Genomic DNA, 144,179 nt, shown 5'->3' with positions numbered 1-144,179 from the left:
TGACTTACCAACAGACTGGAGACGAGGCTGACAGTGAGACGTCCTGCCAGTGTCGGGACAAAGTCCGGTCTGACAGATACAAGGATCAGTCGATGCAGCAGCTCAAACGCTGGCGAAACCATGAAGCTCCCAGAACAAAAACAGGCTTTAACACAAAGTCCAGCATGCATTCTGCATGAAAAGCAGAAACATCTGTCAGATTTCATAGTTTTTTGTACGTTTAGTGTTCTAGTTTTATATTTATATTCACACTTTTACAACTTCAGTCCCACACAACCAGCGTCGTCAATAACATGGACGAAGTCGGCGTCCATGATGAATCTCATCGTGTCCGACAGCTAAACAAAGTCTGACTGCATCAAGAATGTAAACAACAATAATGGTTTTACTGATGTTAGCAGGAAGAATACCAGTGATGGTTGTCGTCTCTGTGTAACAGCAGGGATGCTTTCCTCTGTGTGTGTGTGTGTGTGTGTGTGTGTGTGTGTATGTGTGGTATAAATAGTAAAACTGGAGGCAGCAGTTGTTCTGTTGTGTTTTATTGATCTTCTAATGGAAAATTCCTTCCTCTGCTAAATACCGTACGTGACGTCCGTCAGCAGATCGAGCCGTGTGCTGCTGCAGCCTTACGTTCACACTGACAGCGTGGTTACGCCTCAGGTAGACCGGCGTTCACACTGACAGCGTGGCTACGCCTCAGGTAGACCGGCGTTCACACTGACAGCGTGGCTACGCCTCAGGTAGACCGGCGTTCACACTGACAGCGTGGCTACGCCTCAGGTAGACCGGCGTTCACACTGACAGCGTGGCTACGCCTCAGGTAGACCGGCGTTCACACTGACAGCGTGGCTACGCCTCAGGTAGACCGGCGTTCACACTGACAGCGTGGTTACGCCTCAGGTAGACCGGCGTTCACACTGACAGCGTGGCTACGCCTCAGGTAGACCGGCGTTCACACTGACAGCGTGGCTACGCCTCAGGTAGACCGGCGTTCACACTGACAGCGTGGTTACGCCTCAGGTAGACCGGCGTTCACACTGACAGCGTGGCTACGCCTCAGGTAGACCGGCGTTCACACTGACAGCGTGGCTACGCCTCAGGTAGACCGGCGTTCACACTGACAGCGTGGCTACGCCTCAGGTAGACCGGCGTTCACACTGACAGCGTGGTTACGCCTCAGGTAGACCGGCGTTCACACTGACAGCGTGGCTACGCCTCAGGTAGACCGGCGTTCACACTGACAGCGTGGCTACGCCTCAGGTAGACCGGCGTTCACACTGACAGCGTGGCTACGCCTCAGGTAGACCGGCGTTCACACTGACAGCGTGGCTACGCCTCAGGTAGACCGGCGTTCACACTGACAGCGTGGTTACGCCTCAGGTAGACCGGCGTTCACACTGACAGCGTGGCTACGCCTCAGGTAGACCGGCGTTCACACTGACAGCGTGGCTACGCCTCAGGTAGACCGGCGTTCACACTGACAGCGTGGCTACGCCTCAGGTAGACCGGCGTTCACACTGACAGCGTGGTTACGCCTCAGGTAGACCGGCGTTCACACTGACAGCGTGGTTACGCCTCAGGTAGACCGGCGTTCACACTGACAGCGTGGTTACGCCTCAGGTAGACCGGCGTTCACACTGACAGCGTGGCTACGCCTCAGGTAGACCGGCGTTCACACTGACAGCGTGGCTACGCCTCAGGTAGACCGGCGTTCACACTGACAGCGTGGTTACGCCTCAGGTAGACCGGCGTTCACACTGACAGCGTGGCTACGCCTCAGGTAGACCGGCGTTCACACTGACAGCGTGGCTACGCCTCAGGTAGACCGGCGTTCACACTGACAGCGTGGTTACGCCTCAGGTAGACCGGCGTTCACACTGACAGCGTGGCTACGCCTCAGGTAGACCGGCGTTCACACTGACAGCGTGGCTACGCCTCAGGTAGACCGGCGTTCACACTGACAGCGTGGCTACGCCTCAGGTAGACCGGCGTTCACACTGACAGCGTGGTTACGCCTCAGGTAGACCGGCGTTCACACTGACAGCGTGGCTACGCCTCAGGTAGACCGGCGTTCACACTGACAGCGTGGCTACGCCTCAGGTAGACCGGCGTTCACACTGACAGCGTGGCTACGCCTCAGGTAGACCGGCGTTCACACTGACAGCGTGGCTACGCCTCAGGTAGACCGGCGTTCACACTGACAGCGTGGCTACGCCTCAGGTAGACCGGCGTTCACACTGACAGCGTGGCTACGCCTCAGGTAGACCGGCGTTCACACTGACAGCGTGGCTACGCCTCAGGTAGACCGGCGTTCACACTGACAGCGTGGCTACGCCTCAGGTAGACCGGCGTTCACACTGACAGCGTGGTTACGCCTCAGGTAGACCGGCGTTCACACTGACAGCGTGGCTACGCCTCAGGTAGACCGGCGTTCACACTGACAGCGTGGCTACGCCTCAGGTAGACCGGCGTTCACACTGACAGCGTGGTTACGCCTCAGGTAGACCGGCGTTCACACTGACAGCGTGGCTACGCCTCAGGTAGACCGGCGTTCACACTGACAGCGTGGCTACGCCTCAGGTAGACCGGCGTTCACACTGACAGCGTGGCTACGCCTCAGGTAGACCGGCGTTCACACTGACAGCGTGGCTACGCCTCAGGTAGACCGGCGTTCACACTGACAGCGTGGCTACGCCTCAGGTAGACCGGCGTTCACACTGACAGCGTGGCTACGCCTCAGGTAGACCGGCGTTCACACTGACAGCGTGGCTACGCCTCAGGTAGACCGGCGTTCACACTGACAGCGTGGCTACGCCTCAGGTAGACCGGCGTTCACACTGACAGCGTGGCTACGCCTCAGGTAGACCGGCGTTCACACTGACAGCGTGGCTACGCCTCAGGTAGACCGGCGTTCACACTGACAGCGTGGTTACGCCTCAGGTAGACCGGCGTTCACACTGACAGCGTGGTTACGCCTCAGGTAGACCGGCGTTCACACTGACAGCGTGGCTACGCCTCAGGTAGACCGGCGTTCACACTGACAGCGTGGCTACGCCTCAGGTAGACCGGCGTTCACACTGACAGCGTGGCTACGCCTCAGGTAGACCGGCGTTCACACTGACAGCGTGGCTACGCCTCAGGTAGACCGGCGTTCACACTGACAGCGTGGCTACGCCTCAGGTAGACCGGCGTTCACACTGACAGCGTGGCTACGCCTCAGGTAGACCGGCGTTCACACTGACAGCGTGGCTACGCCTCAGGTAGACCGGCGTTCACACTGACAGCGTGGCTACGCCTCAGGTAGACCGGCGTTCACACTGACAGCGTGGCTACGCCTCAGGTAGACCGGCGTTCACACTGACAGCGTGGCTACGCCTCAGGTAGACCGGCGTTCACACTGACAGCGTGGCTACGCCTCAGGTAGACCGGCGTTCACACTGACAGCGTGGCTACGCCTCAGGTAGACCGGCGTTCACACTGACAGCGTGGCTACGCCTCAGGTAGACCGGCGTTCACACTGACAGCGTGGCTACGCCTCAGGTAGACCGGCGTTCACACTGACAGCGTGGTTACGCCTCAGGTAGACCGGCGTTCACACTGACAGCGTGGCTACGCCTCAGGTAGACCGGCGTTCACACTGACAGCGTGGCTACGCCTCAGGTAGACCGGCGTTCACACTGACAGCGTGGCTACGCCTCAGGTAGACCGGCGTTCACACTGACAGCGTGGCTACGCCTCAGGTAGACCGGCGTTCACACTGACAGCGTGGCTACGCCTCAGGTAGACCGGCGTTCACACTGACAGCGTGGCTACGCCTCAGGTAGACCGGCGTCACACTGACAGCGTGGCTACGCCTCAGGTAGACCGGCGTTCACACTGACAGCGTGGCTACGCCTCAGGTAGACCGGCGTTCACACTGACAGCGTGGCTACGCCTCAGGTAGACCGGCGTTCACACTGACAGCGTGGCTACGCCTCAGGTAGACCGGCGTTCACACTGACAGCGTGGCTACGCCTCAGGTAGACCGGCGTTCACACTGACAGCGTGGCTACGCCTCAGGTAGACCGGCGTTCACACTGACAGCGTGGCTACGCCTCAGGTAGACCGGCGTTCACACTGACAGCGTGGCTACGCCTCAGGTAGACCGGCGTTCACACTGACAGCGTGGTTACGCCTCAGGTAGACCGGCGTTCACACTGACAGCGTGGTTACGCCTCAGGTAGACCGGCGTTCACACTGACAGCGTGGCTACGCCTCAGGTAGACCGGCGTTCACACTGACAGCGTGGCTACGCCTCAGGTAGACCGGCGTTCACACTGACAGCGTGGCTACGCCTCAGGTAGACCGGCGTTCACACTGACAGCGTGGCTACGCCTCAGGTAGACCGGCGCCCCGCTCAAACTGCTCCTGTAATCGTTTCATCCCCAGTTTAACCAGTTTAGATTCTCGTATCGACGGCTGAATGCTCCGGAAGAGACAGCTGGAATGCGAGGTTGATTTAAATTGATCTCTGTCCGGCAGACAAGTTTAGAGAGCACTGATAAGACGGCTAATACTGACCTAAAAGAGGTTGCCATGACAACCAGTGTCACCTTTAACCTGAGCACTTTAGCCCCACGTCCTCACTTTAGATGGGGGGAGATGAGAGGGGATGCGGGAGGTGGGGGGGGGGGGGGGGGGGGGGGGGGGGGGGATATGTGAGATTAGCATCAGGAATTTATTCGGCAAGTCGAAGCATCAAGAGATTAGTTTGTCTGAAGCTGATATTATTATATATGTCAGGATAATGATTAACAGAAGTGGCTCAGAAAATGTTCAGCCACCATGTTCACACAGCAGAATCACCGCTTTGTTTGAAGGTCTGCTCATACAGAAAGAGCATCTTCGCTGGATTCAACGTCAGTTTCTGCTAAAGCTTAAAAAGAGCATTTAAGGAAATAATCTTTAGTTTTTGTTCATCTGAAATGTGGAGAAGCAGAAGCTGCTGCATGTCATCTGAAACCTTCACCGGTCAAATCTTGTTTGTCCAAACTGCCGAATATTCCCCCTCTTAAAGAGCTTGACTCCCAGAGTCTGTTTTTCTTGTGCCTTAAGTGAACAAAGGCACGCTTTAAGCACAACAAGGCGGAGGAAATCCTTTGCATTCATGCTCAGGGTGTGAAGTTTAGGGATAAAAGCTTCAGGAGTCAGACTAATGAGGATATAAAGATATAGCTGTGGATGCACCACCTCCCTCCTCTCCTCCTGTTCCCTCCTCTTCCCACACACAGACCTGGTTCGACTGGAACTGGGTAATCAGTTACCCGCTCTATCTGACCTGTGCTACCCACGTAGCATGCTAGCACACAAGCATATCAACAACCCCCAGAGGCCGGGTAAAAACCAAGGCCACGTCCATTTTAAGGTCAGTTTACGCTGCTTTTAAGGTGATTCTGTTACAGTACAGGAGTTTCAGTATTACAGCTGCAGACACAAACACTTTCCCCCTTTTCTATTCAGGTTTTGACATTTGTGGCTCATTTGTTTCTGTCTTTCAAAAAGCTGAAAACTTCTGCAATAAATGATGTTAGTCAGAGTAAGAATGAGGATCTGAGCCTGCAAGGATCTCACCCAGCAGCCATGACATGGACGTATTTATGGTTTAAAAAGGCATGAATGCTTTTGCCACCTGAGCAGATGCAGTCCGCAGTGTTGGTGAAAATGCTGCAACCTCCCGGCAGCAGAACGGCTGTTTAATCTGCAAGAGTCTTACAGCTGCAGGAACTCTGAAAGGTGTGTGTGAGCAGCAGCCAGGAAGCATGAAGCTCCATCTGTTTTTCTCTCAGTAACTGATGGTTCAAGCTCCACACACACTCAAAAATAGAGGTACCAGCTTGTACCTAAAAAGGTACGATTGCTTGTCGCTGGGGGTGTACTCTTTTGAGAGACATTTCTGTACCCTTCAGTTCTGGTCTATTTTTGTACCTTATCAAGTTCAACCTTTCCTTATCAAGTTGCGTCTTTTTATGTTTTCCACAGCATTAGGCCTGGTCCATGCAACTTAGCAATGTTATCTTATCATTAATCTAGAAATAATCTTCAAAAACTCAAAATACTGACCAGCCACACTTAGTTTGCAGCATCTGACCTTCATTGTCTGGTGTAGTAAATGACTGTTAAGTATTACTACTGTCATCACTCAACTCTGCTCTAGTTTGTAACATTACAGCCATTAACATTACATTTTTCAATGCTGCAGGTACCCTTATGGTCGAAATGGTACAAATTTGTACTTTATGTCACTTTGAACCCTTTTTCGTACTCTGAAGGTGCTTCTGGTCTCTTAAAGACCAGTATTGTACTTTTGAGAGAACATTTCTTTAAAATGTACCTATAGGTACAGAAATGTCCTGATCTTGTACCTCTATTTTTGAGAGTGCAGTAGGAATGTTTCACACTCTTATTTCTCAAAGTACTTTAAAGACAGCAGCGGATCTTGCATCCTACCTGACCTGTTAGCTCTCTCCAGCAAAACACGATCTTACTTGTTTGGTCTCTTTCTCTCTTTTAATCTTCTTCTGCTGAATCAGCAACGTTGCGTGTTCAAAACAGCCAGCGTGTCTTCTACAGTGGAGAGAAACTCTGCTGCAACGTCACGCGGCATCCCGGATGTAAAGGTTGTTGGTGCCTCGGCCTCAGTCCAGCAGCAGACCAGAAATGCACATGATAGACGTCACAGTGTCACTGAAGACGTTCGGGACGCAGAGTTTTAAGGTCAGAAACATTCCTAATGTGTCTTTAAGCAATAATAATTTGTAATATTCATGTTTACCGTGTGTTGCATTGCTGTGCAGGCGTGTTCACAATGATTACACATTGTATCGTGTTAATATCTGTTTTTTTGTTTCGACCTTTTTCTCTGGTTGAAGCAAAAACAAAACGAACAACGGATGAGTCTGAAGTGATTGATGGTAAAAAGTTTCCTTTGGATTTTTTTAGTCAGAAAAAACAGATTTTTTAAAACGTTGCTGTGTGTGTTCTCGTTGCTTTACTCCTGACGATATTAACACCACCTCTGGGCGCGCTGTCAGGACGGACCAGCGCGTGGAAAGCAACATGTCGTTCTGCAGAGGAGAGCACAAAAGTCTCATCAGCTCATTTGCTCGGCTGAAACGAAACTGATGATTTTAGACTTCCTATGTGCTCACATGCAGCCCCTCACTCCAGCTTCGTCCAGACGCTGTGAGTAAAACTTGTTTATTTAAGGAGTTTTGCTTCACATGTTCTTGTACATAATGCCGTCGACGGTGAACGTTCGGCTTCTTTCTGCACTTAACTCGCTGACTCCAGCAGGGGAGCTTCAGTGTCTGCATGAGAGACTAAATGTTTCATGTTAATGAATATACGTGTGATAAATCACCCCCATCTCAACTCCCAGACCCCCTCCCCTTACCCCCACCCCACAGCTCCCTCTCCAGCCATTCAACTTCTCTTGTTTTCATCGTTTTCAGAGTGCACCTGCCCCCTACAGCTCACGGCTCCGCGTCTGCACCTTGGATCAGCCTTCACCTGTGGCTGAACGCCGTGTTCTTCTGCCCTCCTCATTCTCGCCCTCCACACACTCTCACCCCCACCCCCCCTACGCCTGGTCACTGGTCATAGAGTCCAGCTCAGCCAGACGTAGGTGGAGGGCGAACAGAACGAACTGGCTTCCTGTCAAAATCAATTTGTTGTCCTGCTGTTTGCTCTCTAATTCCCCCTCTTGTGCATGCTGCTATAAGGCCTGAGCCCTGAGCAAACCCTGCGCCAAAGGAAATGTCAGAATGAGGAATGAAACAAGAGTTTTATGCTCCATTTAGTTTAGACGTCTGGCTTTCCATCAGTGTGTGCTGGAAGATTCCTTCGGCTGTAGTTTTCAGCCATCAGGAGCAGCAGGATGATGAGTTTCTGCAAACGGCTCAGAGCTGCAGGAGGTGTGGTCTGGGCCGTGTGCACGCACTTCCAGCTCTATGTTTGTGAGTCGTTTTTACTGGACTTCCCGTGTTTTTAGAGTTGGATTGAAGGTGAGGTTCAGGTGAAACCTGGTGAAAGAAGTGAAGCGGTCACAACCTGGCTGCTGTTGCCTGAAGTTGCTCGTCAGATGGGCGGCGACTGGGTTATATGAGCGTGAGCAGTCGTTCCGCTTCCTTTTCAACATCCTTTAACTGCACAGGTGACTGACTTTCCTAAGATCCTGGAAGCTGTGTGTGTGTGTGGGTGTGCGTTTGTGTGTGTGCGTGGCAGAGAGAGAGGGACAGAGAACACACAAAGGAACAACAGATCAATAGTAAATGACTAATGGAGCTCGATGCAGAGCAGGACTACATGAGTCAGGATTGTACATCAGGTACGCTGTGGGTGTGAACCGCCGTTACTTAAGAGGCTTTTAACATGTGAAGTGTTGTTTGGTGAACAGCAGCGTTTCCAAACTTCTCAGCCTGTCCTCACTCTGGGTTTTTGTCGTTTGCAACATCGTTCTGAGTCTGAGTCTGCTTTCTGTTTTCTTTCCGTTGGCTGTTGAGAGCGGAATAAAGAGTAAAAATGGCAGTGAAACATGCAAAAAGTGCACAACTCTGAATACCTTGTGTAATAAATTCATGTTAATCTTTTGCTTTTGGCATCATCAGCATGATGGTTTCCAAAAAAACTGAAGAAATATTACAGATATAAAAACAGAAAAGATGCTAAATAAGTGCATTTGCATTTGTTGTTGCTCAGGTCAAAGACTCAGCTGGACCAGTTTGATTTGTTCTGGTTTTTCTTTGCAGCTGATGGTTCAGGTTGAATGTTCCAATAAAGGCAAAGTCCAGCTGGAACGCTGAACGTCACCATTTCCACCAAAACTTTCAGAATCACATGTTTGATCGTTTAGATGACTAATAAACTAAAAACATGGCTGGAACTGCTCTGTGGAGGGAAGATATCCATATAAGATTAAATAAAACCAGAGAAAAGTTGTGTGATTTTGGACTTTATGAAGTCCGAAGCTGAATATGGGACTGAAAACATCTGCTGGAATGAAACGCTTCACTCTGATTCAGTAAGAAGATTTAGTGAAATTAAAAAAACTGACTTATTATAAATCTGAATAGCTGAATTATCACAGTGAGCAGTGTGGTTTGTGTAAGATGGATCAACATGAGATATATAAGGGCATTTATTACAACAATGAAAATGTCATCATTTTAACTCTTTGATGCAGTGTGTCCACTATGCAGTGTTAGACACTAAAGGCTGTTTTGTAGTATATTCAGAAGTGAAGATGGTATATTTACAATTTTCCCTCTTCAGTGGACATTAGTAGAGTCACCAAACACTCTGCCACTCACTGAAGAATAAACTAATGTGATATAGAATTTAATTTATACACATACATGTTATTACCAAGTTTAACTCAGTGATAAACAGGACAAGAAAATGATACAAGTCATTTTTAGGGAATATTTATATGATATAAACATGACCATATATAATTTTTTTAATCTTTCTTTAGAAGATACAAAATAAAGAAAATAAAAACTCAACTGATGTTAAAGACAAAGGAAAGTGTCTCTGTACATGTCAGTGGAAATAAAATTCTGCATGTAAAAAATGTGGCATTGTTTTTTAATAATTCTTGCATCAGAGGAATAAAATAAAAACTGACCTATATTTATTTAAACTCTTTCACAATACATGTTTTTACACAAATCAAGTTACAACCTGTTTATTTCTAGTAAATACTTCTCATCACCTGTTTGGATTTGGTTTCTTTCTCTTTCTTTTTTTTTTAAATTTTATTTAATGACCAATTCAAAGTTAGAAAACTTTTAATAAACTTAGTTTTACCATTTATTTATCCTAATACTTTTAATCATCTTTATTGGTTGTCAGCTTAATTCAGTCTAATTAAATTAGAAATGAGGAAGCCAGCCGGTTTGATAGAAAGGTTCATTTCTACCATTATTTGTATTTATTGCTCTTTATGTTATGGAACCAACCCTCATAGTGACACAAAATAAAGAAAATATCATTAACTTTTCAGAGCCAAAGTTAAAATAATAGTTATATTGATACACTTTATAACCACAATAAATCCAGTGAATCCAGTGCATTTATTTAACATTTTTCTCTTATTCATAATCATAAACTTAAGTGATTTATCAATAATGAAAATAGTTAATTTTAAGCTCATCTTTAGTTAAATAAATGAACAGTTTTCGTTATATTGTTGTGAGTTTTAATACAAAGAAACAAAGTCAATAAAATGATAAAACAACAGAAACATGCTAAGGAATAAAGATATTACCTGATATGTAAAAAGACACAAATGAAGCTGTGTTGGGATTTTTCTGCCATAAAGAGATGACAGCATCACCGATTCTGCCACGGTGATGTCAGAGGGGTTTTATGACCTGAGCAGCCATAAATAGCTGCTTCAGTCCTCACTCAGTGTCCACGCCCAATGAAAGGGGGAAGAATAAATAAAATTAAAAACTGGAATGCTTGCTATTTGCCGACTCTGATACGTTTCCAGACTGGAGAAGTCTGGAAGTGAGTTTTTCACACATCTCACAAGTCAGTAGTTCAATAAGTCCTGGAATACAGAAGAATACTTGAGTTGGACACAATGAGATAAAATCGTGTCCATTTAGAGGCTGAACATACGGTAGACTGAACAAAGCGAACACAGGATCACACGTTCACCTTCCGTGTTGTCATGATGGGCAGCCTACCTGTTGGGAGGTAAACTTTAGGGATTAAAGCCTTCACAAAAGGAGGAAAAATGGTAATAAGTAGGAAGTGTTGTTAGTAATAAAAGTAGAACAGTTAACTCTGGTAGCTGCTCGATGGCTCCACAGAAAGGATCGAGTTGCAGGGATGCAAACAAACCTTTTCAAGGAAAAACTTATAAAAACCTTTAAGTGAATCAAGGAAGTTGATAAGAAAGGTAATAATAAAAGTGTTGACAGACTCAGGAGAAAAGTGGTATTAAACAAGTTGGTACATGTTTACAGTCAGTTTGCATGTAAAAAAAAAAAAAAAAACCATTCACATTTGCAGCAGATGTCTAATCTAAACAGGTAAATCAGAATTAAGTTGAAAAACCTAAATTATTTTTTAAAGTTTGTTCAGATGACTCTTAGACAAACACACACACACACACACCTACATAAATACACACATATCTATAATGAGAAAGTGATTATTTAAATTTGAACTAACTAGAATGAATTGGCAAAAAGGGACTCATTTTATTTGTTTGCCATCTCTAGTTAGCCATTTTTGCTGACAATCTCTTGATAACCGTTTCTCGTTGGCCATTTTTTGTAAGCCATTTCTTGTTAGGCATTTTTGTTAGCAATATCTTTTTAGCCAATTTTTGTTTGCCTTTTTTGTTTCTATCTCTTTGTACCCATTATTTGTTAGTCATTTCTTATTAGCCATTTTTTGTTAGCAATTTCTTGTTAGCCATTTCTTCTTTGCCATTTCTTTGTAGTCAATTTTTTTAGCCATTTTGTATTAGCCATATCTTGTAGGCCATCTCTTGTTAGCCAATTTTTGTTTGCCTATTTTTGTTTTCTATCTCTTTGTTAGTCTTTTTTGTTAGCCTTTTTTGTTTCCATCTCTTTGTACCCATTATTTGTTAGTCATTTCTTATTAGCCATTTTTTGTTAGCAATTTCTTGTTAGCCATTTTTTCTTTGCCATTTCTCTGTAGTCAATTTTTGTTAGCCATCTCTTGTTAGCCAATTTTTGTTTGCCTTTTTTTGTTTTCTATCTCTTTGTTAGTCTTTTTTGTTAGCCTTTTTTGTTTCCATCTCTTTGTACCCATTATTTGTTAGTCATTTCTTATTGGCCATTTTTTGTTAGCAATTTCTTGTTAGCCATTTTTTATTAACCATGTCTGTTTAGCCATCTCTTGTTAGCCAATTTTTGTTTTCTATCTCCTAGTAAGTCTTTTTTGTTTGCCATTACTTATTAGGCTTCTCCCGTTAGCCATCTTTTTCTGGCCTTCTCTACTGCGGAAGTGAAGGCCATCAGCATTTTACTGCCTCGCTGTAAGTCTGCTTTTGTTGTAAAATAATAAAACAGTCTAGGATTTTCTAAGATGAGTTTCCATGGTTACATCCAAGCACAGATAAAGCTGACACACCTCAAGGCAGCAAAACAAACACTTACATGCTAAACAACAGCAGTGGAGTGCAAAAATCAAGATACAACGTAAAGTTAAAAACACTTTAGGGAAGAGAAAATTGGTGTGTGTGTGTGTGTGTGTGTGTGTGTGTACATATGTGTGTGAGAGGTTGCTGGAGTTTCTTTCATCTCTTGTTTCTCTCTTATCAAACTAAAGGTTTCACATCAAAGGACTATCAATGCAATAATCTTTTTCCAGACACATAGGTCTTTATCAGCAATTAATAATAAAGCAATTAAATAAATGCTCATGAAACTGCATTCCTCTGCATTTTTAAAGATTCTTAATTGCTTTTTTGTCATTGTGTTAAGAGTCCTTGGGGGATATAAACTGTATATAATGTCTTCTTTTACTGTCTCCACTTCCAACTATCACTCTGTCTGCAGAATTGGTCTCTGCTTGCCCTCTAACGCCCCCTGCTGGATGACTTCACAGCTACAGTCTCACATGTGGGTCAAGTTCTGAGATGTTTTGATGCACAACTCATGTATTTGTACATATGATTGAATAGCATGCATGAAGCAATATATTTCATGCTTTCCTTTGTTTTTATGAGCAAAAGTGTATCCGTAACACACACACGCACACACACAAAACCAACCAAATTGCAGTGTTAATTTCTATTTGGATTCATAAACTGGTGATTTTACGTCAAACAGGAAAACATCGGTTTCACCTTCAGGAGAAAAAAATTACTCCTAACATGCAAAACTGATGCATCAGTCAGAGGATGTTGGATAGTTGCGTGAAGTATAAAAACAGAGTTTAAAAAAAAAAAAAAGTATATATAAATATATATATATATATATATATGTGTGTGTGTGTGTGTGTGTGTGTGTGTGTGTGTGTGTGTGTACTCTGACTTGTATTTCCTCATTTTTCTCAACTCATTTTCTCTTTAAAAGCACTTTATAGACTCATCAATTAAAGCCATTCATAATAAATAGCCTAACAACGGAAAACCATCAGATCTTGATCCAATCCTCCATCCTGAGCTGCCTGAGTTTACATTTGATTTTATTATCATAGTTATTTATAATGTTTTTCCAAATGGTGATGTCATGGTGACAAGCAGAAGATCACTAACTAAGACAAGCATTCAAATATTCATTAAAAAATAAACAAACAAATTACACAAAGCTTCAAACAAAGATCATTCAAGCAATGTGGATAAGGATAAGGGTTCTGTGATGGTCTGGGGTCAGATCAGGGCCCTATGATGGTCTGGGGTCGGATCAGGGCCCTGTGATGGTCTTGGGGGTTGGATCAGTACAGTTTTATGTGCTTTCTTCTCTCCAAATGTGTTTACTGCATTCAGAGTGGTATCGAATGTTGCTCAGAGTTTTGTTCTAATTGTCAATATTTACTGAGATGACTATGTGGAAACAAAAAAACGTAAATATTCCCATCAGTTTGCAAAACAAAAAGTCCAGAAGTGTCCAGTTTGTCAGATGTCTGTTCTACACTGGGACCAGTTTACTTTAAACCAGTTTAACTGGACAGAGTACAACTGTGTCATGTAAATCAGTGACCTCTAGCGGTAAATATAAGAATTGCACTACTGTAAATTCCCAGTGATGGTGACGTCACCGCTTTGCTCAACTCTGATTGGCTACCTTTGCTGATCACATGATCATCTCCCCAAAAGCCAGTTTGTTACTGCGGCACACTAACACTTTATTTTTCATTTCCCACCTGTTTTACAACAAAACTACTGTCTTAGACATTATTCTGTTGGAAGAACAGACTTTGACGCAGTCCTGGAGGGGGTTTGAACGAACCTGTGAGGATTTTAACAGGTAGGTTAACATTTTTTGTCAAATGAAAGTAGTTTGTTTTTCTTGCTGTTTCGCTCTGTCAGCGACTCTTCTCCCCAAAAAAACGACGAGGTAAGTAAACGGATTATGAACACACATTGTGGCACATTTATACACTAAATAACCATGTATTAGTCTACTACTTACTTGAGACTAATTAATGATATATATATTGGCCAACTTTAAACATATTTTCGACCGCTGTTATGATTTAACCTGCTGCTCTCCACTTGTACTTTCCTTTTATTTTTATCTTTTTTTTCTTGTAGTTTAACAGATAGAAAATTTTACTTACTTAAATACTTCTAATCCTTATTTATGAAAGAAATGTATCTTCCTTGGATGATATGTGATTAGAGACATTTTAGTCCAACATGACTAAACATAACACACTATGAGGTTTGACAAGAAAATGCTGCTTTTGGTTTTTAATGAATGAATATCACATTCTTATGGTGAAAAGATTATTCTGTTTTATATTAATTTTATAGTTAAGATAATCTGAACAGTTTGAACAGCTGTTTTCTGTAAAGGAGAGATGTTTCTCATACAGCTGTTGCTTTTCCTGACGTCCTGCTCAGTTTGCACACATCAGCTCCATGTTTTGGAAGGAAAACTGGAATCCAGTTAAGTGCACACATCAGTGGGAAAACGTGGAGACTTCTCCTCGCTTCTCCTTTTAATTAAAGCATAAAAACAGATTCTTCTTTCCTGCATTTCAACTCAGAGAAGAAAACAAATGACATGAGGTTGTCATGCATGTGCAGGTCTGGAGGGGAGGAAACATCTGAGTTTGCTGTGTTTGTCTGTGTCATCCTGAACCATCTTACTTTCATTTACCGGGGCGGTAAACCACATTAATGTCCCTGCAGCAAGAAGTCACATGATTCTTTCAGACATAAACTCTCGTGATTGCCAGTTTAGACGTAGCTTTAGTCTGCATTCAGGCCTCCATACTTCCTCTAGTTTAACTTCTCTAACTTACCAAACTTCTTTTTTTCATGACTTATTTTCACTAAAGAACTCCAACAGCATGCGAGCAGGAGTCCTGCCATCTGATTGGCTCTGGTCCTGACCCGCATGCAGTTGCAGCTGCATGTCTTTGTGCTGGAGACGAGCTCCGCAGCTCTTTGTCTTCCTGTCATATGAAAACACCTGGAAGCTTCTCTTTGTCAGGTCTATAGAGGTTAAGCAGGGATGTGTGTGTGTCGTTTCACAGCTACGCGGCTTCAGTTTCTCTAACAAGCAGAAACTCGGTGGATTCCTCAGATTCCAGGAAGTTTTAAACAGACTAAATGAAATGATCTCTGATTTGGTTTGTTTCGTGCTGCTGTTCTTCTCTACGATCATTTAGCGGATGAAGAAACTTACATCTGAGTTTGAGTTTAATCTACAAACACGAAGACTTGACGTAACGTTGTGTTTGTTTCTCAGAGACACATCTGACGGGTCGGAGGTCGATGAATGAGATAAACATGAAATCAGGCATCGCCTACAACCAGGTAGAGACATTTTTCTTTATTATCATTAGTAATATTATTTATAAGCTGATAAAGTAAAATCACTGCAGATTGTTTGGTTAGATGGATTTGTTTTGGGTTTTCATGTAAAAGTACAGAAAGTTTGATGAGTTTTCTCCGTATCTTTATAATAATCTGTGTTAAACGTTGGTAACCTTCCTCACAGTGTGTGTTTCTATGAGCCGGTCAGCACCTTGAACACGTCTTTATCTGAACATTTTGTGCACTAAATAATAAACCATTGAATGGAAGGGTGAGTGTGTTTGTTTAAAACCAATCCAGATGTGTAAATCATGCCGACATCTGGAGCAGACTGAGACCCAACAAACAAACGGGATCATTTCAAACCTACAGATCTTCCTCTAGATGTGTGTCTCTCTGCGGGTTGTCCAGGCATCACAATCACAAGCAAACTCTTAAAATAATCTGCATGAGAGGCAACAAGGAGGAACGTCGGCTTTGCTCCCAGCTGGAAGTCACCATGTCCTCGTTTCTCTGAAGAAACGACCGAACCAGAAAGAAGATGACATATTACTGCTTTATTACAACAACATTCAGTGTTGTAACGCAGTGTTTTTCAACCTGTCTGAGCCAAGACGCACTTTTTTTCACTGAAAACTCACACGGCACACCACAAACCAAAATGTTGTTTTTTTTTTAAAGCCCATATTCATTCATTCATTCATTTTCTGAACCGCTTAATCCAATTCAGGGAAGCTGGAGCCTATCCCAGCTGGCTTTGGGCGACAGGCAGGGTACACCCTGGACAGCTCGCCAGTCCATTGCAGGGACACACAGAGACAAACAACCACTCACGCTCACACTCACTCCTAGGGGCAATTTAGAGTAACCAATTAACCTAACATGCATGTCTTTGGATGGTGGGAGGAAGCCGGAGAACCCGGAGAGAACCCATGCATACACGGGGAGAACATGCAGACTCCACACAGAAAGGCCACTGACCAAACCCCTCTAAAGCCCATATTATTAAAATAAATTCATCTTGTCAAAGTGTCTTGAATAGAAATAAGATTAACACAAGAAAAAGGAATTTTATTGTCTTTCACCTGGGCCTCTGGTTGGACCTTCTCAGAGCACACCTGAAGATCTGTCGTGGCACACTAGTGTGTCACGGCACGGTGGTTGAAAAACACTGTTGTAACGAACATGGTTGGAAAGCCTGATCAGTCACCTGACTGAGCTGTCAGAAAGCTGCTGGGGTCCTGGCTGCTGGCTGTCTCCCAGCATCCTCTCCTCTCTGTGTGGAGAGAGGTCCTGGACTGCCAGTGCCGGTCAGACAGCTGTGGCTGACACACATCTGGCAGGAGATTTGTTATATTTTAGTCCTGCGGTGTTCGTCCTTCCCAGAAGCACCATCCGAACCAGTTCTTCCTGCTGGTAGAGGTGACGAATCAGGCTTTCCTGCCAGAACTGGCAGATGAGAAATAATCTACCAACGCAGCTTTCACATGGGTGTCTGATGAAAGAGGATCTTCCGAAACCCCGTTTGTTTTATTTAAATCTACTTCTTATTTTTTATTTCTCGTTGCCATGGTTTCCTGAGCTCATGGCATTTCTGTCATGGACTTTTTGGAAGTATTGATGCAAAAACAGGAAGTCATGGGATCTAACAAACAACCCGAGGAAGTAACGTGACGAGAAAGAATCCCAGTTTCACGCGTGTGTCATGCCATAATGGTGTGACCGGTCTCCACCTCAGCAGCTGTGTGATGCGGTTGTCCTCCAGGTTGTGTGTTTTAAGCTGGTTGTGTTGATGTGTTCAGCTGGTGGACGTGGAGCGGGCGAGGCACCAATCCAACCAGAAAGCACACATGGTGAGTTCCACATTTTACATCTGACTTTCTAATAAATGATTTTGTTTTTTAACGAGGAAACAGCAAAGCGGCGGATGGTCGAGCTGCGTTTGGGCAGCCGACGGGACCTGACCGGAGCAGGATTCTCCTCTGCTTGTTCTGGAAGCAGTGAAAAGCACTGGGAGTAAATTCCCACTGATTCTGCTTCCCACACAGATAAACTCTGAGATGAGCCTCGTTTTAAAGGAAGGTTTAAATCAGTAGAAAGTCATTAGTCAGATAAGTTTAGAAAACATTGAAGTAAAACTCAAAATTTATGTCACAAAAAAGTGTTTTTGTGACAAAGAAGTGAAATTTTCATCCAGAATATAAACATATGGTTTGGAAATAAACAGTTTATGAGCAGCTGCTGGAAGATAATATTCATATTCTGTTGTTTTAATGGGATCATCATTCAGATTTTTGTTGTGTAAACAAATAAACTGTTGGCTCACCATTTCCAGCTTTATAAAACAAACATAAAAGGAGGATTTTCCTGCTGAATGAAGATCCGTAGGTTGTGTCTCCATCTTGTTTCCAGCCGGTAATGCTCCCCTCTCTGTCAGTACGCCAGGTGTCTGATCGCTCTGGCCTCGGCGGCCTGCGTGCTGCTGGCTGCCATGGCCCTCTACAGCGTCCTGACCCCGGTGGGCTCCCCGTCTGGTCCTGCTCCGACCATCGCCCGCCTTCAGGAGGAGGCCAAGTCCTGCTCGGACCCCTGCAAGTAGGCCAACATCTGTCTGCCCCTGTTAGAACCAACCAGCTGATCAATATTCAGATTTGACATGTTTTCAAAGGGTTCTCTGGCCGGATGTCGCTCGCCGTATGGAATAACGCCATGATGCGGTTTTCCTCTTCTCTCCGGTCAGGATTGTTCTGGTGGAGAGCATCCCTGAAGGGCTGCAGTTCAACTCCAGCTCCGTTAACCCCTCCATCTTCCAGGCGTGGACCAACCTGATGGACGAGGCCCGCAGCAGCGTCGACATCGCCTCCTTCTATTGGACGCTCACTAACAAGGACACGAAGACCGAGGAGCCGTCAGCGCATCAGGTCAGCAGAGCCAGACACCCGGTCCTGCAGGTCCAACGTGTCCTGGGTAACCATAGCAACGGCTAAGCTAAACCTCCGTCTGAAGTAAAGCGGCACGGTGACGCTGCCGAACCTCCAGAAGTCCCGGATCCGAGTGTCTAAGACAGTCCAGTTCTGGTCCACCAAGTTCACAACCCTGCAGGTTTTCCATGCATTCCTGCTCCAACACACCTGACTCATATGAATCCGTCATTTTGTGGAACTTCATAGGCTGTTGGATCCATTTAAAGCGATCTAGGTGTGTTGGAGCAGGGATACATGGAAAACCTGGAGGACCCAGTTGGGACACGTCTGGTCTCTGATCGTTTCTGTCTTCTAAACACTGGAGTCTAAATGCTCCTGAAGCAACGGCGCAGCTGTTTAACGTCAGGATGGAACAGAAATAAAATCATGTCAGTCAGTGGGAAAATTAAACAAATGATAAAAGATGAGATCATTAAAAGTTAGGAGGCAAACAGGGTCATTTTTTAACACAATGTATGTTGAATTCTATAATTTATTGTGTGTATTATGACTGTTCACTGTTTAAGTTTCATTGTAATGGAATTTAGTGTGTATTAATACATTTTTCATGCTGTGAAAATGTTGCGGTGTCATTGATAAGGAGGGTTTGGACCAGATAAGGGCCAGACTTCTTCCAAAACCCTTTTTCCAACTTAAGAAGCTTATTTTTATTTGTTGTTTGTTGTAATTCAATTCAATTCAATTCAACTTTATTTATATAGTGTCAAATCACGGCAATGCCATCTCAAGACGCTTTACAGGCAGAGAGGAAAACATAATGAAAGCCTATATAAGGAAACCAACAGATTGAGTTGAGTCCAACTCAGTCTCCCATCCTGAGCAAGCACACTGGCAACAGTGGGAAGGAAAAAACTCCCTTCCCACTGTTTATTTCAAAATAAACTTTTGTTTATTTTGAAACTTTTAGTTTGAAATAAATAAAAACAAAAGGATGCGACATTCAGGATGGTTTGCATCTCTTACAGGGTGAAGCGGTTCTGGCGCGACTGGCCGAGCTCTCTGGGAAGCTGCATGTTCGCATCGCGGTGAACACACCTCAGCAGAGTCAGCCGCAGGACGACCTCCGACTGCTCAACGACTCAGGTGTGTTTTTCTGTTGGGGAAGTTTCGTAGCTTGATGCTGAGCAGGTGGAGCGAACCCAGAGGAGGAACTTCCAACCTGCTGCCAGAACAACATCCGTGCTTGTTGACATTTCCACCCTCATGAACAGCTCAGAGGGAATCTCTTCTCCACTTTGTGTCCAAATAAAAACACACAACCTCCATCTGACACACAGCTGTCATCAGATCATTCTGGTTCCTGAAAGCATCCCAGTTTCACCAGTTTGACATCCATTTGCTTTTGCTCAGCATTATAAAGCTGGAGTATTTCTGTCATTTCATTTCTCTGATCAGCAAACAGCTGCAGCCATCAGTCACACTATGAACCTTCAGAATAATCATTCATACATTCATACAAGTGGATTTCTTACAGCTGGTTTGTTTGAAGATTTCCTCCCAAATTTCAGAGTTAAAACAGAGCAAATGATTAACTTAGCCCAGTTCTTTGCAACAAACATTATGGGATTAATTCTTTGTATTATAATATAGGTGATATTATGGGGTGGGAAGGGAGTAAACAAACAAACAAAAAAAGCCTGTAGCGTTTCATTGAACGGCCTGCGTCCAACTGGACAGTCCATCAACACCTTCTGACGATGTCCTCAACTGTCTATAGAATAGAATAAAATAAAATAGAATAGAAACTGGAGGCAGTCTGCGGAGCTGCTGCCTTTTCTCTGACTGGATGACGGATCAGAGCTGCTGCAGAGACCATCAGGATTTTACAGATGACAGAAGAAGAGTTTAAGATAAACACATGAAAGCTGAGGTTGGTAATGTTGGGCAGCTAGATGTGAAAGTGGCGCCCTGTCTTGGCTCCTCCCCCTGTCTTGGCTCCTCCCCCTCTGGTTCTGCTCATTGCATGATCGAGGCTTTTTATTTTTCCACCAACAAGTTTCTCTTTCTCGGCTGTTTAGCAGGAGGAGGCAAAGAAACCGAGCCGGGTCGGGAAATCCTTCCTGCATTTTCTCCTTCCGAGTTTCTTCTTCACTACTTTGTATTTTCATCCTAACACGTTGTTTATATGCAGGGTGTGGCTATCAGGTATGCGCTGCTGGAGGGGGAGGAGGGGAGCCGGGAGAAGAAGCTACAAAATATAAGAAATGAACAACTTCAATTCGAACGTTTGGATTGGTCAGAGTTTTTACAGATTTACAGTAAACTGAGGGGTCTGACTATATTTCTTATTGTTCATGATTACAGAATGTATAGACTACTATCAGGACGAGAAACCGCTTCACCCAGAGTGAAGTGACTCTGAGCAACATTACCTACTAGAGCTTTAAACAGCAGCTTTCCTCAGACCTGCTGGTTGTGTTGAACTGGCGAATCAGAGCTGCGTGACGTTGCGTCGTGTGTTTCTGTTTCAGGAGCCGACATCAGGACGGTCAACATGAGGGCGCTCACATCCGGCGTCCTTCACACCAAGTTCTGGGTTGTAGACAAGAAGCACATTTACATCGGCAGTGCCAACATGGACTGGAGGTCCCTCACACAGGTACACACACACAGACACTGTTTACATGGAGCAGTCAGAGTAAAAAAGCCTCATGTAGAAACACGACGGATCCGATCCGACTCGATCGGAAAAAACTTTAAATCTGATTTCTTTTTTATTCATTTTTCCTAACGTTGTGTTGCTGTGACACTTGTGGGCCACCGTACAGACCTCTCATGTCAGCAGCAGCAGCAGGACGAGCCGCTTCTGCTGAAACCCAGCAGCTTTCTGTCTAAGAGAATCAGACGCTGAGGCGTGTTGCTCTGCAGGTGAAGGAGCTGGGCGCGGTCGTCTACAACTGCAGCTGTTTGGCCGCCGACCTCGGGAAGATCTTTGAAGCCTATTGGTTCCTGGGAGAGAGTCAGTCGATCCCGTCGCCGTGGCCGTCCAGCTTCTCCACCCTGTACAACAAGGACACGCCCCTGCAGCTGCCTCTCAACAACACGCCGTCCAGCGTTTACCTGTCGGTGAGATGTTGGTCTTTTCTCGAAGGAAACTTCTCCTCTTTAGATCTTTAGATCATCACTAAATAGCTCAGGTCATCTCCTCCGTCTTGTCCTCAGAGTTCCCCACCATCCTTCTGTGCAGCCGGCAGAACTTCGGACCTTCAGTCCATCCTCAGTGTGATGGAAGACGCCCAGAGCTTCATCTACATCGCTGTCATGAACTACCTGCCCACCATGGAGTTTTCCCATCCTAAAAGGTAACGACGCAGCAAAACGCTCCGTTTCCAGCCCAGCCGCAGCTTCAGCAGCCTCAGCGTGTGCAGCCTCGGCGTCTGCTGCCGCGGCGTGTGCAGCCTCGGCGTCTGCTGCCGCGGCGTGTGCAGCCTCGGCGTCTGCTGCCGCGGCGTGTGCAGCCTCAGCGTGTGCAGCCTCGGCGTCTGCTGCCGCGGCGTCTGCTGCCGCGGCATCTGCTGCCGCAGAGAGGAGGGACCTAAATGATCAAAGAGACGGATGGGCGTTCCGTTAAACCGAAAACATTGCGGTGGTTTGAACACTGGGAGCGAATGACAAGACCAAACCATGAAAACTGGAACAACTGGAGTAAACAGGAAGCGAAGCTGAAAGAAGACACAGAAAATGATGTGAAAACTGATTGGAAAGCAGAAGAAGAAGAAGAAGAAGCCGCAGATTGTGTCTCATCTCCAGCTCAGTTTTAGAAGGGAGTCTTCAGGAGCAACGGCTGTCTCGGGCAACGGCTGTCCATGGCAACAGCTGTCCATGGCAACAGCAGTCCATGGCAACAGCTGTCCATGGCAACAGCTGTCCGTAGCAACAGCTGTCCATAGCAACAGCTGTCTGTGGCAACAGCTGTCCATGTCAACAACTGGGATTTCTGCTCTTCCCTGAGGTGGATCATGAACTGAGGTGGATCATGAACTTCTTGATCGGCTGCTTTTGTCTTCTATAAAGTATTTATTTGCATAAACATTTGAAAGTTTGTGTCTCAGGAAAAACCAAGCAGCTGTTCCGGAAAGCAGATTTTTATTATTCTGGATGTTATAAATGAAAGTTTATTTCGCCTACAGTGATGTGCACAAAAACATGTTCCGACTGCAGATGGACCTGCCCGGCCCAAACCCAACAAGGCTGCCCTGCGCCAGCACAGTGGGGACAGCCGCTGTATTTTGTGTGTCGTTACATCAGTTAGTCGTCCCGTTAGCATATTGGCGGTGTGTGAAATAACCTGGATTTCCAGGCTGAAACGGGATCTTTGGAGTGGTTTCCAGATTAGTGGCCACTCCTGCGTCAGCTGGAGTTCCCAGCAAGATGAACTTCTGGGTTAAAGGCTGACGTGTCGTTAGTTTAGGTGGTAAAATGATGGTTTTGTCTTGTTAGGAGTTACCATAGACTGCTTATAAAAGATGGGCGAAGCCTCTGTGACGTCACCCGTAGGTTTCTGAAGGGCTGAGTTGAAGCTCGGTGGGCGGTTCCTACCATCACCATCTTGGCAGGGGCATGCGCGTCGTATTGCTCAGAAAATACAAATATGGCCAAAGAGGTGGAGCTGAGAGGGGGGCTGTGAGCGTCATGGTGGATGATTGACATCGAGCTTTCTGTAGCTAAGAGCTAACTGAGCTAACCCGCAGATAACAGGAGCTAACCAGCTAATGGAGGTAAGCGGACTAAGGCTAAGTCACGTTGTTAACCGGCTAAAAACCGTGGTTGTTCTACATTCTTCTTACTTGAAGCGGGAGGTCGGATACCTGTCAATCAAAAGGACACGCCCCTAAATATGCCAAACTTTGAGATTAAATTACTTTTAAACGGGCGAGTTAGAAAATAATTCACTCCCCCCACAGTTGTCATGAAGGTAAACCTGACCTATTAAACCTAAAATGGATTTTTGTACCAGACTGTAAACATGTTTATTTCTGCTGAGAACATGTTTATTTCTGCTGTAAACATGTTTATTTCTGCTGTGAACATGTTTATTTCTGCTGCGAACATGTTTATTTCTCCTGCGAACATGTTTATTTCTGCTGTAAACATGTTTATTTCTGCTGTAAACATGTTTATTTCTGCTGTAAACATGTTTATTTCTGCTGTGAACATGTTTATTTCTGCTGCGAATATGTTTATTTCTGCTGCAAACATGTTTATTTCTGCTGTAAACATGTTTATTTCTGCTGTAAACATGTTTATTTCTGCTGTAAACATGTTTATTTCTGCTGTAAACATGTTTATTTCTGCTGTGAACATGTTTATTTCTGCTGCGAATATGTTTATTTCTGCTGCGAACATGTTTATTTCTGCTGTAAACATGTTTATTTCTGCTGCGAACATGTTTATTTCTGCTGCGAACATGTTTATTTCTGCTGCGAACATGTTTATTTCTGCTGCGAACATGTTTATTTCTGCTGCGAACATGTTTATTTCTGCTGTAATCATGTTTATTTCTGCTGTAATCATGTATATTCCTACTGTGAAGTTGGTCTTTTTAACATGGGAGTCTATGGGGATTCGCTCTGTTTTGCAGCCCCTAGTGGATGAAGGGGGAACTGCAGTTTTATGGACTTCCTCATAGGCTTCATTTTTAACCGCCGGAGGCTCCGTCCAGCTTTCATGTACGGTCTATGGGAGTTACATTTAGAAATGTTTCTTTTTATCAGGGAAAAGCTCTTTTAGGTGATTAAAATGATGAAACTTTGACCCGGTTCTGGCGCTGTGTGCAGGTACTGGGCCGACATCGACACCCAGCTGAGGCGAGCAGCGTACGAGAAGCGGGTCAAAGTGCGGCTGCTGATCAGCTGCTGGGCCAGCACCCAGCCAGTCATGTTCCCCTTCCTGAAGTCTCTGGCGTCGGTTCACGATCCCAAGAGCAAACTGGACATCCAGGTGGTGAGTGGTGCTCACGTCTTCCAGCATGGCAACCCCGACATGAGGCGGGAAGCCATGGCAGTCTGCTGATCTGCATCCAGAGGCTGCGCATGGCATCAGGTCATGTGACCTCTCACGCAGCTCATGCACACGCTACAGATCAGACGGTGATGATGTCATGTTTCATCCATGCAGAGGTTGTTTGTGGTGCCCGCCGACCCCCGACAGAAAGAGATTCCCTTTGCAAGAGTCAACCACAACAAGTACATGGTGACGGATAAGGTTGCGTACATAGGTAAGGCCGCGCACGCCACGTGGACCAGCTCGGACGTTTCACCTGCGTGATGTGAAACAAGCGGTTTGTTTCTGTCTGCAGGAACGTCAAACTGGTCGGGGGACTACTTTGTGAGCACGGCTGGCTCGGCGCTGGTCGTCAACCAGACGGCGTCCGAATCCCCAGAGCCGAGCGTCCAATCACAGCTGAGGGCCGTCTTTGAGAGGGACTGGGAGTCAGAATACAGCAGTCCTCTGACGCAGGACTCGGACCACAGAGACCTGTGTTAGCTCCAGCAGCCCAGCTGTGTTTGCTCACCTGCAGTTTCTCATCTTTGCACCAGAATAACAGACGACGTCTCAGAGAATCATGTTTAACAAGAATCATCAGCTCTGCTTTCATCAGAGAATAACATGCTGCTCTGACGGGCAGCAGGCGGGATGTGCAGCGGCATCCTGCCAGCGCTGACCAAGGGAGTTTTTATTTTAACCCCAGTTCATCTCAGGGACAAAGTTTTGATTTTTTTCTTTCATTTTCTGGGAATTTGACATCCTTGCTGCTCGGACTGCTTCTTCTTCTGGACTGTTTTCTGACCAGTTCCCGCTGCGCTTCGGTCTGCAGGGCATACAGCAGTTTGCACACACCAAACAATATGTAACTACAATCACACTTTATGGACCAGATTTAAACTGTGAATTGCTGCATGGACAGTTGCCATGGCGACTGCCTAGAGAAGCCAGATCAGCAGCATCATGTTTATAAAACCACTTTGCACATTTTCCACTGAAAACCATTCATTCATTTTCCAAACTGCTTAATTTAATTCAGGGTCGCAGGGAAGCTGGAGTCTATCCAAGCAGTCTTTACGGCGAAAGGCAGGGTTCACCCTGGACAGCTTGCCAGTCCATCGCAGGGCCACACAGTGACAAACAGCCATTCACTCCTATGGGCAGTTTAGAGTAACCAATGAACCTAACATGCATGTCTTTGGATGGTGGGAGGAAGCCGGAGAATCCGGAGAGAACCCACGCATACACTGGGAGAACATGCAGACTCCACACACAAAGACCACTGTCCAGACCTCGCCCCAGCTGAGGATCGAACCAGTGACCTTCTTGCTCACTGAAAATCATGTTAAATAAAAATAAGTTGTGAATCAAACCCGGTCCTGCGTGTTTTCGTCTGTTTGATCCTTTTTACCTGCAACAGAAGCACTTAGATGTTGCTCTTGTCTAACTTTGCAGGGTCACAGCTCAGATTAAAACTGCTGCTTTTACAGAAAGGTGTTTTTTTTTTTCAGGCATCTGATCAGGATGCCTGCTGGTAAATGTCCAGTGGGCCAAACTGAGAACACACTGAAGGGATTATAAACCCCTTCTGGGAACACCTTGGTTTTCTTTCTGTCCAGTTGTTGCTCAGACCTCAGATCGGTAGAAGGAAAATCAGTGACAGACACTTTTAAACGGTGGTACGTTGTCAAGGCAACCCAAACTTTCATAATCATGATTTTATCAATAAAATGTGAAGGAGAAGAACTTTTAAAAGTACTTTCATAAATATTCTGCAAAGTTCAGGAGGGAACTTTGCAGCTTATTATGGGAATGTTCAGCTTATGTAGACTTCCATGATAATAGAACAGAAATCCTTTTCCAGACCTGGAAAAGTGTCAGATTCAGGTTGTAGGCATCGGGACCCGTTGCCATGGCAACAGGATTCTTAGCTGTGCTGCATGTCTGATATGTCCTGTTTTTGTTTTTTTGTTGTTGTTGTTTTTTACTGGTTTATGGAAGCAGAACAAAATGGTAGAAAAATCCAAAGAACTTTGGAAAGTCCTTCAGGAAGTCTGGAGAAGTCAAAGAACTGTTTCTAAAGGATTTAGACTGGTTTTCCCCGAGTTTCCACTTCTGTTTGGTCTGGTTTTTACACATATTTTTATTATCCTAATAAAAAACAAAAAGCTGAAGAAGACTGTCGCGTGACAGTCTTCAGGCCATGAATGCAGAATGATGAGGACTCTTGAGTCCTTCCAGGACTTAGAGACAATGTTGGGACAGTTGTTCTCTGCAAGACTAAAAATAACATGCCAGGAATAGCCACGCGCCATGCTGATCTACTACCATGGTATGCGCGCTCTGCAGCGAACCTTCTGGCACTTTCTGTCTCCGACAGCTCCAGCTCTGCCTGACCGCGTAAAGACGCGCGGTGAGCCGCGAGGACGCGCAGCCCTGCGGGTCCCCGCTGGACAGCTGGGCACTGGAGGCTGCTGGCTAATCTGCCTTCAGCAGAATAATCAGATAAAACAGATGGAAACATGGAGGGAAGCGTTGCTGCTGTTGCTGTCCGCGCGTGGAGACGCCGCCTGTCCGCGCGCAAAGCTGTGACTTTCTGCCTGCAGAGTTTCCAGGCGCAGCTCCAAACCAGGGAGGCTTCTGCAGAGGACTGAAGGTGAGGATGACAAGCTGAACCGTGATTTTCCCTTCTGTTAGGTGTAAGAGTAAGTATCTAACCACACAGCAGTTTGTTTAACTGTGTGTTCATGCTGCAAACTTTCCTACAAACAAAGAAAAAGATTTTTTTTTTCGCTTTAAATCATCTCCACTGACTCACGACGAGCTTCTAAACCTGCTGGGAAAACAACAACAATCCTGTCAGGAGTTTAGTCAACGTTTCACTTCATCTCTTATATGGATTAAGTGTCCCGCTGGTACACCGTGTTCACTTCACCCTGCAGGCTCCAAAAGCAAGCTGCCTCTCTGCCTGCAGCTCATTCACACCTTCACTATCTGATGCAGGAATCCACACAAAGTTTGTTTCATTATCATAAATTCAACCTGATAATAACACGCAGCTAAACCTCCACGACAGAGAAGCAGCATCAGTTACAACCTTTATTCTGTGTAGACTGGAACATTCAGTTGGATAGTTAGGTTTTCTGACCTCTTCTCAGTCCGGTGTGAGTCTGGTGCAGTAGCGGATTTCTACCACGTGGGGGCAGCACTGCTGCAGGTTTGGTTTACCTGCTAACAGCATTACTACAGTCTATGAGCATCACTGCAGAAAAGAAACAAAATCACCAGAAAAACCTCAGAGATGCTGTTCAAATCCATAGACTGTATATGGTTCAAATCCATAGACATCATATATCCAGAGACACCTCACTGAGCGCTGGAGAGTGAACCAGCGACGCCGCTATATTGGATGGGTCGCCGCCATATTGGATAGGTCACCGCCATATTGGATGGGTCTCCGCTTTATAATCAACGTAGTTTCCACACAAAACTGTTTTCTGTGGAACAACCCCTATATATTACACACAAACAAAACACTTTTCTACATAACTGGTTTATAAATAATGTTAACACAGTGAATAATCTACTAAATGCAAATAATAAATTTTACTCCTGGTGTTTATGGAAAAATATGATGTTGATGTTTCACAAAGAGTTTTACATGGTAGCATAATTACCTCCGCCAAGGAGGTTATGTTTTTACTGGTTTTATCTGTTTGTCTGTTTTTGTTCAAGATAACTTAAAAAGTTATGGACAGATTTTCATGACATTTTCAGGACTTGTTGGAAACATGAAAAGGAAGAACTGATTTAATTTTGGTGGTGATCCGGATCACCGTTTGGATCCAGAAACTTTTTAAAGGCCTTGGTGGAAGTTTATGCTCTCCGAGTGTTTTTCTGGGTAACTTCTGAATTGCACAATTTTGATACAATACTTTATTTTCAGACTTTGTACAATTGTATTTCTATTTTAATAAACTAATAAATGTAAATAAAAGAAAGAGTCAACCATAGTCAAGAAAAAAACTATTTCCAGATTTTGTTCAGCATACTGTTGCAAAAACCAGCAAAATATTGAAAGCAGATTGTGTGGAATTACATTTCACAAGGTTGAATAATAATTTATTTGACCAGATAAAAATAGATAAATCCAAATAAATCAATAAACAATCAAACATGTTAGTATCAAATTCATTTATACAGTCATTTTTATTGCAGCTACCTCATGTCTTAGTTAAATAGCACAAAAAATATTTTTATGTTTTACAGTGATCTGTATCATAACAATATCTCTGCCCTTTGTAACAAACCAAACTGTGAGATAAATCAGATAAAAACTGGTGAAGTTATTGTTGTGGTTGGACCTACACCTTACAGATAAATACATTGGAGGCGCATGAGAGACCCATCCAAGATGGCGACACGATGAGACGTCAGCTCGTATGGACAGCGTGATACTATGCAGTGTCTATATTTATATGATGTCTATGTTTAAACCAACGTGTTTTCAGCTGAAGGAGAGTCCAGCTGTGGTCCACTGGTTCCGGCTGTTTACGGGTGTGTCTGAATGGGAACCCCACCCAGTCCCTGCTGACAGCAGACCAGGCTGATATGTGCTGTTAGATGAAAACACCGTCTGCATGATAAAAGGAACCACTGAAGTCTTTTCTTTTTATTAAACAGTAAAGGTTGATCTACTTATTTCCTGATGAATCAGGAAACAGATGCAAACAGTTCATTCGAGTTCTAACAAGTTTGACAGTGATTTGGTCTGAATATCCGTCGTCTTTGACAAGTTCTTTTCTTCAAGCAGTCTTCAGACTTCTTAAAGGACTTTCAAAGATCTGTGGATGTTTTTGTCTTCTTTCTTCTTCTTCTTCATGAGATCTCACACAGCTTGTTGCAAAAACGTTTGTCAAACTGTTTTATTGTTTGTGTTTTTCATAGATGTAAACAGAAAAAGGAACAAATACACTTAAACATGGTGTGTGACATGAGTGGACAAAGGTCTGCATTTTTAGCATTGCTCTGAAAATGGTCATGTACAAGGATGGACTGGAAATGAGTCAAATCACATTATAATTATTGATAAAGACCTCTTCAGACTCGCTTGGAAGCAAAACAAGAAGATGAATCAATGATTTCACACGACTTCTGCTTTAAAAAGGAGACAAAACACACAAACATCAGGGGTGCCCGAGTCCGGTCCTCGAGAGCCACTATCCTGCATCTTGTACACGCATCCCTTCTGCAACACACCTGCATGAAATGGCTGGATTTCCTCGTCTGTGTGTCGTCCAGCTCTGCAGACGCCTGTTAGCGACACATTCAGGTGTGTTGGAAAAGGTTTGCATGTAGGAGATGCAGGACAGCACATGTCGAGGGCCGGACTTGGGTCCACGGCTCTTCATGAAGGAGGTTTTAAAGGAAAATAATTTGGGAACCACTGCTCTAGATGTTCGATACTGGAACTTCTGAACTTTTTCAACTCTATGGATCACAACTAAATTATTTTCCTTTTTTGGTTCTGATGTTGAGAAAACCTAAAATTGTGGCTGAACTAAAATGAACCACGCAAACATAGTGTGTCCTTCATAGTTGTGGTTATAAAAGAAGCTTTTTGCACCAGTTGTTAGAGTGAAATCCAAGTTAACGGCGAACAAACACAAATCCACGTGTAGTGGGTCTGTTAACTGATCAGCACTGAAACCTACGGATCAATCCTCAGTCTGGACTTCAGTCATCTGAAACAAATGTGCTTTACTGATAAACTAAAAGGTAAAACCAGAGGAATGAGCCAACAGAGTGTGTAAACCTCTAACACACACATCCTGTTAGGAACCTGCATGTTTGGTGTCGTCGGTGGTGACGGATATGAAGTGAAATAAAAATACTTTATTAATCTCCAAAGGGAAATTCAATATAGTAGTATAGAATAATTAACTTGAGGAGGTCTTGTTCCGGAGGCTGATGGCTGCTGGCAGGAATGATCTTCTGTATCTTATAGTCTTACATCGGACCTGAAGAAGCCTCTCACTGAACACACTTTGTTGTTTCATCACTGTGTTGTGGAGAGGGTGTGAAGAATCCTCCATCATCTTCATCAGCTTGTGCAGCATTCTTCTTTGGACAATCAGCTCCAGCGGCTCCAGAGTTACTCCAAGCACAGAAGCAGCTTTCTGGATCAGTTTGTTGGAAAGTTTTTTGTTTTGAAAGTTTTTTGGAAGCAGTCCCACCCTGACGGTTATTTCTGTCCCGCTGAAGCCTCCAGTGACCTGGTGACGAAGCAGCTGGAGGTCAAGCATCGATCTGATGGTTTTCTTAGTTTAAATTCATGTTTCTGCCTGCAGACCTCCTCACTTCTGACTTCCACACTGAACCACAGCAGCTGCGACGGACGACCTGCTGCAGGTCTGGTTGGTGGTCCGGTTGTGTCGCCAGAGCTCGGTTAAACAAGCAGACCAACCACAGCAGCTGCTGCGTTCTGGTGCACAGCAGCCAGACGTTCACCTGCTCCCTGCTGCACACCCTGACCCAGGTCTCAGGGTAAAATCTCCACTCTTGGGACAGTTTTACATGTAAAAATACTTTTGTCTTGTGACAACGCCTTCAGCAGTTATCGCTGCAGCATCGAGCTGCACCACCCAGTCATGCTTGGCTTGTGTGCCACGCTGAGGACCACCCTGCAGATCAGTCATTTATTTACTATGCTGTGTTGTGGTAGATTCATATCTTCTTCTTTTAGTTCATGTTTGTCCTGGCAAGGAAGTTTCTGTGCCAAGAAGCTGAAAAACGCAGGCAGGATTAAAGTCTCTCCCGCTGCAACACGTCCAGAATCTTTGTGTTTGCGTTTTAATCACTTTATTTTGCTGCAGGATGAAACTGAAATAGTTATCATTTTTTCTTATTAGCTTATTTTTTTATTTGTTTATATGTGTTTTTATAGACACAAAACACTGAAATTGCTTGAAAATCCAGAAAATGAGGAATGAAGATGAGACTTTTGTAAAGAAATAAAGTTCATCAAACCTTTTAAAAGAGTCTTCCTCAGAGAAAGATGGGACGGAATGAGCAAGCTTCTGCTGCACTCAGTGGTGCACGTACGCCTTTAGATTCTGAGTTCAGCTGGTCAGAATTACTGCTCATGTGTGGAAATGTACATGTATGTATAGTTAAAAATAACTGCCAAGTTACTCTGAGCATGAGTCTGTTAACATGTAAATAACTTAAATGAAATAAAATATAAAAGTAACTAAAAAGACAGAAATATAAATATAAATGGATTAAACATGACGGTAAAATGTACTTTTGATTTAAGTTGCAGAAAGAGGTCACCATGGAAACCCTCATCAAGCGCTGCGATGCAAAGCCACATTCACACACGTCACTTTTACCGAGCAGAAAATCTCCTTTTACTGGAGATGAGACAGAAAAGCGATCATGAAATGACACACACACAGAAATGCAGCTGTGTGTGTGTGTGTGTGTGTGTAAAAGAGGAAAAACAGCCATTAAATATGACTGGTTTTGCTGCAATAAGCAGGAAAAATGCGATGAAATGAGATTATTTGCACTTTAATTACCAGTCTGCCCTCCCAGTGGACAGATGTGGTGACGAGGGTGCGAACAGTAAAGCGTGGGCTCCTCTCCTCTGACGGGGCAGCTTCAGATGGGGTCTGCCTGATGTCTGCGGTGCGGGGGCTCCACTACATGGTCCATGTGAAGTCATGTCGCTGCTTCATGTTTAGATTCCAGCGTTGGACACGAGGAGTGACCTGATTCAGAGAAAAGCCTTGAGCTGCTGGGGGACGAGCAGGAAGCAGCTCTGATGATCCTTTATTCACAACCACAGACGTGGAGAAAAGTCTGCATCCTCTGCAGGACGCCTCCGAGCTTCTCCTGACTCTTTACACAGGAGTAATAACAGCCACATGACAACATCGTGCTTTTTATTAATTCCATTTATGTTTACACATATTACAATAAATGACTGGAACAATAAGCATTTACCATTTTCCCAGTAGCAGACATGACGTGATTTTATGATGAACTGTCTTCTGACCAGACAACCGATGGATGAAACTCTCCAGTCGGGAAGTCATGACAACACGTTGGAATATTAACAGAGAGGAGATTTTATCCTCCGTTTGATGGCTTTAAACTGATAAGACGGACTGTAGGCGAGTATTATCACCAGACTGAGGCGGTGGGGAAGGGGAGGGAGGGAAGAGGGCGCAGGAGGACGTCCAGCTCCTCAGAGGGCTGCATGATGGAGCCTGGAGGAGGATCTATGACAGTTCAAGTAGCAGGATAACAGTGATGACGAGAGGGGGGGGGGGGGGGGGGATGTGAGAGGCTGGGTGGAGGTCTGGAAGCAGCAGGAATGGCAGCTTTCTGGTTTTATCCAAGCCTCTGTGGACTTTTCACTGCTTCAGGTGACGGTGGAAGTCGTGCTGCCTTCATGTGCCGTAGGACAGATTCCACGTTTTACTTCTGGCTTTTTTCCCCCCACAATCTTGCAGATGTTCTGATTGTTTTTAAATTGTTTGCAGAAGGAAATCTTGGTTTTCTTGATACTTAACAGCTTTGCATTTAAGAATCCCTCCCATAAAATGTCCTGAGTTTTACATTTGAATTTACAGGATTTCTTCTTCATGTCGGGCTACAAAGCTCTTTTCTGCAGCCTGTTGGGAGGATTGTGCAGCCGGGAGCCGACTGGCATCAGGCTGGACTTCTGCAGATCCATGCTTCATCAGGTCAGTCCTTTCATTTGCAAATCCCTGAAAAAAAGTCTTTCCTGTGTATTTGCATTATCAGGTCTGTGTTAGACAATGATGCTGCTTGGAAACTGGCATAAAGGCTGCAGACCTCACGGACGCCCATCAGAGAGACTTCAGGACCTCCAGGATGCTGCCGAGACGATGATTCACTGATTCCCAGTAATCATTTATAAGGTCACAGAGGGAGAAACTGAGATGAACAGGATCATGCTGATTTACAGCCAACATGGATCATTGTCATTAAAATGTCAGTTATTTAGCAATTTGCCAAACGTTACAAATCCCAAAGCTTTGCTAGTTGGAGCAAGTTTTATCCTCCAGCAGCTGGATGGAGACAGCTGGATAAAGCCAAACAATGTTTAAATAAACCCAAAGTAAACATTTAAGAACTGATTTATGAAATGTTTTATTAATATGTATTTATTTTTTGTTTATTTGACAGGGCCAGGGCACATTAAAGAGCATCTAAAGCAACAGATGTAAACATGCTAGATTAAAGCTAACTGGCTAATTTACATCCGTAGTTCCAATGCAGGTAAAGAAAGAAAATAAAACAGTCAAGTGTTGCTGTGAAATGTAATAAAATGTGATTTTATTAAATCTTAATGTCTAAAGATGGATTTATGAGTTGAAAGGATGGTTTTAGTTTTGATGTTTGTATTCCTGCTGAAACTAACCTAAAGGATCAACTTGCTTTACGCTTTAATGTTCACACAAAGAAAAAAGCAGGAAAAATGTTTTTTATTTGGACACAAACAAAATCAATACTTTTAACAAATGTTTGAGATGAAATCTGAAATTATGAATATTTTAAACAGTAATAAGATTATAACCCTTAATTTATTCATCCCCTGTAAAGTAACACTGCGTGTTCTGCCTGTGCTCCACATCCACATGTGAATGACATGTACAAAGGTTTTCATTCAGTCCACATGTGAAGCACATGCACCTGTTTCCATGGGGATGAACATGTGGTTCTGGAACATTTCCAGACGTTCCACATGTGAAGAGCATGTGAAGCACATGTTAAAACCATAGACTGTATATAGAAATATGAGCGGAGCCTCTGTGACGTCACCCGTAGGTTTCTGAAGAGCTGAATTGAAGCTCGGTGGGCGGTTCCTACCATCACCATCTTGGCGTGTCGTCTCACCCGGAAAATACAAATATGGGCAAAGAGGTGGAGCTGAGAGGGGGGCTGTGAGCGTCATGGTGGATGATTGACATCGAGTGAACTCCGAGCTTTCTGTAGCTAAGAGCTAACTGAGCTAACCCGCAGATAACAGGAGCTAACCAGCTAACGGAGGTAAGCGGGCTAAAGCTAAGTCACGTTGTTAACCGGCTAAAAACCGCGGTTGTTCTACGTTCTTCTGACTTAAAGCGGGAGATCGGGTACCTGCCAATCATAAGGACACACCCCTAAATATGCCGAACTTCGAGATTAAATTACTTTTAAACGGGCGAGTTAGAAAAAAATTCACTCCTCCCACAGTTGTCATGAAGGTAAACCTGACCTATTAAACCTAAAATGGATTTTTGAACCAGGCTGTAAACATGTTTATTCCTGCTGTAAACATGTTTATTTCTACTGTAAACATGTTTATTTTTACTGTAAACATGTTTATTTCTACTGTAAACATGTTTATGTTTACTGTAAACATGTTTATTTCTACTGTAAACATGTTTATTTTTACTGTAAACATGTTTATTTCTGCTGTAAAGTTGGTCTTTTTAACATGGGAGTCTATGGGGATTTGCTCTGTTTTACAGCCCCTAGTGGATGAAGGGAGAACTGCAGTTTTATGCACTTCCACATTGGCTTCACTTTTAACCGCCGGAGGCTCCGTCCATCTTTTATGTACGGTCTATGGTTAAAGAACGTGGTTTCAGAACATTTTCATGTGATCCACATAACATGTTTGCACAGGTAAATGTTTTTGTCCTTTAAGCAGCGAAACACAAAAGGTTCAGAAATGTTTGTCTTTCTCTTCATTCACCATCAGAAGAGGAAACTAAATAATTTGCTATTGTTTTTATTATTATTATTATTGTTGGTACTATTACTGCATTGCTCCATGACTGTAACTGCTTATTGTATTCATATAGATAATGACATATAAAGGATATTGTTATTATTTTTATACAGGTATTACTAATATACTGGGTTGCTACTGTTGTATTGCTATGGGTTAATATTGTTGTTATTGATACTGTATTGCTCATCATTGGGGTGGGACTACATATAAGCTTATGCTTCTACCCACTCATTTTGAACGGTTTGTCATCTTTTATTTCTATTTTTTTTTCTTGTTTTTGTTTTTAGATTTCATTATGTTCAAATAAACTTTTTCAATCAATCAAACTAAGCGTCGACAGCTCGTTTTTCTGAACGGTGGGAACGAGGAAGAAACGCTGAAGCTTGAAGATCTGAGCTGTGAAAGAGAAAAAAAACATGTTTGATCCTTCTGAGTCACTTTCCATTAAACCCGAAGGATCCTCAGGGCTTTGGCTTGAAGTCAAATAAAAATGTGCTTCTGCATTCACATCCATCCTCGATGACTCAGCTCCCAACTACTCTGCACTTTGCAGGATTAAGTGAGGCATGTGGCAGACAAACACTGTCTGCACCGAGCAGAAGATCCACGTTTATCACCCTGAAGGAGGATGAAGCGTCACACATCCTGCGAGCATCTGGAAGTAACTGTTCATGCTTTTATTTTCTCTTTCAAGGTAAAAGAAAAGGAAAATCAAGCAGTTGATTCTCGAAATAAAAAGCGTATTTCAGGTTAGATTTTATTTCTCAAACGAAGGTGAGACGATGAGCAGATGATATAAAAAAGTCCTTTTTATTGCCGTGTTTTAGTCTCAGCATCCTGCAGCATCCTCTGGTCTCTTGTTAGGATCTGGAGCCTCGTTAAAGTCAGTTATGATCAATGTTCAGAAGGCAACATCATATTCTGTTTGAAGACTGGAAATAAGATTTTTTTATTGTTTGTTTTGTTCAGACTGAATCCAGGATTGTTGATGCATCTTTTTTCATGGCCTTCCTGGCTCCACCTGGCTTTGCTTGGTTTGTTCTTCGTCTCCAGCCACAGCTGCACCTCATCCCACCTGCACACAATCATCCCCATCCCTTTAAAGCCAGCTCACTCCTCCACAGCAGTCCCCAGTCTCCTGCTCCGACTTCCGTCCTGAACCTTTGACTAATAAAAAAAAAAACCCTCTGCAGCGTGAATCCTTCCTCACAACCAGAGGTGCCAAACTCCAGTCCGTATCCGGCTGCTTTTGTTTTTTCCCCTGCACAAACACACCTGATTCAAATCAAATGGATCCAGCAGCTTCTTGTCAACCTATCTATGAATTTCAGTCAGGTGTGTTGGAGCAGGGAACAACCAAGACCTGCAGGAAACCGGCCGTCCAGGACTGGAGTTTGACACCTGTGCTCAAAACCACATCATCTTCTTAGGTCTGAGAATGAGGTTCTTGTTCCCCTTTTACATACAATCCTCCTGCATCGTGGATTTGTGGTTTTAGAAATATTTAAAAAAAAAAAAAAAAACCTTGAGGAAAAAAGAATGAAAGACTTTTTATGTATCACTAAACTTCCAGCTGACCCAGAGGTCTCTGACTCCGGTCCTGGGGCTCTACCACCCTGCAGGTTTCAGTGTTTCAGCCTGTTGATGAGCCACTGCTTGGTAACAGGTGTGTTCAGGCTGAAGAAACAAGATGAGACGGGAATTTTACAAGTGCTAAACTAACCCGAAACCAGAAATCTGAGAAAAATGACCTGATGGAAAGAAAACATCAAGTAAAAACCCAGCAAAATGTTGTGTTCTGTTTCTATCAGACAAACCCAACAGGATCTCTGTCAAAGGCTTCAGACTCCCAGTCAAAGCTCCAGTTCTGCTACATTTCTGACTCTATTCACTTCCAGGTTAATGGATCCACTCCACTTCCTGATGAAACATGTTTACTGCTCAATTCATTAAACAGAAATTCATTAGTTTACCAAGCATTGTTCATTTAACAGCCTACATTTAAAGTTTAAGCTGAACTTTTTTATTTTTAGTACTTTTTTTGCTTAAGAAATACAAAAACTGCCACAACATAAATACTTTTTTAACAACTAAATACAACAAATCACAACTTTGTGTAGAGAAAACTACTAAATCCTGATCAGATATAAATAAATAAACTGTTTGATCCACCTGAAAAAGCAGGAGACCGTTGATTATTACTCTACATTAAGCTTACTACTAGATACTCTCAGTAATCATTTAACAAGCAACTCCTTCATTTTTTTACTCGTATTTTAATAAACAAATTATTAATTATCTTTCTAATAAAAAGTTAGTCATTAGCCATCAGTTTTCACTCAGTTCCTCGTTTGTTCTCACAACATTTCAGCCTTTATTAGTCATAAAATAAGCAGGCATAAGGTCTGGATTTATTCTCCGATCACGCTGCCATGTCCACAGCGTGTTGTCCGCTGGACTGATGTCCCGTATCCCGTCCCTCCAAACTGGGACAAAAAATCCCTGCTGGGCCACAGCTAAAGCCTCCAGCAGCACGGACAAAGGAGCAGGGCTTTGCAGAGGGTTGCAGCAAACTGCTGACTGTCCACTACGGCTAATACGCAGCTATTCTGTCTTATCTCATGGGTGCTGCCCTTCCCTCACAAACACACACACATGCACACACACATGAACACACACATGCACTAATATCATGCTTGTGTTCCAGTCTGCTTTGTTTTACAGAGGAAAAGAAACTTCATTTGTCCCCATGTTGATTCATACAAACACTAATAAGATCATCAATCCACCCATCCATTAATCCATCCATCCATCCATCCATCCATCCATCCATCCATCCATCCATCATCCATCCATCCATTAATCCATCCATCCATCCATCCATCCATCCATCCATCCATCCATCATCCATCCATCCATTAATCCATCCATCCATCCATCCATCCATTAATCCATCTATCCATCCATCCATCCATTAATCCATCCATCATCCATCCATCCATTAATCCATCCATCCATCCATCCATCCATCCATCCATCATCCATCCATCCATTAATCCATCCATCCATCCATCCATCCATCCATCCATCCATTCATCTATTCATCCATCTCTCTCTCCCCTCCCTCTTTTTCTCTTACTATCTATCTGGTATCCATGCTGACAGTGTCGCTCACAGTCTCTGTTGGGCCTAAACAGTCAAAGCGACCCCCCAGATCGCCTCCAACACCCACCTGCCTCCCCCAGCTCTGCTGCAGAGCCCTCCCAGCCCCACAGCCTGCGTGTGGGCTGCTCCATCGGTGCATTTCCTCCTTCGGCTTCCTGCAGTGGACCATGTGTGAGTGTCTGCGTGGGATATTCAGAGTCACCTGGACGCCTTCCTCCGATGCAGGTCAGGATGAATCACTCTCCCCTAAAAATCGCTGACACTTTGTGATCCACCGGTGGTAAAACTTCAGCTGCAGCTGGGTTCAGATTTAGATCCATTTTTCAGGACTTATCTACAGCATGAGTGGATTAGAAGGTTATTTAAGAATTTGATGCCATTTTTCTCAGAAGAAAATCTTAACAGGTGGAAAAGGAACAGTTTCAACCTCCTGCTGTCATTTCCAACAACTTTAAAACTTTTTAAAATTAATGTGACATGTAGCTGGTTTGATTTTAGGACAAAAGTTCTTGCATAGGCTTAAATATTACAGATTCAGCCCCAGTTTGAAAAAGATTGGGACATAAAATCTTAATGAAAAGCATGAAAAGATGAGTGAACAAAGGTTTTATTGCCTATATACATGGAAAAACATCACTTTACTCCTTCATCAAACAGTTTTATGATGCATCAAATGTTTTTGCTTGATAAAATGTCTGGACTGGACCCGTCCAGTTTCCAGACTGCTCTGCTGTAAAGGCATATTGGTTATATTGTAACAGAACACAGCTATGTGCTTCAGCAGAGGCTTGCTGACATATGAAAGGCTTTCCCTGAAAACACGTCATGTGGAGGGGAGCAGATGCTGCATACGACGAGAGATGCAGGTTCTGAACTGAGGTCTTGTGTAAAAATCGCGACCCTGTAGCACCATTTCCAAACGTCCGCCCACGTGACGGCAGAGAAACGGTGATGTCACAGTTTGTTGGCCTTTGATGAAACAAAAAGAAACTTGATCAAATGCAACATCGATGATGTGAACGTAGAAAAATCATCTCATCGTTCATGATCTCCACGTTTTACCCACTAACATGAGGTCTGACCCAGTCTGGTCCAGAGACTCTGATGTTGGCGTTAGCAGCAGGAATCGGCACCCCACGATGTGATGATGATTAAACGACTTTGATCCATCATGAAGCATCTTGTTTTCCTGTGTTATGACTTCAGTACTTCTACTTTCCCAGTGGAAACATGAAGAAAACGGGTTCATCTATTGGTCTTTGCGGGACAACTTGTGTCTCAGCAAGAGCAAAAAAACATGAAAGTGCATCAGATATTAGCCGTCTTGGGTCAATCATATTTCAATCAGAACTTCAATCCAGTTCTTCCACATCCAGAGCTTTTATTTGTCTTGAGGAGGAGTGTGCAGGATTTTCATAAAAAATTTCCATTTTTAATCCATCTGAACACAGAACAGTTTTCCATGTTGCTTCAGGGTCTTTAAGGCTGGGAAGGTTGGGGAGCTGGCCAGATGTGAAAATGGCGCCCTGTCTTGGCTCCTCCCCCTCTGGTTCTGCTCTTACGTGATTCAAGGCTTTTTTATTCGCAACTTTTTCCACCAACAATTTTCTCTTCCTCGGCTGTTTAGCGGAAGGAAGCAAATAAACCGAGCCGGGTCGGGAAATCCTTCCTGCATTTTCTCAGCCATGTTTTCCTTTCAAGTTTCTTCTTCACTACTTTGTATTTTTATCCTAACACGCTGTTTATATGCAGGGTGTGGCTATCAGGTATGTTGGAGGGGGAGGAGGGGAGCCGGGAGAAGAAGCTACAAAATATAAGAAATGAACAACTTCAATTCGGCCCAAATGTTTGGATTGGTCAGAGTTTTATAGATTTATTGTAAACTGAGGGGTCTAACTATATTTCTTATTGTTCATGATTACAGAATGTATAGACTACTATCAGGACGTGAAACCACTTCACGCAGAGTAAAAACAAAATGTCTCTGAACAACATTACCTACCCCAGCTTTAAAGGAGCTGTGACTCAGAAGAGATGGCAGTGTTTCCGGATCCTGTTCACATATGGCTTCTTCTTTGCTTTTGTGGATTTCAGAGTGAATTCTGATTTCTGGAAGTCTTCCTGATCTCATGAAATGATATCAAGTAGAGAATCATAATGCGCACTCAAAAATAGAGGTACCAGCTTGTACCTAAAAAGGTACAAATGCTTGTCGCTGGGGGTGTACTCTTTTGAGAGACATTTCTGTACCCTTCAGTTCTGGTCTATTTTTGTACCTTATCAAGTTCAACCTCACCTTATCAAGTTATGTTTTTTATGTTTTCCACAGCATTAGGCCTGGTCCATTCCACCTAGCAATATTATCTTGTCTTTCATTTAGAAATAATCTTCAAAAATTCAAAATACTGACCAGCCATACACTTAGTTTGCAGCATCTGACCTTCATTGTCTGGTGTAGTAAATGACTGTTAAGTAGTACTACTGTCATCACTCAACTCTGCTCTAGTTTGTAACATTACAGCCATTAACATTACATTTTTCAATGCTGCAGGTACCCTTATGGTCGAAATGGTACAAATTTGTACTTTATGTCATTTTGAACCCTTTTTTGTACTCTGAAGGTGTGCTTCTGGTCTCTTAAAGATCAGTATTGTACTTTTGAGAGAACATTTCTTTAAAATGTACCCATAGGTACAGAAATGTCCTGATCTTGTACCTCTATTTTTGAGAGTGTGGAGTTCCACTGGTTTAGGCGGTAAAACTGGTCGTTCGGTGAATGTAGGGTTGGCAGGTTGAATCCCAAAGATAAAATTGATCAAATACAGATTCCCTGAACCTTTAGCATAATTCATATTCTGTACATCATGGAATAAAGCCTGAGAGACTCTATCTCTCTAAGGTGCTCTTTTCATACCCAGTCCAACACTGCTTAGTCCAACATGTTGCTTCACTGGTTTAGGAACATAAGAAATACATAACTAGCTTTCACTGGGTAACTGGACCGATCGCGCCCATCTTCATGTCAGTGTGGTTGTGGAAGGACGTCTACGATGTGGATGATAATGAATTTTACTTCATGTTCAGGGCTTCCAGTGTGAGTTTATCCTCACATTGATCCTGTGTAAACTGTAACAGAACAAAGCTTTATCACATCTTCTGTGTCTGCTGTGTGACTCTAAATGTTTGACCTGGGATATACTCTCTGATGGCAACATGTCTGCATACATATCATGCTGCCCGTGTGTTCTCAGCGTACTTTTGGTTTGTAGGTTGCATTTGCTGAAGTGAGGTAATGAGCACCAGGCGCAATATTGCGCCATTGTTCATGCAAACAAAAACATAAACAATGGCGGATAGCTTTAAAAATCGCCTCTGAAACCTTGTTTGTACCTACATGCATGTTTATAATCATTCCTCCCCGCTGCACAGTGACAAACACTTGTATCCAACAGTTAGCAACAGATCGGTAAACTGTTGGAGTACAACAGAAGTACAACATTCAGTGTTGGCAGATGAGATTGACAGTTTCCAGTCCAATAATAGCTTAAAACCCACCCAATCCAATAAAAACCAGCCCAAACCACGAAGTTGCCAGACACCCGTGTAAAACCGTAAAATATTTACAAGGCAATAGATAACACTCATAAGTATCTAGAGCTTCCTATCTGCATCAAATACTGAATGGTTGACAAATATTTTATTGCAAATTGCAACCAACAAAGGGCACAGTAAATCAACCAAATAGGCTTCATACGTTACAAAACACGCCGTTGCTATGATTAATATGTCGCTAGGGACGCCAGCAGCTCTTTCTACTCTGTGCTGAAAACATTAGGTTACTATGGTAACCCCGGTTCTCTGAAAACTGAGTGAGGTATCTCACTGTGGGAAGCGCCCTCTGGCGTGACCAATCACGGAAGCTCTATTACCAAGTCTGTCCAAGACAGACCAATCACGTGCCTGTCACGGGGGCCCCCTTTATAAGTGCCTGCAGACCGTGCCTGACATTCTAAGGCGTATTTCTTCCATGTGCCATGAGTGATCTTCATGGGGAAGAAAGCGAGAATCAGTATGTTGTGCTGTTTTCACAATACTAAAAAACAAAAAACAATACTAAAAATCTGTCATATGTGGGCGAAAGAAGCCCAAATGTCATACACCCACTCAACGCATTTCCCCCCCGCCTGGTGTAACCAAAAGTAGCCCAAATGGGAGGAAAACCGCCCAATCTGGCAACACTGACAACGTTACCGGTGCATTGACCTTTCACTATTTCAGAGTTGAAGTGCTGCATACAGCCCCCTGGTGGTGACCTCCAGTACTGAACGTTTTGGCTACAGCATGTTTGTGTTGTTTGCAGCATGGCAGGCGTAGGTGAACGTTGCCATGGACGCAAGCGTTCTCATCAAGTATATCCCATCCCTTAGCAGTTGATAGATCATACTTCTACCTCCCAGGGGACAAAAGAAAAGGACTGGTGAGGCAATATTTCCCAAATTCTGAGTTTCTGGTAATCAGGCTCGTTTGCTGTTTGGTATGACTGCATATGGAAGGAAAGAGACTCAGTCACATGTACACCCAGGTGTTGTGTTTCCACTGAAGCTAAGTCAAGCTGGGACCCATTAAAGCCTCCAGCAGTCTTTTTACAGGGATTTTAATGTCATTTAAACATTTCCCCAGAAGAGCCAATGTTAAGAGACAGGCGATGTTTTGGGGTTATGACTTTATGCTCAGATGTGTAAAACTCTCTTTAGCTGTCAGATGACAGCCAAGTAAATGTCATGGAGTGGTTAAACTCCTAAAGTAAAATAATGTATAAGTTTGGATGACCATCCTCCAGTCAATTAGAAATGAGCATTTTCTGTATCCATACTGGATGTGAAATAGGAGTTAATACCTTTTGGAGAACAATCTCACAGGCATGGTTTTACTTTCATACACTCACCGCTGCGTTTCCATCGCTGCAGAGGACATCTCTTTACCTTCTGTAGCCGCCTGGACTCATTTTTTACTCTCCTTATGGAGCCTAAATCCCAGTGTCTTTAGCTTGGAGTCTAATCAAGCTGTTAGTGTGTTTTTTGTCATAATATTAAAGAGATTTTTCTAAAATGTGATTTTGTAAACAGATTCAGGTCCACACAACATGAGCAACACTTGCTCTGCACATTCATGCATACCCACAGTCTGCTCCAGTTTCCTGGCCTATTTAAGCGCTGACCAGGGGCAAAGCTGTGGTGTGGTGAGACCTCATGCCACGCCTAACCCCTCCTCACCCATCCTCACCCATCGACAGCCCCACCCCTCCCTCCTAACTCCTCTGCTTGCTCTTCAGCCTCTTTCTACTTATCATCTTCTGGTCTTCTAAAATTAATTAGTTTTTTCAAGAAAAATAGACAAAAAAGTTGGAAAAGCAAATTCATGAGTAGAGGTAACATGCCTCCCCCCCTCTGTCTCCTCCTGCATCCCTCCCCTGTCTGGCCCAGCCCTTGTTTCAGGTCCCAGGCCTCCCCAGCTGTAAATCCTGGCTTTGTGTGTGAGCTGGAATGAAACAATGACGGTGATAGCTGACACAGTGCTGGCTGCCTGATCTGTGCTGACAGCATCTCCTCCCCAACAGCCCCCCCCCTCCGCCGTGGCTGTTGGCTGGATGCTGCTAGCTGGCGCGGGGAGATGGAGGAGCTCAATCTGACAAATAAAACTACTTACTTTATTGTCTTTTTGTCAGAGCTGAAAATATGTGTTGCATGTGGAGGATCTACATGTCAAGCTGCTTGATAAAAAACAGGAAACACCTTTGTTTCCTCACTCAGACGCCTCCTCCCTCCTCACACATCGTCCCTTCTGCCATCAGCGTATCCTCTCGGATGGGGAGGAGGAACAGCTTCTTGGTCAGAAGACAGGAGAGGGTACAACAAAGAACCATTTAGCAAGATGAAATTATGAGGAGGAGAAAGAGAAGTGAAAGCAGCTGCAATACAATGGAATCTGTGCAGATTCATAGTTTATTAAGAAAAAAAATCCCTTTATGATTTAATGTAATGTGTATTGATCCCCAACTCACTTGAAAACTGAGCCTGTATAAATTTACTTACATATAAACAGAAACATAAACAAGCTGTGAATTATGAAGCCGTATTTTGGTTCATATGTTTGCATTGATCAGAGTCGCGTAGCGTCCGTGTAGCGGTTCCTACAGCCACGCAGAACAGCAGTAAACATATGAAGGTTAATATTTAGTCAGAAGTTTTTCCACCATCCAAGCTGATCAAGTAATTCTGTGATCATTTCCACTGTAAAGCTAATTTAATTAACATTTTCTGTGGATTTTAATCCCTCAGATAGTTTGTCTACCTTTTTGGCAAAGTTTATTATGATAAATGACTTTTTTTTAATCTACTTACTGTAAGGATCATCTCTCAACAGTACTGATGAATCTGGAGTGGTTAAGAGGTTTTACATGTTGCCCTGCCATGTCAAGAGGCTTGCAGCTCTTCTCAACGTCTGCCATCTGAGCGCGTTAACATGTGAAGGAGGAAAGACATCAACAATGATCTTTAAGAAGCAGTTATTGCCCATAACTCCTGGAAATGTTATGTAGAGTCTGTCATCCTGCAGTAAAAAAAGCTTGTTGACAGGAAGAAAACATGCAAGACATCTGTCAATCTTCTCAGGAGCAGACGTCCTAGCAAGTCCAGGCCAAAGTTGGACTGGAATACTTGTGGAAACTGTTAAAAACAACCCTCTATGTCAGACTGCAGGACTCAGAATGTTAAATGTTAAAGTTCACGACAGTCCAGTTAGGAAAAGACTGAAGAATACGGCTTGTTTGGTAGCTTTTTCTCTAAAGACAAGATGGCAGCAAAGCTTCGGTTTGCAAATCTGCATCAGTAAAAACCACAAGACTTCCAGAACAGCGTCCTTTAGACAGATCAAACCTTAATGGACGTGTTTGGCAGCGTGTTTGGAGGAAACTAAACACTGGATGTCAGCCCAAACACCTCATAGCAACTGTTAAGCACAGTGGTGGAAGGATGGTGATCTGGGCTTGTTCTGCCGCAGCAGGACCTGGAAACCTGGAAACCATGGAGTAGACCATGACCTCTGTCTGACAGTTAAAACTGGGCTGAAACAGAAAAGAACCATGATCACTAACAGAGCAGAGAAAGTAGAGAATAAAGGTGCTGATGAGGTCCAATCCAAGTCCAGACCTCAACCTGACAGATGAGCTGTGGTGGGAACGTCAGAGAGCTGCAGACCTCCGCGATGGGAAGCAGCGTTGGAAGAAACGTGGACCAAAAGTCCTCCGAAAAGATGTTAGAGACTGAAAATGTCCTACAGAAAAGCATCACTTTCAGGTTTTTGTTTTATTTTAAACTATTACTCTCATTCATGTCAGGTGATCAGACTCACCAAACGTCACCAAACAGTCGGAATATTCATGTTTATTTTCACATCTGTCATATAAAACGCCTTAAAAGGTGTCAAACTGACATCAGTGGACATTTTATTTACATTTATAACATTATTTTCTTCTTCTTTCTTGTCATCCTCCCTGTTTGGCTGCAGCAGCCAGAAATGTGTAACTGTGACTGATCATCTTCGTCCATCTGTTTAACATAAACATGGACATGCTCAGCATCAGAGCATCGGAGGGAAATATGTACACACTTACACACACACACACACACGCACACACACACACACACGCACAAGAGCAGCTGCTACCATGAAATACTCTGCACTTTCTCTAAATCAAGATCCAAGGTCTGCTGTTCCTATTTTCAGCTATTTGAGATAAAAATAGCTTCTCTGCAACATCAGTGGTTAGAAAAAATTCATCCAGAGATTTCCTGGAAGACGGCCCGCATCAGTCGGGTCCTCATTCCTCATTTATTTTAGCTCCACTGGAACATTGTAATGAAAACACTGCATGCACCTGCTCATTTTTCACCGCAGAATGAATATACTTTACATTTCTGGACACGGTCCCACTCGCACGTTACGGGTGTGCACGCTCAGGAGTTGGATGGTACATGAAAAGGAGCATTATCCAAAGTAGGGCTGACCTTTGATCTGTCGTTTTATAGCCAGCGTGTCTTAAAAATGACACATCATTAGCTGAACATCGCTGATGTAAACGTACAAACGTGCACGTCAGCAGCAGTTTTAGATCCAGATGATCATTTTACTGGTTGCCTGGAGAAGATTCCATTTCCATGTTTCACTTTTGGGAAACTTTTTATCCTGTTTAGTTTGGGATTTTATAGAAACAGGCTTCAGAGTGTGTGTTGAGATTTTCTGCAGATGGACAGACATCCAGAAGTCCAGAAGTCCCCGCTCACACTGCCAGCTTATTATGTCACAAACCTTGTTATCTTCTTCTCCTCCCTCCTTTATTGTAGTAGCGCAGCCCCGCCTCTCACTGCCCAAATATGGGGGCATCTCTCGGCCCTCTGACCAATCAGGAAGCGGGATACGTCCGTCCTAGAGATGCCATGATCCCGGGCCAGGCCTGAGGTTTCAGTGAGGGGAGCAACAGGCTGGCTGGTGACAAGGGGCCAAGGCTTCAGACAGACAGGGGGAAGAAATCTTTATTTTCAGAGAAATACCAACAAGAAGTAAGAGAAAGCAGCTGAGTGGCAGGAGGTGGATGTCAGGCAGGAAGAGACCAGAGAAAGTGAAGTTGTGCTGCTGCAGGTGGAGGTCTGTCACCTTTGAGGCGCAGGAGGAGCCCCGCTGAGGCTGCAAATTACAGGTAAGCTGGCTGGATGTGGTTTTAATAGAGCTGTCTGTACCTGAGACCTTTGTGTTGCTGCTTCTGGACAATTAGCTGCAGGTGGTGAATGGTTCCTGGCTGCTTTTTGCTGAGTGGAGACAGCAGGTGGTCTTTTTTTAGGACTGATTAAGGCTACTGATGGCTCACTTAATGGATCAGCAGCAGCATTGATGCATCTTCTGAGGCGGCGCTTTGATGCTCAGCGTCTCTGCTTTGAGTTTGAATAAATTCACTTTAAATCAGCCAGAAAAATAGTTTAACTTTGTAAAATGTTGCTTCAGCTGCCGGCAGCTGAGGAGTTGCTGTGCAGGATAGTTTATGGAGTAGCCTGCAGACTCCACATTGCTGACTTTGGAGAGTGTAACAATAGAGCGCTGTTTAAAGACAGTTTTAGTAAGACAGCTGCCGCTTGTGTGTGTACCAGCATGCCAGTTGCTGCTTACAAACACTTGAGTATTCCCTGAGCTTTATGGCAACTATTTGCAGCCTGACATGTTACTGTGCTGCAGGTTTATTGGAGCAGTTTGTAAGGATGTCAAATAAACCACAGTGTTTATCTGAAGCATTCAGAGACATCACATGAAATAAAAACTACTTATCTAATATGTTTAAGTGTAAATGAGCTACAAATAATCTAAGAAGAAACCCTACAGTTGTAATCTTTGCTGTGAAACGACTGCGAGGCCTTTCCGCTGGTGGCAGGACTTCAGATAGCCCCTGTCTTAATGTTACACACCAGCGACAGCTGCAGTGAGATGGTCACAGGATCCAGCTCGTCCCTCAGCCTGGTATGTACAACAACCCAAAGTGGGTACAGCGGTACTGGAGCCAAAACACACCCTCTCTGTGATGGAGGACGCCCGCCTTTTACGTAACAAATGCAGTAGTAAATCTGGGAGGCAGACGCTCAGGTTCTGACAGAAACTTTGTCAGAAGGACATCAGCTGGTTTAAAACGTCCCCGCTTGGATTCATTAAATCAGGAATCTCCTCTGATCAGCTGAAATGATTGACAGCTCATCGACTGTTGATTGTTTTCTTTCAGACGGTGTGTGTGTGAGTTGACGTTTTCCAGCAACAGAAAACATGCATGGAAATAAACGTGTGAAGAGTTTTACGTGATTCTAACAATCAGCTTTGTTTGTCTGAACCCTCCTTTACAGGCTTTCTTCAGGAACACTTCTCCAGGTTTCCTGGAGGACTTTCTGAAGCTGTTTGGATGTTTCTGGCTTTTGTTCCGTTCTCAGTCCAGATGATCCCACACTGCTTCAGTCACGTTGAGGTTCTGGGGAGGATCCATCCCTCCATCTCCTGACAAATTTCAGGCTTTTTCTCCAGTTTTCCTCGCTCTAAACGGCCTCTTCATGGCCACTCTTCCTGTTCTGATGAGACCTGAAGGTCCAGATGCATCTTTCAGCTCCTGGTTCAGGTCTTTGCTTCAGATCTTCTGTCGGTAGTTTTCTTCTCCACTTGTCCAGCTTCACACTTCTTCATCTCTTCAGTCAGGGAGCCTTTTATGCTTGAGTTGGACTGAAATGAAGGACCAAAGCCTCAGTACCAGAACAGTACTGATCCTGATTCCATGACTGCTGATTATAATAAATAATCTGACAGCGAGACCCCAAAGAGGCTGAACGCTTCCTCACAATGTGGTTTTTAAGACCATGTTTCTTCTGTAAACTGCTTTAACATCTATCATGGAGGGTTTCTGGAATAGTTTGTGACTTTATGGAGAAATTATTCTTGTCTACAGATTATTATTAATATTACAGATGCTCGTTGTTTGGGGACATGAGAGGAAAAGGCATCCGGTTTAATTTGTGTTTCCATGAACGAAGAGTAAGTTCCAGAAAAGATGATGGATGTGGATGGTATCGGTTTCCTGGCGACATACGTGACGGTGCTGCTGGGTGAGGTCCGTTTTAAACCACAATCTACAGGGTCAAGTGGTGTCAGGAGTTGGCTGGGCGGTTCAGGAGGGAGACCTCATGAGGAAACGGCGCCTGACGTACGTCAGAGCATCAACTTCCCTCAGAGAGCTGAGAGGTTTTTACAGGAAGGAAAAATGGTGTAAACCAGCAGTTCAGAAGCAAATGCCATTTAATATTTCCTAAACGGTTAAAATTACCTTGTTTCCTGAGTTGTAAAATACATTTTACACCCAGAATCTTATCAAGTCAAGTGTGTGTGTGTGTGTGTGTGTGTGTGTGTGTGAGTGAGATTTAGATCTGTCAAATATATCTGTGTTTCCTGTTTGCATGGAGGCATTTCCTGGCCAGAGGCTGACGCCTGCGGGTGTGTCTTGTTTTGTCCATCTGATGTCTCACATAGGAAAGGAAACACCCCGGCATCTCTCACTGATCTTGAATGGTTTGGAAATTCTGTTGCTTAGCGCTGGTTTTATCTTTAAAGGCTCAACGCTGCGGAAGCGGCGGCCCTGGAGGGAGTCGGAGCCCTGCAGCGTCAGCCCTGGAGCCACTCGGCTCATCACCAAGCTTTATCCATTCACAACAGATTTCTGTTTACATGCTGAATCTCACTCCTCATCCAGACTCCAGACTGATGCAGGAGATCTTCAGTCTTATGGCTTTCTGAAGAAAACACATAAAAATACAGCAAATGTAGAATTCTGACGGCCAAATAATCTTTTTTTTTTTAACTTCTTCAAAGTGTGGGGCAGAGAAGCTTCTCCTTCTTCATGCTGACATGAGAGCGATGCTTAAAAAGAAAAGGGAAGAAAGAAGTCTTAGGAAACATCCATCAACATCCTCGGATGTTTTCAGATGGATGTTTGGGGGGGCTCCTCTGACAGTCATGCATCTCTGGATAAAATGCTAGATGTTGCTGAAGGTAATGCCGTCTGTTTTCTGTTTTGCTCGCCTGTTTCTGTCTCTGTTACAATCCTGCATCCTGGTAACACCAGAGAGGAGGAGGCGTGGCGTGTTTACCAGATTCTGCTTGGTTTCCTGAACCCAAGCAGCTCCATCGTGCTGTTTCACCGTCTCTTCGTTGCGTTTCTCTTCTCACCATCCTGCCGTCACACCTCGTATTAATTTATGTGTTCTGATTCAAACAGAATGAAGCTGGGAGATGATACATAGGAGAGAAAACGTGTAGAAAAAAAGGACACTTAAACACACGCTGCCAGCAGAACCTGGCATGTAGCCGGAGCATAAGTCCATTAGAAGAAGGAAAAAACAGATAAACAAATAAATATATTTTAATAGAAAATACTCTGGTTGCAACTTTATAGTTATTATGAAAATAGAAATATCTTAAGTAGCAATTAGCAGAAACTATCTGGAATATTTAGTTATTTATTTTAATTGATCTGATCTGAGTCATTTGTGAGATAAAAATATGTTTGAAAATCCTGCATGAACTTTGCTTTTGAGACACTTGGAGGAGTTCTGAATCACAGCAGTCATCTGTATTCTTATTAACAGTAAACAGGTTTAACTGGTAGAGGATGAGCCTGCAGGAGTGCTACAACTGTTACCTGCCATGAAATCTCTCAGCAGCAGGTGTGAGAAGCAAAGATCTGCTCTCTAACCATTTCACCTGTGGTTGTAGGAGGCCATGTGTGAAATGTGCCTGGATACCGTCACAGTTGCAGTACAAGGGTCCAGAGAGAAGGCTCTAATCCGGTGTCGTCCTCCTGCTGCAGACTGATGATGCTGCAGCAGCCGGTGTGTGATCTCCATCCGTTACTAAGAGGATTCTTCCTGCCGGCCGAGCCGGATGTCCACGCTGTTAAATCTATATTATAGCAAACTACAACACGCAAAGACCTTTTTGTTTGGTTGATCCAAACCTTTTGGGTGAACCTGCCCTTTTTTAGTGTCATTCTCACTGTTTTTCATACTTAGAGATTATTAAAGTATGAATTTTTGTGCGTTTTCCTTTAAACTTTAATCTTCTGCAGCGGCTCTCTGTGTCAGGCTGTAAATCAGACCTGCGTTCATCCCCTGGAAAGAAACTCTGCTGGACGTATTTACAGCCATCCTCATGTCTGGAATAGAAACACAGCAATCCTAAAATTAGATCTAATAAGTTTAGTGTTATCTGCGCAGGCTGCCACCAATTGTGAAAAGTGCAGCGGTATTTCCTGTGTGTGAGCTCTTACGCAAGCGCGAGAGGAGAAAACAGATCTTTCCCTGTTTCCGGCCTCCGCTGATAAAACTGCAGTCTAGAAATAAATCACAAACACATCCTCAGCTGTCCGTCATGTGCTGCAAGGTGTTATGTCGGCTTTATAAAGCACAGATTGGTGCTTGTTTTCTTTGGGTGGACACATGATGCTCATGTCCAGCCGGCTCTGAGCCAACCATAACATCATCAGCTTGTCCATCTCTGATGGACTTAGAGCAGCTTCAGGACGGGATCAGAGCTGCTGTGAGAGCAGGAATGTGTGGTGTTCAGGTTGCATCACGTCCCCCGAACCAGTCGGTCGCAGCTTAAAACGACAATCTGCAGCAGAGGAAAGACATGCTGCCTTCACTTACCACCCTGTAGCAGCAGAGAGATGCTGCCTTCACTTACCACCCTGTAGCAGCAGAGAGATGCTGCCTTCACTTACCACCCTGTAGCAGCAGAGAGATGCTGCCTTCACTTACCACCCTGTAGCAGCAGAGAGATGCTGCCTTCACTTACCACCCTGTAGCAGCAGAGGAAAGAGATGCTGCCTTCACTTACCACCGTGTAGCAGCAGAGAGATGCTGCCTTCACTTACCACCCTGTAGCAGCAGGGGAAAGAGATGCTGCCTTCACTTACCACCCTGTAGCAGCAGAGAGATGCTGCCTTCACTTACCACCCTGTAGCAGCAGAGAGATGCTGCCTTCACTTACCACCCTGTAGCAGCAGGGGAAAGAGATGCTGCCTTCACTTACCACCCTGTAGCAGCAGAGAGATGCTGCCTTCACTTACCACCCTGTAGCAGCAGAGAGATGCCGCTCTGGCACAGAGATGGGTGGCTTTATGGATGTTTTGCTTTTATATTCTCTGCAGAGGTTTGTGGTAAACAGATATGTAGGAGAGCAGAGGCAGCAGAAAGTCAACTGTGTGGAAGAAAGTTATGAGGAAGAGTAACTAAATAACATGTTAGTCGTTTGTTGTCTGTGAGACAAAGTTAGAACGACTTTACTTCCCACGTTTGTGTCAGAAACTCATCTAAAGTTCTTTTGTCTGTTTTTTTTCATATACTGCGATCCAGACCAGGATACTGTCCTGCATGGTCCGTTTCCTCCTCCAGGGTTTTCTAATGATGGATAAACCCTGTAGCCTGCAAACAATCCATCTAAGGAGCCATTAATCTGACCGTGTTTTGAAAACATATAAAACGTACACACACCTAACTCGTTACAACTCACATCCTTTTCAGTCCATTTCTTCTAATTTAAGCCGGACGATCAACAAACTTTTGGTCTCTTCCTCCAGCTGAGCTTCGAGTAAAATAATTTCTCCATCAGGAATCTGGATGGATTTTAGACGCATCAGTCTTTTTAATATTTTTATGAAAACAAAGTCCTACTTTGTGTGGAACATGGTTTTTATTTGTAACTTTACAATGCATATTTTCTTTGCAGGCGTCTTACTTGACGGTATCCTATCCCCACAGAAAGCAGACAAACCTAAAACATATTAGCTAAGGTCGTTTTGAGGTAAGAAACCTCAAATTGTCCAAAATACTTCAGCTATCTGGAAGTGTAGAAGGATTTCTATCTGTTGGAGTGAGACTTTTAACTAAACCAAATCCTACATCGACACTAATTCACTCTTTAGGGAATATTTGTGATGTTTTATTACATTCCGACATTTTTTATGGTTTGCTTATGAAGCAAGTGGAAGCAAAGCTCATATGAAAGAGGCACAGCATCTCAGCATCAGAACAACAAACTTAACAATATGAGAAAACTAAATGCTGCAGAGGAGCCTGAAAAGTGTCAGCAGAACGTAAAAAAGGAGATGAAGCAGAGTTCTGCTGCAGAAAGACAAATATTTACATGAAGATCCTATTTAAAGGAGCAAGTTGGAGACGTTTATGAGTCATTCTTTGCATTGTCAGATGGATTATTTTAGAAAGTAAAGACAAAGACTTTGTTCAGTCAGGTTGTGTGTGACGACTCCGAGCTGCAGGGTTCACTAACAGACACATCTACAGAGAAATCCTGCAGGGATGGCGTCTCCTGGTGCGAGTATATCGACACTTCGTTCAGTCAGGCTGCGTTTAAGCTGCTCTGACGCCTCACTAACAACCCCACACGCCGTAAGAAACTTACTGGACACGACTTAATCCAGCCTGCAGCTGTCTGACAGCTCCAGGTTCAGATTAAAAACATCAAACACCGAGTGGAAGGAGGTTCTAGGAATGTGTAGAAACACAGGATGTGGTTTTATTTGCATTAGTTTGATACTTGTGCAGACAGAATAATGCAGATCATCAGTGCAGTCAGAATGTCAATGAGCAAACACGCCACACACTCTGCAGAGAGACTGAGAAAATGCACCGTTTTTATTTATCTGCATTGCTGCAGGAATGCACACGACTGAGCACACACACACGTGCACACACACAAACGTGTTGACTCTGGCCAGAGCTGCATCCTGGTTCACCGTCCTGCAACCTTTAAATACAACCTGGACGATTAGATAAGGCAAAAACGTATGACAGAAGCTGATGTTTGACAGCTTTTCGGCTCCTTTTTAAGTCTTTTTCCTCCCTTTGCATCACTATGACATCAGGATGAAAGCAGCTGAAGGGAGAGGAAGAGCGAGGAGGAGGAGGGTTCATACAGTAAACACGCCAAACTGATTTCCAGACCAGGAGTTTAATTCTAAACCATCTAAATTCCTCCATATCTGTTCCTGAAGCATCTTCTCGGTTCAGGAAGGTGAACAGTGAAGCGTGAACTGGTCCGAGTTGTAAAACGAGGAAATGCAGCCGTTCCTGCTGAGTTAAACGCTGGACTTCCGTCGTTTCAGAGCTTTATCACGTTAACTTTACAGTCAGATGTGCTGATCTATTAATAATCTTACAGCTTTTTTTTTTAATTATTAGGATTCTGCTAAAGGATGCATTCAGGTGCAGAATGGAAATCAGACCATCTGAACTGACTTGGGTATCCTCAGACTCTTTGAGCTGTGATATAAAACAAACAAAGCAGACTTTTATTAACTCTGCTGTACAGCTAATCCAGCATGATCTGCAGTTTGTGAGTTCCTGACATAAAACTAGATTTTCTACCACATAAAAAGATTTTTTAAAACTTTTTGCTCCGTTTAACACATCTGCATGCTGTTCTGTAAAAGGCATCTGTGCGGCGTAACCTTCACGGTTGTTGTTAAATATTAAAAAGTAAAAGTTTAATTAGCTGTAACCTGAATCCTCATCAGCTGACATCATGAACGGTGATGACAGAAAGTGCAGCAGAAACATCTGCAGAGCTGAAATTGGGACGTTTCTGCTGTTTGTTCTGTTCTCCAGATTATCCCACACTGCTTCAGTCCTGGTGAGGTCTTTGGGAGGATCCGTCCCTCCATCAGACATGTTCTGATCTCCAGTCTGGTTTTGCATCATGTGACATGACCCATACCTTCTGTTTGCCTTCCTTACGGGCTTCCTGACAGCCGCCCCTCTGTGGAGAGCATTCTCTCTGATCCTGTCAGCTCTTTCAGGGATTTGTTCCCTTTTCTGCAGGAAATTATTTTCCAATGCAACAGAAAGCTTGTTGGACTTTTCTTTAAGCCCATTTAAAGGATTAAATTCTGGCTCTTTAGTGGCTAAAACTGAAGGTTGTCTGAGGACTTCTGCACAGCTCTGTAACTAAAGACCAGTTTAACCAGCATGCGCTCATACTTCGCTGCTCTGCACCTGTATGGAGTATGCAGGAGGTTGAAGGTCTGTGCTGTTTGGGGCAGTCATCGGGCCTGTGGAGGCCTGCAGATGTGACTTTGGTCTATAATAGGACTGGGCTCTCAGGCATGTTAAATCTTCACCTCCTCCTTTGCCATCGCTCCATTCCTCAGCTCCGCCCAGGGAGTGCCACCTCCTCCACCTGCTGCTGCCAGTCTGCAGCACGGTGCTGCGGTTTAAAGCTGCAGTCAGGTGCAAACCAACGTAAACGTCACCACAGCTGATAGTTGCCAACTCTTAATTAGATTAAAAGAAACTTTACTTTTTTCTTGCTTTGCTAATGAACCATATTCAGGTTTAAACTGAGAGTGGGGTCATGCTGCCTTGTCTGCTCCAGCTTCATGAAACACAGCAGTAGCTGCTGTTCGCGAGCCATCAGTGCAGCAGTGTGAAGGCTGCACCTGTTGTTGTTGCTCCACCTGATAAAATGTCAGTCAGTCAACACAAAAATAATAATCAGAGCGCCTGCACTTCAACACAACCAGTCGAACATCTCTGTTTAATGAGCACGGTCTCATTAAACACACACATCAGAGGAGATTTTATTTTCATTAAATAATGAAATGTTGATTTTTTTTTTTTTTGTTTTTTAAATTTTCATTAAATTAAAATATTTCAGGAGGTTAAAAGCATTTGAATCATCCTCAGTTCATCACATAATCACGTTTCACAGTTTTAGCATCAGAAACTTGCTCATTTCGCTCCTCTGACCGAGTCGCTGATGAAGAGGCAGCCGTGAATGTCTGCTATGTGTTCCTGTGACCTGCTGGACACCAGATACCCCCAGCCCACCCAAACAGGAACGGCATCCACACCGACAAAACACGCCTGAGTACTCACACGCAGATTGCTTTTCTCATTTGCACATACGCAGCCTGAAGCCGATGTAGCTAAAAAAGTGATCACATGAAGCAGGCAGGACTGCTGGGAATGAGATTGTGGGGGGACGTGGAGGGGCAGGTGATTCCTGAAGGAATGTGGCGGAGCGGGGCTGCTGATCGATTGATGGGAAACTACAGAGAAAAAGGAGCTTTTATATATTAAACAGTGGAGTTTCTACATCCAAAAGATGCTACAAAGACATGACTCATTAAAAACTGTCTCTTGGTGTCTGATCGCTCCATTATTCTGTTAGAATGAGCCATTTAAACTTACTTCTACATGACAGCTTCCTTTTTTTTATACTACGGTGTCTCTGAATGGACAAACAACTCTGCGGGAAGTGAAAACCATCTGAGCTGTAAGTTTGACGGGTGCTGGAGTACCGTTTGGGGTAAATAATGCCTTAAAAGGACCATAGAAGAAGAGAGTACACATGCACATAATGTTGAAGTAGTTGCCTGTAGTGGCGTCATCGCTGCACCTGAAGCCGCTGCATCCTCTCACACATGAAAACACGTTCATGTTTGGAGTAATTTTGGCCTCTGACAGCCACCGTCCCTTCACAGCTGAATTTGCCCATCTTTACCACTAGATGTCAGTATATTTTACACACTACTGAACGTTAAACTGTTCTGCAGCGACATGTCTGCGTCAGTTATGTTTGTTTCGCGTCCTGTTTGCATCGTTTCTGAGTTTGAAGCTAAATGATGGCAGCAGGGCATCTGATCTGTGTGAAGATGGTGTTCAGCTTGGCAGCCTCTAGTCTGAATGAAAGCATGAAACCTGGTCAGCAGTCTAAATTACATCACGGTGTCTGGTTGTATCAGTTACTGCACAGAATGCATATCTGGTCAAAACATGGTGGGAAACTATCATCCATGTTTACTGTGGTCATTAATACGTGTGTAATGTATCTCTTCAGCATCTTCTGCTTCGGTCTCTCTGTTTCTTTTAAATCCCATCTTACATGATCCAATGCCGCCTTCACTGTTGCTTACGTTGTACCTGCATCTTCTCATCTATGGAGAGAAATTTGTTTCTTTATTATTCAAATAAGTTAGATTTGAAACCAAAAATTATTTTTGAAAGCAAAAAATAAAAAAGGTGAAAATATTTTTTTTTTTTGTAGAGATAGAAACAAATTAGGTTCCAATAAAAAAAAATATATATATTTGAGAAAGCAGATTTCTCCAAATTAAATCAAAACTAATATTTGTAAGTCAAAAATGATAAGCATTGTGCATAAAAATAAGTCCTCATCTCTTTCCAGTGAAAACATTTGGTTACAAGTTGTAAAGTTTTGTTTGCAAATCGGTCCTCTTTGCCCTTTTTTTTTTTTTTTTTTTTTTTTGCTCTGAAAAATAATTTTTGGTTTCAAATCTAACTTATTTGATTGGATAATAAAGAAACAGATTTCTTCCCATACTCAACAGAAGAGCATCCATGTTGTATCACAACTCACAAGGCATCCTGCAGCTTTTTATCATGTTCATCTCAGATTTACAAACCGATTAACTGCAGACTCTGGCGTTGAGTCTTCTTCTCTGTATAAAATAAATGATATAAGTTGTAGAGAGAAGGGTTTTGTTCATGCTGTTTGCACCGTTAAACATCATTCGGGAGGTTTTTTTCTGCTTGTTCGGACCTGCTGTTGGACGTGTGTGAAGGGAGAAGTTATGGAGATGGTTTGGGTTCGGGTAGCCGTTGCAGAGGAACGACTGAGACCACGGAAAGAATGTTAAGACCTCCAGAAGCTTCACGACCTTGTCACTATATTAGACCCTTTAACTTCACAAGCCGAAGCCTGACAGGAATACCTCATGTTACATTTTCTTAAGAATGCTGCTGGAGCTGCTTGCTGTGACACAACTCTGTTATGGTTTGATGGCACGTCCTCCATCACACGGGCAGTTTTAGGCTGAATCAGGTGTCTGCTGGAGGATCCAAGTTTAAAACCAGTTTCTGGGATTCTCCTTCCTCATGTCACAGAAATGTTGTCTCATAGGAAACACGGGACAAATCAGTCTTTGTTCTTGTGCTTTTTTAAAGTAGAAATAATTTATTTGAGTTGTATTTAACTTGTGTTTGTATATGTTAGTTGTCAGGGAATGACTTCACACCCTTACCAAACTGAATTTTAAAGCAAGCTACATTAAACCCACATTCTTAGTATAAAGCGAGTCATTTTTCTCTGTTTCAGACTCTGACAGAGACCAAGAGGACAGCCATGTTTTCAGCCAGACCAGAGATCCAGCCGTAAGTAAACTTAACGCCTCATTTTACTGATGCAGATACACAACCTCTTTTCATTTCTTCTGCAGGGGCGGGATGTTTTCACACATATCTGGCCAGAAAGCAATGATAATAACTGTCATTATTCAAGACGAGCTACTCATAACATCATCACTATTTTAGGCAGTGAGCTCAACATTTATACGGAAATATGTGGCCGATGTCAGAGGTCACAACGTGTGGGGACAGAATGTTTTTACGAGATTAACTTTGCAAGAGTTCATGAAACAAATGGGGGAAGGAGGTGTGGGAGGCTGGAGTACGACATGCTTCCTGCAAACACAGGACAAGCCGTAAAACAACCTCCATTCACTAAAAGAGAGGAAAAATATTATTAGAAGTGCAAGTCGATTCATAGTCAAAGATATTTTTAATGCTTCTGTGTTTTTTATGCTTTATAGAATAAAGACTGCATGGAAAGTAGATGAAGCATGACTAGCATAGTTAGAGGCTTACTGCCTGCACATTGTGTTTTATTGATGCGGAGAACATCAGCCCTTAGCTGCACACACACACACACATTGGACTTGAAAGATTCTTCTAATTTTCCTCTGCTGAGCAGCCTGCAGTGAAAAACAACCAGAAAAATATTCACATCGCAGTCCAGACTTTCCTGCAGGAGAGTCCGCGAGCAGAGCCGCTCTGCAGGAAGCTCACAGTCTTATTAGTCCAGGTAAAGTACAAAACATACTGCAAACTTTCTGTTCTGTGGGCAGGTGAAAGACAAAAGGCGGTCGCCCCCCTCTACCAGATCCCCCTCTGCCCCACAGCGCAACCTTCACCACAGCGGTGCCACAGAGGAACAGGAGAGTCCTGAGAGAGTGGTGAGACACAGCAAGAGCTTCTGGGTTACATCTGCACCTGCAGCCTCATTGCTTCGCTCTATTTGGAGCAAAAAAGTCCTGTTTTTAATAAAAACTTCATCAAAAGTTGACATTTTTGACAAGCTACGTTGTTAGTCGGATCTATTTGGAGACCTGGGACAAGGACTGACTGTCTGACCCCCCCGGCCAGCAGAGCCAGCACCACAATAGCCCCGGTCTGATCTGCTGAGGTCATTGTTCGCCACATAAACAACCTACATTTCCCCCGGCTCAGCAGAAATGTCAGTCATGGCCTTTTCATGAAGCAGCAGGTGACCCGCCTGCTGCTCAATGCAAAGTCCACAACAAAACCTCTGAATGAGGGCGATCTGAAACACCTGCAGGTGTTCGGACTGTTGTAAACATTCATGGGAGGCGATGTGGGCGGCTGGATGGCAAAAACTCAACTAGCTGCTGGTTCAGGGAAAACAGGGACACCTGCTGGTTTAAAACCAGTTTAAAAGAATATTAACGAGCTTTCCGCTGCAGAACTTCCATTTAAATCATTTTATTCAGGCTAAACTTTTCTAAGTAATGAACATTAAAGGAATTTACATCAGAATGACAGAAGGAAAGTTTATTTTCACCCCTGATTTCATCAGATTTAACTAAGAAGTTAATCATTAATCTCTCTAACAATAAAGCTTTTAGCCATAACTGAACAACCTTTTCAGGTACAGAAGGAGAAGCTCCATGCAGAGCTGAAGCAGGTCCTGAGTCAGAAGAGAAGTCACCTGAGAGAGTCGACCTGCCAACTGGCCCAACCAGAGATGGACTCGGAGCTGACGGACGACCAGACGGTACGCAGGAACCCGACTCACCGTGTTCATGTCATTTCTCAGGCTCTCCGCCAGCCAATTGGAGGATGAAACCATGAAAATATGTTAAAGTAGGATGTAAAAAGAACATTTTTGATCCTGATGCAGCACAACAATCCCTTATCTTTTTTTTTAATGAATCATTTCAGAGTTTTTTTCTTTGATCAGCTGCTGGAAAAGTGAAAGTCAACCAAGAAAAGAGCCGTTCTGTCCAACCAAAGACATAAAACTAAAGTTTCTTTCTCACTTTGAGAGAAAATATCTAAAACAAAATTAATCAAACCAGTATCTCTTCTGAATTCTGGATGCAACACAGCCTCTCCAACCACCAAACACACCTGAACAGAGGCAACTTCTTGCTTTGTTGAACCATCTGGTTACTAGACAACATGGTTTACCATCTAAACCACTGGCCCAATCTTTAATTCTTTATTTACTCCTGTTTTAAGATATTTTATCTCAAAGTCATAAAGAAACTTTAAAAGAAGCATTAAGATGCTGGTTTCAAGGAGTTTTTACTGAGTAAAAGACTTAAACCAGCGTTCCACCACTTGTTTTGATACATTTCTCACTTGTTTAAAATCTAAATATTTATTTTATTTCAGGAAATCTTGTCAAATTACTTGCAGATTATTTTACTTAATTAGTCTGAATCTTCTCATGTCAAATATTTTCCAGGACATTTAGATGGCTCATTGTTAGAGTTGGTTCTGAGAACTTGAGACAGGTTTTCGTACAATATGATTTCAAATGGAGTCGTAGTGAGATGTTTTGATTTTATATGCAAGTAAAATATCTGGGAAAATAAGGCATGAACTCTAAAAACATGATTAATAAACTCACACATTCTGCTCCAAACACGATAAGAAAAGACCTTTTAGCTTGAAATGCAATGGTAAGACTTGGTTAGATGGCCAGTTTTTGCAACTAGTGTGAATGCTGTTGTGAAAATGACAGGATAACATGAGAAAATGCTGCAGTAGATGTGTGTGCATGTGTGTGTCTGTCAGAGCGTGGAGGAGGTCTCTAAGTCGGTAGAAATCGTGGTGGAGACGGAGGCAGAAGCTGGCGCCAGCGGCTACAGTGTGACCGGTGGAGGACAGCGAGGGATTTTTGTTAAAGATGTCCTCAAAGACTCTCCAGCTGCTAAACACCTCAGTCTACAACAAGGTACCGGCAGATTATTTTAGGATTCACCTCCAGCGAGCGCCAAAATCTCAACAATTCACATGCAAACTGTGATAGTTGGTTGCGGGTGCTGTGAGGTGCATTAGCTGGTAAAATTTACAATCCCCAATGAGTGTGCATCTTTTTATTTCTCATGAACTGTTCTCATTACGCGTCATTTATTTCTTCAATAAGCCTTCCAGATGGAAGGAAGAGCATGACATGGTAACACATGGTGCTTTCAGCCATCGGATGGGACTTTTTACCCTAAGAAACCTTCAAACAATAACATGTAAAAGAAAGTTAACATAAATGTATACATGTATATTCACTTCCTTTTCTTTTGACATTAGAAGAAAATCCATTGGTGATCAAAAATTAGGATTGCTTTGTGTTTATTACTATATATCTGACACCATCTGTGGATGCAGGTCACCGCAGTCATACATAATCTGTGGTTTATTTCACATGATTTCCAGCTGCACATCTTTATTTCTGATCTCCTCTGTGTGAAGGTGACCAGCTGCTGAGCGCTAAGGTCTACTTTGACAACGTGAGGTATGAAGATGCTCTGAAGATCCTTCAGTGTGCAGAGCCCTATAAGGTCAGCTTCCAGCTGAAGAGGACCATCCCTGGAGCCGAGGTCAGCGTGCGGCCGAGAGTTCCCAGTGCTGAGGTCAAAGGTCCCAAAGTAAAGATGGCCAAAATGGTAAACAATCATTTTCTGCATTTATATAACTATTAATTGTGATGCCTGGAAGCAAGAACTGGTTGAAGTTGATAATTCTGATGTAAAACGTAATACCTTGAGGTCCCAGAAAGTTTTATAAAATTGTACTTAAAGTTCCAGTAATCATCATCATCATCCTAAAACTGTAGTAAAAACCTTCCATGTTAACGTAAAGCAGTGTGTTGTTGTTCATGGTCCTCTGTGTACCTCGTACCTGCTAGACTCTTGGTTGTGAGATATGAGATGCTCACACAATTTCTAGGTTTAACTGCACAAAACATCTGAAGTTAAAAAGGCTCCTACAAATATAAAGTCTGAGTTTTAGCCTGTTAACTATTTTAGAAGCCCCAAGTTCGGTTTATCTTTCAGTTTTTGGCTCTTGTTTGTTTTCTAGTAACTCTGCTGCTCTTCATGACACCCAATAGCTTTCTAAAGTCAGCCCTTTTTTTCTTTGCACACTAAAATTCTGTCACTTTTCCACCTGCCATGTGGTTGTGTGGTTTTACAGTCCTTCAGAAATGAAGGTTTTCCTTCATGATCCAGTGCTTTATTTCCCTGCATCACCTAATTACCTCTGCCAAGGAAGTTATGTTTTTACCAGCGTTTATCTGTTTGTTTGTTTGTTTTCAAGATAACTTAAAAAGTTATGGACGGATTTCAATTAAATTTTCAGGAGTTGTTGGAAATATGAAAAGGAAGAACTGACTTAATTTTAGTGGTAATCCAGATCACCATTTGTATCCAGGAATTTTTTAAAGGATTCTTTAACATTGTGAGACAGGGCCATTTTCAGCATTTGTGCACGTAAATTGAACAAAAATGGTCGGAGCACTTCGGAAAGAATATACAGGATAAGCTTCTACCAGGTTGTAAAATATATCGAAGACTGATCCAGGTAAAGAAATCATTCCGGATACTATGATCCAGAATATGAAAAAATAGGGATCCTTTCATTAGAAGAGAACAAATAGTTACAATATGGGGAGAACTGTGGTGGAGGTTTGCGCTCTCCGAGTGCTTTTCTAGTTGTTCCTTAAATCTCACCCACCATGTCAACTCATCCTGCTCTGATTTGTTGTTTGTGTCTGGAAAAAAGCTGCTGGGGTTTCACACTGCAAATTCCATTCACATAGTCGCTGAGATGCGGCTGGTTTGACGGGTTGAATCATCTCCCCAGTACTTTTTTCAGTCCCTGCAGATGGAAAAGACCTCTGTGGTTAAATCATGACATTGCTAACATATAATTTCTGAATGTCAGCCCCCCACCCCACCTACCACCACCCCCTTCCTCCAAAAAGAAAGTTCAAGCAGAAAAAAGTAAAATCCTGCTGCAAAACATTTAGTTTAGGTATTTCTGAGTCCGAGTAGAGGGAATGCTGCAGGTGATACTGCATGCAGTTGCCTCTGATTGCTCTCCTAAATCATTAAAAGCTTTGGAACAAAGAGAAATTAAGTTAACCTGTGTCAGCTGTAAGTGAATCTGTGCACTAAAACGCAAGTCTTTCCCATATATCCTAAATTAAGATTAACATTAAGCACTTTATAGCCATTGTAAATTTAATGACATTTCATCAGTGAAATTCATTGTAGCAGCAACGGTAATTAAAAGATAAGAATAAGAAATGAAAATAAAAGACTGTTAAATGACTTTGTATGCATGTGTTTGTGCCACAGAGTCTGAAAGGCAGCAAGACGTTTAAGACCCAGAAGAAAAGAGGTGGTCGTTTTGGTCTGAAGAGGCTGAAAGAGAAGCACAGAGAGGAGCTGGTGGTGGAAGGGTCGCCCCCCAGGCTGGAGACGGGTGACATGGACATGGAGTTTTCACTCCCCAAGTTCAAACAGAGAAAGGGTGGGAAGTTTGAAACAGAAGGAGTCGGAGGAGCAGCAGCTGTGGGGAAGGTGAAAAGGAGAATCAGGTGGGAGAAAAGTGATTATTTTGAGCTGATCCAAAAAGATCAAATCTGTCAAAGAATTTTTTTTCCCTTTCCAGAATATTTAACATAATGTGACTTTTTTAGTTCATTACTGTTTTTGTTTCGTTCAGGTTTCCACGCATGAAAACAAAGAGTTACACTGGAGCAGAGGGAAACGTGGAAACAGGACAACTTGAGGGACACCTGTCTCCAGCTGAATTACCTGGAGCTAAAGTGAAAACCAAAGGAAAAGGACACAAGTTTGGAATCATGTTTCCAAAGGCCAAACACTCTAAATCAGGTTCTACTTTGGAAACTGGATCTGTGGAACTGAAGCCACCAGGTGTGAACATCCAGTCTCCATCAGTGGAGTTCAGCTTGTCTGGTAATAAAGACACAGATGCTGGGAAGAGAGGGTCAAAGTTTACCCCCCCTGATGTGGAGTTTGCACTCCCTTCAGGAAAAGTGGAGGCATCTTTGCCCACCGTGAAGGGAACAACAGAAATCAAAGCTCCTAAAGTGGACATCACAGGAGGAGGTGATGGGAAAGTTAATGTCGATGTAGGAAAAGGAGACACCAAACTCCGAATGCCAAAGCTGAAACTCCCAAAAGTTCGACTTTCACGTCATTCGGATGAGATCGACGGTGACATCAAGGTAAAAGCTGAGGGAATAAAGATCCCTCATGCTGACATCAAAGCTCCTGAAGCAGAAATAAGAGGCGATGTGAAGATTAGTGTCCCTGAAGCAAACATCACAAAACCAAAAATGGAAGGAGATCTGTCAGGGAAAGCTCCATCTATTCAACTTCCATCAGTCGATATTTCTTTACCAAAAGTAAAAGGAAAGTTTAACACAGATTCTTCTCTCCAAGAGTATGAAGGTGCTGCCAAAGCAGGGATTAACTTGCCTGCCATTGACATCTCCGCACCCGATGTTGATTTGGATTTCAACACGGGACGGAGAATTCCAGATGAGGTGGAGGGCACTTTTAAAGGGCCCAAAATCACCATGCCAAAGGTCGATATCTCCTTACCAAAGATAGGAGGTTCTGATGTGGATACTGAGTGTCCAGAAGGTGGTGGGAAATTCAGTCTCCCTTCTGTTGACATCTCTCTCCCAAAGTTGAAAAGCGATGGTGGAGATGTGGATATGGACTACTATGTTGGGGGTGATGGAAAATTTAAAATGCCCGATTTTGACATAACTCTCCTGAAAATGAAGTCATCTGAGGGAGAAGTCGAAGGGGGTTTCAAGTTGCCTAATGTAGACCTACATCTTCCTAAAGGTGAAGCAGGAATGACTAATAATGAGGGAGGAAAGTTTAAGTTACCATCATTTGACATTTCACTCCCGAAAATGAAGACAGACGAAGTAGAACTTGACAACAGAGGCCTCGAAGTGAAAGGTGCTAAATTTAAAATGCCAGAAATGGACATTTCTCTAACAAAAGGCAAAAAAAAGGGAGAGACTGAAGTGGAAGGACTTGCTGGGAAGGAAGACAAATTCAAGATTCCCACTTTTGATGTATCTCTGCCAAAATTGAAACAAGCAGAGGGTCACATAGAAGGCCCTGAGTTTGAGTGTGGAGGTGACATCCATGTGCCTTCTGCTGATATATCCCTGCCAAAAGGAAAGTCAGAAGGCAACATGGAAATGGAGAGTCCATCTGTAAAAGGAGGGAAGTTTAAAATGCCTTCACTTAATGTGAAACTCCCCACAGTGGGAAAATCTGGAGCTGAAGTTGACTTCCAAGGACCTGAAATTAAAGGAGAGAACACTGAGCTGCCATCAGCAGACATTTCTGTGCCAACACTTCAGGGGGAAATTGATGCTGTGGGAAAAGTAAAAGGTGGCAAATTCAGCATGCCGTCTATCGACATCTCCCTCCCAAAAATGAAGCTTCCAGAAGGAAATGTGAAACTAGAAGGCCTCGAAGTTGGAGGTGGAGCAAAATTCAACATGCCATCTTTTGCTGTCTCTCTTCCTGCAATGAAATCAGCTGATGGGAAGGTAAATATCGAAGGTCCTGAGATCAAAGGAGGAAAGTTCCAGATGCCCTCTGTAGACGTTTCACTACCACAAGTCAAACGTCAGGAAGGAGACATTGACATTGAGGGTCCTGAGTTTAAGGTAAAATCCCCAGAGGCAATTTTGGACTTAAAAGGAAGTGGGATCAAAGGAGGGAAAATGAACATGCCTACAATTGATATCTCTCTTTCAAAGGGAACAGCAGAGGTTGACACAGAAACTAAAAAGAAAGGAGGACATTTTCATTTGCCCTCAGTTGATGTCTCTCTCCCAAAAATAAAGTCAAATCGAGGTAATATCAAGGCTGAAGGGCCTGAAATTGAAGGTGGGGAAATAAAACCACCAACTATTGACATCTCACCTCCCCAAGGGACATTCAAAGCAAATATTGCAGTTGATGGTGAGGGAAGAGGATGTGAATTTGACCTTCCATCTGTAGAGATCAACACTCCTGGAGTAAAATTACCAGAAAGAGATGTGAATTTTCAAGGTCCCAAAGTCAAAGGTGGGAAGTTTGAAATGCCAAAGATCGACATCTCACTTCCAAAAGGAAATGCAAAGGGAGACATTGATATTGACATTCACTCTGGAAAAGATGGGAATATTGAAATACCCGCCTATGATGCTAGACTTCCTAAAGGACAAGTTCAAGCTGGCATTAATGTCGAAGGACCTGAGGGAAAAATGGGAAAATTCAAAATGCCCAAATTTGATTTTGGTTTTCCACAACTGAACCTGCCAGAGGGCAATGTCAAAGTGGAGGGTCCAGAGATTAAAGGAAGAATGGAAGCGCCGGCTGTTAATGTTTCATCTCCAAAAGGGAAAATAGAGGCAGATGTTGACATAGATGGTCATCCAGTTAAAGGACCCAAATTCCACATGCCTGGAATCAACATTAATTTACCTAAAATAAAATCTAAAGAAGTTAGTGTTGACGTTAAAGGACCAGGAAGTGAAAAGTTTGACATGCCAGCAGTGGATGTTTCAGCACCTAAGATGAAACCCCCTGATGTAGATGTCAGCTTCAAAGGTCCAGATGTTAAAAGTGGCGTTGACATCTCACTTCCAAAAGCAAAAGGTGATGTTGGCATCAGCACTGAAGGTCCTGAAGGAAAAGGAGCAAAGATAAAGATGCCAAAATTTGATATTTCATTGCCAAAAGTAAACTTTCCTGAAGGAGATAGTAAATTAAAAGGACCTGACTTGAAGGGTAGAAAGGTTGAGTTGCCAGACATCGATCTCTCAGTCGCAAAAGGAAAAATGGAGGGAGGGATTGAAATTGATGGGCACGGTAGCAAAGGAGGGAAGTTCCATATACCTTCTGTCGATTTCTCTCTACCTAAAGTGAAAGCTAAAGGGCCAGAGGTCAATATAGAGAGTCCTGAACTCAAAGGAGGAAAAATCAACACGCCGAGCATTGACATTTCACTTCCGAAAGGAAAGGCAGAGATTGACCTCAATGTTGAGGGTCCCGAAGTAAAAGAAGGAAAATTCAAAATGCCCAAATTTGATATTTCCCTTCCAAAGACAAAGATGCCAGAAGGCAATATGGAAATACCAGACGTTGAGATTTCACAACCAGAAGGAAAGCTTACAGGAGGAGTTGATGTTGAGGGGAGTAACCTGAAAGGAAGCAAGTTTAATGTGCCCTCCTGTGACATCTCTATATCTAAGATAAAAACTAAGGGAGCTGACGTTGATATTGAAGAGTCTAAATTTAAAAGTGACATTACTCTGCCTGAAGCAGAAATTGAAGGTGACCTAAATGTTTCAGGCTCTGATCATAAAGGACGAAAATTTAACGTTCCAACTTTTGACATTTCATTCCCAAAGGGAAAAGCTGAGGGTGACATTGAAATTGAATTGCCTGAGGTGAAGGTCTGTAAGTTTAAAATGCCAACATCAGATGTCTCCTTGCCCAAAGGGAATCTTCCAGAAGCTGATCTCAAACTTAAAGGTCCAAACATAAAGGGAGGGAAGATTGAGATGCCAGATATTGACCTATCCCTTCCTAAAGGAAAATCGAGTGCAGACATTAAACCTGGCAAAGGAGGCAAGTTCCACATGCCATCTATTGACATTAATCTTCCTAAAATTAAAGCAAAAGGACCAGAGATCAATATTGAGGGTCCTGAAGTGAAAGGTGGAAAACTAAACGTGCCATCCCTTGATGTTTCCCTGCCCAAAGTAAAAGCTCCTGGGATTGACATCAGTCTTGAGGGTCCTGAAGTGAAAGGGAAAGAGCTTAAAATCCCAGCTGTTGATGTTTCAGTTCCCAAAGGAAAGGCTGAGGTTGACGTCAACATTGAAGGTCCTGAAGTGAAAGGGGGAAAATTCAAAATGCCTAAGCTAGATGTTTCTTTACCAAAAGTGGGTCTTCCAAAGATTGATACAGAAGTGAAAGGCCCTGAAGTGAAAGGAAAGATTGGAAAGCCTACTGTCGATATTTCCCTCCCAAAGACAAAGACAGATGTGGATATTGATATGGACACTGGTAAAGGAAGCAAGTTTCACATGCCTTCTTTGGATATCTCTCTTCCTAAAATCAAAGCAAAGGGAGCGGATGTTGATATTCATGGGCCTGAGCTAAGGAGTGATGCTTCCCTTCCCAAAGTGAAACCTCCTGAAGTAGACCTCAGCCTTAAGGGCCCTGAGGTTGGTGGAGGGAATATTGACTTGCCAGCTGTTGATATTTCACTTCCCAAAGAAAAAGTCGAGGGTGACTTAAATTTTGAGGGCCCGGAGTTGAAGGGTTGTAAGTTCAAGTTGCCAAAGTTTGATGTTTCTTTACCAAAGATGAGTCTCCCAGAAGGTGACATCAATATACGAGGCCCGGACATTAATACAGGGAAGATTCAGATGCCTGATATTGATATGTCACTCCCAAAAGGAAAAGCAAAAGAAGATATTGAACTGGAAGGACATGCTGGGAAAAGTGGCAAATTTCATATGCCAACACTTGACATTTCTCTTCCTAAATTTAAAGCCAAGGGCTCAGAGATAAATATTGAAGGTCCTGAACTTCAGGGTGGCAATATCAATATGCCTGATGTGGACCTCTCACTTCCAAAAGGAAAAGTTGATGCTGACCTCGGAATTGAAGGTCCAGAGGTTAAAGGAGGGAAATTTAAAATGCCCAACATCAATGTTTCTCTTCCAAAGTTGAGTTTACCAGAGGGCAATGTCAAAGTTGAAGGACCAGATGTTAAAGGAAAAATTGAAGTACCAACCAGTGAGATCTCACTCCCTGAAGGAAAAGTAAAGGTGGATGTTGATACTGAGGGACAGAGTGGAAAAAGAGGCAAGTTTCACATGCCCTCAATTGATATCTCTCTTCCTAAAATGAAGGTGAAAGGACCTGATGTTGAGGTTGCTGGACCTGAACTTAAAGGGGGTGTTTCAGTTCCAGAAGGAACATTTAGAGGTGATATTCATAAAGAAAGACCTGAGATAAAAGGAAGTAAACTCAAAACGCCAACATTTGATGTCTCCTTGCCCAAAGGGAATCTTCCAGAAGCTGATCTCAAACTTAAAGGTCCAAACATAAAGGGAGGGAAGATTGAGATGCCAGATATTGACCTATCCCTTCCCAAAGGAAAATCGAGTGCAGACATTAAATCTGGCAAAGGAGGCAAGTTCCACATGCCATCTATTGACATTAATCTCCCTAAAATTAAAGCAAAGGGACCAGAGATCAATATTGAGGGTCCTGAAGTGAAAGGTGGAAAACTAAACGTGCCATCCCTTGATGTTTCACTACCCAAAGTAAAAGCTCCTGAGATTGACGTCAGTCTTGAGGGTCCTGAAGTGAAAGGGAAAGAGCTTAAAATCCCAGCTGTTGATGTTTCAGTTCCCAAAGGAAAGGCTGAGGTTGACGTCAACATTGAAGGTCCTGAAGTGAAAGGGGGAAAATTCAAAATGCCTAAGCTAGATGTTTCTTTACCAAAAGTGGGTCTTCCAAAGATTGATACAGAAGTGAAAGGCCCTGAAGTGAAAGGAAAGATTGGAAAGCCTACTGTCGATATTTCCCTCCCAAAGACAAAGACAGATGTGGATATTGATATGGACACTGGTAAAGGAAGCAAGTTTCACATGCCTTCTTTGGATATCTCTCTTCCTATAATCAAAGCAAAGGGAGCGGATGTTGATATTCATGGGCCTGAGCTAAGGAGTGATGCTTCCCTTCCCAAAGTGAAACCTCCTGAAGTAGACCTCAGCCTTAAGGGCCCTGAGGTTGGTGGAGGGAATATTGACTTGCCAGCTGTTGATATTTCACTTCCCAAAGAAAAAGTCGAGGGTGACTTAAATTTTGAGGGCCCGGAGTTGAAGGGTTGTAAGTTCAAGTTGCCAAAGTTTGATGTTTCTTTACCAAAGATGAGTCTCCCAGAAGGTGACATCAATATACAAGGCCCGGACATTAATACAGGGAAGATTCAGATGCCTGATATTGATATGTCACTCCCAAAAGGAAAAGCACATGGAGACATTGAACTTGAAGGACATGCTGGGAAAGGTGGCAAATTTCAAATGCCAGGAAGCTCTCTCTCTAAATTGAAAGTAAAGGGACCACAAATGGAAGGTCCTGAAGTTAGAGGTGGAAAAGTCAACATGCCTGATGTTGATATTTCACTTTCTGGTGGAAAAACAGCAACTGGCCTCGACATCAAGGGTCCAGAAGTAAAAGGAGGTAAATTTAAAATGCCAATGGTGGATATTTCACTTCCGAAAATGAACCTGCCAGAAGGTGACATCTCGCTGGAAGGACCAAAGATGAAGGGGGGAAAGATCACCATACCAGCTGTTGATATTTCACTTTCAGAGGGAAAAGTGGAAGGAGATATGGATATTCAAGGGCCTTCTGGAAAGGGAAAGTTTGAAATGCCGAAAGTTGAAGTTGATAAAAAGAGTGGAGGACTTCACATGCCAAGTCTTGACATAAATGTGCCCAAATTTGACATCGGCCTATCGTCTGGAGTAAAAGACAAAGGCCTCAATGTGGAGACCAGTGGCCCTGATATATCAGGTGATTTGAAAATGTCAGGTCTCAAAGGAGATATCAAACCTGGCAAGCTGAAAGTTACTGGTAAAGACATAGAGACAGGTGGCATAGAAGGTCCAGGTGCATCCCTGAAACTTCCCACAGTTAAACTACCGACGGTTGACATCTCTGCACCAAAAGTGGATCTAGATTTTGGCATTAAAAAACCTAAAAATGATGATGTTGAAGTGGAGCTTCTAAAAGCAGAAGGGGGTAGGCCTTCTTCTGGGGGTAGCTTTGATCTGCCTGATGTCTCCGTTAAAGTACCTAGTTTCACTCTCCCCAGGTTTGGTGGAAAGTCAAAGAGCGGCGGATTAGAAATAGGACCAAAGCAAGACGCTTTCCTCAATCTTCCACATGCAGAAGGGGAGATTAGGGCACCATCAGTAGAGTTTGATGGAGATGGAAAAGTCAAGGTGAAAAAAGCTAAAATCAAAATACCTTCTTTTGGAATATCTAGAAAAGACGTGGATGTATCGGTGTCTGGTCCTGATGTAGATGTCAAAACAAAAAAGGGAAAGGCTGAAGTTGTTAAACCAGACTTCGATGCTGAAAGCTCAGGCAACAAGTCAAAATACAAACTGAAATTCCCCAAGTTCAAGAGATCATCACCAAAAGTTCAACTCCCAGAGGGAGAGGCTGATGCTAAAGTGGAAGCAAATATGGAAGGAAAAGGGGGATTCCATGCACCCGATGTCACTGTCAAGTTGCCAAAATTTTCCATGTCAGGATTTGACTCAAAAGAAAAAGATTTAAGTAAGCCAAGTGGCGAAGTAGAAGGTAAAGCCAAAATCAAAATGCCATCTGTGGAGCTGTCACTACCAGCAGCAAAAACACCAGAGGCTGAGGTCCTTCTCCCCAAAGCAGAAGTGGATGTTTCAGAAGCTGATATTAAAGGTTATGAAGGAAGCCTTAAAATCCCCAAGATGCCAAAAATTGATGTTTCCCTTCCCAAAATAGACCTGGATGTGTCCCTGCCAAAAGGAAAGTCCCAAAAGATTGAGGGACCAGATGTGGAGCTAAAAGGCGGTGAAGGAAAATTCAGGATGCCTCAAATAACAATGCCAATGATAGAAATGTCCCTTCCAAAAGGTAAATCTGGAGATCTTCATGCACCAGAAGTTGAAGCAGGTGTTGATGAAGGCAAATTCAAAATGCCATATGTCAAAATACCAGCTGTTGATATAACCTTACCAAAAGGAAAATCAGGAAAAATTGATCGTCCAGATGTAGATGTAGGAGGATATGGTGGCAAAATTAAAATGCCTGGTATCAAAATGCCTGAAATTGACATTAAAGGAAAGTCTGGAAAATTAGAAGGACCAGATGTTGAAGCTGAACGTGGAGGAATGTTCAAGATGCCACATGTTGACATAAATCTCCCAAAAGTAAGGACTGAAGTCCAAGAAGTTGAGATAGAGGGTAATGCTGACGGGACGTTCAAGATGCCCAATATTGACATCACTCTTCCAAAAGGAAAACTCAAAGGCACTGAGCTTCCTGAAACTGAGATGGATGTCCAAGGAGGAGAAAGAATCAAAATGCCTCTCATGGAAATGCCAGATATTGATATCTCTCTGCCCAAGGGAAAGATTGAAGGTCCAGAGGTTGAAATCAAAGGAAAAGGTGGAAAATTCAAGATGCCACACATCAGCATGCCTTCGGTTGATATCTCACTTCCCAAAGGAAAAGTTGAAGGGCCAGAAGTGGAGATGGAGGGAAACTCTAGTGGGAAATTCCAAATACCTTCTTGGAAAATGCCAGATGTTGATATCTCTCTGCCCAAGGTAAAAATTGAAGGTCCAGAGGTGAAAGGAGAAAGAGGAAACTTTAAGAAGCCACACATCAGCATGCCTTCTGCTGACATTTCACTACCCAAAGGGAGAATTGAAGGTCCCACTGTTGAAATACGAAGAGATGAAGAGAAGTTCAAAGCACCGTATGTGAAAATGCCTTCAGTTGACATTTCACTGCCTAAAGGGAAGATTGAAGGTCCAGATGTTGAAATGAAGGGAGACGTGGGAGGAACATTCAAAATGCCGCATATGAAAATGCTGAATGTCGATTTGTCTTTGCCTAAAGGAAAAGCTGGTGCGGAGATGGAAATTAAAGGAGAAGGGGAGAAATTTAAGATGCCGCATATCAGTATGCCTTCAGCTGATATTTCATTGCCGAAAGGGAAAACTGAAGGTCCAGAGCTGAAGATGGGAGATGTGAGAGGGAAACTCAAAATGCCCCACATGAAAATGCCAAATGTTGACATCTCCCAACCTAAAGGAAAACCTGGAAAAGCTGAAGGAACAGAGCTGGAAATTGAGGGAGGCAAATTCAAAATGCCACATTTAGATGTTTCTCTGCCAAAAGGAAAGACTGAATGTCCGGATCCTGATACAGAGGTTGAGGGCGGAAAGTTTAATATGCCAAAAGTTGACATCACTCTTCCAAAAGGAACAACTTCCATCAAACGTCCAGAGGTTGATGTAAAGGGAGATGGAGGGCAAATCAAAATACCAAATGTTGACAAATCTATCCCTACAGGAAAAGTACATATTGACACACCTGCACACAAAATGGAGGCAGATGGGGGAGTCATCCAACTTCCACATATAAAGATGCCAAAAGTTGATATTTCACTTCCAAAAGGTAAAACTGAAGGTAAAGAAGTTCCAGGTCCGGATGTTAAACATGGAAAAGGAGAAATCAACTTACCAAGTGTTGAAGGGGAAGGAAAGCTGAAAGGACCACAAGGAGTTACCTCAGACGTAGACACAGCTGGTTTGCATGTTGAAGGAGAGCACAGAGCTCTGAAACTAAAAATGCCAACAATAGATATCAAAAGTCCAAAAGGAGATCTGGAGCTCGATATAGGACTTTCTAGAGGAGAGGGGAAAAAGGACAAGAAGAAAGACGAGCTACCTGCCGTGGATCTGAATGCATCCGGAGCCAGCGGAAAAGTAAAGGGTCCCAAAATGAAAGGAAAAAAATTCAAGATTGGAAAAGGAAAGAAAAAAACTGGTGGAGATGGATCAGCTGAAGCAAAACCAGGCAGTGATGAAGAATCAGATGAGAAAAGTCGCGTCAACCTCCAAACACCTGAAGTTTCGCTACCATGTGCTGGTCTGACAACTGGAACAGGAGGAGCGGGAGGCCACTCAGAAATCAAAGTTCCCAGGATACCAGACATAGAGTTTGACATTGGTACGTCACAAGAGGAAGATGACGACCAAACGGAGAAGGGCAAAAAAATCAAAATCCCCAAGTTTGGTGTACCATTACCCTCCATGTCCTCTCCTGAGGGAAAAATTGTCTACGGGCCAGAAATTCAGTATGAAGGTCCAAAAATGCCCAAAGTAAAGAAAGCTGTGTTTGTCCTGGTGAACCCTCCTGAAGCAGATGAAGCTGCTGCAAACAAAGACAGCCAGAAGGAGGAAACCAAAGCGGGAGCTGACGCAGAGGATGTTAAAGTGAAGTTGCCCAAAATCAAAATGAAGCCAAGTTTTGGTAAATCCAAAGATAAATCAGCTGCAGTGAGTGGAGAAAAAGATGGAGAGGATGAGGAGAAGTCAAAGGGAGGAAAGATTAAGATGCCCAAAGTTTCATTTTCTTCTGGAAAATCAGGGTCATTTGATGTCACTGCCAAAGGCAAAAGTCCAAGTTCAAGTCTCAACGGAGAAAAACATGCAAGTCCAAACAAGGGCTCAAGGGAAGATAAAGGGACACTTAGTGGTAAAATCAAATTTCCAAAGGTGGAGTTCACCAGTCCATACAGCAAGATGGCCACAGGGGAGGAGGTCACAGACACAAGCCCAAAAGCTGGCAAGGATTCACCACCCAGAATGGAGAGAGGAGACGTCAACGTAAAACCAGACAAAAAGCTGGTTACGGACTCCACAACAGAATCTTCCAAAGACGTGGTGTCTTCTCACGCCAGGTCAGAAATGCTGGACAGGGACAGCTCCGAGTCGCCCGATGTTTTTAGCACCGAGTTCAGGTCAACAAAGGTTCAAATGTGGAGCGAGATGGAGAGCAGAAGCAGAGAGACTGAGGAAAGAGAGTCCTCACCCTGGTTCAAGGTCCCGAAGATCACCTTGAAGCCTCACTCCTCTGGTAACAAGATGTTTTTCATTCACAGAATTCTTCTTGCTTCTGTCTTCCACGTGATGATTAACGCACCGTCTCCTGTTTTGTCTTTGCTATATCAGACTAAGTTTCTTTCTTCTTGATTCCTCCTCTCATCCTCTTCTCTTTTTCATGCCCTTCCCTTTCCACTCTCTTTCTTTCCTCTCCTCCTCCCAACAGGCTTCCTCCAAATAACACCGGAGAGCTCTCCTCGGGCTCAGCGGCGGGGTGAGGTGGGGGGCGAGGTCGACGTCTCGGGGTCATTCTGCCTGCACACCTCCGGTCTTGACTTCGCCACACAGCAAATGTCTGAGGAGCACCACACCTCCTCCACGGAGGAGGGCACTGTTACCATGGTGACCAAGACTACCAGAATCACTCGTCAGCTGGTTACCAGTGAAACGCGAACAGGTGAATCTTCCACAACAACGCGCCAGGTGTCAGACTTCAACTACTGAGGATGCTGTATTGATAAATGTGTTTTGATTAGTTTGTTATTGTGTTTTTGTTTTCTGATCAGGTTGCGGTGTTCTTGTAAACTCAGCCCTCAATGTGCCAAACCTCTATTTAATAAGTTAGTTTAAACAGGCTGTATGATCCAGCTTTACCGTCATTATTAGAGCAACAGAGTAATATATAAACTGTTTTTCATTTTACTTGTGATGTTTTTTGTTACTGTATTTCGAGTTTTGTTAGTTCTAGTTATTTATCCAGTTTTGTTTGGTTTTAAGAGTTTCTCTCTGAATGTAAACATGTCAGGTTGCTTTATCATCTATTTATTCTTGTTTGTGTATTTGAGATTTGCTGGAATTAGTTACTCAAATCAATAGTTTGACTTACAACGCAGTACAGGCCACAGTAATACTTATGTAAATATCTCCACATTATTTTTCAAGCAGTTTCCCAAAATGTAATTATTTTCATATTCATCCGAGTCAGGAGGAGAAATAATATTTTTGTGTGAGCTTTTTGATATTATAGCCTAATTTTCTGCTATAGATTTATACTGAAGGCATTTAAGCTGAGTTCATCACATAGGCGCACTGTACTTTCTCTGCTGTTGGGATCAAACCTGTGACCTTCTGGATGCAGATTGTTCTCAAACATTTTGACCGACCTGCTGCTAATCCATTACATATTCATGTATTTGCTGTCTGCTGCCTGAAAAGTTCACCACTGTTTATCTGGTGGACGGATGCTTCAGCTTCCAGAGACCCGAGTGTGCTGGTGTATTTTTTCAAAACTTTTTTGCAAATTCTTGATTTTTACAACATCAGCAATGAGCTGGCAGGAATTTGAGGGGATTGAAACAAGGAAATCTGCAGAGTTTAGAAGTGAAACAACCACGTTTAGTTTCTGCAAGGCTGCTGCAATGAGACTAGTTAAGGAGTGGCGAGCCTTCATCTTGTGTACAAGCTCAAATTATTGACAGAAGATTGAGAATCGAAACAGGATTTCTTTGGCTTAAAACGCCTTAAATAAGCTGCTTTGAAATAAATATGCAAAAGAATAGGAAAAAAAAACAGGTATTTACGTTAAGTGCCTTAACCCTTTAGTTTGCAGTCTTCCTTTTGAAGTAAATATGCTTGGAGATGGAAGAAAGGATGCATTGTGTTGCCATTTGAGAACAACTCGTACTTTGTCTTGGTTTTGCAGGATGGTTAAGAATTAGCATCATTGTTTTTATTTTATCTGGGTTACTTTGCTTGGTTTGTAGGTGGAATGAAACTGTGTGATAAAATGCATGAAAACTGCAGATAAATCTCCCCCCTTTAACACTTTCACTGTTTGACAGGCGGGAAATAGATAAAAATGACACGTCAAAGTATAACACGCACTGAGTGGTAACTACTGAATGTGTATAGAGATTTCTACCTTCTGATTTAATTAAGTCTGCGTTTCTTCTAGACTTTAAGAGTTTAGGTGCCAAGTGTTTTGTCAAAGCTGCATTGGAAAGAATGATGTTTAAAATGTTAAATAAAATAAGATTCACACAGAAATGTTTCCTGCTGTTTTGTTCTGGCCGCCACAATGAGTCATGGAAAGTTGGAGGCACGTTGACGTGTGTTTGTACACACTGTACAGTTGTATCTTTCTCACCTTTTAAACATTGCAAAGTCATTATTGCTTTCTCACTTTGGCTGAAATTTAAAACACAATAATGGCTGCAAAGGGAAAAAAAAACTCCATCTCAGAGGATTTTCAGGAATATTTTGGTCATCTTTCCATTAGATCAGAAAACAGACACAAAACACAAAAATCAGGATTAGTAAAGATTCTCAAGAGGGAAGACTTGAGCAAATGGAGCTTACTGAACAAGAGTACATGACGTCTTTCCATCGTAGGTGTGTGATTTCCAATATTCATCTTGTGTTATGACGCTGTTAAACGTAAACTGAGGGATGTGTGTATGTGAGGGCAGACATATATGAGGGGTAAACAGTGCCACAGAGCAGCAGGAAGTGAGAAGCCAGACACTGCAGCATCACCATCAACACTAAGAGACATTTGGAAAAGACATGGTCTTATCTAATCAGTTTCTCGTTTTATCATCTGATAAAGCTGAAGCTAGAAATGATATTCTAATCTGTGTTTTCATGTTGCAACAGAACGTGACCATTGGCAGGAAAATGTGATGCCACTACACTACGGAGGTGACTATTGTAACCCAGCTGTCTAAATGTTCTTGTCAATGTATTTAATGATGGAAAGGTTCACACTGTGATAACTGCTGGATGTTAATGCCACACAATGCTTTCTCACCACCACCTGAAAAGTTTTCAATCTGATCAGGACAATGATTTACAGATGGTAATTCATGTCATTTTAACGATCAATGGCATGAATTGAACAATGGTATGTAATTTATTTAAACCTCCAATGTGGCTGTTTGAACAAAAAAACCAAACAAACACTGGTGATCAGGGAGCTCTTTATGTCCAGTGTTCACGTTAGTCTTGTGCCTGTCCCATTTGATGGTTTTTAATTTTGTTTTAGTTTTATTTTGATTATTGTTTGTGTCCAGGAACTCCACTTTAAAAGTACAAATTTTCTTGTGACAATTTGATCATGACTGCAACTGTATGTTTTCACATTAATCTCTTTTGTTTTTATTTTTAAGTTGGTTCTGTTGTGATATAGTGGCCAGTCCTGGGTTCTTGCTCAGTCTTTGTTGGAATAAAGTTTAACTTTCCCACTACAACTTTCAACAACAGCAACAAGAAAAACTTGCAAAAAGATATGGAAGGTTGAGACATATGGATATACTTCCTAGTTTTGGTTTTGTTGGGATTTTTCCATCCTATTAAAAGGGAGCTTTTTGTTATTCATGTTGCTATTCCTCTTTTTCTCAGTTTGTCTTCTCGGTGCTCCTTATCATTGTCTGCTTTGTTTCCTTATAGAAGCTGTTCAATTTCTCTACAGGTGTAGCAGCTATTTTTTCTGTTGTGGTTGTATAGTTGGTGTAACTAACCCAGCCAGACGATATTGAAGCGTACTTATGTTTCAGAATTATTTTAGTTAGTTTGATGGTTAGAACTGAGCAGTACCTTGTTCACATTCCAGCTAGGTTCTTAATTATCAGAGATCCGAAGCCTTGCAGTATAAAAGTCATTACTGATGCGAATTCCCTCCGTTTTTACAGTCAATTTCCTGCTTACAAGATGATGAAACCGGAAGTTTGCCGGAACTGCGCCAAAATAAAAGCCTTTGCAGTGCAAAGAATATTGTCAGAATAAAAGCTTCAGAAAGTGGTTACTTTCCATTTCATTAAGAAGTCACATTTTTAGCGTTTATTACGCGTCCTTTACAGTTGGTGTGGTTGTTTTTAATATAAAGTCCGTGTCTTTGCATCCTTTTTCTTCTTCTTGCTCTGTCTTCCCTGCTTTCCTCTCATATTTCACTATTTTCACCTCTTTACTCCTTTCTCTTTGTCGGGTCTAGAATTAAAATATTACTCACCAAAATCCAAGATAAATAACAACAATCAAGGTCACATCGGCAGAGCTTGTTGATTCACCACAAAACAGCTAGACCATTTAACTGCTGTCAAAGTCTGAAACTACACAAATTTAAAAATAAATATCTAAATAAATACAAATTCAAATATTAAATAAATGTAATAAAAATTTAAAGCAAGCTTTTCCTTTGCCCTGCCATCCTGTACATGCTCAAAATGGGGACTAATTCAAAGAAATGTGATTCTATCTGTAGTTTTCCTTAGAAAGACTTCTCTTGTTTTTTAATTAACATACAAACAACTATTATACATTAGATTACTTTAGCTCATGTAACAAACTTATTTATACTGGATTGTGAATTGGACTATCTGTGCCTTAAAATAACATTGTTTTGAATTGGTGCCATTCAACTGAAGCTGAATTTCATTAAACTGAACCATTTTGAAACATAGTTTTTTTTTTTTAGTTTTTTTTTTTTTTTATTCACACCTGATCTATTCTTATTTCGACTAATGTTTTTCTGTTGACTGAATCCCACTCATCCCATACAGGAAACATTTAATATGCAGCCAGAATAAATGTTTCAGGAGGTTAAATAAAATGTACATTTTCCAGAAAACACCATGGTTCAGATAAAGCACGGGACTGAACGTTTATAACAAATCTGCAGGCTGAACTGATAAAACCCAACCCTTGGCCACGCGTGGCACTAACAACCCCCCATAGTTCCGCTCCCCGCCTGCGTGGCACGAATCACGCCTCCTAGCAGTGAGTGGGCTGCAAGTGAAATGAGCTCTTCGTCATCCTGCTCGCTGAGCACACCGGAGGCTACTGCGGTACGATGCGGCGCGGAGCCGATGCGCAGCGGCCCCTGATGGAAGACCCTCAGCTGCTTGGTCTCCTTTCCAAACGTAGCAATGATGACCAGATGGGTGTTTAGATTAGATTTGCAGCATCACTGGTACAGGCCGACTGGGATGGTGTGGTGGCGCTGATCCCACTTCAGGATGCTCCACAGCGGCTTGATCTGTAAACAATAAGGACGCAGAGGGACGTTAAGTAAAGGACACTTCATCCAAAGCCTGGACTGGCGACTCTGGAGCATCCAATCAGGTGAGGAGCACCCATCATCGATTAGCTCCTTTTCCAGGACATTTTGTCTCGGGATACTGGTTTTGATGGTTACTTTCATCTTCCTGCTGATATGAGCAGGCATACGTGGCCCATTCCTGATTCTGCTGCACACGAGGCATTTCTGGTTACATCCTTTCAGTTAACTACTATCCATGGATTTTTGTTTCATTTTTAATGTTTCTGCTGATTTTGTGAGGTCATTAATCTAACTGATACAAATAATGTCTGGTTTTGTAGGAATTATATGGAAATAAACACTTTAATTTAGATGTATGACCTTTAAAAGTCTCACAGTCCAAATAAAACTGTCTGTGAGCCAAAACAAAGTGGAACTAAATCACATTCTCCAATTTAATTTGGTATTTTTGAGTCTATAATTTCCTTGTTTTGTCCCATTCTTCTGCAGCTTATTATGTGACAGCTGAGTCAACAGGGAGGACACCGAGGCTCTGAAGACGGCGTCGCTGATCATCGGTGTGGAAGACAACAAACTTGTCATTACCTTTCCTCTCATCACTGCTGACAGGAGGACATGTGACCTCCGTGTTTCTCCTCTTCGTCTGAAGACTCTTGCAGCGAAGGAGCTGTAAATGAGAACAACTCTGGTGTTCTGTCAAGAAAACTAATAATTCAGTTTTTTTTTTGTTTGTTTGTTTCATTGGACTAGATGGTGAAGATGTGACAGTAAAAAAAGGAGCGAGATGCTTCGGTCTTTTCCTTTTACTCATGTCACAGTCCATCAGTGAGAAGTTTTTGAGCCGACTTCACCCGCATCATAATGCTCCAAGCGTTTTGTCTAAACGATGATCTTCTAACGTTTGAGCTGTCGGCCTCTGAATCGGAAATAGACTCTTGATCATGTAAGCCTTCCCTCCCATAAATGAGAATTCAGCTCAACCTGGCAAGCTGCATTTTATTAAAATATAAGAGAGGATAAACCATTAAACATAGATGAGGCCAACAGCCAGCACCATGCTCCAGCAGAATAACAACAACAACTACCCCTGCCTGAACATGTCGGGCTCTACGCGGGAGATGCTGCAGAAGTGCTCCAGATCCTCCCTGCCCTTCCCCAGCCGACTGGAATTGGGTCTGGGAGACCTGCCTCTGATTCGGGGCCTCCGAGCCTGGGCCTTGTGTTCCAGGAATCGGCGCAGGGCCGATGGTCTGACGGGAGGAGGACAGTCCCCAGCAGCTCCTCCTGCAGGCCGGGGGAGCTCCACACCCTGCCCCCGGCCTGCAGACGTCTACCTGAGCGAGGAGTGGGGTCGCATGGGTTATGGACTGCCTCTGGGGCTGGATGCCAGGCAGGCTGGAATTGGAGCTTTGGTTACAGTTGCTACTTTGAAGACCTCGGAGGGCGGTGGGAAGACGCAGACTCAATGCCTCTTTCTGCGGACAGAGAAGGGAAGCTGTTTGTACTCCACAGCAAAGCCCAGTTCTGGTGTTGCAGCCAGCGCAGCCTCCAGTATGGTTGGAGAATGGCTGAGAGGGAAGACCGTAGGAGGAGGAGGAGGAGGAGGCAGAGACTCTGCAACCGGGAGGAGGGACAGCGGCTCGGCTCTGCCTGCACAGACCGGAGCAAACCAGGTTAGAGTTCGATCTGGCCGGAGATGGAGGAAGTCCGGTAACGTAGCGGGCCAGGAGAGGCAGCAGAGGAGCCGGGACGACCCAGAACTGGCTGAAAGGCAGGAAGAGCAAGACAAAGGAGGCCAGGACAGGAAGCAGTTTCCCAGCCCGCAGCGGGACAGCAGGAGAGTCCGATGCTGCCACGATGTTTCTCCTAAAACCTGCGCTCAGTGTGGAAAGAGACCTGAAAGAAGGGAGAGCCAGGATCACGGTGGAAGTCCAGGAAGGGGAGTTCAAAACAGACTGAAGAGGGAGAGGCAACAGAATGAGGAGGAGGAGGAGAAAGGAGGCCTGTGTGACTCTGATTTGGCTGTAGCCAGCCCTGATGTAGAACATTACAGAGACTCCCACAGCCATGTGGATGATGAGGAAATAAGAAGCGAGAGGCGGAGGATGCAAACTTCCCACAGCCGGGACGACCTTACAGACAGCGAGGAGGAAACAAACCCTGACATGAAGAAACACGGCAGCAACAAGGACTCCATGGTGGCCGGTGACTTTAAGTCAACACCAAACAGCTGTGTTGATGGTGGAAATGCAGAGGATGACCACTGTGAAGAAGGAACGGGGTACGTCAACGGATCATCTGATCAGCTTGAAGCTAACAAAGAGTCGGCGTTCACATCCTGCATCCCTGTAGAGGGCAGCCTCTGCAATCCCGATCCCGGGAGAAGCTGTGTTCAGACGCAACAGGAAAGCAAACAAAACCACCTTGAAGTTCATCATCTGGGGCTGGAAGGTCCAGAAGAGGCAGACTGCAGGTTCGTGTGTGAAGAAGAGTTAGATGTCGGCAGATTTCAGGCCCGAGAGCCAAACGTTGTCGCTGACAAAGGCGACTCTGGGACTGAGAGGTTCAGCATCGCACAAGCAAGAGGTTTCTTTCCAAACGATGAAAACAGCAGTCAGCTGGAGGAAAAGGGAGTTTTATCCTCCCCTCTCGTACAGAAATCCCCCTCCCTCTCTGAGTCAGGCGGGGGGGTTGTGGAGCAGGAGGATGGAGACTTTTGGAGGAGGAAGAGCACCTGCGTAGAGCTGGGTGATGGTACATGTGAGGAGGATCATCTTCCAGAAGGAAAGAGGAGCTGTGGATCGGGAAGTGAGAGGAGGTTTCAGTCCCAGGAGTCTGCAGACGGGGGGAGGAAGGAGGACAGAGACGCCTCTGGGCAGACAGCCATCTCCCATGTAGAATCTAATGGAGAGGCCGCTATCAGAGTTATTGCCTGTGTTGATCCCCCCACCTCTAATCCTGCCCCCTCTCTGCCCCCCCTGGCCTCCATGGCAACAGGCCTGCCCTGCCTGGAGGCAGGGAAGGAGGAGGAGGAAGAGGAGGTGGTCAGAACAAGAGGAGTGAGTGGAGGCCAGGAAGAGGACAGGAGGCACAGCAGAGAGCTGGAGGAGCAGGTTGAGGAGGAGAGGGGCTCCAACGTGGCCGCTGAAGACACGAGGAAGGAGGAGGAGGATGAGTTTGGCGTGTTCATGCAGGCGGAGGGAGAGTCGGCCTGGAGCGAAGGGGTTAACATGACCGCCTCAGTGCCTTGTGGGAGCAGAGAGAGCGTTGGTAAGTCTCGTGGTTTCTCGTAGTTCTGTTTGTCGACAAGCCGCCTTGTCTTCCAGCAGCATGTGACCTGAAGATCTTTTGGTTAAAATGCACAAAGTTAACATTAAAAGTCTGTTCAGGCTAGAAAATCCTGGAAAAAGATGAGGAGAGTTTACAGACTGGGAGCCCTGAAAGCATCGGCTCTCTGTGTTGTTGTGCTGGAATTAGCAGAATGTGAACAGCAACACTCGCTCGCAGCATTAAAGGGTTTTTAACCCTTTGAGCTCTTGCAGGAATGCAGTTAAACAGTCTGTTTGCCGCAGCTGTTTCCAAGTTTCACCCCATTTTCCAAATGCTACAGGTCAGCAGGAGATGACCCACCACACAGATTCACGTGGCTGTGTTATAACCAGTGGATTTGGGCCTGTGTGTCCTGCTTCTGCGTGATCTCTACTTTATCTGTTGCTCCTTCTGGACAAAAACTCCAGAGTTCAGTCTGAACAATCTCAAACTAAACTAGTGCACGTTCATTTCTCACTTTTCTAATAAGTTTATTTTAATTATCCTGCTCAACAGCTATCTGAAGACTAACATGTAAGTTTTATTTCTAATCAGGTGGATACCCTGCTCAACAGCTATCTGAAGACTAACATGTAAGTTTTATTTCTAATCAGGTGGATATCCTGCTCAACAGCTATCTGAAGACTAACATGTAAGTTTTATTTCTAATCAGGTGGATATCCTGCTCAACAGCTATCTGAAGACTAACATGTAAGTTTTATTTCTAATCAGGTGGATATCCAAAGTCAAACTGGTCTGGAAACTAAAGTACGCACAATCTGCTTTGTATTTTAAGTTAAATAAAATGCATTTAAGACCTGTCAGTCACCGTGGAGAGGAACAGCATAAAAATCTTCTCCTACATGTCTGCAAAAACTCAGCCTTAAAAAACAAGAAAAAAATATACAAAAATTAGGTAAATGTTGCTTAAAATAAGATAAATTATTTGCCAACAGAGCAAGGTCAAGACAGAAGTCAAGACTTCCCGAAACAAGTAAAAATATTCTTAAACAAGAGGAATTCTCTGACATAAAAACTAATAATTATCTTGCCTTTAAAAAAATAAGCATATTTTAAATCTTACTTAGATTTCAGTCTTTGCGGCGTTGTTCTGACATCTTTTACTAAATATCACTCATTCAAAACATAAAAATGCTTCATGAAAAGGTTAAAGAAATAATAATAGAGCTTCTTTATTTTCAGGTGTGGAAACAAGCAGAAGAAGTAGCGTAATGTCTGAAAGTGTAAATGCATTCCTGCACAGTGCCACGGACCGCTCTGGATGCTGGATATTATTTAACGTAGCGGTGGAAGCTGCATGCTAATGCTCTGGAGATGCTGGTATATTAGACACAATGCAAAAAAACGGCCAAAAGACCTTCAGGGTTCTAAGGAGCAGTGGGACATATGACTAAACATCAATGGCTCTACATGTTCATTGACTGCAACATGCTTTAAATAATAACATCCTTAAAAAGTCAGAAGTGTGGCCTGGTTTTTAGCATGCATGCAGGCCAACATGGATGCAGAGATAGCAAGCATCAAGCTGGCGTGAGCTTCAGGACAGCTAATTAAATTAAAACTATACGCCAGGTTTACATGACGCTACATGTGCTCATCGTGCATGAGCCACCCAGTGAGAGCATTGCTGTGTAACATGGCGGTGAGTTGTCACAGATGCAATCTATCACTAGATTACAGCTAAATTGATCCATTTTTCCACCAGCGGATTTGAGGCAGCTGTATAATAACTAATATCACAGCAGTCGACTAAATGATGATACTAACCAACATCAGCAAAGCTAAAAGACTGAACAGCACGTCCTTCAGGGGAATCCACACATCCCCGCTGCAGACACACTCTGGTTTATGCGACTTGTTGTTTTTCCCGAGCAGCCCGTGTTAATCAGTCAATATGATTCCTCATTCTGCTCCGTTTAGCTAATCACATAAGTCTCTTAATCCGAGTTTGCACTGCAGGGTCAAACGGGTCAAAGCTGAGCTTCAACGCGTTTGTCTCACTTTTCTTTTGTTTCTCTTTGACTTCACGTGTTGCTGATGGCGGCTCATCAGAAGGAGCTGCTGTCAGAATGTGTCCTGTACGCGTCGGGCGGGATTTTTGTCTTCGTCTCCTCGGCTGAGGTGGAAAAATGAATCATTGTTTGTTTGTTTCAACTTTACCTGAAAGAAATGCTGATAATTAAAAACTTTTTGGAGCTCCTGCTGGTTTAATCATGTTACAGACTTAAAAAACACTCCAACTGCTGGATAAAAGTCTTGAGCCACACCTCATTTTAGTCTTTTTTTTTTTTTTTTTTTTAACTCTTTCCGCTTATTTTAGTGCAGTTGTTGTCGCTAATATTTTTAGAAGGATGTGTGTTTTGCTTGTTCAGTCACTTCGCAGCAACTTATGACTCATTCAAGCAGAAAAAACACCCAGTGTTGTCTGTGCATCACAGACAACTACTTTTAAATGTCACATTTAGGCTGTTTTGTTGCCTGATGCAAAAATACATAATTATTCTTTTTTTTTTTTTTTCTGGTTGCATCTATAAAAAAATCCCAAAATAGCAGTTTACAGACAGAAAAAGGTGATTCTCAAAGGGCCATGAGCTAAAAACTTTGCATATCTCTGTCAAGGGGCGTAGCTGGTACTGTCCAGCACAAGCATACTAATGTTGTCATCATAACTTATCAGCAATGAGAAATATGTGTGGAGTATGTGGAGTTGAAATGCAGTAGAAATGTTTTCCTCCTTCGTCCTGACCTGAATTCCTAAATCGACCACTCGCTCTCACTGCAAGGTATTAATCTTTTAGTGTTGTGCTGACGGAGAGGGAGACTCTTAAGACTCTAAGCCCCCGTTAGCCGGGGGTTCTGGGGCAACGAGAGAAGGAGACATTCACACAAATACAAGTGAGGTGTCACTTAAATTCATCAGGCGGCTTCTGAGCCGTGGAGGGATGTCAGGCCAGCGGGAATCAAAGGGAAATGTAATATCCACTGAAATGTTTCCTTTCAGCGAGAGGTGATTAAAGTCGAGTGTGCAACCACAAAGCGGCGGCACGAAGCATGCACAGCCACAGATAACACGATGAGACGACACGGCCATTAATAAAGCTGAATTGTGAAGAAGTGCTGCTGCAAAGAAAGCTCAAGTTCCTTTCATGCATTCATGAAAATCCAAAAACATTCATGGCTCTCAATGTGTTGACGGAGTCCTGCAGCAGCGCTCCTTTAAAGCTTCTCCTGTGTAGCAACAAGACTCAAAAATACCTCAAAGGAATCTTAAAATATCAGCAAATACAACAAGAATAACCTCATGTGTGTTTCTGAAAACAGCGCTGGGAAAGCAAGCCACCGCCTGCAGGCCAGGCTGGACCGACGGCTCCTTCCACCAGTCGGACGATGCCTGGACGGCCTTTCCTCAGGACGTGTCCGATGCAGGCGGAGACGTGGAACAGTGGTGGCCAAGCAGCGCTGCAGAGACGAGGAGAGGCGGACTCTCAACCAATCACAAGCTGGTACAGATCTGCGCTTATTCCATCTTTTTCCCACCTGTTGTTGTAATATTTTTCCTGAAAATGAGACTTGAAAGAGTTTCCTGGTGATCTGCAGTTTAAACAGGCTGAAGTCTTCTTACATAAAGAAGTATGAAGTTTCTGTTCCCACTGTTTGTGCTCTCTGGGTCTGGTCAAAAGATGTTTTGCTCAGGAGGCTTCTTAATGGAACAAATGTAAAGGTTTTAGAGGAATCTCAGTCGGAAGAAGCTTCAGTATGTCTTGGAAAAGCCGTCCCATGTTCTGCATTCTTCCCATCCGTCTCACGTTCAGGACTTCTGCCGTTATGCAGTCCCCTGCAGCTTAGGGGGAAGATAAATGCGTAATATGATAGATAAGAGTGATTGATAAAGGCGGCATGGAGATGAAGGAGCTGATGAAGCTGGATCCCGTTTGCTTGCATGCATGGTTTTCCACATCAATTTTTTGTTGTCATATTTGCATGTTTGTAAGTCAGAGTTATGACAAACTTATTTGTCTATTTTTCCGTTTCTTTTAGGAAGAATTTGTTCCTTTTTAGTCTGATTGTAGTCCTGACTGAAAGTCACAGCCTTCCTGGTGTCGGTTTCATTTTTTGAGATGTGTTTGGGTGTTGGCTGCCGTACTTGAGATCAAGTTAAACTGTGATTTAAAATTTCCTTTTGTTCCTGAAACTTACCTGCCTAAACAATATCAAGGTGTTTTTTTATGCTTGCATACGAATCTTGCTGCCCTGATAGCAGCAGCTGATTATATGAGCTTTAAACTGGAGCTTAGACTGTAACTTTTTATAAAGGTGTAGTGGAACTAAATCAGAGCTCAAAGGCAGAAAAAACAAAAGTGTAATTAAAAATATGTGTTTCTGTTGTTTCTGAAAATACCTTATGTTTTTATGCTCTCAGAATGAGACATTTATGTCATCCTGCCGTGAGTCCACATACATAGCAGCTTCCATATTTGACCATTTTTACCACGGTGTCTCTGAATGGACAAACAACTCAGTGTGTGAAGTTAGAGCCGTCTGAGCTTTAAAACCGCAAGACCACGTTTGTTTGATAGGTGATAAATCACCATTTGGGATAAATAATGCCTTAAAAGGACCATAGAGGAATGTTGAAGTAGTCACCTGTAGGGGTGTCATTGCTGTACCTGAAGCTGCTGGGTCCATTCTCAGATTGATTATTCCAAATAATGTTTATGTTTTGAATATTTTTGGCCTCTGATGGCCACCATTTACTAGTAACTGAATGTGAAGTCATTGCTATTCCCATCTGTACCACTAGATGTCAGTATTTTTTACACATTAAACCTTCAAACTGTGGATCCAGAATGAGTTCTGCATCGACATGGACACATAATTTGTTCTTAATCCTGTTTGCATCGTTACTGAGTTTGAGGCTCTCCGTGGGGATTTAATGATGGTGGCGGGATATCTGATTAGTATGAAGATGGTGGTCAGCTTGGCAGGTTCACGTGTGGGAATAAAGGTGCATTCACATCAGGATAGTCTGCTAGACTCGACCTGACTGGTCAGTTGTAGAGGGGTGTTACCATGAAAACAGAGATTACGTTCACATAGTACTTCGGTCAAACGCGCCAAACCTCTATAATAATATATCCCCATTCCCACCAAAGGTGGCGCTGCACTAGTATTTAGCAAAATATAGAACAAGACCCGCGTGAAGAAGCATTGAAAGCACAAAATAAACAAAATGAAGTAGTCAGAACAAATCAAATCAAATCAAACTTTATTTCTTGAGCACTTTTCATGCCTCAGGCAACACAAAGTGCTTTACAGGATAAAATGAAGTCATAAGGATTAAAACAAACAGTGGATAAAAAGGCATTTAAAAATAATCGACACAAGCTCTTTCCACACACTCACACACACACACACACAAGGACAAAGAGCAAAGAACCCCCCCACACCCACCCACATTCCTCGAAAAACATCATTCCCTGAATACTGTCTCTTTAACTGAATTCTTGTTAATAAAACAACTAAAAACATTCAGCCCCCAGACCAAACAGGCAGGGCCCCCAGCGTGCAGGATCCCCATAAGGAAAACACTGGAGTTAAAACCAGAAGATGAATAACCTTAAGAAGCAGTAAGAAATAAGAGCAACAATAAAAGAAAATATACATATATATATAGAAGGACTTTACAATAATGTATTAAAAATAAGAAATTTAATAAAACAATTTAAAAATAAATAAATTAATAAATGAAGTAAATTAAGATAAGTAAATAAAATAAAATTCAGTTAAATGCTAAGCTAAAAAGGTGTGTCTTGAGCCTCTTCTTAAAAACATCAACAGTCTCCGCGGCCCTGAGGTCCTCTGGCAGGCTGTTCCACAGTTGAGGACCATAACAGTGGAAAGAGGTCTCACCGTATGTCTTAGTTCTGACTTTAGGAACCACTAAAAGGCCGGTACCAGAGGACCTCAGGGTCCGCGAAGGCTCATAATTAAAAACAAGGTCGGATAAATAAGAAGGCCCAAGACCATTAAGGCATTTATAAACAAGTAAAAGAATCTTAAAATCAATCCTGAAGCGCACAGGAAGCCAATGCAGCGACTTTAAAACTGGTGTAACGTGTTCCCGCCCTCTGGTCCTCGTCAGAACTCGTGCCGCTGAATTCTGTAGTAATTGTAGGCTGGAAAGAGACTTTTTAGGAAGACCAGAGAGCAGGGCGCTACAGTAATCTAATCTACTGGAAATAAAAGCATGCATCAGCACCTCTGTGCTGGCAAGAGAGAGAAATGGGCAGACTCTGGCAATATTTTTTAGATGATAAAAACCTGTTTTTGTTACATTTTTTATGTGTGGAATAAAATCCAGCTCAGAGTCAAGAACACCCAAATTTCTCACACACTGGGAGGGGTTAAAAAGTTGTAATTTTAATAAAAGGATCTCTCTCTTGCCTTCAGGACCGATAATTAAAACTTCCGTTTTGTCCTGGTTGAGCTGTAAAAAGTTTGCTGCCATCCATGACTTTATATCTGAAATACAGTTTAAAAGAATATTAAGTGGCTCCAAGTCATCAGGGGACACGGCGATGTAAAGCTGTGTATCATCGGCATAGCTGTGAAAATCAACGCCGTGTCTCCTGATGACGTCCCCAAGTGGTAACATATACAGGTTAAAAAGTAACGGGCCTAAAATTGATCCTTGGGGAACCCCACATTTTATTTCATAGGTTCGTGAGGAGCATGTATCCATACTTACAAAAAATTGTCGATCCGAGAGGTAGGAATGAAACCACTTAAGAGCAATCCCTGAGAGGCCCACCAGACTTCTGAGCCTGTTCAATAAAATCTGATGATCTACTGTATCGAATGCGGCACTCAGATCCAGTAGAACAAGAACAGAAAGTTTCTGTGAGTCCAAGTTAGATCTAAGGTCACTAACAATCTTTAAGAGGGCCGTCTCCGTACTGTGGTTAGTCCTAAAACCAGATTGATATTTTTCTGAAATGTTGCGTTTATTCAAAAACTTGTGTAATTGAGTAAAAACAACTTTTTCTATTATTTTACTTAAAAACGGTAAGTTGGATACAGGTCGGTAATTATCAACCATGTTTGGATCTAAGCCTATCTTCTTCAGAAGGGGCCTTACCACCGCCGTTTTAAAAGCAGAAGGGAAGACACCCATCTGAAGGGAGTAGTTTACTATGTCTAAAAGCTCACACTCAAAGAAACCCTAAAAAGTTTTTAAAAGCGATGTGGGAATCGGGTCTAAAAGGCAGGTTGTTGGATTTAGCTGGGAGAAAACTCGACCAAGCATCTGTGCATCAACCAGAACAAAACTCTCCAGTGTTTCCTCAGATAAAAACAATGCTTCAGATTGATTAAGATCAACATTATGCTGAGAGAAAAGATTGGATCTAATAGCATTTCCTCAGATAAAAACAATGCTTCAGATCGATTAAAATCAACATTATGCTGAGATAAAAGATTGGATCTAATAGCATTGATCTTACTTCTGAAGTGGTCTGCAAAGTCCTCACATGCAGCGTCTGATGGCTGCTTGGAGGACTTGATGCTATCTGTGTTCATTAAAATATCAATGGTTTTAAAAAGAAATTTTTGATTATTTTTGTTATCTGTGATGAGGTTTGAAAAATAGAGTTTTCTTTCCAGTTTGATTTTGTTATTATAAATTTTAAGTTGTTCCTTTAAAATATCCTGATGAATTGTTAGTTTTGTTTTCCTCCATTTCCTCTCTGCTCTCCTGCAGCTTCTCTTTAACTCTTTTATTTCCTCATTTCTCCATGGTGTTCTGAACTTAGTTTTTAATATTTTTGTTTTAACTGGAGCTGCTGAGTAAATTGCCGACTTTAATTTGTTGTTAAAATGGTCGACGATATTGTTCGTCAATGGACAGCTTTACCGTGACAAAAATACCACCCCCTGGCTCTACTAACCTCAGGTAATATCTATCACTCATACAGCTAATTATTGTTCAATTTACATGTTAATCTGCTATAAGCACATTAATTATGGTAATTCAGAACTGTACATTTACTGCCAGTCTTTGTAAATTTGCTGTTGTTGTTGCTTTCGTTTTGTTCTGTTTTTGTTTTTTGCCCCCCCCCCCCTTTAGGGCTTTTGTTTTTGCTCTTTTGTTTGTGCTATTTCTTTTTATGTGTAGTTGTAGTTGTTTGCTTTTCTCACTCCTTTCCTTTCTAGCTGCTCTTTCATTCTATTATGCCATAACAACAATAATAGGTAGGGTACGCACGTACATCCACATGACACAGACACTAAATGTCATGCACATAACACACCTACAACACAGAGCACGTTTAATCACATCAACACTCACCCCCAACTCTCACACACACTCTAAGCATGTGGACAGACATATAGGAACATTGTACACACAGATGAATTTATATACGCACACAATCTACACACAGCATGCATGCATTAATGTGGGCTTGCACACACACAAACACACACATACTTTTATAGAAACACTTCAGTAGCTTGAGCATGACCACCCTGAGGTTTGTTACGTGGAATATACGAGGAGCTGGTTCCAGGGAGAAGAGGTTGAAGGTGTTTAGCAGATTGAATGATCTACAGGCAGACATTGTCCTGCTACAGGAGACTCATTTATTAAAAACAACAGCTAACGTACTCTCTACAGTACAGTTCCCTCACGTGTACTCGGCCTGCTTCAACTCAAGACAAAGAGGAGTAGCCATTCTGATAAACAGGAAAATTCATTTTACTGCTAATAATATAATTTTAGACCCAGGTGGAAGATTCATAATAATGACATTATCTATCCTAAACATGAAGTTATGCATTGCAAATATTTATGGCCCAAACACTGATGACCCCTCCTTTTTTCATTCCTTCTTCTCCTTACTATATGATCACCTTGATAATACACTTATCATTGGGGGCGACCTCAACATGACCTTAAACTCTGGGATGGACAAGGGGGGCGGAGCAGGGAAACATAGGGTCTGGCAGTCAGCAAGAGTTGTTAAACAATATATGGAGGATTTTGGTCTTTGTGATGTCTGGCGCTCACAACACCTCACTGCTAGAGAGTACACTTACTTTTCATCTGTCCACCACTCATACCCCAGAATAGACTACTTCCTCACTAACAGCTCTATGATGAACAGTATCTCAGAAACTAAAATCCATTCCATCACTATCAGTGATCACGCACCAGTATCATTTACCCTAATGAATAAGAAAACTAAACCATCTTATAGCAAATGGAGACTTAATACATCATTACTTAAAGATCCTGATTTTATCAGTTACTTCAAACGGGAGTGGTCTTTGTATATAGAAAACAATGACATACCAGGAACATCAGCATGTGTTCTTTGGGAGGCAGGAAAAGCAGTAATGAGAGGGAAAATAATTTCATTTTCATCACATAAGAAAAAGAAGGAGAGTTCAAAAATATCTGAACTAGAGCTTAAAATAAAATCACTAGAAGATGCCTACAAGGCTTCTCCAGAAGAGCAAGTGCTGAATCACATAAGAAAGGCTAAACTAGAGCTGAATGAAATAATTAACCAAAAAACCCAGTTTTTGCTACAAAGACTTCGCTTAGAGAATTTTGAACATAGCAACAAATCTGGAAGATTTCTCGCAAATCAATTAAAAGCAAACAAGGAGAAAACAACCATCTCCTCTGTTAAAGATTCAAGAGGAAATATCCTCCATGATCTTGATGGAATAAATGACACATTTAGGGATTTCTATAAAACATTATATTCCTCAGAAACAGATCCATCAGACAACAGCATTGAGGAATTTCTCAGCTACCTCAATCTTCCAAAGTTACAACAGGATCAGGAAATGGTTTTGGACGCACCCATTTCAGTAGGGGAACTACATGAAGCTTTAAAACACATGCCCAGCAATAAAGCTCCAGGACCAGACGGTTTTCCAGTTGAATATTATAAAGAATTTTGGTCTATACTAGCACCCACTTTTTATAAAATGGTTTTAGAAATTAAGGAAAAAGGCCAAATATCTCAAAACATGAATTTGGCTAGTATTACAGTAATACTAAAACCAGGAAAAGACCCCAAACTCCCATCTAGTTATCGTCCAATATCACTAATGAACGTAGATCTTAAAATAATCAGTAAAGTGCTTGCTACAAGACTAGAAAAAATAACTCCACTTATCATACATCCTGATCAAACAGGATTTATCAAGGGACGACATTCCACCACTAATACGCGCAGACTAATAAATCTAATTGATTATGCCACCATACATAACCTGGAAACTACAATAATCTCTCTAGATGCTGAAAAAGCATTTGACAGGGTGAACTGGAAATTCTTATTTGCAACATTAAGAAAATTCGGGTTTGGCTCATCGTTTATCGACTGGATAAAGATACTGTATAGCAATCCAAATGCATGCGTCAGGACAAATGATCAAACTTCTCACAGCTTCAGATTGCAGAGAGGCACCAGACAAGGCTGTCCACTCTCCCCCTCACTTTTTGCAATCTTTATTGAACCCTTAGCAGCTAGCATTAGACAAAACAAAGACATTAAAGGCATTAACTGTAGAAATATGGAGCATAAGACCAGTCTTTATGCTGATGATGTATTACTTTTCCTTCAAAATTCACAATCATCCATCTGTCAGACAATCGCACTCATCAATAAATTCTCATCAATTTCTGAATATTCCATTAATTGGTCTAAAACCACCGTTCTACCCATCAACTGTTCCTTCCATAATACTCCTGACACTGCTTTACAGTCAGGAGATATTAGATACTTGGGAATAAACATCTCACCCAGACTGTCAGACCTTATAAAGCTAAATTATGTCCCTCTACTAAAAACAATTGAGGACGATCTCACACGGTGGAAATCTTTACCCATATCACTAATGGGAAGAGTTGCAACTATAAAAATGATGATTCTACCTAAAATCAATTATCTGTTTTCAATGATCCCCATTAAACCTCCCTCCACCTGGTTTAAATCACTGGACTCTAATGTTACTAGATTTCTCTGGAAAGACAAACCACCACGGATTAGTCTAAAAACACTCCAGAAGACTAAAGATAGCGGTGGCTTAGACTTGCCTAATTTCCAAAATTACTTTATAAGCAATAGACTACAATACATCTCTAAATGGCTTAAACCTAGCTATCTAGATGAACCATGGCTTAATATAGAAGAAGCTATGTGTGAGGATATGGCAATTTCAGACCTGCCATTTATCAGCACAGCTGTCAAACGCCAAAAATGCTTTAAAAGCATTAATATCAGCTCCTCACTAATGGCCTGGTGGGAATTTCTTAAACTAACCAAATCCTTGCTTATTCCATGCAAACTTACACCTATTTGGAACAATCCCGACATCCAGCAAAACCGGAAAATGATAAACTTCCCTCAGTGGAAGAATAAAGGAATAAAACAGTTAGAACATTTAATAGAAAATGGGAACTTTCTCCCTTTTGATACAATTACTTCACGATATGAAATCAGCAGCACAAAATTCTTAGAATACCACCAACTTAAATCTATTATAGGTAAGAAATACACCCCTGATCAATTAAACTTGCAGCTACCTATCAGGGCTGCAGAATTCTTAAATCTCAATGCCCCGAAACTGTTATCCAAAATATATAGATTACTATCAAAGCTAGACGATTCCATATGTCTCCCAACTTCTAAATGGGAAGCAGACTTATCCAGTAACTTTGACCAAAATGAATGGTCACAAATCTGTTCAAATACATTTACAATGACTAAGAATTCAAACATGCAACTAATACAATTTAAAATTCTGCATAGAACTCATTATACAGGACACAGGATGTTCAGGATGGGTCTGTCACAATCAAACATCTGTCCACACTGCACTGGCAACACAATTGACAGCTACTACCATGCTTTGTGGTCTTGCCCACCTGTCCAGGAATTCTGGTTTCAGGTATGTAAAGATCTGTCAAATTGCTTCAAATGTAACATCCCTACAAACCCCAAACTGGGCCTACTGGGTTACTTGGGTGAAATTAACATAGAATTTAATTCTGCAAACTTAATCCTCACCAGTTTATGTATCGCAAAGAAAACTATCCTTCTAAACTGGAAAAGCAAACAAAGTCTGTGTATCCAGCAGTTCAGAAATCTCTTATTAGATCACATCAGTGTCGAGATGATGTCTGCCTCCTCAAGAGATCAGTCAGCTGAACTTTATTCCCTCTGGTCCCCTGTGATCAGCTCCATCACTTAGTATGGGGGGAGAATGTGACCTTATTGCGCTCGGGGTTGGTGGCCGGTTGGGGTTCTCTGGGGGCTGTGGGTCTGTGGTGGGCTCCTGGGGGGGGGATTTTGACTGCTCCATTGCTGGAGTGGCTAGGTTTCTAGCCCTACTGTGGACCTGGATGGGCCAGCGGCTGGAGTTGCCGCGCAGCGGCGGGGCGAGGTCGCTGGCGGGGGATGGGTTGGCGGGCGTGACTCCGTAACGGGCGCCTGTGCCGCCGTGGGGTGGGCTGGGCGGGGTCCCGGGCTCCGGTGCCCGGGGTTGTCCCCTGTCTCTTGGGGGTGGGGGGTCGGCTTGTGCCGGGGGGGGGCTGGGCTGACCTGTACCTGCCGCTGCGGCGGCGGGCAGGTACGTGCTCTGGTGCCTGGTTGCGACCCTGGGACTTGTTGAGTGGGGGGTGTTTGATAGTGTGGATGGGATGTGAGTGTGTATGGAGGGATGTGTGTAGGGGGTGTGCGTTGAGGACTGGTGGCGGTACATAGGTATGTGGATGTGTGTGGGTGGGGAAGTGTGATGATGCGTGTGTGGGGGGGGTGTCGTGGTGTCTGTGGGGGGGGTAGTGCCGTGTGTGTAGGGGAGTGGGGTGATGCGTGTATGTGGGGAGTGGCGGTGGTGCATGTATACGGGTGTGTGTGTGGGGGGGGGGGAAGGGGGAGGGGGGGGCGTGCTGTCTATGTGTGTGTGTGTGGGGGGGGGGCAGGGGTGTATGTATGGGGGAGTGGGTGGTGCATGTGTGTGGTAGGTTGGTGGATAAGTGTAGATATGATGGATGGGAGTGGGGGAGATTTGGATGTGACGTGGGGGTCAGGAGGATGGTTTTAAGGGTGGGCTGAACGGGTGGCTGGGTGGACCTGAATGTGTCCGGAAGTGTGTGTGTGTGTGTGTGGCTGTAGGTTTGTGCTGAGACAGTGTGAGGTGCCGATGTGTGGACAAGGTGGGGACTTCATGTCCCCAGGTGGGGGTGTCCTCTGTGAGTGAGGGGGCGGTGGACAATCGGTCTGGGATTCCCCTTCTGCCGCCCCGCCTCCTCTTTGTCCTCGTGCCCCCCTTCTGCATGTGGTGAGTTGGTCCCCTCTTGGGTCAGTGATGACTCTCTGGTTAGAGTCGCCGAAGGCTCTGGTTACGGGGATGGCTGTCCCCGGCTTGTCCTGGTCCTTGGGGGGCCCTGGGAGTAGGGGGCATGCCCAGTGCCGCGGGCGGCTCACCTTCTGGAGGAAAGCTCACTTTCCTCCAGACTTAAATCCCTCAACCCCTCCTCCTCCCCGCTCCCCATCACACACAGGCAGGGTATTGGGAGGTGTGCACGTGGCGCTGGGTGGTGAGAAAGGCCATCAAGGTGGTCTTGATCGCTGCACCCAGCCTCGGCTCACCTCCCAGTTTTAATTACACTTAGACACCAAACACCAAAACACTGACGACTCACATGATTAGGGGGAAGAGCATGCGGTGTATGGTGGGCGGGGCTGCTTAGGTGGTCCCTCTCCCAGCACCGCGTGGCAATTCCCTCAGTTTTAATTGCAACTAATACATACTTCACAATCAGTCATAAGCGGGGGGGAGGCAGGGACGATAGGGTCTTCTCATGCCCCTGCTCTCGGGGCTTTACTGGGGGGGGGTACGGGTGGGGGAAGAGTGCCGTCCATTAGGCCTAAGTCTGGGCTGGCCTGGCTGTAGGAGGGTTGTCGCCGGCCCTGGGGGGGTGCTGGGTCGGCTGCATCTGTGGGGTGGTGGGGGGGACGCTGGGAGTGGTGGGCGGTAATTATGGGGGCCCTGATCGGGGCCATCCTGTCCTCTGCCCCCTCTGAGGTATCTCACATGGGACATGATGGAGGGGTGAGGTGAGGATGTGTGGGAGTGGGTGTATGGGGTTACAGATGGATGGTGGGATGGCTGGGGGGGGGATTAGGGTTGGGGATATAGGTGGGTAGGGGATAGGGATGTGTGAGGATGAGTAGATGTGTGTGTGGAGGGGTATGTTGGCGCGTGGGTTGTATTGGGGTGTGCCTGTGTTGGAGGAGTGAGGGTATGTGTGTGTGTGTGTGTGTGTGTGTGTGTGTAGGGGGGGGTGTATATGCGGAATGGGATGTGTGAGTGAGGGTGAAGTTTGGAGGGGGGCTATGGGTGGTGGAGGGGTGTTTGGTGGGGCATGTGTGGTTGGGTAGAAGTAGAGGGATGGGGTGGCGGGGTGTGAGCGTGTGTGTGTGTGTGGGGGGGGGTGAGCGTGTGTGGGGGCGGGGGTGATTGGGGTTCGTGTGACTTGGTATGGGTGAGTGAGTAGAGGTGGGGTGGGGTTGTATATGTTATGGATGATGTGCATGGATTGCAGAGGGTTGTGTGGATGGGGGTTGAGAGGGGAGTGCGTGTTTGGGGGGGGGGGGGGGGGGGGTATGCATGTATATGTGTGAGGGGAGTGCGTGTTGGGGGGGGGGGCGGGGTATGCATGTATATGTGTGTGTGGTTTGGTGGTGGGGGGGTGGTGTCCTGTACCCGGGGGCGCAGCTGGTGCGCTGGGGTGCGACCTGGCTGCCGCTGGGTGGCGGTCTGGGGATCCTGGTCCTCCGTCGGTGTGGGCTGTGCCCTCTGCCTGCGGGGGCGGGGGGCTGCTCACGGGCTCTTGGGGCCCTGGGGCCTGCGCTCTGTCTGCCCTAGGTGGCCGGTGCCCGGCGGGATCGGCCCTTGCCGGCCTGGGCCTGCTGGGGCCTGTTCCCCCTGACTGCGGGGGACTCTGGTTGGGCACCTCCTTCGCCACCTCCTGGGCAGATGCATGGCTGGCTCTGGAGTGGGGGGGTTGGGATCTGTACCTGGGGGTGACTGTCGGTTACCCGGGTCTCTGGGTTCTCCTGGCCTTCCTCTAGCTGTAGGCGGGCGGGGTCACATTGGCATGATCACTCTTCTCTAAACACGTTCCACTCTGAATGTTCTGCATGAATGTTCTGCATGTGTCACAGTCACTGAGTCATCCAGCAAGTTTATTCACTAACAGCAGGTACCTCTCTTTCTGTCTTTTTGACTTAACTTGCTAGTTTCTGGTCTTCATGATTGTCAACGGTTTTGTTCTCCACGAATCTAGAGTTGGCTTGTGTGGGTGTATATATTTATGTGTGTGGGTGGGTATGTGTGTGTACTTATGTGTATGTGTATGTGTATGTATGTATGTGTATGGATATGTATATATGTATGCATATGTGTGAGTGTATGTGTATGTATGTGAGTATGTATATGTGTATATATGTATATATATATATATATATATATATATATGTGTGTGTATGTATGTGTATATGTATGTATGTATATCTATCTTTATGTATGCATGTATGTGTACATGTGTGTGTATGCATGTGTATGTATGTGTATATGTATGTATGTATGTATATATGTATATATATAATGTATGTGCGAGTGTATATACATATATATGTAGGTGGGTATGTATGTGCATATACATGTATGCATTGATCTCTTTCTTTTGTTTTTTTTTTTTTGTTTTTTTTATGTTCTCTTTTCTGTTCTCTTTCTGCCCCTTTCCTGTCCTTTCCGGTCGGGTCCAGTAGCATAAACTCTGTAATACAAGCTATTATCCAAAACAAATTGAAAAATAAAATAAGAAAAAAAAAAAAAAAAAAAAAAAAAAAAAATGGTCGACGATAAAATCACATGATGCAGGAAAAATCTGAGCTGGAGTTCCAGATAAAATATTAATAAAATTTTCAGCCACTTCAGAAGTAGTATATCGCCTCCTCACAGTCCTCACTGAAGCGTAAAAAGCGTAATAAAGACGTAAAAAGCTAAAATAGAAAAAGAGAAGAATGAAGAAATCAAAGTTACAATGTGAAGAATTTACAGTTATTTAGATAAAATGCAGCAAATAGAAAAATGTTTCATCGAGTTTCATCGGTTTGATAACATAGAAACTTTAATTTGATGAGGATTTGGATCGGTCTACAGTCTCCTGGTGAGGTGGTTATGTAGATGTGTGCGTCATCAGTGTAATTATGGCAACATCCTGTGGTGTTTTTCATATGTTAAGCGAGTGGGAGCATGTAGATGCTGAACAGCAGCGGTCCCAACATGGAGCCTGGTGGTCCCCGTCTTTTAGACAGGACTCAAACCAGTGAAGTCCTAACCAGTCTAGTAAAATTTTGTGGGTGACCGTGTCGAACGCAGCACTGAGATCCAATCAGACTAAATTATACAAGCTGGATGTAAGCTGGATCAATAAGAATAACACTGAGGTGAAATCTGACAGGATCATTTAAAACATCTTAGGTTGCATTCACATCAGGATAGTCTTCTAGACTCGACTGTAGACCGATCCAAATTCTCATCCAATAGCTATAGCTAAAAACTATGGCTGTTTTAGGTTTTTATTGTGTCTTATGCAAGTATACTGCAGAAATACACTGCAACAATGGATGCAGTATGAACACCAGACGAGGCAGAGGACCCTTAACGCCATCACTATGGATTTACCCACAATGCAATGCTACACCACATGCAGGAAGTGACTTTTTTGTACAGGAAGTGGACTTGGATTTGGAAGGCCAAGACCTGCATTCATTGGCGGACTGAGTCCGCTTCTCTGGTCTGAATCAGAATTCATTTGGCGCATTCACGTTTCCCCAAACGAATCGGACCTTCCGAGCAAACGGACTCGGTTTCGGATCAGACATCTGATGTGAACTTGCTCTAAATGAAATTTGAATTATTAATAATTTTCATTCTCCTCTTTGCCACTAGATGTCAGTAATTGTTACAGACTGTACCTTTAACTAACAGTCATTTCTGAAACTCAGTGTCCCTTTGTTCACATTGGAGGAGAAACTTTCAGCTCTTCTTCCTGATTGAAAGATTAAGTGTCACGAGTGTTTTTTATTCCACTTTCCTCCATTGTTACCATGGTAACGTCTCGTCACATCGCATCCCAGTGTGATGAGCGGCTTAGCTGTGAATTGCGACTAATCAGTATTTTGTGTGGCAGTGTTTCTCACACTGGAGCAGTCTCAAAGCTTTGGGTCTATTTTTCTTAAAAACTGAAAGAAGAAGCCAGCGTTGCAGGGAAGAGAGTCCCATTGGACGTCATGCACCGCGAAAAGATGCAGATGAAAATCGAGCTCTGCCCAAAGCTGCAGCGGGAGAGTGTGTGTGTGTGTGTGTGTGTGTGTGTGTGTGTGTGTGTGTGTGTGTGTGTGTGTGTGTGTGTGTGTGTGTGTGTGTGTGTGTGTGTGTGTGTGTGTGTGTGGTGGAGGGTGGGGGGGCTGGTTTTAGATTAGATGTTTCTTCCACTGCTGCAGAAATCATGTATTTACTTTAAATCAGTGAATGAGGGATGAAGTTTCCTTTATGCTGCTTGTGTTGCTTGTGTCTTCCCGTATTGTGTATTTTACTTAAAGTTGCAGCCTACAGAGCATTTTTCTGTTCATCCACCCTTCAGGCCTTCAGACATCCATCATTCCTCTATCATTTCACTAACTGCCGACATGTCTGCATCTTTCCTGCAGGCGTCCCTCTTTGCAGAAGCCTTCCCGTCCCTCCCCGACTCATCCTCAAGAGGCTGCTGCGACCTGGACGCCGTTCCCACACTGACGCAGCTCCTCAGGGGCAGAGCCGGCCAGGATCAGGGGTAGGTTTACTGATTTACTGGAAATCATTGGATCTGCAGCACAGTTTACTGCTTGTGAGGATACATTCCTCAATTTGTAACAGGAGCGCTCGGACCGCATGAAAATAATCCCCGTTGAAGAGCTTGTAATCAGCAGGAGGACAATGATATGTTCCCGTCTGAGGCTCATATTTACTGTACAGTTCACATGACAGGAAGACAACATGACTACAAGCTGACCTCCAGCTGTGCTGAAGAGGAAGTTAGAGAGCAGCAGAAGAAGATCTGGCTTTTCTTCTAAGTACTTTCTGACCCCTGAAATGTGAATGGACCCCCCAGGTTCCACCTCAGAAACAGGAATTAAACATTTACCTGTCAAATCTGTGATGAGTTAACATTTTCTTCCTGCAACCAGACATGTGAAGCTCCTGACTGACTGAATAAACAGATTTTTGAGCCACAAAATTTAATTTAAAAAAATTTAACTCTTTAAAAAAAACTTGAAATAAAAAAGAAACTGTCCATATTTTATGCTTTTAATGCATCATGACATAAGTGCCAAACGTTGCACGCCATCAGATTCATCCTTAATCCGTATCGTCGACCTCGCTCGTCTTGTCACAAACAACCCGAATCTGCTGAGTCACTCTGCTGAGTCATGATGTTTATGGTCGTTTAATGTCCCGTCCTTGATGGTCTCTGCAATTTATCTGAACATTTTAATGTTTGTTAAAGTGCTCCAGGTTTTTACGTATTTTTTATACCTGCATTTTATGCGCCTGAAGGTTATTTATATCAATCCGACCCTTTTCCATGTTTCTGCATTTAGGTTTGTCCTTCTGTGTCTGTTATTGTGTTTTGTTTTTTTAACATCCAAAAAAAGTCTCCTGTTTTTACTACAAAGCAGATTTGCATTCAGAATGAATAAAGTTGCCTTGACTTTGATTCGTATTTTAAAGAATAAATATTTCATGAGCTCTCGAGTTCAGTCTTGATCTACGTCTTTAAAGAATTTAGAGCTTTACATTAAAGCTCTGAAATGTATTTTTATGCTCATAATGAATTTGGTATAGAGCATCGCCCCACCCGATCTAAAGGAAACATTGTAACTGTTTGTTTTCACTAATTTTGCTTTACATTTTAGTATCAAGGGGCCATGTCTGAACTCAAACTGCCTTTTTAAAAGTTCTTATGTGCATAACCCACCATTTCCCCCATCTGGCCCCCACCATAGATTATCCGAACCTCCCCCTGGTTTGCATAGATGAAGGCTTGAAGGTTGAAGCTAAAACTTTACAATGGAATCTTTAAAAAAAAAAAAAAAAAATTATGTCACTCCTGACATATAAAACTGTCTTTATGTTTGCAAAAGGTTATTCTTGAAGTATTGCACATTTATTTATATTCTGATACTGTCCAGTAATAAAATAAAAACCTCTATTTGTAGCATTTTCTTGTCACCATTAGAAGTGTCTGAAACTACTGTTAAAGGTAATTATTTCTCAACAGACAACTCGCTGAAGTTTTATTACGTGTCACAGAGTTTTTGGTAGAGTTCAGAGGTGATTAAATATTCATTCCTGGAAAATCATGAGACATAACGTCGCCCCCGTGTTGTCAGTGAGCTGAACTGCAAGCTGGACACGGCAGGCTGTTATTCAGATTAATAATCACGTGTCCGAGAAATAAGTTATTCTCATTTAGTTCAGCCACAGCTTGTTTATTAAATTATTCAGTTTAATCACATTTAGCAGCCAAACAACACAAGAAGCCCAAACAGAGAAATATCTGACAGGAATTATTTCTAATAACTGGTGATTAGATTAATGATGTTTACATTTAAAACTAATGACCTAAATAATCTTTACTTTTTAAACAGCTGTAGCCTGAAACATGTTACTGTTAGAAACGTTCTTATAAATAGGCAGATTTTACTTATTTATCTAATCCGTCAGCTCAACTGGCTACTCCTTCTTTTTTTTTTTTTTGCTAGCAGAATGAGTGTCTGGATGCTGTGATCTGCTGATCAAATATACTTTGCTAATAGACATAATGCTCCCCTTGATTTTCTGAATTCTTATTTTATTTCTGTATTTATTTTGCATTACTGTTTGTATTGTAGTTTGCACTGCTGGATCGGAGAGGATAGAAGACAGACAGAAAGAGAAAGCAGAGAAAATATAGAGGAAGAGAGAGAAAAAACATACATATGCATATGACATATATATATGTGTATATATATATATATATATATATATATATATATATATATATATATATATGTGTATATACACGCATATACACACTCGTCTGTATGAACACATATACATACACACATACAAGCCAGCCTTAGATTCATATTCCCCCTGTGAAGGCCTAAGCCATGAACTGTCGTTATCGCCAGAAACTAACAAGTTAAATATATATTGAAAACACAGACAGAAAACGAGCTGCTGTTAGAGAATAAACCTGCAGAACGACAACCTGGCTGCTCCTTCTTATTCCTGCTGAGTTGAGCCACATCCACCATTCAGTCAGAAATAATAAACATGTCTAATTATCTACAAAGTTCTTGTTTTCTGAAGGTCCAGCCTGTATGTAGTTCAGATTTCCAGACTGGTTATTAGACTTTGCATCGAGGTTAAATGAAATTCCACCAGCGATGGGAACCGACTGTGTCATTACCCACATCTAAAAACCAGCTCAAATGGACTTTTTACAGCTTTACTCCAGAAAGTCTGGTCCTATAGATCTCTTATCCTTCACCTTTTAGAAGCAAACCTTCTCCAACACACCTGAATGTAATGAATGTGGTTACCAGGCCTCTGCAGAGCTGGATGACGTGCACATGAGGGAAAGTAGCTATTGGATTCAGGTGTGTTGGAAAAGGAAGGCAGTTAAAGCTGCAGGGTGGTGGATCTTAGCAACAGACTGGGCACGCCTGCGCTACAAGCTGCATGTTTCTGACATAAAGAGAAGGCTGTCACTTACTTCTGCCTTTTTCTGCCTCCTGTCTGTAATGAAATGAAGTATATCTATACAAGTACAAGGGCTGCATGTGGAGACGAGATAACTGAAGTGTCAGCATTACAGCGTCAGAGTAAATTCACCTGGAACACAGTAGAAAGTGGAAACGATCATTTCCCCCTAAAACATGAAAAGCAGAGGATAGCAGCACAGTTACTGTAAAACTCATGTCTGATGAGGAGCTGTGACAATTACAATCTAAAAAAGTCAACCTGAGCAGTTCTCCAGGTGTTTTAAAGGTAGAGTATGTAAGATTTTCAATATTTTCAAAATAAATTAATTAATAAAACAACTACAATCATAATTAGATTTTTAAAACATGTAGGTTCCAATCTGTCCATATTTAATGTGTTATTAAATTAAAAGTTTAATTAATGACAAAGACCCTTCTTAAATGTTTGCCTACCAGTAAAAGAAAAGTGCCTTACATACTCCACCTATAATAGAGGTGTTTTACAGGTAAATATCTCAGGAAGCCATGAGCCGATGCTGGTCAGAGTCAGGGGAACCATCAGGATCAAAAATAAGTCCAACAAATATATTTACTATTAAACTTCCTTCATTTCCATGGAAACCAGCAGGGCCCTTCATCTCCATGGAAACCAGCAGGACCTTCATGATTCATTTCAAACGAAGGCCGAGTCGTAGGAGTCACATTAGCAGAGTGTTTTTTAAAGCTGGAATTAAAGCAGGGCAAGTCAGACATGATTTATGAGTTTTTGTCCCTCGGTGACGAGACGGAGACGTAACCAGCAGAGTCTCTGCTTCCAGAAGACTCCTTGTTTGTGTGGAGAAATGACGTTTTCTGCTCAGGGTTTGTGTTTGGTTTGGATGTCAGTGTTTGGTAGAGTCCTGTATCTGAGTGTCACCGTGTGACTGATGTGCTGCATGTTGCTGCTTGTGTGTAAAAACATCTTCTGCTGCTGAAATCTTCTGTTCCCCTCGTACAGGTGGCTTCAGCCAACACAAGGTTACAGTATGAGGCTGCATTTATCTCTGTAACTGCTTCACCTTTGTGTTGTTTGGGCCTCTTCAGGCTTTTGGACAGCTTCCACGACTTGAACAGAATGATTGGCCAGAGATACAAGAAAGCCAACGGCGTGTCTCGTGGGCTGCTGCTGAAGACTCTGCACCTGGAGCAGCCGCATGTTGTGAGTAAAGCCATGTCAGGTTCACGCAGACAGAAGTGGGAATGCCGCTACAGCTCGGTCAAACATGCAGACATGCTTCAGTCTTCATCATTCTGACAGTCCAAAGCAGGGAAGCTGGCAGGACGTAGAGCTGCGGTTCCCTCTCAGAGGCTTCAGGGGAGATGAAGTGAACTTGTCCACGTGACTCCAGCTGCATGTAAAGTGATGTGATGTGATAGCGGTGCAGCTGCCTTCATATGCAAAACACACACTTACACACTTCGCAGTGGCTGATAAACGGACTGAGCTTATCTAAGTCTTCAGGGGAGGAGGAGGGGGGTGTTAGGTTGCTAAAACTTACTGTTTGACTGGATCTGATGACTAAACTGAGAAGTGAACCAAACTCATGACTGAGATCTGGTCTTGTGCTCTCTGCAGGAAAGCAGACCGGCTTCCTGGACAAGCAACCGCCGTCTGTCCCCCAGCCTCCCCTCAGCCAATCAGCACGCTCAGAACGCCGCCAAGCGACGGCTGTCGTACGACTACAACAGGAACATCATGCAGTAATGCAGCGGCTGGACCGGCAGGAGGAAGGCAGGTCTGATCTGCTCGCCAAGCAGCGACTGACTCCGCGGTCTTTTTAAGCCGACGAGACGAGCTGGACGATGAAGACAAGCTTCTTCAGTTGTGTTGCAGGAAAACTGAAGCGTTTCCTTTTCCCAACATTTCCACCTTGTTGCTCACCATCCCATCATGAGTTTCCTGCTGAGCCCAGTGACCAGTCTGAGGCTGCTCAGAGCGTGCAGACGTGTAGCTGGAAGCTTCTCGCCACCATGCTGAGCCGTTCTGGTGCTTTCCCTGCGCTTCAAACCATTTCTCTGAGATGGAGCTGCTTTAATCAGGATGTTGAATCAGTTATGACTCAGTCAAGCTTAATACCATTTTATTGTTTTGATTTAATACAAGTTGTTTTTTTTATTATTATTATTTGCTGATCATTTCAACTGTATTTAATTTAAAAACTGTGCAAAGACAACATATCAAACACTAGAAATGAAAGCATTTGTTGTTTTCTGAGAAAATTAAGACTCATTCTGAATTTAGTGGCAATGAAACATTAAAAAAAGCTGGAGCAGAAGCATGTTTATCACTTTCAGCTAAATGTCTTGCTGAAATCAGCAAAGCCTTCCCTGAAAAGCACGTTGTCCAGATGGCAGCGTGCACCGGATGGCTCTGAAACCAGCCAGATGTTACGTACATGTTTGTTTACAACATATGTGTTTCTGAAAGCAGTGACCTTTCTGGACTTTACTCTTTTTAGCATTAAAAGATGTAAAAATGAAAAGGAAGCAGCAAAAATGTATTTAATTAGTCGTAAAGAAAAGATTTCTGTACTGGCTTGAGTTGGTTTTAGACATTTTCAGCGTTTTGATGTGCATCAAGAGAAATGGAAATGAGCAATAAACTCGCCTGAATCTTTCCAGATAAGATGTAATTTCCTAGATTTTCCCAGATATGAAAATTCCTGAAGATGAGCTTTTTCCATCTTCAACATCCTGGATGTCTGCAGTAAATTTCTTCTTCTGTTCTCCAAAATTTCTCTTGCTTGGACCCAAATTTTGTAGCATGTCAGCATTTATACAATTTTTCACCTTTTTCTGTAACATTCTTCAACATTATGAAGCATCTTACGGACATCAAAATGATCTTTTATTCTTTTTATGCAACATTTCTCATGAGATATGTTGTCTTTGTCCCATTTTTAATTCATTATGGGTGTTAAATTAGTCAAAAAATTACATTTTTAGTTGTTTTAGTTTGTTTTTTTTTTACATTTCTTAACCATTTTTTTTGTTACATAATTTTAAATTAAATGAAAAATAATTTATATTTCCACTGAAAAGAATCATAATAACTGGAAAAATTGTGTTTTTGGGACCTTCAAATCAAATAATTCTGTGTTTAAAAGACCTTAAAAATGAGTCAATGCTTTATCTTTCCTTTTAATTTATTTTTGGGCTGTTTTATGTTTAACATGGTGGCTTGAGCCTTTGTGGCAGCTGTTTTTGTTGTTTTCTTTTTTTCGCAAACGCACTGTAACAGCTTCTCCAAACCCTCCAGTGTCAGACTCCAGGTCCGGCCAGCTGGATTTCCTCACATCCGGTAGGAGAACCACATGGAGCTGCAGCATCCAGCGCTGAAGAGGAATGTAGAGGCGATCTTTGTCTTCATTTACATTTAAAAAAATGAATGCATGTGTTTTGTTGGTGTATTTTCGGCAGAGAAGCTGGTGGCAGGAGCAGAACTATCCTGGTTTCTCACAAACAGGTTTGTCTTCAGTGGCAACCAGAGAAAGTGCCAATCTTCGCCGGAGTTTTTGGTGTTTGAGGAAATGTATTTTTCTTTCACACACACTGAAGTGGGCTCAAAAAACAGCATGTGATGTTTGCTCTTTTTTCGTTTTGTCAGCTTCTCTTTCCATTCAACGCTGTTGGGTCCACTCCACCAGCAAAACTTGAATCTAGCTGCCATGAAAGCAAGAATTTATTGGAGTAATTTCCACATGAAGTCCAGGCTGCAGTCCAGTTTATTTCTCTCTGTTGCGTTTTTAGCAGAGCCACTCAATCATTTCTGATGAAATTCAGAAACAAACCTGTTCGCAGTTTGCACAAACTTCAAATTCCTGAAAAAGATTCTTATTTTTTGATGCTTTCAAATGAGGACTTGTTGCCTTGGTAACAGATGTAATAAAATGAAACTGTCGACTCGTGCTTCCTCATGACATTTACAACCAAGTTTCATGTTCATGTTAAAAAGAGGAAACCACTTACTGACATGCAAAACAGGAAGATAAAAACACCCACAGATGTAAGCCTCTGAAACTGAAGTCTGATTTCATGTCTTTTGTAAATATTGTAAAATAAACGCTGAACTGTATCCTCAGACCCACGATGACCCAAAGTGTCCGTTTAACTTTTCTTGCTGCACAAACATGAAGTGGCGTTTACGTCGGTGGAGTGGAGATGACTGCTGTTATATAACATCCCTCTGAAAGATGGACTGCAATGACTTTGGTGTTTTAGTGATGTAGACTCGAGAGCCCACATGACATCAGCAGTTTTTTAATGTCATGTCTGCTGAGCAGAGAACATGAGCGATCTCTGACTTTCTGTCCTATTTACACCAGCAGGTTGAAGCTCATTGGACGGGACGTTTGGCTGAGCTTAAAGTTAGGAAGGATGCAAAAAGTCCAGCTATTTGGAAGAAAAATCTCCCTTCTGTCTTTGTTCTAAGCACATCCTAAAATTTCAAGAAAATGCACCTTTTTCCCTGATGTCAAACAGGGACGGTCCTAGCCTGCATCGCGCCCGGGTGGCATCCCCTCCCCCAGCAAGCTAGCAGGGTGAAAAGAATTACGTGTCTCAGATTACAATAGTTTTAGATCAGGAAGACTAAAGACTGAATACAGTCTCCTCTTTCCTTCCGTCTTCGTTGGCCGATCACCTGCTAGATTCTTCGATCTTTTAATTTCCATTTGTGTTTATTTCTCATCTGATTCAAGAATGAAAACATTACAATCCTGCAACGCCGTCAACTCAGTGTCAAGGTGACGTTACGCAAATAAATTTGCTCTTTTTGTTTATTTTTATTAACATGACCAACAATAAGTGAAAACATGTCGACTTTGTGACGTTATTTAGATAACTAAAACTTTGTTTGGAAGCATTTTCTACTGTTATTTACTTAATAAGATCAGTGAGATGAGATAAATCTGGCCTGGGACTGATTATCGTGTCGGCACTTTTAGCCCACTTTGCCATTGCAGAAACCGCCTCTGATGTTAAACCAAAAAGTATTGAAGAAGGACACAGCCAGCAGGTCCCAGAGGTGAAGCTGATGCAGCGATACCTTCAATTATAACAACACAAGGAACTGGGTCCAAATTTACTAAACTGGGAAAATTCGCATGTGATTGGAAATCACAAATCAGCGTTGATAAACAGCGTTGATAAACAGCGTTGATAAACAGCGTTGATAAACAGCGTTGCGTCAAGTTCAGCAGGTGATGATGGATCTATTTTAAAAATGACAAACAGCCGACCAGAACCAGAGAAAAGTTGAAGAAAAGTCAAAAAGCTGCAGAAATCAAGAGCCTGGAGGCCGTGTTGTTATTTAATACTCAGCTTGTTTCTTGTAACCTCAAAACAAACCAGATGAGCATGATAAGAAAAGTATTTCAGAGCGGCTCTTTACCTCAGATAAAGAAAAGACACTTTATAGGAACTTATTTTATGAATTAAATCAGCTTTAATTCAAGTTTTATTGTTTTCTTTCATGTTTTAGGATCCAGCCGCTGCATGTTTGCTGTACAAAAGCTTGAAGAGCTTAACAAAGTTTAGTCATGGCAGTTCTAACTTGCACATTAAAGTTCTCAGGTTGTTTCATAATCAAATATTTCATCAATGTTGTGAATCCGCCTGTAATATTTATCAAAGTCTTTTTTCTATGAATACAGTATTTATGTAGAATGTGACCAGGCACAAGAATCCCCGTCTGCAGCCTGGCACTGCGCCTGCCAGCAGCAGCTCTATAAAAACAAATCTGTTTGAGCCTGTAGCAAAGCAACAGTACATCTGGACCCATGCTTCCAGGAAAATCCAATTAAAACAACAAACTGAGGTCCTCAAAGAAACCTTTTCATCTCTCAAGCATCCCCTCCTGCTCCAGCCGGGATCTTCTGCACAGTCATGGAAGAAACTGATGCCTATCTGACACTTTAACGCCTATCAGACTGCAAGTCAAAGACAGATTAATTCAATCTTACAGAGTTTTTATAGAGTTATGATCAGAACAAGACCAGACATGTGAGTAGAATGACGGTGATCAGACAGCCAGAGTACCCCAGCCAGAGCTCCCACACAGCAGAAACCAGACATTACTGGGATGTGACATGATGTGCTATTTCTGGGACAAAGCATGATGGTTTGTGGCTCCCTGCCGGTGATTGGCTGTTATAGGCATGTCTCTCCATCTCTGTGGTGAGAAGTCTAAGCTGTTGAGTCTAAATAAGTTCATCTTATCACCTGTAACACAGAACATAAAGTGAAACCTGTAAAACTTTCCACAGCTTCATTCAGAATAGAGAATTCTGAGCCGCTTTCACACATTTATGACTGAAGTAGGATGAGAACGCAGGAAAACGTATTATTCTGCTGTGGAGGGATCTATAAACGTCCTGCAGGATCATCAGCCTTCATGCTGCTGCAGAGCAGTTTCATGTCAAATAGATCAGATTTGTATCAGGCTGGATTCCTGAAACTTAAAAACTCTTTAAAAAGACAGAAATAACTCTTTGGAGTTTGTAGGTGAATCAGCATGAAGGCCTGGTTATCACACACACACAGGTGCAGAAACACAAACGCAGGAGAACAAAGAGCAACTTTTTCAGCTGGAACATCTTGTCAGCATTTTCAGATGTTTTCTGGTGCGTGTGTTTGCAGACAGCGAGAAGACAATCAGCTGACGTCAGTGATGCTACAAATACATTTTGTATTTTGTGGTGCATTTATACCTCGCTGCTTAAAGCTGCCTGTAAATATACACACACACACACACACACACACAGACACATATATATATATATATATATATATATATATATATATATATATATATATATATATATATATATATATAAATGTATATATTTATATATATGTATATAAAACACTTCCAGTCCAGTTAGAGCTGCTTTCTGTTTCTCCTCAGAGACTGAGGCAGATTGCTTCCCAGTTTTAACCCAACAACAGGCCAGTAGGAGTGATCATCCTGTAAGAAGTACCACTAACATCTCCCACAGCTGAGATCAATGAGTTACTTTGTCCAAAGGGATTTAAGCACTTTAATTGCTGAGTCAGAGCAGCCGGCGGCCCGCTGGGCCATGATAACGGAGCTTTGTCCTGCATGCTGGAAAACAGGCCTGTGGGCAGCAGACTGACCTGACCTCAGTGTTTGCACCGCGAGTCAGCTGCCGCTTTTTGCATCAACACCACGAACAGGACAGCGATTTCTTCCAGGAGGAGTTAACAGAGCATGATGATGGTGTTTGGTCATGCTTAGCAACCGCTGTGTGAGAAAAACAAGCAGCCGGTTACGGCGTGGAGCTTCATCTGAGCCTCATGTCAGCTGAAAAATGATTTACAAGCTTTAATCCAGATAAAACTTGTGTTCAATGAGGGGTTTTCTGAGGTTTTTCAGTAGATTACAGGCAAAGGACAGGATTAAAGGGGAGTCTGGCTCTTTATTGGCCAAAGCTGTGAAGTTTCTGCCTGTTCTGACTTTTCCTGTGAGATCATCATACATGTAGGATCACCAAACTCAACACAGATACTGTCTTTACTTTTCTTTTCATTTTGTCAGACTTTGCTGCTTTACATATAAATTTATCAGGAACTCATGAATGTAAATGTGTTTTAACTTTCACTGTTCAAGCAGAAGTGTTTCAGTCCCCAACAGCCTCATCTGAGTGTGTTATTTCTGTTATGAGAGCTTCGACTTCGTGTTGATCTCTTATTGGAAGCCTGTCTGTAATGTTCAGGAACAGTGAGCTGCTGTGGCTCCAGCTCTGAAGACGATGGCTTTCTTGTCGCTAATGACTGAATTTACACTAGGAGGAAATCCAAGTGAACACAGAACATGAAGGTTTCCTCTTTAAAACCCGGGACGGATGTGAAACCCTGGTCAAGTTGATCTGAAAGCTTCATCCCAACAAACTGCCCTGAGTTCACACTCCACACCAGACATCTCCAAGTTCTGACGCTTTCATGCCAAATTTACAACAGACCAGCGTCCCGGCTACGTTCCTGTGAGACTTGAGAAGAACTGCAGAAAATCCTTAATGCAAGTCGATCATGGGAGCTGAGCCGCAACACAAACCAGGACTCTGAAGGAAGTCCTGACAGAGGCGAGTGCTTCTTTATTAAACTGTTCTCATGTTGAGCTCAGCTGCTGCCCTCATCTCCAGCTTTCTTCTGATCTCAGTATGATGAAGACAAATAAGGACTTGACTGCAGACACCAGAACTGGGTCACAACGAAGACCACATGTCAGGTGTGTGAGCTCCACCTGGGTCTGAAATATACACAAGGAAGGATAATAATCTGTCTTAGTGCAGACATTAACCTGACACAGAGTCTTATAAAGCTACAGAGAAGCTGCAACACAAACAGCTTATCATATGTACGATCTGGTTTACTGGTTTGAGAAAAGGAAGTGGTGACAGAAGAGAAAACTACAGTGTAATAAAACCTGGGGTTTAAATAGATCTCAGAGAGTTTCTTGTTTCTAAAATATATATATATAAAAAATAAAGTGAAATAAAAAGGAGAAATTTATTTCATAATTTCTGTAAAGGTGGAGCATGCATGTTGGTTTTCCCACAATGTTTTATGGAGACACACCAAGTTTGCACCTGACAGCTCTTGGAAATCATCTTGTTGCTCCAAAAACCGTGTTTCTGTCTGTCACCATGGTCTTCAATGTTTTTAAAGAAATGTCATGTTTGTGTCAATGCATCAAGATTCAGTTCAAACTGGATCTTTTGTCTGTTGTGAGTCGACATGGCATCGGTCCATCCCTTCAGTTCGGAGCTTTTTATTTTAACTTGAATGATTTATATATCAGGATCAAGTTGCTGAAACTAAAAAAAGTCCTTTCTCTGATAGTCTGCTGGGTGAAGAGTGAAAACCAGTGAAAGTTGGATTAAAACTCCTTTTTTTTCTCCAAATGAAACCCAAAACATCTAAAATCAGCAGCATAATTAGTCACATGACTGTTTTCATAGGATGAATAATCCTGAAGTCCCCACTGGTAAGAAGATATTAAAAACTGTTTGCAGGGTCCAGGATGCACCTCCAGGACTCGCATCTGGACACTCCACCCGCCTTTGTTGCACAGTGGGAGGAGGATTCACAGACCAGGAGGAGTTCAAGTTCAATTAGGACAGCCCTCAAAAAGTTCCCACACAGAGAAGAGAAGAAAGGAAAGAGTGAGGCGGATGCTGCTGCGCGCACGCTGAGGAGACATGCGTTCTTTAGGCAAATCCTGGCTGCTGCTCACCGGCTTCGTGCTCTTCTACATCATCTACCTGCTGTTCGGAGCCCTGGTTTTCTCTAGCATCGAGCGGCCAGTGGAGGAGAAGCTGCGCCATGACATGGACCTGCTGCGAGAGGAGTTTCTGAACCAAAGCTGCGTGAACGCTGCGTCCCTGGAGCGCTTCTTAGTCCGGGTTCTTAAGGCCCACAAGTACGGCGTTTCCGTCCTCAGGAACTCTTCAGAGACGTCCAACTGGGACCTGGCATCCTCCATGTTCTTCGCCAACACGCTGGTCACCACTGTGGGTGAGTCCCAACACGAGCAGAGGGAAAGTTTGGGTGTGGAAGTGTCACCTGGTGGCGTCTTTACGCAGCACGCGACGTTTCACCAGAGTTCAGATCTGTAGTTATGTATGTCACATCATAAAGTCCCAAAGGATTAACACGCAGACAGTGAGGGGGGTGTGGGTAAGTAGTTTTTAGTTTGGGTCGTGGGTAGGCCCACGATTTCCCCTTTGTGTGAAGTCATAGTGAAAGCAGTTTAATGAGGGCAGAGAGGACCTGAACACCTGCTGATCAGGAAGCCAGTTGTGTAACAGGAGACCCACACACCTCCTCTGCCTCAGAGGGAACCCTGAAATACTCACCTGCACCTCCTGATTTAGTCACACACAGCTTCATCAGGGGCTGCTCTGTGAGCTGCTGATGTGCACCTGAGCCCAGGTACCAGGGTGTAACACATCTCACCAAAGACCCTCACTATGCTGCAGGAAACCCTTCATTCAGTTCAGCAGTGATATGTCAGTTTGCAATATTATCCTGTATTATTTATTTCTGTTTATTGGCCTTAAAACTGTCACCATGTATTAATATATATGACTATAGTACATTCCAGGCTGTTACTCTTACATTGTATCATGTTATTTACCTGTTTTTGATTTTATATTGTTGTTTGTTTGTGTTGTAAACACGATTGAACGTGGAGGCGGAAATGGCTACATTTCCCAAGTTGGGATTAATAAAGTACTTTTATTCTTTAAAAAAAACAAAAACATTTTTAGTCAACCTGAGGCAAAGTGTTAACTTCATCGTCTCAGTCCGCAGCAGAACACACACATCCCGGCTGACTGGTGACTTCATGGGAAGCTGCTGCATTTCTGAAACGCACCGTTTGAACCAACCTTCATTTGTTTTTACATCACCAGTAAAGAAAGAAATGGTTTAATTAACTCGGTTGATCTTTGATCCGATCGGCTTGATTTCTTCAGTGTGAATCTTTCTTTTAGAGAAGCTTTCTGTCGGTACTCTTCAGGAATAGTTCTTCTGGCTTCTGGAGGGATTTTCCAGAACTGTTCTTGTTCCGTTTTCTGTCCAGATGATCCCACACTGCTTCAGTAACCCTCAGGTCCAGGTTCTGGGAGGATCCATCCTCCGTCAGACCTGTTTGTTTTCACTCCAGTTCTCATCATACTCGGTCTTTTCTCCCCATTGCTGTTCCTTTTAAAACGGCTTTTTGACCGTCACCCTGCCGCCGAGACCGTTACTGATGAGGTCCAGATGCATCTTTTTTCTTTTAGCTTTCTTCTTTTTCATTTTGGCTGTTTAAAGTGCAGATTTGAGTTAAATGAGCTTGGTTGGTCTGAGATTATCTTTGTCTAAATGGAAACCGAATCACACATCGCTCTGCTTCCAAACATAACGTATGCCGTAGCAGCAGCAACAAGCTGCGCCTGCTGCCTGGAGTTGAGAGATTATAATATCCTATTTTTTTATTGGGAGGAGAAAAAGGGTTGAGCATCTCTACAGCTACATTTGTCGGCCTCATTTTGTTTGACGCTGTAGTTGATGACTTGAAAGTATTTCCTGTTTTAACAGGATGCGGAGGCAAACAGCTAAACTGTTTGCTGTAACAGTGTCAGGAAAAAGCAACACTTCTCATTTCACAACATGGATGGAAGATAGTTTGAAACACATAACCAGCTGGGTTATGAAAGAAAAAATAGTTTGTCTCATTAAGAAAAACAAGCCTGAGATTTTATTGAGTCTGATGAAAACCTCAGAAATGATGGAGAAGACGAGTGTGTTCTTGTTTAAGTAAAATGTCTGAAGCATGAAATCGTTGTTCTGTATATTAATGATTCACCAGAAAACACTACAGTAATGATGAATAAGTTGTTTGGGAGATAATCATCATAGTATTTGAGTTTTTACTTCCTGCAGAGGCCATTGTTGTCTGAAACGGAGGCAGCATGCCTCTGCAGAGCTGCCAGTCTTTGTCTGCAAGCTTCTGTACCATCCTGGCAACAGTGTGAAGATACTGCAGCAGTAAAGCCCTCACATGGACCTGGAGGAAATGCAAATTCATGCATGAAGCAGAAACAGAGATGACCTCTGTGTTCAGGGCGAGTTTGTTTGCTGTATGTGCCGCATGTCTTCCACAGTGCTGCAGCTGTTTACTGATGTGCTCCTTCCTTAAATATTTTAACATCTCCTGTAGCGTGTTACAGTTTGTTCCCGAACCCAAGCTGCCACGGGGACAAACTCCCAGCAGATGTACCGTGAAGGACCTGCTGCTTTGTGGTGTTCAGGTCAAATCAGGCCTGTTGCAGATGAAGATCTGATGTGTTTCCATGACAGGAGAAACATCAGATCTGACTCTTTAACGTCTGAAGCAGAGGGAGTGTGTTGTACTTCTCTGAAACTGGGGGGTGCTGTCTGCAGAGGAAACTGTCTGGATGTTGTGATGAAGGTTCTTCTGCTTTCAGCGCTGGGACTCCAGTTCAAGACCACAACACTACAACTGTTCTCCACTTCCTTGTTGTAGATCGTTCTTTTCACCTCATTCCTGCCTCGCAGCTGCTTGGTGGAGGTCTGCTGCTGAAACCATCTGGGTGAGGTCAGAAAAGTTGTGTTTTGCAATCACTGTTGGTTGCCATGGTAACCTCCTCATCTGTTACCGTATGAATATCTCCAGGCCTGTTGGAACGGCAGGATTACACACCGATGAGGCTAAACAATCAGCGCTGCACAGAAAATTGGGACCTTTTTGTCTTTTCCTGTGTGGGCTGTTGAGTTAAACATCTTTACTGCAGTTATGTTATTATTCATTTAATTTGAGTTTATAGAAATAAGACACTAAAATGCAGCTGAGTCATCCATTAGATCTGCTGTTGCATCTTTAAATACATCCATCAGACTTGCTTTAAATACATAACAATTAATTTTCCTCTTTTTTTCCTTCTTGAAGTAAAAGGAGCAAAAAAAGTTAAACAGCTTTTGATCTTTTTTTTTTTTTTAATATTAAACAAGATCATTACAATTTTCTAAATTTGTTTAATTTATATGTAAGATTGAGGATTATTACTTTTTATTTGCATGATCATTGCCAGAAAGTTGATACAAATCTGCACCTTTTTGCTTGTTGCTCCTGGTTTTGAGTTCTTTGCTCATTCCTCCTCTACTGGTTTGAAGAGAAGCACTGTCAGTGGGTTTACTGGACATTTGGTGGGCAGTCTGTGCCATGTTTCTGACTTTTCCTGTCTAGTTTTAAAATTCTCTGGGGCGGTAAGGGCTTGAATCAGAGGTTGTAACTCTGGTCTGTATGCTCACATCTCAGCACGGCGTGCATGATCACATTGAGTTTAGCACATTTTGAGGCTGCAGTTGTTTTGATGATAAAAAGTTAAAGCTTAAATGTCAATTCTTCATCATCCAAATCATTTTAATCCTGATAAATAAAGTGAACCGTACTGCTTCACCTTTTGTCTCTTCTAACTGGCTAGTGAGGATTTTTAGGACACCATTACGTGCATGTCCTGGACAGGGATGGTTTAACGTAGGGGTGAGTAACCAACTTGTTAAACCTGGAAAAGCAGCTTTAAATAGAGATGATGCACACCTAGCACCATCCAGCAACCTTCACAAACATTCACTCATGTAACTAGAGCCTCTCTGCTGGTGATGGGTAGGTGACAACAACCCTAGTGACCCACAGAGTGGACGGTTGGGTCGTAGACATGCGTGACCTCAACCACCCCCAATGTGTACATGAGTTTACGAGTTGAAATGCTGAGAAAACCAATCAGATCGAACTTTATTAATAAAGCACTTTAAATCAACCACAGTGGATTGAAGTACAAAAGAATAAATAAAATCTGATCAAATTAGTCGAATATAAACGCAGAAAAGAAACTTTTAACGTCTCAATAATGTGAAAAAGCCAAAGAACAGGTGAGTTCAGGTGAGCAGAAAAGGCAGTGAGGAGGCAGGAGGAGGGTACACGGAGGATAGCCACTTCTTTTCAGTCAGTTTTCACTTCTAAACCTCCTGTGATGCTGCTTTCACAGTTAGACGTCCCGACAGACGTCTCGACATGCGGCGTCTCGACATGCGGCGTCCCGACATGCGGCGTCCCGACATGCGGCGTCCCGACATGCGGCGTCCCGACATGCGGCGTCCCGACATGCGGCGTCTCGACATGCGGCGTCTCGACATGCGGCGTCTCGACATGCGGCGTCTCGACATGCGGCGTCCCGACATGCGGCGTCTCGACATGCGGCGTCCCGACATGCGGCGTCCCGACGGGCGGCGCCCCGACGGGCGGCGTCTCGACATGCGGCGTCTCGACATGCGGCGTCTCGACATGCGGCGTCCCGACAGTGGATATTTTACTTAAAATATCAAGCTTAAAGTCAGAGTCCATGTTAACATGCAGGGTTTTAATGACTGGACTAGGGGTGGGAAAATTGTATCAAAAAATCGATTTTTTTTTTTTTTTTTTTTTTTTTTTCCAACTAATTAAAAAAATTTATAATGGATTATTTTTGTCATTTTTATTGTTTTTATTGATCCTTTAACTTGTCTTTTTGGGCATTATAGCAGCACAATTACAAGCAAAAAGAAAAATTTTATACATTTATTTTGTTTTTAATCTACAAAAATCATCAATATCAAAGAATTGTGAGAATCGCAATTTAAATCGAATCGGCACCCAAAAAATCAGAATTGAATTGGGACAAAAGCATATCGTCACCGCCCTAGACTGGACCCAGATCTGTCGGAGGACCCAGTTCTAGCAACAAAATCCAGAACCTCAGTTTTACCTTCATTATAATTTAAAAGGTTACAATCCATCTGTGCTGTGGAGACTAGAAGCAGCAGCCTGACAGAATAAATGGTTTCTTTAGATTTAATTATCATCCATGTAACAGTGAAATGAAATGTCGTGTTTCCTGACGTGTGGACCCGAGTGGGATCAGGTATAATCCACGTAGAGATAAGTGAAAATCCCAAATCAGCTGAGTTTCCATGTGCTGATCGGTTTTAACCAGAGACAGAGTCGCTCGTGGCTCTCCTGCACTGATCCACGAGCACTTTGCAGCAACGCCTGCAGCCTTGCTGGCCGCCTTATTGGCAGACATCAGGCACAGAAAAGAAGTCATCTCTGTTCCTCCTCAGTTCACATGAAGCAAACAGAGGAAGCTCAGTGCCACGTCGGTGGGGTGAGGATCAGCTGATTTACATGTTATGTCTTTAAACCAAAGCAGACCGTTAAAGAATTAATAATAAAAAAAGAAGTCAGCAGCTGCCCCGATGTTTTCTTATCATACTAAACTAGTAGTTTCCCAACATCGCCTCCCTCCTCTGAAACATATCTCCTTGCTTTTGCAGGTTATGGTCACACCACTCCCCTGTCAGATGCTGGGAAAGCTTTTTCCATCTTCTACGCCTTGATGGGAGTTCCCTTCACCATGCTGGTGCTCACTGCCTGCGTGCAGAGGCTCATGTACCCTCTGGTCCTGGCTCCGGTCAGCCTCCTGCAGCGCTCGGGCTTGGAGCCTCGGCCGGCCACCATGGTGCACTTCCTCTTGCTGCTGCTGCTGGTGGTGCTTTGCTTCTTCTTGGCTCCGGCAGCCGTGTTCAGCGTGGTGGAGATGTCATGGACGTTCCTGGATGGCATCTACTTCTGCTTTATCTCGCTGTGCACCATTGGACTGGGGGATTTCGTGCCAGCAACACAGCCTGGGCAGAGGTACAGGGCGCTGTATCAGGTCGGCGTGATGGGTGAGTACCTACTGCATGTTTCTTTCGCTTTGGAAAGAAAATGCATTCATCCACCATATTTAGACTCCATTTCCTGTCAAACCTGATGAGGTTTTCTTAAAGGACATTTCGGGGCTTGTCTGAGTGACACAGTGGTTGCTCGGGGTTGAAAAATGAAATAAAAAATTTGAATATCGGGATTTTTTTGCTTCAAAATTTAATTTTTTTTTTTTTTGTTAAACCTTTTTTTTTTTCAAATAAAAATAATCTTTTTTTTTTGTTGCTATTTTTTTATGTTTTTATTGATCATTTAACTCATCTTATTGGCCATTATAGCAGCAGTATGGTGATCTGGCTACTGTGTTGTTTTTTCTCAACTGAAATCAAGAAAAATGACAAGCAAAAACAAGTTTTGTGCCTTTTTTATTTTATTTTTTTTAATCTATAAAAATCTACAATATCGAAGAATTGTGAGAATCGCAATTTAAATCGAATCGGCACCCAAAAAATTGGAATGGAATCGAATCGGGACTAAAGCATATTGTCACAGCCCTGGTAGCTGCAGTGACGTGTTTTTAAAATGTCTTTATTAAATTTCTGGTCGCTCTGAAGTTGCTTTATCAGACTGTCACGTCTCCTCCCGTCATCGGCAGGACGTGTTTGATAAGAAGGCGTCGTCCTGCCATGATCCAGGCCACGCTGGCAACAATGTCGATGCATGTTTACTGAGCTGAAGCTGAACAAACAGCGAGACTGGAAAACAAAAGCCAGACTTTAGTCCACACTTAGGTAATGATACTCTTTGTAGATGTGAGGAACTTAAAGCCAGAATCTGCAGCCATTTGATCGAGTGAAATGTTTGTATTTGTATAAAACTGTTTGGTGGGAAAATGTGATCACTTGGTGACTGGATGAAAAATCTGCCACCTTCACAAGCCTTTACAGCAGCTGAGCCTCCACAGCAGTCAGGAGACTCCGTCCGGGGTCCTCCTACCGCTGCCAGCATCACATGCAAGCTGCTTTCTGTTTGTTTTTAGTCACAAATGGATAAAAACAAAAGATTTAATGTTTCCTCCAATCCAGCTGTATCTTTTCCACCCAGTTGACTTGGAACGGCATCTATATCCTGTCACATGAAGCAGAACTTTGCTTTCCAGCTCAAACCAGAAAATATTTGCACCACTTTTCTGACAGCTGGGATATAAAAAGTTGTTTCCATTCAGAGTGAGATGCAAAAACTACCAGAAGTGAGTGGTTCGGTTGGGTTTTATTGTTTCCGTGCACCTTGTTATTTCTTTTTCACATATCTAAATAAAAATGAAACGGCATCGGGGACGTTATCAGAGGCGCGAAGTGAACTTTTATTAAAAACACAACATATCCAGTAAGTCTGACAAACTGAAATATGACTGCCATGTGCATGAAAAGTCATCTGGGGATCGGTTCAACTCTGCAGATCAGATCTTAAACCATCTGTGGATTAAAACGGAGTGATAATTAAATATTTACATGTGAGAGAAGATGTGAAGCAGAAGAACATGTTCATGATGAATCGCGTTAATCTGGACGGTTAATACAACCATACCAGTAAAGCTTCATAACCACATGTTCCAGTTGTTGACCTATTTGAGTGTGAACCATCTGAACGTGGTCAGGCCTGCACCAGTTTTAGTACTGGTGACATTTTAACATGCTGACTTTGGGTTTTTGTGCTGTGAGGGTCACACAAAGCTGCGACATGCCTGCAGAGCAGAGGACCCTCCCTGGAGTCGCAGAGCCACACAGACGAGACAGTCGCCCCCGTCTGAGTCTCAGGACTGGAAATCCATCGTTATTCTGAGCAGATTTCATTGTTTTTATGTGTAAATTCTCCTCCGAGGCAGAACGGTGATGATGGTGAATAAAGCGTGTTATTAACCTCCAGGAGGCTCGTTTCTGTCCTGCTGCTTTGAGGGAGGAGGAGCGAGGTCTGATGTGAGAAGTAGCACCTCGCCGCTTCTCTCAGCAGCCAGACGGGGATGCTGATAGGTCAGCTCCTCTTCAATGAAACGGCTCTTAGGCTTGATCCGTTTCAGCTCTCTGGGAATTGAAGTTCACTCGTCCATGTGGCTCATTTCACGTTGAGCCGAGATTTGATTTGTTTTACAGGAACAGAGGAGCATCGGTGGGTTTTGATCGAATTTTAAGCTCTTTGACTCCTGGAGAAAGCGGCAGCAGCCAAGTGGGGATTGTCACTCACTTTTCTTATGATGGAACAGTAAATCGACCTTTTTTGCTGTTTTTTAAAACGTGTCCTTGAGTAAGTTTTTGCATTTTTATTGAAAGTTTTTATTTTTTATGAAGAGGGGGGGTGGTCCTACATCTTTAGTTGTGAGGAATCATTTCACACACATGACTGATGACAAACGACGGCGTGAGCATCAGCTGTCTCTGCTGCTTGTGGGGAAGGAGAAGTCAGAGGTCTGAGCAGCTTTCCTGCTGTCCTTCCAGCACTTTGGTTCCCATGGAAGCCCAAAGAGCCCCTGGTTTTGTTCCAAAACTGATTTTTTTTATATTAATATTTTTTGGAGGAGGGTAAAATCATGTATTGTTTATAGATCACACTGGAATCCTTCCCATGATGCTCAGCAGTCAGTGGGCTTCATCCCGGTTTGCCCTGAATCCCTGTTGAAGAAACGGCGACTGTCACATGGCGCAGCTTCTTTTTATAGTGATGCTCTTGTTTTTCAGTTTCTTTCTGGGTGTCTCGTCTCTAATTCAATCATAGCTGGAATGAGCTTTTTTTGTCTACAAGTCGTCCGGCTGTGGCTTGTTTTGGAGCTCTACAGTGAATATCTGGTTGTTGTGGGAAACTGGGAATGAATTACGTTCCACCTTGGGTTTCTCATGAGGAAATTCCACGGTTGTATCTTTTCTCTGGGTTTCTGTGAAACATCTTCTCCTCTGCTCCTTCAGGGCGTTTTTCCTGTTGTCCCTCTATAACAGAGGTATCAAACACCGGTCCTTTTCCCTGCAGCTTTTCCTTGTTTCCCTGCTCCAAAACACCTGTTTACATATCAAATGGATCCTACAGCTTCTTTAAATGACCGTCAGTCAGAACATTGTGTTGTTGGAGCAGGGAAACAACATAAACCAGCAGGATAGCGGCCTTGGAGGACCGGAGTTTGACCCCTGCGATCTATGAACATGACTGCGGAGGAGTTCGTGTTAGCTTCTGACCCACCGGCAGCTGCAACAGACTGGCTAATAAATGTGTGGGGATAATACCGGTGATTTACCCCAGAAGATCACATGATGATCACTAGCTTAGATTCTTCATGTCCCGCTGTTGCAGCGGTAATAATGACCCTGGTACTGCTTTGTCAAACTTCTATTGTTGCTGTAGTTTGTCCCAGTTCTGTTAAATCTGCTGCTGGTGGTTCCAACCTCTCATATGAAGTAGGTCCAGTCTGGGGTTTCCTGCTGTTCCTGATGAAATGGCAGGTTTAATGTCCTGTGTTGAACTGAAAGTTGGATGGTTTGGCTGCTGGGTCTGTCCACATCAGAAACGGCTGCAGAACGGAGCCAATAAGAAACATTTTTATTAGTTAAATGGCGATGATTGAAGGTTTAACTGAATCAGTGTGTTGATCTGGTTGGAAATTATGTTATTGCAGCGTTTATACCAAAGACCGTATATGAAAGATGGACGGAGCCTCCGGCGGTTAAAAGTGAAGCCTATGCAGAAGTGCATAAAACTGCAGTTCCCCCTTCATCCACTAGGGGCTGCAAAACAGAGCAAATCCCCATAGACTCCCATGTTAAAAAGACCAACTTCACAGCAGAAATAAACATGTTTACAGCTGAAATAAACATGTTTACAGCCTGGTTCAAAAATCCATTTTAGGTTTAATAGGTCAGGTTTACCTTCATGACAACTGTGGGGGGAGTGAATTTTTTTCTAACTCGCCCGTTTAAAAGTAATTTAATCTCGAAGTTCAGCATATTTAGGGGCGTGTCCTTTTGATTGACAGGTACCCGATCTCCCGCTTCAAGTAAGAAGAACGTAGAACAACTGCGGTTTTTAGCCGGTTAACAACGTGACTTAGCTTTAGCCCGCTTACCTCTGTTAGCTGGTTAGCTCCTGTTAGCTCCTGTTATCTCCAGGTTAGCTCGCTTAGCTCTTAGCTACAGAAAGCTCGGAGTTCGCTTGATGTCAATCATCCACCATGACGCTCACAGCCCCCTCCCAGCTCCACCTCTTTGGCCATATTTGTATTTTCCGGGCGAGACGACGCTGCCAAGATGGTGATGGTAGGAACCGCCCACCGAGCTTCAACTCGGCTCTTCAGAAACCTACAGGTGACGTCACGGAGGCTCCGCCCATCTTTTTAAATACCGTCTATGGTTTATATGTGTTTAAATGCTGGTGCCTGCAGGCTTTTTTTTTTAACAACTCTAAATGGCAGTGACATGACTCAGAAAACTGCACGGCATATTTGGTGGGTCCTTCTGGACAGAAACACGTTAACACCATCGTTGGCACACAAGTCTTGTCTTAACCGTTGCCGGAGCAGAAAAACGCTGGACTTGACTCCTGACTGCGCTTTTAAGTGAATGCGTGTCCTAAACAGAGGTGGCAATTCCTGGTCCGGAAAGTAAAAGTCCTGTCCAGCACCTGTTCCGACCAGTCACCAAACAAGCTGAATTTAATGAGCAGAGTTTATTTGCCAGGTAAACCAGCCTGTTGGTGAAAACACCTGTTCTAGATGTACAGGTAGATCCAGAAACATGGCAGGACTTCTACTTTCTGGACCAGGAATTGCCACCTTTTGGTGATAACTTTGCTCGTGTGTGTGCACGTATACTTGGCACAGGTGAGTGTGTGTGACTCCTGGCTTTGTGTTCAAGTCCCACCCTGCACATCTTTTACACGTAAACTTGTTTATGTGACACAGAAGATCAAATAAAATGACAATAGAATCCATTTCATTTAAGATGAAATGCGTATTATTTTGGAAACTTCACTGCAAATAGTTCAAAGGTTCAGAAATGATGACGCTGTGAAATGTCAGATACAATAATGTAGAAATATCTTTAAAAATCTACTTTTCACAACAAATACTGCATACAGTGTAATCAGCCGTTTTGGCTTCATGCTTTTAAAGTTTTAAAAGCTCTTGCTGCACCTTTATTTGCCTGAGCTTCTGCATTGTGACACTTCTCCTGTTCCCTCTGGTCAGCTGCTCCTGTTTGTCCCCAGTAAACGGTATGAATCCCCAGTATGAAGGAACTGGAACCTCTATCAGTGCATCTGAGGTATGGAAATACCTTTCCTCCACACGCCCGACTGTCCATTTTAAAACTAACTTTTACTTATTGACCTTCAACCCAACCGGAGCCTTGATCTTATCTGGTTTTGTTACATTTTTACTATTTTTTTTGTCTGGATTGGATTTTTTACTTTACTTCTCCTCGTACAGACTTTTTAATGTTTTTTGGGTTTTTTTTTCCACATGTGACCGGTGTTGAAAGTGCTTCATAGTTAAATAGATGAAGAAATTGATATTTTTTATTTTGCATGCGTGTGCATGTCGTCCAGGCAGAAAAAATGTTCCTTAAAATGTGTGAAAAAATGGTCTTTTTAACCTTCTCAGCTGTTGTCCATGGGTTGGTATATTTGTACTTTTACCACTTCAGTGGATATCTGTGAGTGATCCAATCATCTTTTCATGTTCTGGAACAAGTTGTGCATGCTTTTATTTCTTCCCAACTGGACTACTGCAGTGGTCTCCATGCAGGTATCGGCCAACACGCTTGCAGTTCGTCCAGAATTCTGCTGCATGACTTTTTAGTGGCATCAGAAAACATGATCCCATCACCCCGATTTTAGTTTCTCTCCACTGGCTGCCTGTATGTTTTAGGATTGATTTTAAGTTCTTGTTGTTTGTTTTTTAAAGCTTTAAACGGTCATGCCCCTCAATACATGACCGAATGCATCCAAATTTACACCATAGTTTGCACTTTGAGCTCTGAGCTAGTCCCAGTTTGTGGTGCCAAGACTAGAGGGGACAGGGAGTTGTCCGTAGTCGGTCTGAGACTCTGGAATACTCGGCCGCTCCATGTCCGAGCTGCCTCCATGGTGGAGCGCTTTAAGTCTCCCTTTTATCTTTTGGCTTTTAACACTGTGTGAGTTGTGTGATCCTCCGTGTCTTTTGTTTTATTTTTATTTTTAATTATTTTTCATTCATTCATTCATTCATTTATGCCATTTAATTATTTGATTGGGGATTTATTTTTAATTGTTTTACTTTTTATTATTTTTATTACATTATTATTTCATTTTGGGTGGCACGGTGGAACGGTGGTTAACACTGTGGCCTCACAGCAAGAGGGTCACTGGTTCGATCCTTGGCTGGGGAGGGGTTTGGTCAGTGGCCCTTCTGTGTGGAGTTTGCATGTTCTCCCCATGTATGCGTGGGTTCTCTCCGGGTTCTCCGGCTTCCTCCCACCATCCAAACACATGCATAATAGGTTAATTGGTCACTCTAAATTGCCCCTAGGAGTGAGTGTGAGCGTGAGTGTGGTTGTTCGTCTCGCTGTGCGGCCCTGTGATGGACTGGCGAGATGTCCAGGGTGTACCCTGCCTGTCGCCCAAAGCCAGCTGGGATAGGCTCCAGCTTCCCCGCCACCCTGAATTGGATTAAGCGGTTCAGAAAATGAATGAATGAATGAATGAATGAATATTATTTCATTTTAATTTTATTTTCTTATATGCAGCACTTTGGCGACATTCTGTTTTTAAAATGTGCTTTATAAATAAAGTGGATTGGATATTCCACTAACTGTGGAATAAATAAATACATCTAAACATGGTGATCACCTCATTTGTCTCAATGATAAACAGGAAGAGAGATGCAACAATATATTTATGTAAACTATTCATATTCTAAAAATATGGAAACCTTATTTTACATTGAAAATATATTATTTAATACAAAATAAAAAAGATGAATAAATTAAAATGCATACCTGCATGTCTGAAGTGAAATATTTAATGTGAACATGTACTACTGGTGAAGTATGCATGAAAAGGTTCATATGAAAGTTAAAAACAAGACTAAAAAGTTGAGTTTATTTTCTATTTACATGCATGTAATAATAGGAAAGTGTAATAATGTCACCATTTAGGTTTGTTGTTAATGTCGGCTCGCTTTGGAAAGCAGCCTGGTGGTTCACACACAGCAGCTGTTATTCTCTCTCACACACACACACACACACACACACACACACACTCTTCCCCGTCCCACAGGCTGCATTATGTAATACGTTTGTAGGTCAAGTCAGATTAACCTGAAAGGCTCCTGCAGGTTTGGAGGAGGATCAGTGGTGACTGCAGAATGTGCTCCATTGTTCTCACAGGTTCAAACTGGTGTTTTCCCAGCTGACGTGCTGCTTGCTAAAATTAATTCGATGCAAATAACAGTTGTCATGGTTGATAAATGAGTCACTTCCACAGTTTTTCTCACATTAGTTTTAATTAACAAGATATTAGCTTTTCTTTTTTTAGGACTCTACTTATAAATTGGCCTGATGAAACTAGAAACAGCTGAATTAAATGTTTTTATGTCGTAAAAATGACTCTTTCATGTTAAAGGATTTTTTAAAGGTTTTATATCTTGTTGAAGCACAACATGCGGCCTGATTGGAGGGTTAATCTGAAGTTACACTTCTGTCTCCTCACATGGTTTATCATAACGGTTCATGTAGAGACGTCAAACTGCTGTTTGCAGACTTCTCTGCAGCGCCGCTGTTTTTCCTCTTATTGCTGAAAAGCAAATAATTTGGGTTGTTTGAAGAGTCAAAGTCCTTCAGCTGCTGCTGTTGATGAAAACTGCACAGATGGAAGCAGAGACCCAAAACTCACACTGCAGGCTGTGGTTCAGGAGACTCCAGGCTACAAGGCTTGTAAGAGCAGCGCTGACTCATCTTACTGTACTCTGTTCCAGTACAGTTCTGGGCCAGAGGTGTCTGTTCTCCTGCACTGCTTTCTATGAAGCGTTGGCCTACTTACTGTAGCTGTAACAGACTGTAGTCCAGGACCAGACCTCTGATGCAGTGTGGGCCTCTTCAGGCCAGGTTACAACAGTTTTCTTTAAGCCAAACAAAAGAAATGGAGCAGGAGCAACACGTGTGTCTTTTCTGCAAACTTCTCTGCTGAACAGGGTCAACAAGGATGGATTTTAGTCAGCAGTGCATCTAATGGGGGGGGGGGGGGGGGTGTCAAAAAATCAAATCAGAATTTTTTTCCTTCACAGTTTCATCTTTTTTTTTTTTTTTTTTTTCGAGTAACAATAATCCATTATGATTTTTTTTTTTTTTTCATTTTTATTGTTTTTATCTATCTTTTTATTTGTCTTCTTGGGAATTATAGTAGCAGAATGACGGTCTGGCTATTGTGTTTTTCCTACTTTAAATCAATGATGAGCAAAAGAAAGTTTTATACATTTTTTTTTCTAATCGACAAAAGTCAGCAATATCAAAGAATTATAAGAATCGCAATTTAAATTGAATCGGCATCCAATACATCAGAATCGAATCGGTACAAAAGCATATGGTCAGAACAGCCCTAGCATTTAAGATTCAGTCATTCAGTTTGAGGAGAATCACTGTTTTTTATTATTATTAAAGTATGACCTGTTTCTGTCTCCCCTCCAGTCTACCTGTTTGTCGGTCTGATGATGATGTATCTCCTCCTGCGCTCGTTCCACAAGATGGCCGACCTGCACGGCCTGACCACCTTCCTGCAGCTGCCGCGCTGTGAGGAATCCGACCCGGACGAGGACAGGGAGCCCATCGTGGATGACGAGCCGAGGCAGCCTTTACCTAAAGACCAAGCCGCCAGCAAACCCCTGGATCCTGCATCTCAGCCGTCTTACAACAGCATCAACAAAGGCTGAGAACATCTGGCCGTCCCGCCATCTTCAACTGCTGATCAAACATCATGACTGAAGGGCTGAATCTGAACTTTTCTTTTTTTTTCTCTCTAAAGAATCCTGAACAAGAAGAATCAGGTGAAATGATCAGCCTGTAAGGGAAGCATCAGATTGTCCTGAGAAGCCGCCAGGCTGAAAAGCACGTTTTACCTCTTCAGCACAGGTGTAATGGAGTGTTTACAGCATCAGGATTGCACATGAGGGGGTTTGCACCAACATTTGGCACATTACTTTTAAATCACTTGTCTTGGTTGTTTGTTTTTTTTTTTCCATTTCTTCAATTGTTTTGTTTCTATGCCACAAGTCTGGGTTGCTAGTAAAGGACTAACGAGTCCTGTCTTTTAGCTAAACTAGTTTTAATGTGGGTGCAAAGTTCCGCCTCATCCCAGTCCGTCCAGTCGCGTTACAGCGAGAAAGCCTCTTACTTGCTGACTTTTGCACTGCTTTGATGCATTTCATCAGCAGTAGTAACGGCTGCAGCAAAGTTTCCTGAAGTAAAAGTAAACTGTAAACTCGTACGGAGCGTTTCAGACTACAGGCCGCTGAAATGGACCGTTTTATCTATCGGATTTCCTGAGTGGAAGTTTCTTCCACGCTGTCCCTCCTGGGTCTGTGTGGAAGTTTCTTCCACACAACAGAATTTTAATAGAAAACTAGATGTCAGTGTGCCTTCTGGCTCTGATTTGATAGAAAAACACTTGAAATGCACTTTAATGGTCAAATTGGTGCAAACATTAAAGTTGTAGTTAAATTGTTTGATACTGTAACATAAATACTTGTTTGTTTTTGTAATAATTTAAACATGTATTCACAGTCGACAGTCGCATATTAAATAAAATTTATATCTTGTAATTAAGGTTTTTATTAAGTCTTTATCAGGCACAAATTCACAATCACTCAACTCACAGAAAAAATAGAAAATTTAACAGTCTTCAGTTTTATACCCAAGTGCGGAATAAAACTTTGGCTAAAGAGAGACGTGATTTCTGAGTTTGGCCTCTAACTTGCTGCTTCTGTCCCACAGTGATGGGATGGACGTCTTTGTATCAGCAGAGTCTCTGTTTTTATCTGACAGCTTGTTTGTTTGTGTGGAGAAATGATCAGAAGCTGTGAAGTGGACCCGACTACGCTCACAACACACACACACACACATTCATTTACTAGCATTATTTGTCACTCTGGCAAAGTCAGAAAAATGCTTCAGTGTGAATCTGCATGTTTTGATCTACGTGTGGCGTCTTCAACTTGTTTGAAAGAAGCAGAAAACGCCAGATGAGATCAGATGCATGAACCAGTTAAATTATGATCGACGTTAGAAAAGCACCAAAAACTAAAAGGAATAAAACTGGAGCTGACTTGTCTTAGATTTTTGTGTGTTTTTCTGCACACAACCATGACTACAGTAGAATAAAATAATCTTTTCATTTTAAGAATTCATTGATATGTGTTTTATCATATCAAAGTAGATTTATTCCTCATTTCTGTATGAGGTTACATTTTGGTGTAAAATAGACATGGTTTTATTTTATATCTTAATGTGATTCCAGTTTGTATAATGAGACGAGGCAGTTGACGCGCTCAGGGTTACTGCACATCTACAGGTATGTACTTTTAATATCATTTCTTACTTTTAACAGCTCCTTCCTGAGTCTTTTATTTGCAGCTAATGGTAATAAAGTAATGTGGTAGTTTTAATGTTAATGATTAACTGAGACTAAGTATTGTTAAAACTTTCAGGTCTTCCATCGTTGCTTTTCTAAGACATGTCATAAATGTGACCATCTTGATCCCGTACTTGGACTTCTTTATAAGGGGAAATGTTGGACTTTTATAGATTATTTCTAGCTTATTTTATTGAGGATAATATTTATCAAAGAAGCTGAAGTCCTTGTTCAGCCTTGTTGCTACATTTTTATATATGGAAATTTTTTTCATATTCTTTATATTTTTCTCTGAAGCGTGATGAGTCTTTGTGTGAAATGTGATCTATAAGTAAACCTTACAGCCTGAAGAGGGAAGTCTGGGCTTCCCTGCTTAGGCTGCTGCCCCCGCGACCCGACCCCAGATAAACGGCATGAAGATGGATCATTTCAGCAGCTAACATTTCACAATAAGAATAAACACAATGTTTCCTTGTCATGTTTTATTGAAAACAGCTATTAAAGGTTAACATACACTTTCCTTCTTTAAAAAAAAAAGTCAAAATGCACAGTATAAAAGCACTCTGCTCTCCATTTCAACACACAAATATTAAAATATTTTAATGAAATAAGTGAAAAACTGCCATGGCAGTATATTAATCCACTATTATTAAATGGCCTGGAATTAAATTAATCACCTTGTTAACGTATAAATAATCTGAGACTGCAGCCCAGCTATGAGGAAGAACCTCTGCTCTTCCTCACCATCGCTGGCTGGTGAAATAACCGATAAATACAGAATAACTAGGATATAACTGGACGTTTAATAGCAATCCGCTTCGCGATCAAAAGGGTTTTCTTATTCGTGATGTCACTACTTTATTAACACAAAGAATATCCTCATATGACTGAGACAAATACATATCACTGACAAAGTGCAATAATTTAAATGTAAACCACAAAAAGTGGAATCGAAACAGCAGAAACCTGCTGAAAAATGAAGTGTTTGAACCATCTGGATTTAATCACATTCAGCCAAAACCAGTTTCTACAACCTCAAAAAAAAACGGTGGAATCTATTTAAAGAAATTCTACAATAAATGAAGTCATTTGAGCCACCGGACTTTGCAGTGGCTCCATGCTGTCGCTGTGAGGTTAAAGGGGAAGTTTAGATATAATCTATGAACTGTAACGTCTCTTTGCATAAAATAATCTGCATGGAGCCGTGCAGACCACGTGTTGCCTGAACCGCTGTTTCACTCCGACTCAGCAAAGTTTTTAAGGTTCCACCTCGACGGTATGGCAACGATAAACTCAGGAATACAGAGACATCAAGAATTACATAAATATTTAACACTTGTACTTTTTGTAAACATTTCCTTGTGGTCAAACCATCGAGTGGATAGAAATGTCCCTGATGACTTGTAAAAGAAAAACCGTTTCCTGGTAATCACGCAGCACCTGATTTCATGTGGTTCAATGATTTCTTCACAGATCTGATCTGTAAAAGTAGTGTTAGACATTTCCCCCTCCAACACATATCCAGTCCCACTCTCTTCCAGCTGTGATTATTCCTTCCATCTAAGACCAACATCACTCCACAAACTCACATTTCATCTCACCTGGAAATCTCTTTGCTCTGTGCATCATGAAAGCCTGCGTTCCAGATTGCTGAGTCACACTTTAAACTGTAATAAAATGTGTCTTTGCTGACTCACTGCTTCGCAGTGAAAGAGGAACAAAAGACTGTCTCTATTCTTCCAACCCACACAGTTTTCACTGTGACTTTGTATCCTTGGAAAAGGGTTTGAGACCCTTTATGTTCACTGAAAGCTGCCAGATCGATCCTACTTACCCTCCTAATGGCCTCTTTTTGTCTCGGACATCAACCATTTCTACATTTCAAGAGCTTTCTCCCTATTTTCTAAATTCCACAGTGCACTAATTCTTATCATTCAGACATATATATTTATATGGACTCAATTTACCTCTACTACCTTAGCAAGGTGATTCTATCATGATGAAAGTGTCTTTTGATGATGAAGAAGCTGAGGTTTTCAGGACTCCACCAGAATCTCCATCAGATGATCCAGCTCGGGTCCATCTCTTAATTGATTCTGACTTGAAAAGGAAGCAGATGCTGGCAAAGAGGAAGCCGAAGGGGGAGATAAGGGACTGAAGGAGGAGAAGGACGGCAGGCACTTCAGACTTGGGTTTAGAGAAAGGGGGAAGGGCTGCGAAGAGGAAGAGGAGGGGGAGAAAGGTGGCAGGTACCGAAGGAGATCATCCCCGGCTGGGTATCCAGCTCCACTGCTAATGAGCCCCAGTACTCCCATGTCCCGTTCCAGCAGGGATGTGTCTATTTCCTGAAACAAATCTTCTACAGTGACATCACTCGAGTAGCTGTACCTTGCCTCCATGCTGCCCTCCCGCGCCTTTCCCTCCCCCTGCTGCTCCCAACTGACCCCATGACCTTTGACTCCTTGTTTCATCCACGCTGCCCCTCCCTCAGGGGACCCCGACAGGTTCTCTAAGGACCTGAGGGGTGTTCGTGCCTGAGGATTACCATCAATGGTAGAGTCCAGAGCGGTCAGAATGGAGGAAATAGCAGCTGAAAGGGACAAATCGGACTCTGTAGACATGGACCCCCAGTCCTCATCTTCATCTTCAGCAGTCGTATTTGATTCAGCTGAGTGGCAACTTGCTGAAGACCTAGCAGGAACGCAATTTGGAAAAAGATTTGAAGAAAGCACAGAGCAGCTGGTAAAAACTGGGGGTTTTCCTCCTGCTGGAATACTTGTCTGTTCTCTCAACGAACTACCAGGAGGTGGGAGGTCCTCCATGTCTTCAGAGGGCGGGCTACATGCATCCAGGCTCATCTGCCGCAGAGTGTTTGCTATCAGAACAGACCGCCGTAGGCTGGGCTCAGGCAGCTCCTGGCTACGTTGATACTTGTTCATGGAGACGGAGAAGACAAACTGCCGCTGGCTCTCCCAGGTGGGACCGCTCCACTCGGAAAGCTCCATGTCCTCTGGTGGGAGTTTACGCTTCTGCCCCTTCAGAATCATCTAGAGTGCAGAGAAAGGCAGAAGATGTCCTGTCAGAAACTAGAAAGTTTTATTTAAGTCACCATCTGAGGTTTGCTTTATAGATGGAGGTGAGAAAGTTATTACTGACCTTTTCTTCACCAGAGCTCCCTGAAGAGGGGGTCTTTCTACTTCGTTCCAGGTGAAACCTTGATTCTGTCCCTTCTGTAAAACATAATTATAAAAAATTCTTTTTAGATCAAGATAATATACAGCCTTTGTACTGCACTGTTTGTCATTTTGGACAGGAAGCAGGAGAAGGTGACGACGACGACACCCCAGGGAAGATCATATCTGTCCATTTAGATCCAACTCATTCCTTCCATACTTTGGCTTCTGGAGACACTTATCACATGGTTTTATTTCAATGAGCTCTTACATGCTTCCCTTCATCAATAATAACACAAAATCTGAGACTGGAAAAAAGTTACCATCTGAAGAACCCCAAATAAATCTTTCCTGAATCATTATTTGCAGCAATCTCTTAGAATAATCTGATATTCCTGAATATAAATGAAACTTTATAATTAATATTGGGGGGCAGACTCCGTCAGTAGCTTTCCTTTATGGTTTTCATCATATTGAACATATTGAGTGTTTTTTACTCTACTTTTTGTCTTTTCTAATTAAGTTTCTAAGTAGCTTTTCTATTGATCTCGTATAAATTCTGATACGATACTATTACTTAAACATACATCACAAAATGTATTCGTGTTATTAGCAGAACAAATGTTTAAGAAAAAAAGAAGTCAATTCTGGTAAAATAAATAAATAAATAAATAATAATAAAAGTTAAAAGAAGGTCTGGTCACCGAGGTTTTCTCTGCAAACCCCCGGTGAGGTTGCTCTAATAAAGATGGGGGTTTAACGCCATCATCGCCGTGTAGGAGGGAAAACTCTTCGCTGCCGAGGCCTCTTTCTTAACGTCAAGAAAACTACTAATGTTAACACGAACCAACTTTTACAAAGAAACAAAAAAAAAAAACCACTAGACAAAATGTATTATATTAGTCCACATAAAGTCACATCGTGAAGTTTCAACACTGTTAGAAAGTTTGTGGTTTAAACTAACCTGTTGATCGCTCTTCGTCCGAGCTGCTGCGAGTTTAAATATGTCGTTGTTTTCCGCCTCCTCTTCGCCGAAAAACGGTACTATAACGTTAAATGTTTGGGTCAAGTCAATAAGAAGCAACTTAACAACTGAACAACTATGTCTGAAGGTTATTAGCGCTAAAATACACCGACATTACAAGTTCGCGTGTGCCTCGATGGTTGAATCCCGCCCGTGATTTGAGTTTCACGTGAAGAAGAAAGTTACGTACTTTACGCTTACGGCGTGGAAGGGGATTATGGGTAATGGAGTTTCCTGCTGGAAAATTCCCACGGGTGTTTTGCTATTTCAAGAATGCATCAGATAACAAAACCAATCTCGTACTGCTAAAATTAGACAAGTAAAGCATTTAATATAATTTTTAAAAAAAAAAAAAAAAACAAAAAAAAAACAAACAAGTAAATTAAACACAGCACAAATCGGGCTTTTGATGTTGTTATGTAATTTCAATAGCATCAATTCCAAAGTGTTTACATCACCTACACGACTCATATTTACACTGCTCTTGATTTAAAGTGCACCAATCAAAATGCTACAAAGGAAGCCTGCATGTTTCAAAGCGTGAATTATTTTAATCTCAGCTTCACAGAACAATGTAAGAGATCGAACTCTTTACTAACTCAAAACAAATATGAGCATTTTAAGGACGATTTTTGTATGTTATTGAAACGGCTTTAAAAAGAAAAAAGAAAAAAAAAGTGTGAATCACTTACAATTGCACGTCCACAGGAAAGAACACTACGACTTCATGGCAGCTGTATATAAGTCTAATTTAGGTCAGAGAAAACGATTTTTACCTGAAAGCGTCATTTGTCACGAAGAAAAGCAGTCGGGAACTTCAACAGGTGTAACACACCTTGTTGAAGTTTATGGTTTCGTTTTTATTTTTTACTTTCGTCCTTTAAACTCACGATGATGACAGAGGAGTCAAAAAACAGCCCGAGCTCCGCCCCCTTCCTTCTCGGCTTGTTTATTGGACAGAAGAAGAAAAGCGTCATTTTTAAAAACAAAACAACATCCGGTTAATTCTTTTAAGGTAAAAGACCTTCGCGGTCGAACAGAGAATGATTCAACATTATTGAGGAAAACGTATTAGCTTTTTGTTAAATCTGATCGTAATGGTTAAGACCAATATTTGTTGTGTAGACTAAATAAATAAAAACATAGTATGAAAAAAGAAGACTAAGACAAATTAGAGATGATCTTGGGCATTCCTCTCAGAAATCTACATTTATTTTTGTAGGCAGAAATGACAGACTTCTGTTGTAAGGCTGAACTTCCTCTGACTATTTGATATGTCTCACAGACAGAAAAGAGTTGAAAACAGTAGTGAACCATAACCACACGTTTTAACGGCACAAAAAAACAACAGCAAATTTATTATTATTATTATTATTATTATTATTATTATTATTATTATTATTATTATTATTATTATTATTATATATTTATTAATATTAATAATATTAATATTTTTATTACTCTCTTTATTCGCTATGTTTGTGCAGACAAACAAGGTATTTAACTTCAGTGGCAAGTTGCTCTCAATTGAACTTACCTTAAAATAATCAAAGAATGAGCAAAACAAAAAAAGAAAAACGAGAGAGCGTGACATAAATAAACAAAAATACACAGTAGAAATAAATGAAGGCAGCAACATGAGTACAAGCAGCAATGAACATTGGTTATTGGTTATTATTAAGAATATTTAGTACTAGTAGGCAAGGCATGTTAATTTGTATATAATCTTTCATGTGCAAGACAAATCATATTGCTTTACATGTAACATTAAAAGCATTACAGATGGTGTAAAAACCATAAATTACTACGTAAATAGCAAAATTACAATAAAATAATAAATTATATTAAAATAATTAAAAGCAAGATTAATAAAAGTTGCTATGCAGATAGGTGCATGAGAAAAAAAAAGTTTTTAACCTGGATTTAAAAGTCTAAATGTTTGGTGAGAGTTTAATCTCCACTGGAAGTTTGTTCCATTTGTTTGCAGCATAACAGCTAAATGCTGATTGTTTGGGTTTAGTCTGGTCTCTGGTCTGATCTCTGGTCTGGTCTCTGGTCTGGTCTCTGGCCTGGTCTCTGGTCTGGTCTTTGGCCTGGTCTCTGGTCTGGTCTCTGATCCGGACTCTGGTCTGGTCTTTGGCCTGGTCTCTGGTCTGATCTCTGGTCTGGTCTCTGGTCTGATCTCTGGTCTGGTCTCTGGTCTGGTCTCTGGCCTGGTCTCTGGTCTGGTCTTTGGCCTGGTCTCTGGTCTGGTCTCTGATCCGGACTCTGGTCTGGTCTTTGGCCTGGTCTCTGGTCTGGTCTCTGATCCGGACTCTGGTCTGGTCTCTGGTCTGGTCTTTGGCCTGGTCTCTGGTCTGGTCTCTGGCCTGGTCTCTGGTCTGGTCTTTGGCCTGGTCTCTGGTCTGGTCTCTGATCTGGACTCTGGTCAGGTCTCTGGTCTGGACTAGTTGACCGAAGTCTGGATCGAAGAGCTCTGCTTGGTTTTTATTCTCTGAACATAAAACAGATGTATCCTGGGCTTAAATCATTCTGGGATTCTGTAAACAATCAGCAGGGTTTTTAAATCTATCCTGTGATTGACTGGAAACCAGTGTAAAGATTTTAAAACTGGTGTGATATATATATATATATATATATATATATATATATATTTATATATATATATATATATATATATATATATATATATATATATATATATATATATATATATATATATATATATATATATATATATATATATATATATATATATATGTATATATAATATATGTATACCCAAGTTAGTAAGCTGGTTGAATACAACTTTTTCGATTATCTTGGATATAAAAGAGAGGTTAGAGACATGTCTGTCTTTGTTCATTACAGAGGCATCTAGAGTTTTTTCTTTAGAAGTGGCTTGTTAGCAGCTATCTTCAGAAACTTGGGAAAAAATACCTGATGCCAGTGAGCTGTTGACAATAAGCAGGAGATCACTTTCTACAGAGATAAAAGAAAACTGCTTTTAAGGAAGTCGGGTGGTATCATGTCCAGAGAAAAGTTTGTACCACGAAGGGATGCCAAATGTCTCAGAAATTGTGTGTCTCATATAGGTCACACTGGTTCATCATGGGTTAATTATTTAACAGTATTTAACAGCCTTAAAAAAATCGGTCAACTTATTTGACAAAGTCAAAGTGACCTAAATGTCACGGTGAAAGTAAAGCTGAGGTCATCAGGACTCCATATCTGCATCAGATGATACGTCTTAAGTCCTTGTCTCATTTGGTTTTGACTAGAAAAAGAAGCCAATGCTGGCAAAAAGAAGATAGGAGTGAGAAAGATAAGTGGCTGAAAGAGAAGAATGGCAGCAGGCAACTCAGACTGGTTGATAGAAAGGCTGGGAGAAGGAGGGGGCAAAAGGTGGATGGCACCTTCACTGCTTATGAGTGGAAGCGCTCTCATGTTGCAGGCTGGTTGTATAAGAAGCTCCTGGCTTCAGGGAGAAAGAGAAGACAAACTAAAGGATGGGAAATGTACAAAATTCCCAGGTTGAGAGTTGTTGTAGTTTATGTATTATTCACTGTTCTTTTTTATGCTTTTTTATGTCTGTTCTTCTGTCCGCACTTGTTTTGATGTATCTTTTCATCTTAAAGTTTGAATTCAGAGAGAGTGTTTACACACAAATTCCTACAAACAAACATGTAAAAATGCCAAATGACTAATCTGAATTTGAATCTGCCACTGACGCTTCAAGGTGGGACTGGTCCTCAATGTTTCCTGGAGGAAGTTAACACTTCTTCCCCATCTATAAATAGCAAAAAAAATATCAACGTAATTTATATTTTTATTATGATTATTATTATTATTGATGATGATGATAATTAAGGCTTCTTACCTCCAAACCACCAGCTCTCATGCTTCACTGAATTCTTTTTCAAATTTAAGTTTGAAACCTGCCATAAAACATAAATAAAAACATGTTAAAGGGTAGAAAGAGGATAATTACAGGATCAGTTCTGTGTGTCGATGTAATCATTTAGTGGTGAGTTTGCTCCCATCCTTCCTGATGTGGTGATATAATATTTATCAGGAAAAAATAGCATTTATCATATGAAACTAATCAGCAGGAAGGCGCGTTATGGAAAGATGTTTTTCCTTGTTTGACATTGTACCTGATGTTCCTCTGACCTAACCAGGGTCTTTCTGTAATCTCTGATGTCTGCACAGCTGCTCTGAGATAAACTTGTGTCTCATTAGCAGCGACATGCATGAGGAAAGGCGACTGCAGGCGCCACACGTGATAAGAAACTCTCTGACAGCGTAAGAGAGCAGAAGGATGTGATTATAAATCACCGCCTGGACGTCGCTCAGCATCTCTCTCTCTGCAGACTCCTGCTGACGGCTGGAGATTCTCCGAGAGGAACACACGAAGGTAGATGTTTTTTATGTCTTTATTTCAACATTTAAACAAAATAACTAGATTTAATGTATTGAACTAAAGCATTATAACGTTTGTTTGTTGGACTTTGGCTCAGATGGTGTGGTTTCTTCTCCTGTTGATGGTGACGGCATGTGCTGCATCTACAACTCCAACTGGTAAGACAAACTAAGATTTTCTTTTTTTATTAGCGTAAATGTTGTTTTTACACTGAACCACATCAGTTTTATTTGAGGAAAAATGTAATCATTATGGAAAAAAAGGTATTAAAATAGTGATTTACTGTTTCATTCACAGTTTTTTTTTTCTATATTACAAGATTTTACCTTTCCATCTTTTTAGTTTCAGATCTACATGGGCAGCTGTTTGCATTTCCAGTAACATCTGCTACAAACCATGCCAAGATTCATCTATCCAAAAAAACTTTCACTGCGATGACTGTCTGTATCAGGTAAAATTACTTAAAAAATGCACCCTATATAAGCCTGTATATGACTGTGAAATTCATATTGTCTGTGTGACAATCTGATCGTTAATAGCATAATTATTTGTTTTTTGTTACAATCCTACAGGGTAAAAACTAACCTCTGCAGAGATCACATACTTTTTTCTGTCGCTACATACGAAAATCCAAATGCTTTCACGCTGTTTTGGGACTATAGCAGTCAGGATTTTCATTTTTTTGTCCTGGACGACGATGTTCGATTCAAAAAGCTGGACTACGAGCCGAATAAGCTGCACTCAATTTGTGTCACATGGGATTCTATAACTGGACTAGCGCAGATGTGGATTAATGGACATTATACACAGCTGAAATACATTGGTGGAGGAACGATCAGCCACCCATGTTTCATCTTAGGACAGGTACAGTTCTGCTTTTCAGATATTATTCTAGAAAATCCCGCAGTTTCTTAAGCTGTTTTTTCTGTACATGGAAACACTGATGAGAATTCTTTTCATTTCATCTCTTTGTGTCCTTTACAGGATCAGGACTATTACAATGGCAATTTTGAAGCACATCAGTCCTTTGTTGGTGAGATTTGTGACGTGTACGTGTGGGACTATGTCCTCGATGCCTGCGAGATCTGGCACTACATGGAAAATACATACTTCATCCCAGGAAATGCCGTGAACTGGGAGAAACTGAAGTACTCCATTGTTGGAAAAGTTATTGTAGAATGTAAACAGAACTGTCCAGATGAACCAACAAACCTGTTTCCAATCATACCTTACCCAATAGATTATTTGGTTGATACATATTGTGGAATTTCGGGGCCTCCACCGGTTGCAGTTCTTCAATAACAAAGTAAATATCTTCATCAATCATCATCATCAAGAAAACCTGTCAATTTCATGGAAACTGCTACAGATAATTAATAATTATATTAGAGCCAATCTGACTAAATATTGATTTTTAAGCTTGTAACAATCGTGTTTTCTGGAAAAGTGGAAATAAATGATGGTTTGCACAAAACCTTTGGACAGAAGTTTTGATCTTGTGTTCATTTTAAGTCGAGGTGAGAATCATGGAGTTGAATTTATATTCAGCTTTTTAGTTCACTGACTCATGAAAGGAGCTGTTGCCTGATGCACATTATTCCCCTTCTGCAGTACTAAGTAATACAGGAATAAGTGACTCATCATACTGTGCCATTGATATATTTACATTTATAATGATATGGATGATTTGACAAAAAAAAAGATCTAAATGCAGCTTCATCTCCAGTTTTATTTAATGTTTACAACGATGTGTTATCCTCACAATTAAACTGCTGTAAAACAGTTTGTGTCGTTGGAACAACAGTTGTGAGTCATCTCATCTATGCAGACAATTTGGTGATAATCAGCCCATACAGTGCAGGGATGCAACAAGCATTAAAAATTAGTTGGCATCAATCATAATGTAATGTATAATCACGCAAAAAGTAATATGATGATTGCAAGAAGTAAAGAAGATAAGAATGTGACATTCCCCAACTTTTATTTGTGTGATAGACCTCTCAAATGCTGCAATGAGGTTAAATATTTTGGCTGTTTGTTAGTGAGGACTGGTGTGAAAGAAGGAATATTCAGAGACAATATTGTAAATTGTATATGGAGGCAAATATGCTGCTGCTTAGTTCAGCAAGTGCTCCTCTAATGTGAAAAGTGCCTTGTTTAGAGCCGTTTGTGCCCCTCTGTACACCGCCCCTTTGTGGTGGAACTACAGGCGATGCGCTGTTCACAGACATGTTGTTTATAATGACACATTCAGGCTGTTGATGGGGGTGCCCAGGTGGCACAGTGTCAGGCAGTTGCTTGTAGAGAATCACATTCCCACCTGTGACTCACTGCAAAGATATTTAATGTTCAAACTGATGCGGCAGCTGGAGGAGTCAGAAAACTCCATCATGCAGGGTTTAATAAAGCCTCAGCTGAGCTGTTGTTGCTACACCTCTGATCTGAGGAAAGACTGGACGGAGAAACTGCTTAACAGTCACATGGACTGATTAGTGTGTTATCTGTGTATCTATGTTTCATTATGATGATCCTTTTATATATATGGACCGTTGTGTCTGTATTTAATAAATAAAAATATTTCTTAGGTTGCAATTTCAGCTTTCACTCTGCAGTTCTGACACTATATAAAACTTCATTTTATCCTTATTTATATGACAGAAATCTCAGCTGGTGTAATACATTTACAACCTACTTAAATAAGCTGGAAATCCAGTAAAAGAAAGTGAAGTTATACATGCCATATCGAAGTCTAAGTTTAATTTCCCATAAAGATCTCTTATTCACTGTAATCATCTTTAATTAACTCTAAACTATCCAACCTCATTCCAATCTTCCTTCCTATCCATGCCTATGCTGCCAAGAATAAAATCTGATTTCCAGTAGAAGACTGCGATGCAGCAGCTTTAGCATCGTGTGCAGAGGACAGCAGATATGAGAAACTAAACATTTCTAAATCTTTCTACATCTACTAGATTAAGCTAAAACTGCAACTTTTATCTTTATACATTAATTCAACACAAATTCTTACTTATATTAAGATTTTTGCCCATAAACAAATCATTTTTTACTCTGAGGTTGCTTACATCTGTATTCTTGTAATTTCTCTCCATTATGTATTTTTATGTGTTATTCTATTATTTCTTAACCATTTAGAATAATTCAATGTACTTAAAATCATCAAATTATTATTTTATTTTAGTTTAGTTTTTGCTGTTGTTTGCATAGTTATATAGTTGTTGTAAATGGTGAGTGACTTGTTCTTATTTTGTCCGTTTTTCTATTTGTAGAATGCTGGGCCTCCTGTTATAAGCTTTAAGTAGCTTCCTCATGACGTATTCACACACCTAACACTGTGAAAATGTACACTCCAAATGTATTTCTCTCTCTCTCTCTCTCTGTGTGTGTGTGTGTGTGTGTGTGTGTGTGTGTGTGTGTTTGTGTGTGTGTGTGTGTGTGTGTGTGTGTGTGTGTGTGTGAATGTGTGTGTGTGTGAATGTGAATGAACTAGACAAAAAGAAAACAGTTGATCAGTGATCATGGAAGAAAAGAAAAAAAACTTAATAATATGATTCTACACAAAACTTCCTTAATTCTTCTCAGGATGTTTTCTTTTGGTGAGAATAAAAAAAACACCGTTAGACCTGTGAATGTCTGGCTGTGTTGCTTTAACACCAACAATAATGATAGGCTGCAAGGATCACTTCCCCTCTGTCAGACTGCCTCCACCTGACCCACTCCACTTCCCAAACTGTCTTGAACGCATTATAACTGAACCTGGAACATGTGGAGAACAACAACGCTGTGTGCAGAGTTCTGTTCATCATCTCTCAGCCTCTGCTTGGTAGAGTTGGCTCCCTGGGACTGAACTCTGCAGAACTGGTCTTCTAAACAGATGGGTCTCAGTACATACGGGGAGGGAACAACAGTCTGATATAATCTCACTGAGCACAGGTTTTCAATCCCTTCTTCTTCACTCTGATGACACATAACTGTGTGCAACGTTCAGCACAAACTGCATCATCAGGTGTGTGGACAACACAACAGGGATAGGTCTCATTTGAAGTGATGAGGACTGGTGAAGTCCTGGAGGTGAGCTGGACTGGTGCAGCAGAAACAACCTGAATGTTGAAAAAAAAAAGCCAGAGTTGGGGATTGACTTCAGGAAGAAACAGATACAGACATCAGAACAGTGCTGTAGAAATAGTGCAGCAGACTGAACTCCTGGGGGTCTCTGCACACCACATCACCAAGAAACTTCATCAGCTCCTGATCGTCCTGCAGAGGCTAAACAAAGCCAATGGTAGCACATCAGTCCTCACCACTTTCTGCAGAGAAGCTACAGGGTGCTGACAAGCAGCTGCTCTGTGCAGCATGACGGCAGCAGGGCTTCTGGCTGGAAGTGGTGAAGGCTGCTGTTGGATATGAACTCCAGACTAAAGAACCCTCCGAACGGATCTGACTCATCATGCTGCACTATTTTCACTTATTTTCACAATGAAAAGGATTATAACTACTTTTACAAACAAACTTCTTCTAAAAACAGAGAGAGCGCGGCCAACCTTCAGTCCCAGCCAGAGTCAGATCTACTGAATCTCCCACACTGCCAAACCAGTTAGCATCAAGATTATTAGCATCTTTCTAAACAATGATTTTAACAACTTGCTCTACAGAAAGTGGATAAACTTGAAACCAAAATTTATCTGCTGAAAGCGAATGCAGAGGTAAAGTGAAAATTTTTTAACACAACTCTTTCATTATAAAAAAATAAGGAGCGAGAGAGGGCTAACACAAAGCTAGGAGATGCAGTAGCTGCTGCCAGAAGGGCCTGTCAAGCCGCCATACTGCACATGCATGTCCTTCCTGCAGTTTCTTGCAGCAAAAAAATAAGTCCTACCATCCTGATACTGGAAACACAGACCCCAGTTTTTATAAGGCAAAGGGTTCTCTTGCTTTACCATCCATGCAGAATGTTTTAACACCTGTAACCAGACGGATGCAGGTGTGGATGGCACCAAAACGGACCATTAGTACAGGACCCTGACTCCCCATCTGATCCCCACAAAGCTGGCTAAAGACTGAAGTAAAAGCTGACAGCTTCAGGGAAAGCTGACTGCAGGGCTGCAAACCCTAAATAAATGTGATTCTACCTCAAGATGTGGTCTCTAGCATACAGGAGAGTGCAGGCTTTGTGTCTGCACCATGGCGTCAACACTGTTCTTTCACCAAGGACAGGAGACAAGAAGAGTTCAATCAGCTGTAGGAAACAAAACAACTTGTCTCCTCAGCCAACAATAAGTGACAAGAAGAATCTAAACAACTCAAGGCATTAAAAACAACTTGTTAGAAAGCTTGGCACGAAAGCAAGCTTTCTGAACATGAGAAAT

The 144,179-nt window shown here is 42.6% G+C and overlaps 5 protein-coding genes and 1 long non-coding RNA gene across 9 annotated transcripts; 5 read left to right on the top strand and 1 right to left on the bottom strand.

The window, feature by feature from the left end:
• Positions 1-6,689: 6,689 nt before the first annotated feature.
• Positions 6,690-25,847, top strand: pld3 (phospholipase D family member 3). 4 transcript variants are annotated; one of them, XM_079245867.1, is made up of 17 exons: positions 6,692-6,753; positions 6,909-6,950; positions 7,071-7,221; positions 7,491-8,191; positions 12,582-12,644; positions 13,919-13,994; positions 15,447-15,514; positions 17,317-17,367; positions 17,952-18,109; positions 18,255-18,435; positions 19,464-19,581; positions 20,970-21,097; positions 21,367-21,564; positions 21,661-21,800; positions 24,276-24,441; positions 24,616-24,715; positions 24,797-25,847. In XM_079245867.1, the coding sequence occupies exons 7-17, from the start codon at positions 15,473-15,475 to the stop codon at positions 24,982-24,984; spliced, it is 1,470 nt and encodes a 489-aa protein (XP_079101993.1). In that variant the 5' UTR covers positions 6,692-6,753; positions 6,909-6,950; positions 7,071-7,221; positions 7,491-8,191; positions 12,582-12,644; positions 13,919-13,994; positions 15,447-15,472; the 3' UTR covers positions 24,985-25,847. The 4 variants fall into 4 exon arrangements, with proteins under 4 accessions (XP_079101995.1, XP_079101993.1, XP_079101994.1 ...); XM_079245869.1 differs by lacking the exon at positions 6,909-6,950 and having other exon boundaries at positions 6,690-6,753; XM_079245868.1 differs by lacking the exon at positions 6,692-6,753 and having other exon boundaries at positions 6,776-6,950.
• Positions 25,848-26,862: 1,015 nt separating this feature from the next.
• Positions 26,863-35,619, top strand: LOC306760094. The gene is made up of 3 exons (XR_013771437.1): positions 26,863-27,139; positions 33,126-33,239; positions 33,706-35,619. It is a non-coding gene; the product is annotated as an uncharacterized lncRNA (long non-coding RNA).
• An 11,378-nt stretch (positions 35,620-46,997) lies between these two features.
• On the top strand, positions 46,998-76,999 carry prx (periaxin). Its single transcript, XM_079245865.1, has 9 exons — positions 46,998-47,219; positions 58,235-58,290; positions 59,043-59,150; positions 59,864-59,989; positions 61,018-61,177; positions 61,690-61,883; positions 63,579-63,820; positions 63,949-74,993; positions 75,186-76,999. Exons 4-9 carry the CDS (start codon positions 59,960-59,962, stop codon positions 75,461-75,463), a joined length of 11,949 nt encoding a protein of 3,982 aa, XP_079101991.1. The 5' UTR covers positions 46,998-47,219; positions 58,235-58,290; positions 59,043-59,150; positions 59,864-59,959; the 3' UTR covers positions 75,464-76,999.
• Positions 77,000-83,184: 6,185 nt separating this feature from the next.
• LOC306760092 (uncharacterized protein) lies at positions 83,185-106,057 on the top strand. The gene is made up of 5 exons (XM_079245872.1): positions 83,185-83,285; positions 86,667-86,848; positions 101,147-101,268; positions 105,311-105,425; positions 105,843-106,057. The coding sequence occupies exons 1-5, from the start codon at positions 83,204-83,206 to the stop codon at positions 105,969-105,971; spliced, it is 630 nt and encodes a 209-aa protein (XP_079101998.1). The 5' UTR covers positions 83,185-83,203; the 3' UTR covers positions 105,972-106,057.
• A 7,395-nt stretch (positions 106,058-113,452) lies between these two features.
• kcnk6 (potassium channel, subfamily K, member 6) lies at positions 113,453-129,012 on the top strand. The gene is made up of 3 exons (XM_079245871.1): positions 113,453-113,803; positions 119,168-119,560; positions 128,237-129,012. Exons 1-3 carry the CDS (start codon positions 113,488-113,490, stop codon positions 128,476-128,478), a joined length of 951 nt encoding a protein of 316 aa, XP_079101997.1. The 5' UTR covers positions 113,453-113,487; the 3' UTR covers positions 128,479-129,012.
• A 3,199-nt stretch (positions 129,013-132,211) lies between these two features.
• Positions 132,212-133,222, bottom strand: sertad3 (SERTA domain containing 3; the record flags this gene model as incomplete). The annotated part of the gene is made up of 1 exon (XM_079246076.1): positions 132,212-133,222. One exon carries the CDS (start codon positions 133,220-133,222, stop codon positions 132,212-132,214), a length of 1,011 nt encoding a protein of 336 aa, XP_079102202.1.
• Between the last annotated feature and the right edge of the window lie 10,957 nt (positions 133,223-144,179).

This window comes from Telmatherina bonti (assembly GCF_933228915.1).
Source record: "Telmatherina bonti genome assembly, chromosome: 9".
Lineage (NCBI taxonomy): Eukaryota > Metazoa > Chordata > Actinopteri > Atheriniformes > Telmatherinidae > Telmatherina > Telmatherina bonti.
This window is presented reverse-complemented; position numbering and strand designations above follow the sequence as displayed.

What these genes read in the sequence shown, in the direction of transcription:
- kcnk6 (XM_079245871.1), top strand. Translation starts at nt 113,488, where the DNA reads ATGCGTTCTTTAGGCAAATCCTGGCTGCTGCTCACCGGCTTCGTGCTC. An exon ending in CACGCTGGTCACCACTGTGG is followed by an intron (nt 113,804 to 119,167) that starts GTGAGTCCCAAC and finishes TTGCTTTTGCAG; the next exon opens with GTTATGGTCACACCACTCCC. An exon ending in GTATCAGGTCGGCGTGATGG is followed by an intron (nt 119,561 to 128,236) that starts GTGAGTACCTAC and finishes TCTCCCCTCCAG; the next exon opens with TCTACCTGTTTGTCGGTCTG.
- prx (XM_079245865.1), top strand. Translation starts at nt 59,960, where the DNA reads ATGGACTCGGAGCTGACGGACGACCAGACG. An exon ending in AGCTGACGGACGACCAGACG is followed by an intron (nt 59,990 to 61,017) that starts GTACGCAGGAAC and finishes TGTGTCTGTCAG; the next exon opens with AGCGTGGAGGAGGTCTCTAA. An exon ending in AAGGTGAAAAGGAGAATCAG is followed by an intron (nt 63,821 to 63,948) that starts GTGGGAGAAAAG and finishes TGTTTCGTTCAG; the next exon opens with GTTTCCACGCATGAAAACAA.
- LOC306760092 (XM_079245872.1), top strand. Translation starts at nt 83,204, where the DNA reads ATGCAGGCGGAGGGAGAGTCGGCCTGGAGCGAAGGGGTTAACATGACC. An exon ending in TGGGAGCAGAGAGAGCGTTG is followed by an intron (nt 83,286 to 86,666) that starts GTAAGTCTCGTG and finishes TTCTGAAAACAG; the next exon opens with CGCTGGGAAAGCAAGCCACC. An exon ending in AGAGCCGGCCAGGATCAGGG is followed by an intron (nt 101,269 to 105,310) that starts GTAGGTTTACTG and finishes GGGCCTCTTCAG; the next exon opens with GCTTTTGGACAGCTTCCACG.
- pld3 (XM_079245869.1), top strand. Translation starts at nt 15,473, where the DNA reads ATGAATGAGATAAACATGAAATCAGGCATCGCCTACAACCAG. An exon ending in CCAACCAGAAAGCACACATG is followed by an intron (nt 17,368 to 17,951) that starts GTGAGTTCCACA and finishes CCTCTCTGTCAG; the next exon opens with TACGCCAGGTGTCTGATCGC. An exon ending in AGGAGCCGTCAGCGCATCAG is followed by an intron (nt 18,436 to 19,463) that starts GTCAGCAGAGCC and finishes CATCTCTTACAG; the next exon opens with GGTGAAGCGGTTCTGGCGCG.